This window comes from Setaria viridis, chromosome 3, assembly GCF_005286985.2.
Source record: "Setaria viridis chromosome 3, Setaria_viridis_v4.0, whole genome shotgun sequence".
NCBI classification, from domain to species: Eukaryota; Viridiplantae; Streptophyta; class Magnoliopsida; order Poales; family Poaceae; genus Setaria; species Setaria viridis.
This window is the reverse complement of record NC_048265.2, coordinates 21,171,045-21,310,763: the sequence shown is the minus strand read 5'-3', so window position 1 is coordinate 21,310,763 and position 139,719 is coordinate 21,171,045. Positions and strand designations below refer to the sequence as shown.

The 139,719-nt window shown below is 47.8% G+C and overlaps 13 protein-coding genes and 1 long non-coding RNA gene across 16 annotated transcripts in view; 8 read left to right on the top strand and 6 right to left on the bottom strand.

Moving 5' to 3' along the window:
- The first annotated feature begins 285 nt into the window (after window positions 1–285).
- On the top strand, window positions 286–17,009 carry LOC117848144 (uncharacterized). The gene is made up of 4 exons (XR_004638810.2): window positions 286–557; window positions 874–891; window positions 996–1,054; window positions 16,100–17,009. It is a non-coding gene; the product is annotated as an uncharacterized lncRNA (long non-coding RNA).
- A 671-nt stretch (window positions 17,010–17,680) lies between these two features.
- Window positions 17,681–18,307, bottom strand: LOC140222187 (uncharacterized). The gene has a single exon (XM_072292388.1). The coding sequence runs from the start codon at window positions 18,224–18,226 to the stop codon at window positions 17,681–17,683; it is 546 nt and encodes a 181-aa protein (XP_072148489.1). The 5' UTR covers window positions 18,227–18,307.
- A 19,980-nt stretch (window positions 18,308–38,287) lies between these two features.
- Window positions 38,288–40,241, bottom strand: LOC117848803 (sm-like protein LSM5). The gene is made up of 4 exons (XM_034730347.2): window positions 40,055–40,241; window positions 39,768–39,891; window positions 38,640–38,712; window positions 38,288–38,545 (listed from the first exon to the last, which is right to left on the bottom strand). The coding sequence occupies exons 1-4, from the start codon at window positions 40,089–40,091 to the stop codon at window positions 38,513–38,515; spliced, it is 267 nt and encodes an 88-aa protein (XP_034586238.1). The 5' UTR covers window positions 40,092–40,241; the 3' UTR covers window positions 38,288–38,512.
- A 519-nt stretch (window positions 40,242–40,760) lies between these two features.
- LOC117848802 (probable folate-biopterin transporter 7) lies at window positions 40,761–44,199 on the top strand. The gene is made up of 2 exons (XM_034730346.2): window positions 40,761–41,323; window positions 42,717–44,199. Exons 1-2 carry the CDS (start codon window positions 41,047–41,049, stop codon window positions 43,757–43,759), a joined length of 1,320 nt encoding a protein of 439 aa, XP_034586237.1. The 5' UTR covers window positions 40,761–41,046; the 3' UTR covers window positions 43,760–44,199.
- A 1,796-nt stretch (window positions 44,200–45,995) lies between these two features.
- LOC117850646 (carbon catabolite repressor protein 4 homolog 4) lies at window positions 45,996–50,516 on the bottom strand. Its single transcript, XM_034732504.2, has 10 exons — window positions 50,295–50,516; window positions 50,132–50,217; window positions 49,969–50,018; window positions 49,818–49,867; window positions 48,885–48,954; window positions 47,980–48,101; window positions 47,604–47,713; window positions 47,125–47,275; window positions 46,821–46,968; window positions 45,996–46,423 (listed from the first exon to the last, which is right to left on the bottom strand). The coding sequence occupies exons 1-10, from the start codon at window positions 50,408–50,410 to the stop codon at window positions 46,133–46,135; spliced, it is 1,194 nt and encodes a 397-aa protein (XP_034588395.1). The 5' UTR covers window positions 50,411–50,516; the 3' UTR covers window positions 45,996–46,132.
- Window positions 50,517–55,806: 5,290 nt separating this feature from the next.
- Window positions 55,807–61,262, top strand: LOC117849743 (uncharacterized). The gene is made up of 6 exons (XM_034731408.2): window positions 55,807–56,413; window positions 57,011–57,874; window positions 57,949–58,143; window positions 58,228–58,385; window positions 58,961–59,071; window positions 60,863–61,262. Exons 1-6 carry the CDS (start codon window positions 56,198–56,200, stop codon window positions 60,927–60,929), a joined length of 1,611 nt encoding a protein of 536 aa, XP_034587299.1. The 5' UTR covers window positions 55,807–56,197; the 3' UTR covers window positions 60,930–61,262.
- A 1,646-nt stretch (window positions 61,263–62,908) lies between these two features.
- Window positions 62,909–64,478, top strand: LOC140222186 (putative F-box protein At5g50220). Its single transcript, XM_072292387.1, has 3 exons — window positions 62,909–63,552; window positions 63,968–64,154; window positions 64,251–64,478. The coding sequence occupies exons 1-3, from the start codon at window positions 62,909–62,911 to the stop codon at window positions 64,476–64,478; spliced, it is 1,059 nt and encodes a 352-aa protein (XP_072148488.1).
- A 2,760-nt stretch (window positions 64,479–67,238) lies between these two features.
- On the top strand, window positions 67,239–68,762 carry LOC140222108 (uncharacterized). The gene has a single exon (XM_072292307.1). The coding sequence runs from the start codon at window positions 67,562–67,564 to the stop codon at window positions 68,639–68,641; it is 1,080 nt and encodes a 359-aa protein (XP_072148408.1). The 5' UTR covers window positions 67,239–67,561; the 3' UTR covers window positions 68,642–68,762.
- Window positions 68,763–77,055: 8,293 nt separating this feature from the next.
- Window positions 77,056–81,992, top strand: LOC117849858 (cyclin-dependent kinase C-1). The gene is made up of 12 exons (XM_034731573.2): window positions 77,056–77,264; window positions 77,385–77,466; window positions 77,557–77,647; window positions 77,733–77,762; window positions 77,845–77,957; window positions 78,051–78,123; window positions 78,246–78,366; window positions 78,464–78,581; window positions 79,461–79,600; window positions 79,691–79,748; window positions 79,881–79,951; window positions 81,273–81,992. Exons 1-12 carry the CDS (start codon window positions 77,155–77,157, stop codon window positions 81,808–81,810), a joined length of 1,545 nt encoding a protein of 514 aa, XP_034587464.1. The 5' UTR covers window positions 77,056–77,154; the 3' UTR covers window positions 81,811–81,992.
- A 422-nt stretch (window positions 81,993–82,414) lies between these two features.
- On the bottom strand, window positions 82,415–85,733 carry LOC117849857 (pre-mRNA-splicing factor ATP-dependent RNA helicase DEAH1). Its single transcript, XM_034731572.2, has one exon. The coding sequence runs from the start codon at window positions 85,652–85,654 to the stop codon at window positions 82,421–82,423; it is 3,234 nt and encodes a 1,077-aa protein (XP_034587463.1). The 5' UTR covers window positions 85,655–85,733; the 3' UTR covers window positions 82,415–82,420.
- A 1,777-nt stretch (window positions 85,734–87,510) lies between these two features.
- Window positions 87,511–91,183, bottom strand: LOC117847338 (phospholipase A1-Igamma1, chloroplastic). Its single transcript, XM_034728531.2, has 2 exons — window positions 89,399–91,183; window positions 87,511–88,163 (listed from the first exon to the last, which is right to left on the bottom strand). The coding sequence occupies exons 1-2, from the start codon at window positions 90,802–90,804 to the stop codon at window positions 87,785–87,787; spliced, it is 1,785 nt and encodes a 594-aa protein (XP_034584422.1). The 5' UTR covers window positions 90,805–91,183; the 3' UTR covers window positions 87,511–87,784.
- Window positions 91,184–94,336: 3,153 nt separating this feature from the next.
- LOC117850420 (disease resistance protein RGA2) lies at window positions 94,337–96,041 on the bottom strand. Its single transcript, XM_034732247.2, has one exon. It carries the CDS (start codon window positions 95,990–95,992, stop codon window positions 94,523–94,525), a length of 1,470 nt encoding a protein of 489 aa, XP_034588138.1. The 5' UTR covers window positions 95,993–96,041; the 3' UTR covers window positions 94,337–94,522.
- A 5,769-nt stretch (window positions 96,042–101,810) lies between these two features.
- LOC117848439 (probable transmembrane GTPase FZO-like, chloroplastic) lies at window positions 101,811–110,702 on the top strand. Of its 3 annotated transcripts, XM_034729847.2 has the most exons (11): window positions 101,850–102,436; window positions 103,059–103,621; window positions 103,744–103,812; window positions 104,613–104,810; window positions 105,604–105,735; window positions 106,123–106,209; window positions 106,325–106,768; window positions 107,637–107,804; window positions 108,629–108,859; window positions 109,966–110,081; window positions 110,204–110,702. In XM_034729847.2, exons 1-11 carry the CDS (start codon window positions 101,959–101,961, stop codon window positions 110,484–110,486), a joined length of 2,769 nt encoding a protein of 922 aa, XP_034585738.1. In that variant the 5' UTR covers window positions 101,850–101,958; the 3' UTR covers window positions 110,487–110,702. The 3 variants fall into 3 exon arrangements, 1 of the variants encoding a protein (XP_034585738.1); XR_011897809.1 differs by lacking the exons at window positions 109,966–110,081; window positions 110,204–110,702 and adding an exon at window positions 108,409–108,514 and having other exon boundaries at window positions 101,827–102,436; window positions 108,629–108,769; XR_011897810.1 differs by lacking the exons at window positions 108,629–108,859; window positions 109,966–110,081; window positions 110,204–110,702 and adding an exon at window positions 107,400–107,543 and having other exon boundaries at window positions 101,811–102,436.
- A 25,349-nt stretch (window positions 110,703–136,051) lies between these two features.
- LOC117849988 (RNA polymerase II C-terminal domain phosphatase-like 4) overlaps window positions 136,052–139,719 on the top strand; it is a 5,777-nt gene continuing 2,109 nt past the window's right edge. The window contains exons 1-5 of the mRNA XM_034731750.2: window positions 136,052–136,366; window positions 137,786–137,859; window positions 138,281–138,408; window positions 138,622–138,802; window positions 139,604–139,719. The exon at window positions 139,604–139,719 is cut by the window's right edge and continues 174 nt beyond it. Of these exons, the coding sequence (XP_034587641.1) occupies window positions 136,158–136,366; window positions 137,786–137,859; window positions 138,281–138,408; window positions 138,622–138,802; window positions 139,604–139,719 (708 nt within the window). The 5' untranslated portion in view covers window positions 136,052–136,157. The remainder of the gene's footprint in view (window positions 136,367–137,785; window positions 137,860–138,280; window positions 138,409–138,621; window positions 138,803–139,603) is intronic.

The window sequence follows — 139,719 nt, the reverse complement described above, 5'->3', positions numbered from 1 at the left end:
CAGTTTATTCAGAATTGCCAGAAATTGCGGACCTCTCTTCTGTGGATGTATCTCCATAACAGATATTGGATCGACGCTTGGTCAAAAAGGGAAGCTCAGCGGTTCCGCTGATGTTGATCAAGTGGACTTTGTTGCCTACTACATCAGCAACCTAGGAGGACTATTATGTGCTCAAGCAGCGTTTTCCTGATGCTGTTGCTTGGGGACAAGCAACTTCTGGAGCGGCGGGAGGTGTTACGGCGGTGGTGTAAAGTATACAAGACGTATTTCCTATATTATGTTTTACGAGTGTGTAAGCGTTTTCTACTTTGAGTGTGTTATGGGTCAAAGGCCAAGGACAGACGTGTATATAGGCTGTCTAGTGTATCGAGTTAGGAACGAACAAAGACAACAGAAAAATAGAACACGGAAGCAAGGAACCTTTCCTCTGCTCCACGTTATCGTCCCTTGATCCTCTTGTCGTGTGCTCACATCGACGGCGAACGCCGACGGCCAAGGGTCATAACAAGCGGGCGTGAGAATTCGGTGGTAGAGGAGGGGCGGGGGCACGCATGTAGGTGAGACATCTACATTACGATTCGGGTTTTTGTTCGTCGCGCGCGAATCTCGTCTGATCTGAATGTTTCCCCTGCCCCTGTTATCGTTTTGGGTTCTGGTGATTTCTCCATTGTGCGTCCCAATCTGGCCGAATACATTTGATTTGCGTGCATAAGGTGAGACATCTACATTCGATTTTTTTTTCTGGGGTTTTTAATTTCCATGCGCGGGGAGGCGTCCCAAATCTGACTGATCTGAGCGGTCTCTCCCTGTTTCATTTTGGTGTCTGGCGATTTCTCCACTGCGCGTCCAATCCGGCCGAATACCCAATGGCAGACGAGTTGCGGGAATAAGGTGAGACATCCACTCGACTATGTGTTTCATATTGTCACGGATTTCCCCCAAGGAAGGATCCCCACTCATCGTGCTCTTTGTTTTTCGCATCATTTTTAATTCAGGAACTGACTTCTGGAGCGGAAGAGAAGTAGGTGCAAGGAGAGGAACATTGCACACGAAGGTCTGATTCCGATCACAGGTGCCCTGAGCATTAGGCTTCCCACACTTTGTTTTTCGCTGGATGCATGCTGTACACTGGAAATTCAGAGCAGTCCCAGCAGCATTGCGAGTTTTTTCGATCCCAGTTGGTCTGAGCTAGTTCGCATACTTTTTCCCTAACTCTAAAAGGTTGCTAATCTTACCTCAATATTTTTTTAGGAGAAAAAGAGAAAAAACGAACTCCAACAGTTCACCCAAACCTTCCCCAATATATTAGCGATGCTAAAAAACAATCTGCCACCGCGTATATTTTAGCGTTGGCGTTCCTCCCCCAATCCTGATTCCCGCACGCCCGCGCGTCCCTTCTGATGGGCCCAATACGATGACGTGGCCTGTTTTGAAATATTGGGGGCAATTTATTAGCGATCTGCTGTAGATTGATATGTTTTTGGGGGAAATTTTTTTAGAAGAACTCCCAATATATAGTTTTGGGGAAGAATTTTTTGGGTACTCTTGAAGTTGCTCTAATGCATGGTATTAACGCTAGTTCAGGAATAATTTCAGAAGTAGCATGTTTATGCATGCTGCACACTTTTTTTGTGTGTTATATAGTAGTCCCTGCAACAACATCCTTGTTCAGAGCAGTTCACCTTTTTTTGTCAAGTGGTGCAGACTGCAGAATAATCTATTTTTGTAGGTTAATTTTTCGCGCTTACAGGAATGTGTGGAAATAATACAATTCAACAGGCATTAGGCATCATCAGGCATTGATAATACAATTTTTTTTGTTCAGTGGTTATATTAACATACAAAGTAGTTCTGAGTAGTTCGAGTAACATTTAATCTAAATTAACACCAGTTATAGTAACATGTGCAGATAATAGCATGTTTTCTAATTAGATTCATGTTGCTTTTTGAGGGTTTTTTTTAAAAAAATTTAGTTAGAACACCATCACCATAGCTGGCAGGTGCTGTGGCTGCCTGTTGGGGGGAAATATTAACGATCTCCTAAATACCGCTTAAAGGAACAAACATAAAGGCCCAGGCCCATCCAGGATAACAAAATCACCGTCAAGCCCAACATGAGCAAAACTCCGCCTTGCCCGACCGCGGTCTCAGGGTCGGGAACGTCCGACCTCCCGCCACGAGGCTCCGCCTCGTCCGACCGCAACCCCGGGGTCGGGGGCGCCCGACACCTAGCCACAAGGTTCCGCCTCGTCCGACCTCGAGCACAGGGGTCGGACTCACTGGGCCCCCCAGGACGTATATCCCTCTCGGGTGCGGGCCGGGCGGTCAAGGTAACGATCTCGCGGGTCCCCCTTGTCGACCTTGTCATAAATGCGCCGTAGGCCTGGCAGGGAGAAGGATGACCGCGCTCCTCACGCAACCCGCTGCAAGTACCCATGCACGACCACACTGTACAAGCTACAGTGCTGGCGGCTTCCTTCCATTCACCGCAAGGTACTCATGGCCTGCGCCGACCGGAGCAAGAGGAAGACTCGCCCATCCTTGGGCCCCGCGCGCCCGGCAGCGGGGATATGACGCCCTCTCTCCTCAAGCCATCATCAGGATAGTGGCATCCGCCGTCCCTCCCAACGGACACCGGAGTGACGACGAAACGCCTTCATCATAACCCGACGCCTACGGACACCGAAGAGGCTATCTGTAGGGCGCGACGTCAGTTGGCACACGGCCGCCCTCCTCCTCCAGCATGCACGCCGGCGCTCGTCAGGGGCCAGCGAAGGCGCCGGGCGCCTAGGAACTTGGTTTCTCCCTTCTTGCCGTATTTTTACCATACTACATTTAAACTCTTACCGTCCTCATCACCCGGTCTCAAACTGTAACCCCGGCAGCCCCCTTCCGATATAAAAGGGGGCATCTTGGGCCAGAGACGGGGGATCGGCTTCTTCTCCCACAAGCCAACAACACCTTGCTACTCTCCCTGAGAGCGCAAGCACGAAAGAGACTTGGGACCAGTCCCTCTCTCGTCGATCTGTAACCCCTACTACAGAACCCCGCGTGGTCAATACGAGCATCCACGATACTGGACGTAGGGCTTCCCTTGCCCGAACCAGTCTAAACTCGTGTCTCCCACGCCACCATCTGAAGTCTTACGCGTATAAAAGAAATTTACTAGTCTAGGTCTTGATCCGCTAATCTTGACAACGACAGTTGGCGCGCTAGGTAGGGGACCTTTGCACGTACATCTCCGGCCTCAGATGGCCAATTACGATACCAACTTCGCCCCAGGCTCCCTGATCCGTTTCGTGAGCCTGGACTTCCTCGCCACCGGGGAAGGGATCGAGCTGATCCCTATCCTCATCGTAGCCGCTCGTCCCGCCGTCCTCGGCCCCGCCGCCGGGACGGCGGCGAGTGACCAGGCGCATACCAAAAGGCCTTTCCCAGGAGGGCAGTTTTTCGGGTTACGCAACACCGTGGAGACCCACGGCCGCCTCCTAACACGGTCCATGACCGTGTCGCCCGCGAGCGGCGAGCTCGCAGGCGCGGCGAGGACGATCTCTGACACCGGCTCCAGCAGTGGGAGCCCTCACCCCTCACGTGAGTGTCTCATGGCCGATGCGCACTCCGAGGGGTCCAACGGCAACGGCGCCGAGGGGAGACAGAGGACTCCCCCCTCGCGTGCCGCGGCTACAACCGGAGCCTTACCAAGGGCACCAGAGTGCTCTCAGCAGCCGGAGGCGCACGCGGGCTCCCGCCAAGAGATCGAGCACCCCCCCCCACGAGGGCGGAGCACGACAACGTGCGCGCGATGTCCAGTAGCGCATTTGCGCGGACGAAGAGCGTCCACAGCTCTTCGCCCGCGCCAGCCAAAACGTCGCAGCTGCGGCAGTCTTGCTCCGGCAACTCCCCGAACCGCCGACGCCCGAGGAGCGACAGGCACGCCAAGAGATGCGCAACCTGCTCGAATGCGCCGCCGTCCAGCAGGCGGAAAGTTCCACGTCCCGGCGACGCGGGCAGAACGCCAGCAGGGCGACGCCCGACGCGCCCCCGGAAAGACGGGGGGAGTCTGTCCATCAGCCCCCTCCTAGGGCAAATCAGGCCGCGTCTGCCCGACGGACGCCACCACCCGCGAGAGGCGAGGCTCGATCCGCCCACCAGCGAGTCGGCCCCGTCCGCGACGCCCGCGACACCCTGAACGCGCGGAGGCGCTCCCGCGCGGACAGGGAGGACGGGGTGGATCGTGGCTACCACGTTCACCGCGGCGGGCGCTACGACAGCGGGGAAGACCGCAGCCCGAGCCCCAGCCCGGCTGGACCCCGGGCCTTCTCTGCGCGCATCTTGAACGCGCCCTTTCCGCCGCGCTTCAGGCAACCAACAAATATGGCCAAATACTCAGGGGAAACGAACCCTGGAGTTTGGCTCAATGACTACCGGCTTGCATGTCAAGCCGGCAGGGCGGATGATGACCTGTTTATCATCCGCAACCTACCCCTCTTCCTGGCCGACTCAACGCGAGCTTGGCTGGAACATATCCCGACGGGACGAATCCGCAGCTGGAACGACCTGAAGGAAGTCTTCATAGGGAACTTCCAAGGCACGTACACGCGCCCCGGCAATTCCGGGGACCTCCGGAGCTGTCGCCAGGGAGCGGACGAGTCCCTCCGGGATTATATCCGGCGCTTCTCCAGGAAGCGCACCGAGCTCTCCAACGTCACGGACGCCGACGTCATAGGGGCTTTCCTAGCGGGAACCTCCTGCCGGCCCCTCGTCCACGAGCTGGGGCGCCGAGGCCCGCGAATCACGGAGGAGCTCCTCAACATCACCACCAGTTATGCCTTGGGCGAAGAGGCTGTTGGAGCGATCTTCGACCGCTCCAAAGGCAAGGCAAAGCAGGAGGAGGATGCTGACGAAGGAACCTCCAACCGCCAGCAGAAGAAGAAGGGCAAACAACGACGCAAGGCTCCCCTCGTGGCTGCTGTCAAGCGTAAGCGCGGGCAGCCACCCCCCGAGGGCACTCCCGGCTTCTTTGACAAACTGCTTGAGGGACCGTGCCCGAACCACGAGTTCCCCGCGAAGCATGCCTATAAAGACTGCAACCTCATGAAGAGGTACTTTGTGGGCAACCCGGTGAAAGGTGACCGGAAGCGAAAGCCCGATGAGGAAAAGAAGGGCGACGAAGAGAAGGAAGACGGCTTTCCCAAGGTGGACAGTTGCTTCATGATCTTTGGCGGCTCCACGGTGTACGACTCCAAGCGCCGGCAGAAGCTGGAGCGCCGGGAGGTCTACGCGGCCGAGCCAGCAACTCCGGCCTTCCTGGACTGGTCGGGACCGGCCATCACCTTCGGTCGGTCCGACCACCCTTGACGCGTCTGGCATCCGGGACGCTACCCCCTCGTCGTCGACCCCATCGTAGGCACGACGCGCCTCACCAAGGTGCTCATGGATGGGGGCAGCGGCCTCAACATTCTCTATGCCGAGACCCTCGATGCTATGGGGATCGACCGTTCCCGCCTCCATCCCAGCAAGGCGCCTTTCCATGGTGTCGTGCCGGGGAAGCAGGCAATGCCTTTCGAGCAAATCGACTTGCCCATTACTTTCGGGACCCCTTCCAACTACAGGAAGGAGGTCCTCACCTTCGAGGTGGTAGGGTTCTGCGGAACCTACCACGCCATCTTGGGACGGCCATGCTACGCAAAGTTCATGGCCATCCCCAACTACACCTACCTCAAGCTCAAGCTACCGGGGCCCAACGGGGTCATCACCGTCGGTACGACCTTTCAGAAGGCGTATGAGTGTCACGAGCGATCTGGCGGTCCAGCTCGCGGAGGCCACCGAGGGCCGGCCCGACTCCAAGCAGCCGACCACCTCCTTTGAGCCCACCGAAGGCATCAAGGAGGTCCCCCTCAATCCCAGCAGTTCCAACGGAGGGGTCGTGCGGATCAGCGTTGCCTTGTCCCCCAAATAGGAAAGCGCGCTCGTCGACTTCCTCCGCGCGAACAGCGACGTCTTCGCGTGGAAGCCCTCGGACATGCCTGGCATTCCGAGAGAAGTCGTCGGGCACTCCTTGAACATCAAGGCTGGTTCCAAGCTAGCGAAGCAAGGGCTGCGCCGCTTCGACGAGGAAAGGCGCAAGGCCATCGACGAGGAGCTCCAGAAGCTTCTGACGGCCGGGTTCATCAAGAAAGTGCACCATCCCGAGTGGCTAGCTAATCCTGTTCTTGTACCGAAAAAGAACGGGAAATGGAGGATGTGCGTTGATTATACCGGTCTGAACAAGGCATGCCCAAAGGATCCGTTTCCTTTGCCACGCATAGATCAAATAGTCGACTCAACCGCCGGGTGCGAAACCCTCAGCTTCCTCAACGCATATTCCGGCTACCATCAGATTGTGATGAAAGAGTCCGACTAGCTCGCCACCTCTTTCATCACCCCCTTTGGCCCCTACTGCTACGTTAAGATGCCATTCGACCTCGAAAACTCGGGGGCTACTTTCCAGCGATGCATGCTAAAGTGCTTCGGGGACCTCATCGGGCGGACCGTAGAGGCGTACGTCGATGACATTGTGGTCAAATCCAAGAGGGGTGATCAGCTCGTCCCTGACCTTGAACTAGCCTTCGAAAGGCTGAGGGATAAGCGGATTAAGCTCAATCCCGAGAAATGTGTATTCGGAGTCCCGAGGGGCATGCTATTAGGCTTCATCGCCTCCGTGCGCGGCATCGAAGCGAATTCGGAGAAGATAGCGGCCATCAGCGACATGGGGCCAATCCAGAACATAAAGGGAGTCCAGCGCGTCACGGGATGCTTGGCGGCCCTAAGACACTTCATCTCGCGCCTCGGTGAGCGAGGGCTTCCTCTCTATCGACTCCTGAAAAAGACTGATCGCTTCAAATGGACTGGCGAGGCCCAGGAGGCACTTGACCGGCTCAAGGACCTCCTGACGAAGGCCCCGGTCCTAGTCCCGCCGACCGATGGCGAGCCCCTCTTGCTCTACATCGCGGCGACCACCCAGGTGGTTAGCGCTGCCTTGGTGGTGGAACGAGAAGAGGAGGGACACGCTCTCAAGGTGCAACGCCCGGTGTATTTCATCAGCGAGGTCTTGTCCGAGTCCAAGACACGTTACCCACAGATCCAGAAGCTCATCTATGCCGTCCTTATCACGAAGAGGAAGCTGCGCCACTACTTCACCTCCCACCCGGTAACGGTTGTTTCGTCATTCCCGTTAGGCGAAGTGATCCGGAACCAGGACGCCACGGGAAGGATCGTGAAGTGGGCGCTCGAGCTCATGGACCAGGGCATCACCTACACCCCACGCACCGCCATCAAGTCCCAGGTACTCGCTGACTTCATGGCAGAGTGGACGGAGATTCAAACGCCATCGGCGCCGGAGAAGCAGGAGTACTGGACAATGTACTTCGATGGGTCGCTGATGAGGGCCCACGCCGGAGCGGGTCTCGTCTTCGTCTCTCCTCTAGGCGTGCGCATCAGGTACATGATCCGCCTCCATTTTCCTGCGTCCAACAATGTCGCCGAGTATGAAGCCCTCCTCAACAGGCTCCGCATCGCCATCGAGCTGGGCATCCGTCGGCTAGACATCTGGGGCGACTCCCAGCTAGTCGTCGAACAAGTCATGAAGGAGTGGAGCTGCCACGACCCCAAGATGGCAGCCTACTGCAACGAGGTTCGTAAGCTCGAAGACAAGTTCGACGGGCTAGAGCTCAACCACGTCGCAAGGCGCTTCAACAAAGCCGCCGACGAGCTGGCGAAGGCGGCGTCCGGCCGAATGCCCGTCCCCGACGGCGTCTTCGTTAGCGACCAGTTGAAGCCTTCAGTCCGTTACCCAGAGCCGGCGGGGGTCGGCGAACCACCCCCGGCCCCGGGATCAGGCCCCGACTCAGGGGAGGTCGGCAGCACGCCACCTATCCCAGGCCTGGGCGCCAATCCTGAGGGGGTCGACATCGTTTTACCCGACTCGGCCCTGGGAGCCAATCCCTCCGGCCCCATGATCATGGAAATCACGGCAGACTCCACGGTGGGGGCCGACCCCCCGGCCGACTGGAGAGCCCCATACCTCGACTACCTTGTCCGCGACACGCTCCTGGCAGACAAGACGGAGGCCCGTAGGATTGCGCGCCGCGCCAAATCCTTTGCCGTCATCAACCAGGAGCTCTACAAGAGAAGCTACACTGGGATCCTCCAGCGCTGCATCCCTATCGAACAGGGAAAGGCACTGATAGGATATCCACGCCGGAGCCTGCGGTCACCACGCCGCGCCAAGGACCCTCGTTGGCAACGCCTTCTGGCAAGGTTTCTACTGGCCGACCACGGTCGCCGACTCTACTCAGGTAGTCCGCACCTGTGAGGGGTGCCAATTCTTTGCGCGCCAGACTCACCTGACCGCGCAGGCGCTACAGACCATCCCCATCACATGGTCGTTCGCAGTCTAGGGGCTGGATCTCGTCGGACCCTTCAAAAAAGTGCCCGGGGGCTTCACCCACCTACTTGTCGCCGTTGACAAGTTCTCCAAGTGGATCGAGGAAAGACCGGTGGCGCAAATCAGGTCCGAACAAGCGGTACAGTTCTTCACCGACATCATCCACCGCTTCGGGATCCCAAATTCCATCATCACCGACAACGGCACGCAGTTCACCGGGAAAAGATTCCTCCAGTTCTGCGATGACCACCACATCCGAGTGGACTGCGCGGCTGTGGCACACCCCTGCACGAACGGGCAAGTCGAGCAAGCCAACGGCATGATACTCCAGGGTCTCAAGCCACGGATCTTCGATCGCCTCAAAAAGTTCGGCGGATGATGGGTTGCCGAGCTCCCCGCAGTCCTTTGGAGCCTGAGGACGACCCCCAGCCGGGCAACGGGCTTCACCTCGTTCTTCATGATTTACGGGTCCGAGGCCATCCTGCCCACTGATCTAGAATACGGATCACCGAGGGTCAAGGCATACGACGAACAAGGGAACCAGGCATCGCGCGAGGACGCACAAGATCAACTCGATGGGGCACGAGACGTAGCCCTGCTGCACTCGGCTAAGTACCAGCAGGCCCTACGGCGTTACCACAGCCGTAAGGTGCAAGGCCGAGCCTTCAACGTTGGCGATCTGGTGCTCCGCCTCGTCCAGGACAACAGGGGTCAGTACAAGTTAACTCCCCCATGGGAAGGTCCCTTCATCGTCGTGCAAGTACTGCGGCCAGGCACCTACAAGCTGGCGACTCCCGATGGGCAGATCTTCAGCAATGCCTGGAACATAGAACAGCTAAGGCGCTTTTACCCCTAGCTCTTATTTCGAAGTTCTGCACAAACTTATCTGCGGTTTTGATAATTTTTTTTTTGTGTAAAAAGAAAACCCAAGCCGTCTCGGTTCAGGCTTTTCCCGTCAAAGCTCAGGGGTATCCGACCCTGGCCTCGTTCCAGGGCCGCATACCCCTCGGGGGCTATCAGGGACTCCGTCCCAAGCCATTTGGCACCATCTAAAAGAAACATTTTTTCTTTCAAACCAAGCCCCCCTTTCTAGACTTTTGGACGCAAAAAGAAAAAGAATACGCGAACGGTGCTCAGGCAAGATTGATCGGACTGCGAAAAAACCTACGCCCCAGCGGCTACGGCGCCTTCACTCATCAAAGCTTACTGACACACCCGACAACGCATTCTAAACTTTCAAGCCCAAAGGAACAGTAAAGGGGATTGGAAACTTTCGAACGACAAAATTATAAAAAGGCCCGTATGGCCATCACGAAACAAGTTCGAAACTAACATATTTACAATTTGGGCGCAAGCCCGGTACAGCTAACCATACGAGGGGTCTTCAGGAGGGACGGCCTCATCCTCAAGGAGCTTCGCGAGGGCTTCCGCTGGGGTGAACACCGCCGCATCAATCTCGTCCAGCTCGACCTCGGAGTAACCGGCGGCGTACCCTCCGCTCATCCCGGCAAAGTTGATGCCGGAATAGTAGGAGCCGAAGACCCCGAAGGCTCGCCGCACGCCGGTGTGAAGCGCGTCCACGGCGATCTCGTGACTCCGGCGGCGTACCCCGAGGACACGAGCCGGTAGAGAGCTCGACCCCTCCTCCAGAACCACGCCGAAGCCGTCGCAGACGACGCGGACCGCATCCCGCAGGGCGCCGTGCTCACTACGCTCCGCGTTGAGCAAGTCCTTCAACTTGGCGAGTTCGCTTGCAGGAATCATCCAGAAAAGCCCATCTGGTCAGGAACCACCGCAACACCACGGGAACGCAGAAACGAAAAGGAGTCTCACCGTCGGCCCAGGCCTTTAGCTCGCGCTCCCAGTCGGCTCCTTGAGACACGGTGGTCTGGAGTCCCTGCACTTGCGACCGGAGGTGACCGACCTCCACGCCAAGGTCAGCCGCCACCTTCTCAGCCTCCTCCTTCTTGACCTTCTCGGCGTTCCGGTCCTGCCAAGCCTTGTGCCGCTCGCACCGGATGCGCTCGACGGTCTTCTGGAGGGCTTCATGTTCCCCCTTCAGCCGTGCGAGCTCCTCAGCATCGCGGCGGGCCCTCTCAGCGGCAGCCTGGAACTCCTCACGGTCAAGACGGGCCTTGTCGATGACGGCTTGGAGCTTGGCCTCCGACCGCCGCGCCTCCTCCTGCGCCGCCTCCTCACGCCTCTGCAGGTCAGCGACAACCCCCTGGGCGGCCGTAACCTGCATAGACAGCTCCCTGGTGCGCTCCCTCTCCACGTTGAAGCGCTCCCAGAGCCCCCGCTCCAGCCGGAGGAAATCAGATTTCCCCCGACTGCACTCTTGGAGGGCCTGCAAATCAAGGTGCCATCAGGGACAAAGCAATGGGAAATGATGGTCACCAACAGGAGAAGCAACGTACCTGGCTACCAGGGAGAACGGCGTTGTCCAGAGCCCCCAACGCCGAGGACAGAGCCGCGCGGGCGTGGGCGAGGCCACCCTGCACCGCCTGCCACTTGTGCCACTCCGCGGCGTCATCCAGAGTGAAGAGGTGCCTCGGCGGGTCCTCACGGGATGCCCAGCGAAGGACGGACCCTCTCCACGCCCTGGGAACGGTGGGAGCCGGGGCCGAGGTGGGAGCCGATCCTGACGCTGCCGTCGAGGTTGGCACCACCACACTGGAAGCCGCCGGGTTCACCGACGGCCCCGCGCCTGCACACCCGTCGCCGCCGAGGCCGCCGCGGGGTCGCCCAATAGCAGCGCAGCCTCCGACGCAAGTGGCAAGATAGGAATCCCCACGGCTACCTCACCCTCCGCTGCAACCGCCAAGAGAGGCTCCTCCGCCCCTGCCGGAGTCCCTCGAGCGGGCCCCTCCGCCTCCGCCATCGGAGCCACCTCCGCTGGGATCCTCGGGGCGGAGGTCCCCGCCTTCGTCGCCGCTGCCTCCTCCACCGCAGTTGCAGGGGCAGGCACTCCCTCCTCTGTCGCCACCGCCACCAATCCCGCCACGGCTACGGGGGCATCCGTCCCGCCTCCCATCACCGTCGCCTCCTCCGCCTCGTCGGCGTCAAGGTCGATCACCTCCTCGGCCTGAGGACCCGGGGGAATGATGCCCTGCGCCGTAGGGACGATCGGGGGAACCGAAGGCGGAATGGGGTCCACTCCCCCTCCCGCGACCGACGCCGCCGTCGCTCCGCCAGCCACCGTCACGGGGGCCGCCTCCGCGGAAGGGTCTGCGGCCTCACCAAGGACCCCGCTGCTCGCCGCGGGCAGGACCGCGGTCCGTCCCCCGGAGGAGGACGACACCCGCAACGCCTTTTTGGGCGTCAGCTGCAGGACGAGGCCACGAGGGGTGGCGCTGCACATCAATGAGCAAACGTCAGCGGGAACGAACGCGAGAAGGGGAGAGGAACAAGACGCACGAGGAAGGCCAACTTACGTTCCTTAAGCACAAGGGCGACGCGTGCGCTTCGCTTCGGAGCCCGACGTCGACCCCGGGGCATCCGGCAACGGCCGCTTGTCGCCGCTTCGCTGCCCTCCAGCCTCGGGCGCGACGGCGGAGGTGGCCTCCGCGGACCTCCGAGGAGCGCCCTGGGCGGTCTCCTGGGGGGCGCCCCACACCGGCTCCTGGGCAGCGGCGGGGGTAGGCTCCGAAGACCCCCGGGGGACGCTCCGCGCCGGTTCCAGGGAGGAGCCCCGTGTCGACCCCTAGGGGGCACCCCTCGCCGACCCTTGGGGAGCGTCCCGCGCCGGCTCCTGGGAGGCGCCCCACGCCGACCCCTGGGGGGCGTCCCACGTCAACTCCTGGGGGGCGCTCCGTGCCGACCCCTGGGGCGCAGCCCCAGGGCCTTACGGAACCAAGGCCCGGGCGGACGCCCCCTTCGCTACACCCCCCACGGCCGTCTGCGGGCGCACCTCCCGGATTACAAGTGCGCCCGATCGGAGGGAGGAAATCAGCTCTTCCCCCTCTTCATCATCTTCCTCATCTTCATCCTCTTCATCATCATCGTCGTCGTCGTCGTCGTCTGTCACGACCTGCCCCCTCCGCCGCCGTTGGAGCTCCTTGGCGGCCTTCTTCTCCTTCTTCGCCGTCACCTTGTCCTTACGGCGCTTCTACGCCTCGGCAAGGATACGGTTGCGCGTCCGCCGATCAGCGACCTCCGGCACCGGCGGGAGCGAGTCCATGACCCAGGTCAGCGCACCCTACGAACGCAAAACAGCCCCACGTCAGAATGACAATTACAAGACGCGAACAAAGGAAGTCGGCACCCCAACCCCTTACCAGGTCTATGAAGCCCGCGTCCGGGCGCATCGGCAGGTGCTCGGGCACCAGGTACTCGGCGTCCTTGTCCTCCAGTGCCTCCCGAATCCATTGCCGGATCTCGGAGGCGGCAAGCGCACCCACCGCCAAGCGGTGCCCTCAGTCGGCGCGTCCGGAGTCATGGCGGCAAGCAAGCGGACCCGGAGCATCAGCGGCGCCCTCGCCGGGCATGGTACGCTCCGATGACCCCGGCGCCACTAAGCCCACTCCTCTTCAGCTGCTCGATGGCCTGCAGCAGGTCGAAGATCCGCTTCTTCTCCTTGTCCACCGGCCCGTACGCCCACACCTCCGGTGCCACGTCGATGGTACGGCCGGTGAACTCCGGCAGGGGGGAGTCCGAGTAGTTCTTCACGTAGAACCACTGGTTGTGCCACCCCTTGTGGGACGCCGAGGTCTTCATCACCATATACTCCTTGGAGCGAGTATGGTGGAGGTAGATCCCGGCGCACCCGATCGGCACCGGAGGCGACCGCTGCTCGCTCCCCCTCTTCTCCGTCTTCTGGTACAAACTCACTGTGAAGAAATACTTCCACAGCGAGAAGTTGGGCTTGATGCCCAGGAACCCCTCGCACAGTACGACGAACGCCGCAATGTGCTGAATCCCGTTGGGGTTGAGGTGCTGGAGCTCGAGCCCGTAGTAATGGAGGAGCCCCCGGAAGAAGCGGCTCAGTGGGGTAGCGAAAACCGCTCATGGAAGTGAGCGAAGGAGACGACGTAGCCGGGGGGAGGTGTCGGCACTTGCTTCGGCCCCGGCAGCTCCCACTCGCTCGCCTCCGTCCTCTCGCAGAGGAGGCCTTTCCGCACCAGGCCCTCAGCGCGCGAGGAGTTGAAATGAGAGATCCCCAAGAACCCATCGCCGGAGGAGGAGGAAGCTTGACGGAGGTGGGAAGAAAGTGCGCGGCTGGGGCGGAGGAAGGCGAAGCGGACACAGGTGAGCTAAGTGCGAGGCTGGAGAAAGAAAGGGCTTGAATGCAGAAGGCGGGCGGAACCAGCGAGGTAGGCTTCCGTTTTTATAGGAAAGGCGCGGGGGAAGCCAAATCGACGCCCCTGCAACCATAAATGCGGCGCCAGGTACGCCCCTGCCACGCCCACTTCCTTTTCGGAAATCGCGCACACGATCGGCCGCGAAAACATCCTATCCTCCTCGATCCGCGGGACGACGCTCCCCATAACTCCGTCTCCCAGAAGGCACGCCCACGACGTCCCCCACGTTCAGCCCAAACGCAACGACCGCTCCGTTCCGGCCCAAGGCCCACCGAAAGGTAATAAAGGGATACGGGGCTGAAAACGCCCCTACGGCCCATTACGATCCAGAGGTTCGAAGGCTGGCCCGCTACGGGTTCGACAGCTGCCTCAGGATATCCCCCGAGCGAGGGGTGAGAAGGGACGGGTCCGCTAGCGGCCAACACCCAGGCGAGCGAAAGCCAAGGGCGTCCTGACCTCACATTCGAGTCCTGACCGGCATCAAAGTTCATGGTTTTTCCACGAGGAAAGGCAATGAGCCCCCGGGTCCGACCGAACGGACCCGGGAACTATATGAACTGGCCGGCTGGAAACTGGAGTACGCCACCAGCTTGGCCCGAGCCGGACCCCCCCGAACGGGGACCGGGACTCCACTCGAACCTACCCGTTCGCAGCTCAACGAGCACCACGGTTCGTCCAACGAGGATAGCGTGGCCCGGCTCAACCCCTCCATCCCAGCAAACGGACGCTTGAGGGATAACGATCAAAAGATGACCTAGCCTCCCGATCGGTCCCCTCAACGCGCGGGGGCTCGGGGGCTAGCATCGCAACCAACGACCACGCGTGTGGTCGCGATTCGCAGGCTCCCCGGCCAAGCTGGGATAACAACGTATCCTACCCCTAATCAATCAAACCGACACCCCTGTCGCCATAAAACACGGCGCCGGCTTGCGGGATGAGCAGAAAATTTCCGGCGAGACGACGAAAGAAGCCTCCGGAGGAGCACTCCTGCTCCACCACAGGCTCGGGGGCTACTGTTGGGGGGAAATATTAACGATCTCCTAAATACCACTTAAAGGAACAAACATGAAGGCCCAGGCCCATCCAGGATAACAAAATCACCGTCAAGCCCAACATGAGCAAAACTCCGCCTCGCCTGACCGCGGTCTCAGGGTCGGGAACGTCCGACCTCCTGCCACGAGGCTCCGCCTCGTCCGACCGCAACCTCGGGGTCGGGGGCGCCCGACCCCTCGCCACAAGGTTCCGCCTCGTCTGACCCCGAGCACAGGGGTTGGACTCACTGGGGCCCCTAGGACGTATATCCCCCTCGGGTGCGGGCCGAGCAGTCAAGGTAACGATCCCGTGGGTCCCCCTTGTCGACCTTGTCATAAATGCGCTGCAGGCCTGGCAGGGAGAAGGATGACCGCGCTCCTCATGCAACCCGCTGCAAGTACCCATGCACGACCACACTGTACAAGCTACAGTGCTGGCGGCTTCCTTCCATTTGCCGCAGGGTACTCATGGCCTGCGCCGACCGGAGCAAGGGGAAGACTCGCCCATCCTCGGGCCCCATGCGCCCTTGGGCCCCGCACGCCCGGCAGCGGGGATATGACGCCCTCTCTCCTCAAGCCATCATTAGGACAGTGGCATCCGCCGTCCCTCCCAACGGACACCGGAGTGACGACGAAACGCCTTCATCATAACCCGACGCCTACGTACACCGAAGAGGCTATCTGTAGGGCGCGACGACAGTTGGCACACGACCGCCCTCCTCCTCCAGCATGCACGCCGGCGCTCGTCAGGGGCTGGCGAAGGCGCCGGGCGCCTAGGAACTTGGTTTCTCCCTTCTTGCCGTATTTTTACCATACTACGTTTAAACTCTTACCGCCCTCATCACCCGGTCTCAAACTGTAACCCCGGCAGCCCCCTTCCGATATAAAAGGGGGCATCGGGGGCCAGAGACGGGGGATCGGCTTCTTCTCCCACAAGCCAACAGCACCTTGCTACTCTCCCTGAGAGCGCAAGCACGAAAGAGACTTGGGACCAGTCCCTCTCTCGTCGATCTGTAACCCCTACTACAGAACCCCGCGTGGGCAATATGAGCATCCACGATACTGGACGTAGGGCTTCCCTTGCCCGAACCAGTCTAAACTCGTGTCTCCCACGCCACCATCTGAAGCCTTACGCGCATAAAAGAAATTTACTAGTCTAGGTCTTGATCCGCTAATCTTGATAACGACACTGCCTAATGGCCATTTATTTTTTAGCTAGCCTACTCTACTAGCATATACTGAACATGCATGCAGTACTTGTTAGCTATCCAGAAGTCACACTGATCTGTTTTTTTGTTACCTGTGAACTAATGTCTTCCCTTTTCTTCCATATCTGGTTGCAGCTTAGGCATTGGCTAGAGGACAAAGATGTCAGCTTGGTGGTGTGTCATCATCCAATGTGGTAGGTATAGTATGGTATATGCATATTTTTTAGTACTAAGTTTATAATTTAGGCAATTATATGAGCCACTATGCAACTAGGGTGTGCTAGTTCTCTATAATCGAGGTCAGAGATATTAGATTCTATAATTCAGCAATTTAGGTCCTACGATGAAGCATTGTAGGCTATACAATATAGAAATTTAGCAACCATGGATAAGCAAGTTTGGGGGTATGATCTATAAATTAAGAATTTATAGCTTATCAGTTTAGCTTTGTGTAAAAGGTGAAGCTTTTAATTTTTCTATAGGCATTACTCATAGACTAGAGGGTACTAGAGCTCTGTTTCCTGCAGCAGCATCATTTGATGATGATCCAACGGTCTCAGCTGCTATAAGAACAGAAATAACAGCACATAGGAAGAGGCTGTGTCGTGACGATGAACGGGGGCATTCGTGTTAATATAAATCATGTACAAAGCGTCTTTCTCTCATTTTATGCAAAGTGCTATTCTTGTGGCAAAGTACTATTCTCAGTTAGTCAAAGTATTATTCTTAGGCAAATCATTGTTAGTAGTTATGCAAAATCACCTCATACCCCCCCTTCCCTTCTTATTATCTGCTACATGCTAATTGATTTGGTCTTCTTTGTTTCTCATTGTATGGCAGACATAAACGTAGCAGAACGGTTATGCAAGTATGAAGTCTTGTAATGTGCATTTTGTGATAATATGTTGGTGCTCTTTTTTATCTGCTATGACTTATGTACGGCTGAACCTATTCAGAGTAGTTTTGTTGGTATGTTTTGATCTTGGTGACGTTTACTCTTGGAAAATTTAGAAAAAGTGAACCATGGGCTGGTTCCCCAAATCTAGATGAGGAGGTGCATCCTAAGTTTATTCTTCAATTTTGGTAGGATGAACCCAAGACGGATTAAGTCGTTCTATTTCGCAAACCAAACAACAAAGTGAGAAATGAGAAGATGATAGATTACTTCATTCCTTAAACCAAACACCCTATTAGAGATTCAAACAATTTCGAAGAGATATGCTGCTGCCAACAAAATTGACATTAAAGGAGGCTACATTAAGCAACTCAAAACTTCAAAACTTAGGGGGTGTTTGTTTCTTTAGCACCTCCTAAAATTTCTGTCACATCGAATGTTTAGATACTAATTAGGAGTATGAAACATAGGCTAATTACAAAACCAATTGCATAGATGGAGACTAATTTGCGAGATGAATCTATTAAGCCTAATTAGTCCATGATTTGATAATGTGATGCTACAGTAAACATGTGCTAATGATGGATTAAATAGGCTTAATAGATTCGTCTCGTGAATTAGCCTTCATCTGTGTAATTAGTTTTATAATTAGCTCATGTTTAGTCCTCCTAACTAGCCTTCGTAAATTTAATGTGACATATATTTTAGTTAGAACTAAAGATCCAAACACCCCTTTAATTGCATTGCATTAAAGCAGATCATCGCCTAACAAGAAGGCAATATACAAACCAAATTCGCACATCATTCGCCCCATGGCCTAGCTAAATCCTTATCAGAATCGCCACCCCTAGTACGCCGTCAGGGTGGTGGTCGCCCTCCGCGCGGCGCTCCTGCAGCTGCAGCTCGGTCAAGCGAAACGCCCATAGCTCGACCTCCAACTTCCGTCCAATCTCTTCCGCCGCAGCCATGGCTTCCGGGAGCTGGTTGTCTCTCAGGAAAAGCCCCCACCCGGTGCCGGAGAACCGGTAGGCCCTGCTCGCCTCGGTCCAATTCAGCCTCATGCCGAACCGCCAGCCGTGGCGGTCGTAGACCGGCACCTCAATCCCGTAGAGGTGGCCCTCGCGGACCTCGTGGTGCTCGCGCACGCGCTCCTTCTCGCTCTCAGTGAGGAACGCCGTGAGCGCGCTGGCGTCGCCGTCGTCCGACCTGCAGGGAATCAGCAGCCGCGTCTGGTTCATGTTGACGTCGGCCCTGTGGAGCGTCTTCCGGTAGACGAGCCGCGGGGCCGTGGCGCCGAGCGCGGCCAAGACGTCCCGCAGCGTGGCGAGCTGCGCATCGTCGCCTAGTGATCCTCCGGCGGCGTCCATGGTTCTGGGTTCACGTACCTTTTGCAAGTGTACGCTCGTAAATCATTACATATATATATTGCCTGAACTAACAGGAGGATGGAATAGTAGCAAAAATCAAAGATATATCCTATATGATGTAATCGTGGTCGAAAAGGAGACTGCACGCCATATATACTGAAGCCGTGAACACATAGATCTTCTCACACAAATCGTGCGACCTGCATACGAGAGTTCCTTGCGTGTAAAAGTTCCGCGAGTGTTCCAAATTGTTAGCAGCAGCTAGCGGTACGAAGGACCTGCAGCCCCATTTTTATTTAGGCGCTGCTAGCGTCCGGACGTTCGATGGGAAAACTTCCAATGCTTAGTTAGTCCATCGCAATATTAAAAAATAATATCTGCAATATAGAAAATAAACGCTTACAACATAGAAAATCACCGTTTGCAACATCAAAAAACATGTTGAAAAAAATTTATTAGCCATCTGTTGATGATGAGGAAAAAAATCCGCCGCAACATTTGTTTCGTGTTACATGGAACATTCAAATCTCTCATTGAAAATGCAACATTCATATAAAACACTTGCAACATGTGTGTGAAACATATGCAACATCGCAACATCTATATCTACTTTGCAACATCAACATGAAACATTTGCAACATTCTTCTGAAACATCTAAAACACTTGAAACATACGCTTGCAACATGCAGCAAACCTTAGCAGAAGGAGCACTGCACAGCGGGATCCGACACTAGGAAATGGTGGTGGAGGAGGAGGATGGCGGCGGCCGGCGCGGCTCGCCCCTTGGCCGCGGGGCAGCAGCGGCCCGCGCCCCCGGCACTCGAGCAGCACCCAGCGCCCTTCCAAGTGGAGCTCCTCCAGTGGCCGGCGCAGCTCGCCCATGGCCGTGGGGGAGCAATGGTGTGGGGGAACCGCCCAAATTAACCTGACTAAAATGCATTGAAGTCGCCTAACACGCGATTATGCACTTTAAGCAAGTCAACCTGGTCGACCGTCGGATTTCATCCGATTAACCACCTGAACAGGATCGAGAAGCATCGCTCACGCGAAGATGAGTAGCACAGAGATTACAACATTCCATCACACAACTTAGTCTCTTAAATTATTACATCAGAGTTCTAAAATTCAAAATAAGATGCAAGGTTCAAAAAGTCAATTAAAACAAGCGGAAGCTAAACGTCGATACATGACATCACGACGGAGCCGATCATGACATCAAAAATCCCTTCCCTCGCCGTCCGAGGAGGGATCCCACTCGACTGTCCAGCCCGGAGGGAGCTGGGTAGGCCAAGTGGTGCCAGCAACCAAACTATTGACATCACCTGAAAAGATTAAGCCACAACAAAGCTGAGCAACTAGTACTCAGCAAGACTGACCCGTCGGGTGATAGCTATTTTTCACCAAAACTTAGACATGAAAGGCCTTCTGGCTTTGGGTTTGCTTTGCCAAAAGCGTCTACAGTTGGTCCTTACTTTCAATATTTTAGCTTATGTTCTACATTCTTCATCCAGTCTAGATTAACAACTATTCTAAGCAAGCATAGTTTCCAAGCAATTTATGACAAACATCAACTTAATCTCTTAATCATGTTTCATCGTTACTCAGTGCAGAATAGCGATCAAGTAGTCCCAAACTGTGAGAGGCAAACGAATCAATTCGAATTTATTAACCAAGCATGGCGAACCTAATCTCACGACATCTGCGCACCATGAAGGGTCGCTTCATTTGTTAGCTATCCCCATCGATCTCTTAGGCACGTGTCAGGGCCAACTGCCTTTGGCATGCAATGCTCCATAATCCCAGCCTCTGCCGTACTATTGTTGCGATACGAGGTAGGCTACACTAGCGCAAATCAAAAATTCTACCGCGTAAAACCAGGAAGAACTGCCGTATAAGGATCACGGGATTACCACTCGACGCACTACTGGTGCGGAAGATGTAGATTTGCATCGATGCGGTGAAGACAATCAACATAGTCGTACGTAGTCGATCAACGTAGTCGTACGTAGTCGATCACGTCAACGTCCAGCAGCTCCTCAGCAGCTCGTCCACGTGCAGCAAGATCGCCCTCGTGCCGCGGCTCGTCGTGGCTCGTTGGCGGCTCGTCCAAGTGCTACAGGCGCAACACCTCCAAGGTATCCACACGTGCAGGGAGGAAGCATCGCAAGCCGGACTGCTAGATCCGTGAGTTGCAACAGGCGAGAGCGTGGGAGGCGCGGCAGATGTGTTTCGCCAAAAAGGTGTAAACCCTAGGGCGCCCCCACCCCTCTATTTATAGAGGTTCCTAACGGGCCTCTGGGTCCGAGGCCCATTAGTACTTCTAAACCTAATCCAACTCGGATCATATCCGAATTGGGCTTCCAGCCCCTTAAGTGTGTGACCCTCTGGGTTCGGATACGTATAGACATGGCCCGAGTACTCCTACTCGGCCCAATAGTCGGTAGCGGCCTCTAGCAAGACGTGTCAACTCCTATACGCACACGAAGATCATATCAGACGAACCATCACAACATAATATACATGCTATTCGCTTTGCCTCACGATATTTGGTCTAGCTTCAAGCCGACCGCTCTTTCTCGATCCTGTGCTTCGGAATCCCTTTGTAGGTTAACTCTTAACCGTACGTAGCATGGCCATGCATTTTCGGATTCGATCACTCGAGGGGTCCAGAGATATCACTCTCAATCAGAGAGGGGCAAATCCCATCTTGATTGACCATGTCTCATAGCATGCTTCTTGACAAACCCGAAAGCTACCTTTATAACTACCCTGTTACGGCGTAGCGTTTGATAGCCCCTAAGTAGGTCGATCCACATCTAGAATACATGCGACAATCTCAGGTCTAAGGACAAAGCGTATATGTTGTTTAAAGAGAGAACTACTTCTCGTGTTGGGTCAGTCCTAGCACATGTCTCCACATGTGTCCACATTGTTAGTTCAACATCTCCATGTCCATGACTTGTGAAACATAGTCATCAACTAATACATGTGCTAGTCTAATATTCATGTGTGTCCTCACATGAACTCCGACTAGGGACAACTTTAGAATAACCATACAAGTAAAGAGTTTCACATACAATTCACATAATTGCAAATCAATTCAACTAGCCTTTAATGGATATTCAATGAACACAATATACAAATCATGGATACAAATGGAATATCATCATCTCTATGATTGCCTCTAGGGCATACCTCCAACACGCGGCTCGTCGTCGGCTCGTCGTGGCTCATCGGCGGCTCGTCCAAGTGCTGCAGGCGCAACACCTCCAAGGTATCCACACGTGCAGGGAGGAAGCATCGCAAGCTGGACTGCTAGATCCGCGAGTTGCAACAGGCGAGGGCGTGGGAGGCGCGGCAGATGTGTTTCGCCAAAAAGGTGTAAACCCTAGGGCGCCCCCACCCCTCTATTTATAGAGGTTCCTAACGGGCCTCTGGGTCCGAGGCCCATTAGTACTTCTAAACCTAATCCAACTCGGATCAGATCCGAATTGGGCTTCCAGCCCCTTAAGTGTGTGACCCTGTGGGTTCGGATACGTATAGACATGGCCCGAGTACTCCTACTCGGCCCAATAGTCGGTAGCGGCCTCTAGCAAGACGTGCCAACTCCTATACGCACACGAAGATCATATCAGATGAACCATCACAACATAATATACATGATATTCCCTTTGCCTCACGATATTTGGTCTAGCTTCAAGCCGACCGCTCTTTCTCGATCCTGTGATTCGGAATCCCTTTGTAGGTTAACTCTTAACCGTACATAGCATGACCATGCATTTTCGGATCCGATCACTCGAGGGGCCCAGAGATATCACTCTCAATCAGAGAGGGGCAAATCACATCTTGATTGACCATGTCTCATAGCATGCTTCTTGACAAACCCGAAAGCTACCTTTATAACTACCCTATTACGGCGTAGCGTTTGATAGCCCCTAAGTAGGTCGATCCACATCTAGAATACATGCGACAATCTCAGGTCTAAGGACAAAGCGTATATGTTGTTTAAAGAGAGAACTACTTCTCGTGTTGGGTCAGTCCTAGCACATGTCTCCACATGTGTCCACATTGTTAGTTCAACATCTCCATATCCATGACTTGTGAAACATAGTCATCAACTAATACATGTGCTAGTCTAATATTCATGTGTGTCCTCACATGAACTCCGACTAGGGACAACTTTAGAATAACCATACAAGTAAAGAGTTTCACATACAATTCACATAATTGCAAATCAATTCAACTAGCCTTTAATGGATATTAAATGAACACAATATACAAATCATGGATACAAATGGAATATCATCATCTCTATGATTGCCTCTAGGGCATACCTCCAACAACTATGACCGCACTTGCACCCACATGATGCACCATGGGAACGACGTTCCAAGGATAGCAGGAGGGTATGCCACGCCCTAGTTCAATCAGGTACTAGGCTTCCCCATCCCATACTAGGTATGAGATTAGTACTTTCAAACACTTGATCACGAACGCTGACACGTTTCAACCTTAGATCAATTTCATTTAGACAGACGGAAAAAACCACCAAGTATCGAACATAAGCCTGACCCCGTCCGTCGTCCTTATAGCTTGCAACATAAGTAAACATTCAACTCCTATAACTCGCGAGTGACAGGAAATCACTCGACTTTTACTGATGCCTATTAAGCATTCAAACTACTCGACTTTAGCAACTAATATTCAAACAAGGTACTAAGTTCATACATCTAAGGTTTCATTACAACTCCTAGAAACGTAAATGCGCAATCAAAGCATTCAATAGTATTGCAAGTATTCAAGATAGGAATTTATGCTCCGGGGCTTGCCTTCAGGAAAAGCTTGTGAGTCCACGGGGTCTTGCTCTGGTTCGGGCTCGCCTTCGAAGGGGTGAAGCTCCGCAGCGGGGTCTTCTTCCGGTGCCGGGTGGAGCTCGTAAGTTCCGTCGGCGAGATTTAGCTCTACACGGAAGTGCAATGCAGGGGTTAAACATTTTAGATGGTTATTTCAACAACACTTGCACGTTTTAACTCAGACACTTGTAGCAAAGCTATAGGAAAGGTGGGGGAGTCCAACTTCAGTTGGTGGAGAACAGGATAAAAGGGTCGGATTGGGAGAAACTTATGATCTGACCCTTAGACTTAAGGAATAACTGTACCGGGGTCCTCGGATTTAACATAGAGAAGTCCCCGAAATATTACACAGATACCCTCAGGTCAAAGAAAAAGATACAGCCGAGCCCTCGAGCGAGGCGGATAAGGGTCGGCGAAACTGACAGGGTCGGGCGAGACAGAAAAAGGGGTCGGGCGAAACGAAAAGAAAAGGGGTCGGGCGAAACGAAAAGAAAAGGGGTCGGGCGAACTGAGAAGGGGGTCAGCAGCTTACCTTTAGGCCTACGGGTGAAGTCTTGGGGTCGGGAAGGAACAGGCTTTGGTGGAAGGGCTAAGGCGCTAAGGCTTGGGCGGCGGTGAGGTTCGACGGTGCTCCGGCGGCGGCGGTGCTTCATGTGGACAACAAGCAAGCTCTAGCACCGTGCGGAGGAACAGGCGGCTGGTGGGTTGGGGGAAGTGGCTTGAGCGGAGAGGGAAACTTCCTCAAGAGTGTGGCGGCGAAGTCGCCGGAGTGCGGGGTGGCGCAGAGGGGTGAGCTCCACGGGAGCTTAGCTGCGGCGCAGAGGAGAAAGCGGTGGCGCGTGTGCGGTCGGTGGCAAAGGGGTGGCGTTGCCGGTGAGGGGGGCCCTTTTATAGGGCCGAGGTGGAGCGGAGGGTCGAGGCGAGGCTCCGGTAGGGGAGGGATAAGGCCGGGAGCGGCGAGTGCGTGAGCAAGGTGGCCATTGGCCAGCGGCGCCATTGGGCAGAGGAGGCGGAGCTCCGGGTGGTCTCCGGCGGCAGTTGGCCTTGGGCGACGCGCATCTAGGGCTTCCGGTCTGTCGGGCGGGCGAGGCGGAGGTCTACCGTGCGGGTTGTGCGAGCAGGCGGAGGCGCGGGACGCCGTGGGCGTGGCAGCTTCTCCGGCGGACGGGCAGAACGGGGTTGGTGGAGTAGAGCCGTGGCAGGCGGAAGACGACACCAGCGCGGTCGGCGGTTGGCTAGCCCAGCATTCGCCCCGTCCTGTCGCAGGCGCGGGTTGGGCCCGTGGCCTTCGCCCTATCGCTATCACGCCAGTGATAGCGCGCCGGCGAGCTGCCGGTGGCCAACGGCCACGCGGCGCACGGCGCGCGAGCGAACGTGCTCTGGCGCGCGGGCGTCGAGGCTCCCTTCAGGCAGCAAGCCCGACCAGCTTTGGGGAGATCTTTTTCCGAATTTTTCAACACAACTTCCAAAACTCTTTTAAACAAACTTGCTCAAAACTGGACGTTCTTTAAACTTTGCTTAAGGTGTCAGTTTAGATTGTGAAAGGATTTGAAGATATTTCATGCCAAAGTTTGCTAAAAATCTGGAATTCCAGACTTAGGATTTTAAGGCATCAGGGATGAGTTAACTGTTTTACCTTACTTTGACCGAGGTTTTGAACAGGTTTTGGCCCGAGTTGGACCTAGGTCAGTGTAACAAAGTTGGAACACACTCGAGGTACTACAACTTCATTAAGGGCCTGCCTTGAGTTTAGATAGGAATTTGTGAGATAAAAGCTTCCAAAGATGGAGGAAAACTCGAATTCCAGGACTTACGAGGTTTTTAGAGTTCTTGAGTATTCCGGTTTTGATTGCGGTTTTTAACTTCCTTCCACTCCGAATCAGTCAAAGGCCTTTAACGAAAGTTGTTTGAATTAAAAAGTTTTACAACTCTTATTTGGGCATAAACTTAAGTTTGTATATAAAATTCCAAGTTTTATTCCAAACTCCAAAAAGAGCTTCTTAGGGTCATAATGGTCATTTCACCTCTTTAATTAGGGATTAACCACTGGTTTATAGTTAAAAGCACTTAATTTAGGTAGAGTTGTTACAGCCTACCCCCCTTAAAGGAATCTCGCCCTGAGATTCAAGTGCAGAAAGAACTAGTGTGGCTGGTGCAACGTACCTCCCTGATCGAAAAGAAAACCGCGGAAGTTAGCGTTGAGATACTCTTCCGTCTCCCATGTCGCTTCATCTTCCGTATGGTTACTCCACTGGATTTTGTACATTTTCACCATTTGCCCACGAGTATGTCTTTCCTTCCGATCAAGGATCTTGACAGGATACTCTTTATATGATAAATCGGGTTCGAGCTCCAATTCTTCCGGGGCAATGATTTCAGTTGGAACCCGGATGCATTTCTTGAGTTGTGAGGCATGGAAAACATCGTGTATTGCTGCGATCTTCTCTGGAAGTTTAATTCGATACGCTACAGGTCCACACACCTCTACGATCTCATAGGGACCAATATAGCGCGGGGCTAACTTTCCCTTTACTCCAAAACGTTGTACGCCTTTGGTCGGTGAAATTTGTAGGTATACAAAATCCCCATCCTCAAATTGGATAGGTCTTCTTCTTTGATCGGAATAGCTCTTCTGTCGAGACTGGGCGGCCTTGAGATTTTCGCGGATAACTCTCACTTTTTCTTCGGCCTCCAAGACCAGGTCAGGTCCATACACCGTTCGCTCTCCGGGTTGCGACCAGCTTAGTGGGGTTCGGCATCTGCGTCCATACAAGGCCTCGAAAGGTGCCATTTTCAGGCTAGCTTGGTAACTATTGTTGTAGGAAAATTCCGCTAATGGCAAACACTTGTCCCAGTTCTTGTCATAATGAATAGCACAGGCGCGTCACATATCTTCCAAAATCTGATTAACCCTTTCAGTTTGCCCATCGGTCTGAGGATGATATATGGAACTACGAATCAATTTAGTGCCAAGTGAAAATTGCAACTGCTCCCAAAAACGTGCTACAAACTGACTACCTCGATCGGAGATGATCGTTTTAGGTACACCATGCAAGGAAACAATCCGGTCAAGGTACAGTTCTGCATATTTCTGTATGGCGTGGGTGGTGTGTACTGGAAGGAAATGTGCTGTTTTGGTTAGTCGGTCTACTATAACCCATATGGAGTCATGCTTGCGGGAGGTATTGGTTAGTCCGACTATAAAGTCCATGCTTATGTCTTCCCATTTCCACGAGGGAATAGGCAGCGGCTGCAAGGGGCCAGCTACCCTCAAGTGGCTTGCCTTGACTTGCTGACAGGTATCACACTCTGAAACATATCGTGCAATGTCGGGTTTCATCCCACTCCACCAGAAATTTTATCGGAGGTCGTGATACATCTTGGTACTACTGGGGTGAATCGAGAACTTGGAAAGGTGTGCTTCGTCCAGAATTTGTTTCTTAAGCTCGGGATCATTTGGAACTACAAGTTGAGCTTCATAATGTACCACTCCTTTCCAATCCTGTCGGAAGCGTTTATATCCCTCATCCTCCTGTGCAAGTTTTCCTTTGATAAGGTTTATCTCTTTGTCCTCTAGTTGTGCTAGAATTATTTGGTCAAGCAGGGTGGGCTCTAGAGAAATATGACTTAAGGTGCCGTGTGGAACAATTTCCAAGTTGAGTTTAGCCATTTCATGACACAGGGTCTCGGCATAATTAATCGTCGATAAGCAGTTACAATGGATCTTGCGGCTGAGAGCATCTGCAACTACGTTGGCTTTACCTGGGTGATAATGCACTTCTAGGTCATAATCCTTGATTAATTCTAACCATTTTCTCTGACGCATGTTGAGGTCTGCTTGTGTGAATATATACTTAAGACTCTTGTGATCTGTGTAGATGTTGCATCGGGTTCCCATGAGATAATGCCTCCATAATTTCAAAGCATGAACGACTGCTGCTAACTCGAGATCATGGGTGGGGTAATTCAACTCATGTGGCCATAACGCTCGCGAGGCATAGGCAATGACTCGGCTGTCTTGCATAAGAACACAACCAAGTCCAGTGCTAGAGGCATCGCAATACACGTCAAATGGCCTGGTGGTGTCGGGCTGAGCTAAAACTGGCGCAGAGGTCAATAATTGTCTCAAGGTGTGGAAAGCTTCTTCACATTTGTCGCTCCACACAAACTTACTTCCTTTCTTTAGCAGTTCCGTCATTGGCTTAGATATTTTTGAGAAGTCAGGAATGAAGCGACGGTAGTAACCTGCTAAACCAAGAAAACTTCGAATCTGATGCACTGAAGTGGGCGGCTTCCAGTCCATTACTTTTTGCACTTTGCTTGGGTCTACTGCTATACCATCTCTCGATATGGTGTGTCCCAAGAATTTAACACTGTCCAGCCAGAAGTCACACTTAGAGAATTTGGCATAGAGTTGGTGGTCTCTTAAATGTTAGAGTATAGTATGTAGGTGCTCTGCATGTTCTTCCTCATTCTTCGAGTACACCAAGATATCGTCAATGAATACCACAACGAATTTGTCGAGTTCGGGCATAAACACCGAATTCATGAGATACATGAAATAAGCCGGTGCATTAGTAAGCCCAAACGACATGACTAAGTACTCGTAGAGTCCATACCGTGTAGAGAAGGCAGTCTTTGGAATGTCGCACGGGCGAATCTTGATTTGATGGTAGCCAGAACGGAGGTCAATTTTGGAAAACACTTTAGCTCCAGCTAACTGATCGAACAGAACATCAATGCGGGGTAGTGGGTACTTGTTCTTTATCGTCACCACATTCAGAGGTCGATAGTCCACACACATACGCAGACTGTCATCCTTCTTTTCCACAAACAGGGTGGGGCAACCCCAAGGTGATGTACTTGGATGAATAAAACCCTTTTCCAACAATTCATGCACCTGAGTTTTCATTTCTGCCAGTTCGGCTGGTGGCATCCGGTATGGTCTCTTTGAAATTGGGGCAGTACCTAGTTGCAACTCAATGGCAAACTCGATATCTCTATCAGGCGGCATACCCGGCAAATCATCTGGAAACACATCGGGATACTTGCACACCACTGGGATATCTTATAAACGGGCTTCAGACACAGAATAGGCACAAGAAGTTTGGCACTCTCGGGGAGGTAAGTGTATAGTTGAGCTACCATACTTGGGTGAATTTATATGGATTGCTCTGGCAGGGATATCTAGGGTCACTCGGTGTCGGGTCATCCAATCCATACCCAAGATAATATATATTCCGTCTATCCCAAAGGTAAGCAGGTCTTCCTTGAGAAGGGTTCTCCCCAACTGGATAGGTACTCTGCGGCTCACTTGGTGTGAAGCTACCTTCCCACCGGAGGTAGAGATTATGTAAGTACTTTTGGTGTGACAGAAATCTAACCCACACTTAGCACTGATTCTAGTCCCAATGAAACTATGAGATGCTCCCGAATTAAACAGAATAAGGACGGGTTGGTTATAGATAGAAAAGGTACCCGTCATCACTGGTGCGCCCTCTGGAAGTTCAGCAAGGGTGGTGAAGTTCAGCCGGCCTTGTCGGACCTGAACCTTCGGCGTCTTCCCCTTGTTGCCCAGTGCGTTGCTCTGACCGGGTCGTTGATTCTTGTTGCGGGGGTAGTCCTAGGCAAAGTGTCCTGTGTTCCCGCAAGTGAAATAGCGGTTTCCCATGACTGGGCGCGGCGGCACAGGGAGAGCAGGTCGGGGCCCTTGCGGCTGGAATCCGGGGGAACGAGGTGCTGCCTGCGGTGGAGGTCGAGCAACCCATCTCCCAGGCTGTGCGGGCCTGCGAGGCGCTTGTGGGGGAACCATTCTGTATTTCTGGGCAGGTGGGCCGGGTGCCGGCATTGGGGCCTTCCTCTTCATGTCGGCCTTGAGGGCCCTCATGCAATCTTCCTGGGAAATTGCCAGGTTCACCAGTTCATTGTAGGAATCCACTTTGATGGGATTCAGCCTTTCCTTGAGCTCCAAACTCAAGCCTCTGCAGAAGCGGTCCCTCTTCTTCTCATCGGAGTCCGCATGATAGCCTGCATAGCGACACAGGTCATTGAAAGCCTGCGCATAGTGCAGGACATCGCGGCCTCCCTAGGTGAGAGCAAGGAACTCGTTGAGCTTGCGCTCCAGAAGACCCTCAGGGATGTGATGGCCCATGAACGCCGTCTTGAATTCTTCCCAACCGACGACGTGGTCGGTCGGCTGCATGGCGTGGTAGTGATCCCACCACAGGAGAGCAGAACCACACAACTGCTGCGCGGCGAACCGAACCTTGTTCTCATCCGGGCTATGGGCGGTGAGAAGGGAGAACTTGGACTCGATAGCACGAATCCAGGCATCGGCGTCAAGCGGGTCCTCCGTCTTGTGAAACAGAGGAGGCTGGATCCCCAGAAAATCCTCGTAGCGAGCAACATGGGGCTGTTGATGGGCCCTTCCTCCCTGGGGCTGCTGCTGCTGCCCCTGAGCAATGTGCCTCAGCAGCTCGGTTTGAGCCGCCAAGATCGACTCGAGGGTAGTCGGAGGCGGAGGTGGGGGAGGCACCTCGCTGCCACTAGGAACGGAGCCGGAGCGTGTGCGATGCGCCATCTGCAAGGTTCACCTTTCCATTAGTCACATAGCCCCAAAACCTCGTTTAACCATAAGCAAACATTATGTGCGGAAATGATAAACACTAGTCTTGCCAATGGTGCAAAAGCAACAATCAACTTTATTGAGTAGGGGCATATCTCTTCTTCGAAGTGCACAAGGTTCTCATCCTTAAGCGAGGGTTAGCATATGTCGTACACAACCACTTTCATGTTACGCTTGTTGACCGAAAAGGAAGGGAAAGAGGTCGTTTAGATGTTCTAGCAGGTTGTTGTCCAGCTGATTTTTCAGCAAGCTGAGCAGTGGGATTTTGGCTCTAGCGGGCGTTTGACAGATCCGAAGGAGCTGAAAATTTACAAGTAGTTAGAACAGAAGTTTTCGCACAACTTTGGGATTCGAACTTTGGCTCAAAAATGAGTGGAGACAGGGGTAAAACTGAGGAGAAACAGTCACTGCAATTCTGCCACATTTTTCAGACATTACACTAGAGGTAGCAATGACAATCCTTCCTAGGATCAGTTGTTCAACATCCAAATACTCAACTCAAGCTAACCTATTACATCACTGGCCAAAATATAGGTCATCGAGGAGTAAAAACAAAAGAGAACTGCTCAACAACAGGTCAACACAACTAGAAGTCATCAAGGTTGCCCACGGAGGCAAAGCTAAGGACCGGAGAGTGAGCATCGCCAACTGGAGGCTGCGGAGAGGCCTCCTCATAGTCCATGCTCGAAAAGCCCTCGATCTCCTCAGGCTCCTCCTCCTGGGCCATCGGCTCATCCTGCTGTACCTCTAAAGCGTGAATGGCATTAAGCTCATCGTGATGCTCCTGCAGGTGCTCATTGGCATTCGCCAGCTCCATATTCACATCATAGAACTGGTCAGCCAAGATCTCCATATCATGCTCCATATCCACGATCTCCTCCTCCAAACGAGTAATCTTGTCCTGCATCTCAGCAATCTGGACATCCTTCTGTACCAGCTCAAGCGACTGGTCCACCATGCCACTCTGCACGGTAGACAAGGCAACCTGGTTGGCCACTGCCATCCCGATCACCGTAGCCATCGCTCGGCTCTGCAGCTCGACCATCCTGTAGAACACGTTCAGGCAACGAGCTGAAACAAAAATCGTGCGTTGTGGATCCATAAGCCCGAGCAAGTCCATATGCTCCATACGATCCAGCCAGTCCGGGTCCCTCGTATCCCGGGCAGGGAACAACCCAATCGGGTCCAGCACGATCTCAAGAGGGTGTGCCCGGCAGAACTGTATCAGGGTCTGCAAGGCTGCAAACTCCCAGGTGTCGTGGAGCGTGTGTCCCTCGGCCACCACCTCCAACAGCGGCCACTGTGGCTGATCCGGAGGCGGGGGCACCCGCACGTGCACGCGGCTCCGCGGAATCCCTCGGTCCTGGTACGCACATCCCGCATAAACCGGCGGCGACTGGTACCCGAAAGAGCGCAGGGTGTCCCACAGCACGGCTGGGAAACCCTCGTAGTGAAGGCACCGTGAGTAGGTGGTGCCATCCGTACCGACTGCAACGTGCACGGGCTGAGCCATCTGTAACCAAAGGACAAGTGAGAAACGGAGTTAACACTTGGAAATCAACCCCAAGAGGGACACACTCTATCAATGCTATAAAAAAAATTTGGTAGCATGTAATTCAAATGACAATGTACAACACAAATGTATTTATGTAAAAAATGATATATATTTGTAGTTAGAGGCAGGGACGGAGGATAGTGTAAACCAGAGGGGTCCTGTTTTTGCAGTTTTCTGTGGAGGAAGAGTGATTAATTTGGTTAAAATATTGGTAATCTATCGAGAGTACTAGTGCTGCCCCCTCTAGAAATCAGCTAAGGTGCAAGGGATTCCTATACATGAGTGAAAGCGATTATATAGCGGTGGAAGACCATATACATGAGAACATGCACCTTGGATCACTGGAATCATCTAGAGAGCTAGGATCCAATCGAAGAAATATCTAGCCAACAAAATTGATGTTCAAGAGACAAATATAAACCAAACTCAAATTTCCAAACATATAATTATATTACATTGAAGCATACCACCTCCGTAATCAAAATATTTGTCGTTGTTGACTTTTAGTCACAACATTTGACCATTCGTCTTATTCAAAAAAAAATTATGTAAGTATCATCTATTTTGTTCGTGACCTACTTCAACATTACATTTGACTTATCTTTTCGTACATTTGCAATAATTTTTTGAACAAGACGAATGGTCAGACGTTGCTAGAAAAAGTTAACAACGATAAATATTTCGATACGGAAGGAATATCATCGTTTAAACCATTATCAGTTAGAGCCAACAAAACTAACACGCGCGGATGAGTTTGGCACAGATTTGAACATTGATTCCACAGATGACACTGACATTCAAGACGGAAATTTGTGCATTACTCACCGTACAATTGCCTATGTCCTAGCTTTCTCCTTAATTTTTGTCAGGATCGCCATCCCTAGAGCCCCGTCGGGGTTGTGGCCAACTGCCGCGAGCTCCGGCGAGCGGAACGCCCACAGCTCGACCCTCAACTCCCGCCCCATTCCTTTCGCCGCCGCCATGCCTTCTGCGAGGTGGTTGTCCCTCACGAAACGCTCCCACTCGCTGCCGAAGAACCGGTAGCTCCTGTTCGCCTGGATCTTTCTCAGCCTCATGCCGAACCGCCGGCCGAAGCGGTCGAAGACCGGCACGACGATCCCCCGCTCGTGGCGGAAGTGGTGATCATGGTCGTCCTGATGTCCTCGCCCACGCAGTACTTCTCGCCGGCCGTGAGGAACGCCGAGAGGGCACTCACGTCGCCGTTGGCGGCGGCGGCGGCGGCAACGCTGCGCCCGCAGGGAATCTGCAGCCGCTTCAGCTTCTCATCTACGTCGCTTGTAGTGAGCGTCTTCAGGTAGACGAGCCGCGCGGGGCAGTGGCCCCGAGCGCGGCCAGGACGTCCCGCAGCGCCGCGAGTTCCGCGTCGTCGCCTAGTTCTCCGGCGGCGTCCATGGTTCCGGGTTCACGTATCCAAGACGACGGATAGTTGTATAGACTAGTATGCTAAAGATATACCGTATCTTATATACTAATCGTGTGGTCGAAATGGAGACTCTGCACCATTCGTGAGTCAGTTATCTCGGAGTAGATCTCATGTTTCAAAATCTCGCAACCTGCGTACACACACAAGACACAACTCGTGCGGATGTCGAAGTCGGCACAGGTGCATCAATCATCGATTGCTAAATGCTAATCAAATCAGTATGATAAAATTACCAAATCAGTTTTTGGCTATTGCTGAAAAAAATTTGGTACTGGGATCTTATGAGCAATCTGCTGGAGATGCTCTTAGCTCCAACTCATTTTCTTCTGCATATTATGATTCGTCATCCTATACTACACATTCCATATTTTGCCAAGCGGCCGCTAACACGAAGAGAAGAAGCTCACACGAAAAGTTAGCCATAAGTCACATGAAAGAATCAAAACCACTGGTCCTACTAAGGATGATAATTACTTGTTGGTCACTATTACTATGCATGAATGGTTTCATTTTTAAATGAAACATACTTTTTCTCCGATCCTTTGCAAGTTATCTACTCAATCATCGATTGGCTTCATATTTAGGCTATATCCTACATAGCTATCTTCATAGGATTTGATTGTAGTGGCATCTTAACAATTGGTGCATGTGGTTAAGGAGTTTTTTACTCAGGCACATCGTGAGTGGTTTAGTCTTGAGATTGATAGTCATTAACGTGCACATACCCTTTGGTTCTTTTGGATGTATGTACCCTCGTTATGCATTGATCGAAAATGTTTTTCCTGAGGTCTATCATCTTGATGTTATAATACCTTGGAATTTAATAAAGTTTCCTTTATTGAAAAAAATAAGCTAGATGATCAGATTATATGGATTTAGTTTGAATTTAATTGGCCATGGAACGAAGAATGCACACGCACGCTGCAACACCTCAATCTGAACGCCACCTTTAATTTCCTAACGTCACAGCATCGGCAGCCTGGGCGTGCACAACTCGCAGGCATGCGCGGCGAACGTGACGGTGCGGTGCGCGTGGTGATCCGGAACTCCGACGTCAACGGCCTGCGTATCAAGACGTGGCAGTGCGGGATGGGCGCCGCGTCCGCATCACCTTCAACACGGCCGGTGCTTATGGAGAACGGCTACTGCATCATCGTGGACAAGCGGCGGTGCATGAACCATCCATGATGATCCTTGAGTCGCATGATGTTCGGCGAGGACCGAGTGTCATTACATGGGTCATCTGGCGAAACTTCATTGGGCAAAGTTTATATCAGTTTGTTGTACTTAGAGCTCAGATGTTTGGTGGGGAATAACTTCTGAACATCAAGGATGCCGATTCCAAAGCTGTTACCAATACACTTCATTTTGTTCTGCTAGGTGAGTGCATTTGAAATGTCAATAAACTTTCAGTCCTAATGCCCTTGAAGTTCTGCTAGGTGAGTGCATTCTTAGTTAGGTGAGTGCATTCTTAGTGGCTATCATAAAATTTCTGGGCACCCTTTCCATTCCAGTACTGTTCTGCAGCGGTAGGCACCGGACTTTGGATCCATTAGAGCTTAAAGCAAGACTAATAATACAGTCGGCTGCTGGCTGTAAGTATCTTTGCAGCCTACCTCTCAGCCCACCCATATACTAATGAGCTCTTCAATATTGATACAAGGCCCACTTGTCTCTCTCACAAAGTTTCTTGGTTCCTATGTCTAAGCGGGCTGTAAGTTTACAGTCTGCTTCTCCTCTCTCTCCCCTCCTCTCTCCTCCACCTTAGCATTCAGCCTACTTACAACATGCTATTATACTTGCTCTTAGCTTGATTGTTGGCGCATCTCTTTACTTGAAACCTCAGCCAAGCTCCGCCAAAATATAAAGCCACGTCGCGTGGATATGACTGTCGTCGGATTCGATTGCAACAGATCAGATTTTTCAAGAAAATTTCCCAGTGTAGATAGATAGGCAAAGGCCTTTCTAGAATGCAACCCTCGCTGCCTTGAAGTAGATTGCCAATCTGTTGGGAAGAAAGGAGTGTTGCTCCACAAATCTGGGTGGGAGGGTGGATTTTAAGTGATTGAGTCACAACCCCCTCTCACCTCGCCAATCGGACAAGATCTGTGGAACCTGGCTATGGAAAGAGAGAATTCGTCGAGGAACAATGGCTCTGATACCAATTTGTCAGGAACCGAGAAACTCGACAACAAGCAAGAGCAAAAGAAGGGAGAAAATAATTCAGAACTGAAGAACGGATGGAGTATTCAGCATAGCAGTAGCCATTAAACAAGACACCATGGCAACGCCCAAAGGAAGCTACTGCTAATCTAGGGTTCTAATTAGGATACTTTCTCCCACGTACCCTTCTCAGGGTGAGCATCCCTCTATTACAATCCATACAGCAGTAAACGTAAAAGAAGTACTTTAACTGCATTGAAGTTACTATTACCGATCTGAAACCAAGTGACCTGCTACAGCTTATCGCTGAGACCCTAACGACTGTGTGATGCACCATTGACGATGCAGACGAAACCCGACGAAACGTTGGCTTCCTTGCCGACTTTCACTTGAACGCTAGAACACTAGCTGAATAGCTGAAATGCTAACTGAATGGCACCCCTGAACCTGTATGTTGTATTCAGTCTTGACATCGTCGCAAGCAGGCGGAGGAGGGAAAGGCAGCGGCGGCCCGAACCCTAGGTCGGGAGAGGCGGCGACCCCAGCCCCACGGCCCCACACCTCTCCGGCTCCGGCTATCTGCGCCGGCGGCACCGCAGATCAGCAGCAGGCATACCCAAGTGTTGTCAAATGGATCCAGCTCAAGTGCATCTGCAACATATGAAAATTTACCGCTACTTAATCCTATAGGATCCAGAAAGATTGAGCATCAGGTACATATCTAAAACATTCATATCATTTCTAAGAATTTTCGTCTTAGCTGCTTCAAATTGTCATATACTTTAATTTTCAACATTGCTACAGGTTGTGCAACCCACTAGAGAAACAGAAAACATGGACCTTCATTAAGAATCTGGTAGCAGCAAACAGGTATAAATATTTTTACATGTATATGTCTAAAAACCAATTGTTTAAATATATACTTTAAATAAAAAAGTCATGTTTGCATATCTAAATCAGGAACTCGAAGAAGATTATCCAAGGATGAAAAAGCGATGCTCACAGTAAAGGAGCAACCGGCAAGGTAACAATTATATACATTTCTTATGTACATACAAAAAGTTTGTTTTAATAAGTTAAATCCTGGGAATATATCTTTCATCCTGAGACTAAAATTACAGATCTCCCTTTTGCTGTCTACATAAAACCTTTTGGAAAAGTGTATACTCCAGATTGCTTAGATAAAAGCTTTTGGAAAAGACGCAGCTCTTGTCATGTACATATGCTGCACAACTCTCATCTTTTGTATTGACTACAAGGTTAATATAAACATCTAAATATCAGAACTTCATATCAATCTGTTAAACTCTCATCCCCTGATTCTAAATTGGCCCGTTGCTCCTTGCCTGACAATTCAATGGAGTCTAGCTTTGCATCTGATAGTGGTTCCCCGACAGACAAATGATTCAGAGCCTTTTCTTCCTCCTGAGAAAGATAAAGGAATTCAATGCGACAGCAGCACCAAGAATCCATTCGGTATTCCCTTTCATCAGAGAGAAATGTATTTTTCCTGTTATCAGAGAGGAAAGGATCTAAATCTATAATCAAAGAGTTATATTTAGTGATAAGCATTGCGCAATTGAGTCTTGCCAAAACCTCCTGCTCTGCAATATACACTCATGGACTCATATAGGGTTACTAAGCATTTCTCAGTTAATCCCTTCAGCTATGTGCAATTACATTCAAACTTTTGCAATGACTTCATATAACTAACAGTCTAGGTCATGCTGTTACCTGCTTTTGGAAAAACATGAGCTTTCACCAGCTTGAACAGGAAGTAGCAGAAGGAAGAAGCACTGGCAGCGGCATAAAACATCACCAGGTCCAGTCAACTTAGCTGCTTACATGAAATTGAATATAGTATTTATATATAAATTGGCAATCAACTCTGAAGGCTACATGTGTTACTTTTGTATACATATACAACCATAAAAGGAATTACCACTCAGCTTTGGTTACTTGGTCTTGCAGGGTGACGAATTATGGATGAGGCTCTCATCCCCCACCAAGTTGTTAGCCTAGCCCAGTGTTTCTTCTCCTTAGCCCCTCCACGCTATCTGTTCACTTAGTAGTTACAAATATTGTCACTAAATCAGTTTGTTGGTGTACAACATTAACACTTTGACCGTTACTGCAATTTCAATCTGTAGTATCTATGTTTGATACTTGCCCCAAGTATCTATGTTTGTGTTAATTCTCAGATTTCATTAATTGCTATTATCTCGTCAGATTACTTGTTGTAACATTTTTTTTTTGATAAAGTGGTCATGCCTTAACTTGTTCGGAATCGATATTGAGATAGAGTCAACAGGCCAAACAAACAAATTAAACAGCGGTTTATTGTGAGTAATCAGACAACCAGTTTCACATCAGGTTATCGCTGGCAACGCGATCAACAGCAACGAGCGATACTGAACGTGACCGATACTAGACTTACCACTGGTTCCCTAAGCCAAAATCCCCTTGTAATCGCGCGGCAAAAGCCGCGCGCTGTTTTCTAGTACCAGTTAAATCAGGTGAAATTCCTGAAAGTCCAAATGGCTACTAACCACTTAGCCAAGAAGAGTGATCGAAAAGGTATTGCCTTTGCCAATATTAGCAGATTCATGAGAATCCCAAATGTTGACACGGCTACCTTATAGTTTACGGAGTAAGTCCCAAGCAGGACTCAAAATATAAACTTTATATTTCTATGCATTGTCATGCAACTGCTCGTTTTCAGTCCTGTTTGCAGTTGCTGATATGTAAACAAAGATTGTGAATTTGTGATGGATACAAGGCATTGTATTTTTATGTGTCATGGAAAAGTTCTTGGCTAATAGAAGTACAGTTACTTTGTTCTCAAAAGGAAGTACATTTATTGACTAAACAAAAATCAGTTTTAATATATGCAACACATATTCTTCAACTCTCGCCACAATCTATAGTTAAACAGAGCTGAACCGCCCTCCATCCAGTCGAGTACATAATAACAAAAACATTGTATTAGTAGATCCATCAACCTGACCGTGCTCGTCAGTGAGTCAGTCTAATGCTGCAAACTAGTGGCCATATAGGTTTTGTCGCTCTCCTGCTCGTAACGCTGCCCAGACCTAGTTTGGTAGGTACGCCTCCTACCTTGGTTCATACTGTAGGTGAGCCAGGACAGGTGTATGCAATAACTCATTTTGGTTGGTTGGCTGTACATGTTATTAGTCTGGCTGAAAAAAATGGTGTTTGGTACTAAGTAATAACACGTTGTTCGATCAGCAATGCTGCCAAGCAAATGTAACTATTGCCAATACAGCCAGAATTTATCATGCTTCTTTCGGCAACCTAGGCATTTATAATCCATTACTTAAACTTCACATTGCAGGCTTGCAGCACGATGACTAACATGATGGGCATTAACAAATGCCAGGGCCCAGAGACACATCAGAATTTGCATAGACAATCATTTAAGCACAGCTATGCTACTTCAGGTCAGTAAGTTCAATACAGAAGAGGGAGCTTCCATGTTGACAGAGTTGCTAATAAACTTTGGTACAATCACGAATAGGAGAAACACATTGAGCTGAGAAAACATTCAGTGATTGACCAACATAAGGTGCAGAGTTCACAAATCTGCCTTCGCCTCAAATGGTTACACAGGGGAGCGCGAGGTCATTACACATCAGGCGGTGAACCACCAGGAACCAACTGTGACAGGACAACAATTGTGTTAGACAGGGCAGTCAGCATTAGAAGATAGCGAAAGCACTTAGCGTAAGTGTAATTTGATCAAAATCCTTACAATGGCTATGTTGTTGCCATTCAGGAGGATTTGGTCAAGTTTTGTAATGCGACGCCCTTCAGCCGTGTATTCACTGCAGAACAAGAGATTAAACTGGTTCAAATGAGCAATTGCACACCAAATCATTAATAGAGTAGGTGAAGAAATTAGATCTAAGTAAACTTGTAACATTTGTTTCTACTATAGCTGAGTGTTGTAACTTCAAGTTTCAGAGGAAAATGGAGAACAATTGATATCAACATTTTGAATCACAAAAACTCCTCCAGTACTTTCAAAAAATCACAGAGAATTTTAATACGAGGAGTTGCAAGACATGGGCTTGGGGAAACTGGACAATTTATTACCCAATAAGACCTTAGAAGGATGCTCTTCTGAATGAGTTGAAGTTTATGTACAGAAAAGGAGTTGGTTTCTGTAACCCTGGAGTTTTTTAGTCGCTTAACTAGTAGTTTATCAAGCCTCCATAGGATCTTTTTGGCAGTAGATCTGACTGCAATGACAAGTTATTCTGGCTGCATCTCCATTGGCTTTCACTAATAAGCTTGGAGCATCCTACTGGTGGAGCTTTCTTGGACAGGATGCCTCATGGCCTCTCCCTTCCCAATTAAACATTTAAAAATCCTGAATGTTATGTTCTTTTTCTCATCAAGTAGATACTAACTGAGCAGCAGAGTAGAGCTCCCTTACAAAGCTCTCAAGCAACACTAGTAAGATTGACTATCTCTAGAGCTCCCTTACAAAGTTCTCTAGCAACACTAGTAAGATTAACTATCTCTTAGACATTACTCAAGCTCTGCCACTTTGACGTAAGCACCAGCTATTCTTTTTCATTAAAAGTTAAGTCATATCCAAACCCAGTGATACATTGGTCTGAACTACCCTCTATAACAAAGATCTGAAAGCACAATTCACAAGATTATCTATATCTATGATACTATCCACACTCTGCCACTTTGATGCAATGAGCACAAAAACATTTTGCACTAAAAATCTTTTCACAACCGGGTGATAGAGTGGTTATGAACTAAACTGAAAAAGCAACCACAAACAAGAGTAATCCTCAGAACACGAAACAACACAAAAGAGCAGAGACTAGGGTTTAGGGGTTTGGAGTGATTTTCAACATACTACTCGGTGACGTCCTCCAGCACCATGTTGACGTAGACATCGAAGCCGCAGAGGGTTCCGACGAGCTCCTTGTCCCCCTTCATGATGACCCAGATCTTGGACCCAATGCACCGGTCGATCAGCTCTGCTCACCGCACCAATCCGCGCACGGAGGCAGCCGCGCACGCCATGCAAAAGGAAGCTTCCGATTCAGGAACTCGAACCCGAAAAGCGAAAAGGTAGAATGCATAGACAAGCGAATCGCGAGCCACCGCTCGATGTAAAAGCGAGGCTCTTCCGTCGCGCACCTGAGGGGAGGAGCTGGGAGGGGTTGTTCTGAGACATGGCGGCGCCTCCGGTGGACCGGTGGTGGCGAGGAAGGGCGCGGTCGGTAGGCGACGAGGAGGCCGCGGCAACGGCGGAGGACGACGGGGACGGCGGCGGCGCGGAGATTGGGGGCGTTTTGCTTCTGCGTTGGATGGGTGTGGGTCCTACCGGTCCTGACGCCCTAGTCGTTTCGTGACGAGAAGGCGGCGGGCAGGGAGGAGCCGTCCCTGTATTCTCAGCCGTTCGATCGGTCAATGGACGGTGAGTATCCCGCGTTGGCCACCCGGATGGCCGGATCTGAGCTGGGCCGAGAAGCAGCGGCGTAGTTCATTTGGAGCCCGATAGATCTTTTGGGCCGGTCCAATCCACTTGCCCATAAGCCGGGCTTGGCCTGTTGCCATCGACGATCTAGCTAACCTTATTAATCACAGGCCCAATTCACCGTCGTTGTCGGTGCTTAACAGCCCTCTCAAAAGAACAGCACCGTCTGAGAGTGACACGGAATTTTCTTTTTTTCCGGATCAAGCAAGCTGGAAGAACAAGGCAAGTCCTCTTCAAAAAAAAAAGAAGAAGAACAAGGCAACATGGCAAATGCAAGCAAGAGATTATAGTGGTGGTCCACATAGTTGCGGAATGCGGGCCCCAGAAAAGCCCAACGTGGCTAAACGCCATATATGCAGCTAACTCCAAGCCCATCCGCCGTGGCGTTGGGTTAGGCCGCGGAGCTCCACCGTGTTCCAGAGCTCCCGCCGCGTGCTCACCTTCCCCTCGCACCGTGGATCCGCTCCGCCAATAATAAATTCCGGTGAATCACTTCCCCTTTCTACGTGTCCTCGTACGCGTGGGTGCGAGAAGCCGCCAGCTCACAGTGCCTCCCCTCCTCTTGGATCGGGAGGAGCAGAGGGACGCGACGCAATCGAGATTTGCTTTTGAATTCTGACGGTTGGCGGAGGAGGGGGGGCGAGAGATCGCCATGGAGAAGGAGCAGAAGGTGGCAGTGGAGGGTGCCGCGGCGGCGGCGAGGCGGCGGCTGGTGATCGGGGTCGGCTTCTGGGTGCAGGGGTTCCGGCTGTTCCCATGGCTGGGCGTCAGCTTCTTCCTCAAGGACGGCATGGGCGTCGACGCCTCCTCGCTCCAGATCCTCCAGGCCTCCGCCAACCTGCCCATGGTCGCCAAGCCGCTCGTCGGCCTCCTCTCCGACGCCGTCCCCATACGCGGGCACCGGCGCCTGCCCTACGTCGCCATCGGCGGTACGCGCCCTCTCCTCCATTCCCCTTTACTAATCTGCTCTTGCATTTCCTGCCAGATCCCAAACCCACTTAGTTCTGCCGTTACTAATTCACGTCGTCATTATGTGATCCTCGAACCCATATTTAACGAATTGCTGCCGAATCCTTGTTTCAGGATTCGGAAATTGTGTGTATCTTCCCCCTTTTTTTTTCTTCGGCAATCCCACAAAGATGGAATTTTACTTATTATTTTTTATATAACATGAATATATCTCTTCAATCTAGCTCTTAAGCTGCATGTGCTATTTTGTCAATTGAGTATGCTAGTGATCAGTAAAGAATATGAATATGCAATAGCATCTCTCCTCTTTTGCGCTGTCTTCGCAGTGACAAAGTAACCGCCTTCAGATCTTTCACATTCTTTTTCTCTCATGTTGTCCGTACATGTGTGTCCCATGGCAAATGACATCACCGCAAAGAATATGCTCACTCACCGCCTGTCCACTTTTTAGAGAGGATGCTTGTCCACTTGATTCTTCTCGCACGTTTCCTTTTGTTCTCTTTCACTTTTTATTTTTCTTTTTCTAATTACCATTCGTCTTTATTTTCGTTTTCCCGATTTGCCTTTCAAAAGCAACAACTTTTACACGGCGCTCCACCAAATTTGCTCTCTTGTTAATGTTACACATTCACAAAGCAAGAAAGTTGTCAACCCAACTAGATCACACATGACTGCATGAGTGTGCTGTCTGTCAACTTTTGATGCAGTCCTTGTTGTCCACCTCAAAATGTCTTCTTGCACGACAAGTGTCATGATGAAATTCTTCAAAGATGGTAAAGCATCTTGTTCCAATGGTCCCGAACCATAAAGCTGTAGATGCACAGATCATAATTTTAGTCTAGATTTTAATTTACAAACATTGTCTTAACAATTAGGTAACATCACTTGAGCTTGAGCCTTTGTATTTCAATTCAGTTTAGCCTATTTAGCTTCATGTGTCAATCACAGCACTTAAGTAACAGAAAATATAACTTGAGAGATACCCGACAGAAGAAGCCAAGTGAACCCAAAGGACTGAAGCTGCATACCGAGAGATTTTCTTTTTTGACTATTTTTATCATTTGTCTTTTTAAATCACTTGATGAATGAATGAATGGGCATAATTAGTTCAAGCAACTGCTATGAAGCCAATGAGGGTTTTGACAGACCAAAAATTGGAACCATGAGGCACAGCAGGCGCTCACTATCACTCACTATCAGGCATCTAAGGACATTTCTGTAACTTCAAAAACCATAAAAATCACTACCAATGACTCCATTCTCCAGAAATGTTTACTCTGTGCTGCACTGCTACTGATTCTGATTGGAGTAAAAATTATCGTGCTTACCTGACTTTCATTGTTTTGGTTGCAGCTCTCTTGCAGGCAGTTTCATGGTTAGCGATTGCCCTTTGGCCAGCTATTTCCCTTCCAGTTCTTAACATTTTTCTCCTCTTGAGCAACTTTGGTGCTTCCATATGTGAGGTTGCCAATGATGCCATAGTAGCAGAGGCTGGGAAGCAAGCAACCTCTTCCTCAGGGTCAGGTCAGCTTCAATCCTTTGCTTGGATGTTTGGCTCTTCTGCTGGTGCTTTGGGAAACCTCCTTGGTGGCATTGCTCTCAGTTATTTTTCTCCCAGAATCATGTTTCTGTTTTTTGCAATCCTTCTCACGCTCCAGTTCTTCACAACTGTGACTATACCTGAGAGCTCCCTCAAACTCCCAAAAGCAAATACCAATCTATCAGCACTCACCAGCATCCGTAAGCAAGTCAAAGAGCTGTCATGTGCCCTGTGTATGCCTGAAATGTTTAGGTCAATCATATGGTTTACATTATCATACACCGTCATACCTTTTCTACTTGGGACCATGTTCTTCTATCAAACTGAAGTGTTAAGACTGGACTCATCAGTTATCGGTTTATCAAAGGTGTTTGGGCAAGTGGCTCTCTTGGCTTGGAGCATGTCATACAACAAGTACTTCAAAACAATGTCTGCCCGTAAGGTCCTGTCAGTTCTTCAGTTTGCCTTAGCGCTCGTAATGTTGTCAGATGTGTTGTTCGTTCAGGGAATATACAGGAAGATCGGAATACCAGACTCCATATACACAATTGTCTTCTCCGGGTTGTTCGAGGGTCTTATGTTTTTCAAGGTGCTGCCCTTCAGTGTTCACATTGCAAAACTTTGCCCAGCTGGCTGTGAGGGATCCGTAATGGCCTTTGTTATGTCTGCACTTGCCCTTGCCACTATCATCAGTGGCTATTTTGGAGTTGCTCTTGCTGCCTTCATGGGGGTATCTGGAGATGATTTTTCAGCATTGCCTGCTTGCCTGTTGATTGAGGCTGCATGCACAATGCTGCCATTGTGTTGCTCGTCATTGATCAAAGAGAGAAGAGAAAAGGTGAAGAAAGAAGAATAGAATACATATATATTATCGGGAGATGGTGTCATGGTGACTGTTGGCTTTACCCTAACCTTTTTGGTGCCAGTTCAATTCTATTAAGTGATCATAACCAGCAGAAAGAAAATAGGAGAAGATTAGACTCATCAGGTGCTAATACCTCTAAAGCTTCCCCGGAACAGATATGTACATACAAGTGTGCTGCCATTCTTCTACAGATCAAGTATTACTTCAATGTAACTAGTTTTCATACGTTGTTTAAGGTACCTTGGTTTGTGTGTTACATGTGTTCTATGTGGACAGTTCAATTTGCATATTTTGCGTCATTATCAATGCTTGTACCTCTCTCCCCCAAAATGTAATCTAGCGGCCATACTATTAGATGATTGGTATCAGTTCATTGTTACGTTAGTATAATGGCCTGAAGAAGAAAGCATCCCAGAGGTGTGCGTTGTCCATCGTGGCTGTTATTTCTTGAAATGGGGAAAAGCCGGTAGTGTTCTGCTGTAGCCGTTGCAAAATGTTATGAGAAATGCTGGCTTGCAGTTCATAACACCACCCGCATATTCGTTATTCAGAATCAGTCATCCCTGCTCTTTTGTAAGCACGAACTCATAAGATTTCAAGAAATACGTGAAGTTATTCTTGATAAAATTAATTCAATGGCCAAAGGCTGTAGGGAGTTCACAATTCGACATAGATGCTTGCTGTTTCACTGAAGTAATAAGAATCGAATTAGCATGCCCGGCGCTCAACTACGCCTGAGGTACATGGAATTCAACTCAACAAGATGAGAATCCTATTCTGAAAATAATATCATCAACTTTCATCTTAAAAACCTTGAGCGAACTGGTGCCATTCAGATTTCCCAAACACGTGCATTCAGCATGATACAAAATCCTAGTTTTAGGAATGCTTTTCCATACAAATTCATTCAGCCACTAATTTGTTGAGCTGTGTTAAAACTCTCAGTAGTTGGAAGAGCAGATGCAGATGCTCCCTTCAGGCTCCAGCGTAACTGCGTAACACCCCTGGTCTTATCTTAGCTCAGCCATGTCCATTCGCAGCATCATATTAACGGAATTTACTTAACATATAACCTATCTGTACAATTTTGTTACAGCCAGGTTATTCAAACCTTTTAATTCATGTTGTAAAGGAGTTGTTGTACAACGATGTTGTAACTAGAGTCCGAACAAGTGATGGCAACACAGATAACTTTCCGATTAGAATAGGACTGCATCAAGGGTCTGCTTTCAGCCCTTATCTATTTGTCTTGGTGATGGATGAGGTAACAAGGGACATTCAAAGAAATATCCTTAGTGTATGCTCTTCGCGGATGATGTAGTGCTAGTTGATGAAAATCGAGCAGGAGTAAATAGGAAGCTGGAGTTGTGACGGGAGACCCTAGAGTCAAAAGGTTTTAGACTCAGCCGAACTAAAACTGAATATATGAGATGTGACTTTGGCACCTACTACACATGAGGAGGGAGATGTCAGTTTGGAAAGCCAAGTGGGCACCTACTACACATGAGGAGGGAGATGTCAGTTTGGAAAGTCAAGTAATGCCCAGGAAAGATACATTTCGATATTTGGGATCAATGCTACAACGAGATGGGGATATTGATGAAGATATTAGTCATAGAATCAAAGCAGGGTGGATGAAGTGGCGTCAAGCATCAGGAATTTTATATGATAAGAGAGTATCAAGCTAAATGGCAAGTTTTATAGGACGGCGATTAGACCTGCAATGTTGTATAATGCAGAATGTTGACCTACAAAAAAGACGACATGTCCAACAGATAAGTGTTACGAAAATGCGTATCTTGCGTTGGATTTATGGTCATACGAGAAGGGATCAAGTCCGGATTGAGGATATATGTGATAGGTTAGGGGTAGCACCAATTGAAGAAAAGCTTATCCAACACCGACTGAGACAGTTTGAATGTCCAACGAAGGTCTCTGGAGGCACCGGTGCGTAGTGAAACTCTAAGACGTGATAGTAATATGAGAAGAGGTAGAGGAAGACCAAAATTGACATGGGAAGAGGCAATAAAAGGATATTTGAAGGAACGGAATATACCAAAAGATTTAGCCCTGGATAGGAGGCTTGGAAAATAGCCTTTCATGTGCCTGAACCCTAAATTGTGGCTCTTGTTAGCCAACTTGCTTGGAACTGAAAGGCTATGTTGTTGTTGTAGTAGTAAAGTAGTTGTACATATGGTTATACGTGTAGCACGCATTAAAATATCAATAACAAAAATAATAATTGGTATTATTAATTGCTATTACCTCCACAAGAAAAGAAACAAGGAAATGCACCTTGAGATATTACATTTTAACTATGAAGCCTACGAGCCTAGACTGCGCAATATTCAAGCAGCCTTTGTACTAGCTGTTAACTACAAGAAAATCAGCACCAATTGGTAAATGGTCACTAGGATGCTGAAAGTTGGGCAGGCCTCCTTGCACATCCGTAGAATCCCCTCGCGGCAAACAAAGTAGGCTAGTAGGATTTATTGAACTACCGTCCGACAAGAATATGTAGTCCAATGTTCCAGTAAAACCAGGAGTGTAGTTTGTGAACTCTGGCTCCCCTCCATTCACAGCATAAAGGCTGCGTAACTTGATCGGAGCTTCATCTGTAGATTCTAAGTTGGCTGATACAAGGTAATTGTATACCTGAAAATTGTAGTACTTATCAAATGAGCTGGGACTGTTTAACAGATTATGCGCATCATGAAACCAATATGCCACACAAATGACGCTATTAAATATGAACTGCTATGCATGAAGTTTCTAATATCGTTCAGTGGAGCATGGATCTACAATTATGTCCATTCGTTAAATAAGATACTTTGCATGCCATGTGGTCCATACATGTCTCAAAAAAATGCAATACACTCAATAATAGGATTTAAAAACAAAAACATCTTAGAATCATCTCTATAACAAGGTGGTTCTAAGTTTCTAACCACCACTTTGTATTACACTAAATAACAAGAATAGAAAAATCACCGCATGATGCTTTTTTAAGTCAGTTAGCTTCAGAAAGCAATGAAATAAATGCTAGGCATACCTTGTCACCTGGGGTCGAATTGAAATCACCAGCAATGATCACTGAGGGCTTAGAATTAAATTTATTTGAGATGAGTTGCTCAAATTGAGAGACTCTCGAAAGAAGATATTTTGCCTGAGCCAACTTCACATCAATCCATTCTGGGTCCCTACAGAATTATTCATCAACCAGAAATTTATACGTTTGCTGGAAACAGCTGTCAACCAATACAGATAACTAGATAAGATCAAACAGAACAAAAAGATACAGTGAAATATGAAAGCATCTTCCAAAGATAGTAAGAATTTCTGATTGTTTCACTTGCCAATAAATATGTGTATTTGCCACGATTAAAATGTGATCATAAGGATCACTAAGCTTGAAAGCTGCGAGTAAACCAACACAGTCACGCTTCAATCTTACGCGTGGATCATTTAGATCTCCACGCTTGCTATTATCTTGCTTTGCATTCGTGTCTGAAAAAGAGGAAAAAGCACATCATGAAGTATTAAAGTCAAGCATCAAACCAGGAAAGAGATAAAGCCTAAGTACAGGAAATAGCTACAGCATGAGGTTGGGTGAGTCCGTGAACTGTCTACTCCCTAGAAACTGATGTGTAATGCATCTCCAACTATAGATTTATTAAGAGCCACGAACAAAACAAAAACAACCCCTTCTAACCTATAGCTTGTAAGTAACATCATGCTTAGCCCATTTTACAACTTCAAAGATTCATATCCCACTGACAGAGCACCCTATTGTGATTCACAGGAGATTATTATACTCAGAAACAGCTTCTATTACCTTCTTCTGGTGAAGAATTATTTGGCGGGGCACTATTTACATGATCACTATGAACGTATTTTTCCACTAAGTCATTGTAATGTATTGCTTCTTTCTGCACCAGTTCCGCACTGCAAAGGTAACAAAGAGTCAAAGAAAAGGGATGGAGTAAAATAATTTTGCAAATTACACAAAATAGCAAACTACTAGAAGACCCAGCATTTTCCATGTCCAACTTTCTAGACTAATGGTCATTCATTCAATGGTCAGTTTTCATGGGAAATCGGCATTAGTAAATTGAATGCAAGAGAACTCACATTTTGATGGGTGAAGGTAAACATTACTTCTTCCTCGGATCAGTAACTTGACATGTATATAACTAAGGGAATATGAGTACCTTTTTGGTTTATAGAATATACCACAACCATCCCGTTTGTCTCCAGATCGCTGAATGTAAATACTTGAATATCCAGAAGCTTCCATATTTTTCTTGTAGAAGGTATCATACTCATCCAACTCCTGTGATAGTAACATACTAACATGAATTATGTATTGCTTTGCTTACAAGCATGAACAATAAGAGAATTGTACCACGCAATAGAGAACGACCATGAACAGTAGCTATGCCAGCATCCAAAAAAAAAAGTGCACGAATAGGAAAAGAATAAGTTTGCTCTAAAAGCAATAGAGTTGGAATCTAATTGGACAAAACCAGAGTCCAGTTTGTTGAAGTAAGTAAAATCAAGGCATACCAACCACCCAGCATTACATCACAAACCCCTACTGGGCCATGTCGTGCATTGCTTCCAAGATTAAAGAGAAGAAGAAATCACCAGCATTACTACTCTTATCTTGCAACCCCTTGCCTCATTACCAGCATAAGGACATGTATTGTATCATGCAATAAGTGAATGAAGTAAATTGTGCTGCCTGTTATTGTCCCTGGGTGCCAAGGAACAGAAGGAGAAGCTGTGGACAGAGGATAAAGACAGGAAAACCAGGAATACAGAGAGGACTCAGGAGGACATGAAGAGAAGAGGTGGATTTCTCCTCCTTTTTTTGGGGCCGGGATGTGTGTGTGTGGGGGGGGGGGGGGGGGGGGGGGGGTTGATATTTGGTCAGCTATGAAAAATCAGCACAATTTGTTGGTTTTCTTCCTATTCATTTTCTATAAAAACATATGGTGCTGTAAAACTCTATATAATACTTAATAAGAATAAATGAAAAGCCAACATATTCTGCAGTGGTAAACAATGAACAGTACTTTATATGGCCACATAATGACACCACAGAAATGAGCACCTGTATGCACATGAGGTCAGCATCGAAACTCTTGAGCTCTGTTAGAACAGCTTTGGATCGAGATTTCCACCTATTTTGCAAACATGAAAGAGAAAATAAGTTAGGGGCCAGGGAAAAGAACATGGCTGTGACACTCAAGTGTATCTACTCCCCACAACCCAAGCCCCCAAGATAGGCAGAACATTTACAAATGTTAAAATACAAGCTTGACTATAGTAATAAATTTAACATTTTGATGCATATTTATAGATTTAAGAAGATTTTTATGTCAATACAGGAACTTGTAAGAATATAATAATGTAAAGCTTCTTAGTGAAAACACTGATGGCATCTACAAAACGTCTGTTGAATGAGAACAGACTAAAATATATTCTTCAAATAAGTGCTACAAGCCTATAATTTATGTAATTCACCCAAGTAAACGGGCAGATAGCTACCCATGGGCAGCCAGATATGTCCCATATTGTCTATATTTGCGGGAATTAAATAGTACTTCCTCCGTTCCGATAGGTCGTTTTAGCTTTTTTTAGGTGCATAGTTTTTGCTATGCACTTAGATATAGTGTATGTCTAGATGCATAATAATATCTATGAGCCTAGAAAACCCAAAACGGCCTACAATTTGGAGCAGAGGGAGTATATGTTTACGAGCAAAATCTAAATGCTGTATTGCTTAGCAAACACTCTGTCAAGTTTGATCAAGGTCTGCTGCGGCACCATTTATGGCACCAAATTTATACATCTCAGTATCATTTTGTTCCACTTATGAAGCCTAGTTTGTAAGCCACATGGAAATAGTTAGATCAGAAAATTTTGCCATTTCTTCCTTTGTCAGACACCATGACTGTACGGCATTATAATGGAATCACAAGTGCCATGATTGTATGGAAAATCTAATAGAACAGTACAAACAGTCAATCAACTAAGAGCTTACTTGAGGCACGCTGATGGCGAATGCGGGAAAAACGCACTCTTAACATAAACCTGCAGGGTGGAGCAAATTATTAGTCGCGGTCGGCAATGCACCAGCATCCATCTATGCCCAAAAGCTAAGCAACTTCAGAAAGCAAACACGGCGGCCGTACCTGGGCCAAGATGTTGTAGGAGACCAGCCGGAACTGATACCCTGCAGCCCCTGGAACCAAAACCCGAAACGAATGTTAACATCAATCCCGCTGGAGTTCCATTCCACTGTTGCAAGCATAAGTAATTAGCTTCGTTTAGGATTTCAGGCTGGCGAGTACTGACCGGCATCGGCTTGGGATTCAGATTGCTCCGTGGGGAGGGGAGCGAACCTGGGCTGCGCCTGCGTGCTCATCCGCCGCTTGCAAACCCTGATTCGCAGATCCGCTAAATCGTTAGAACAAGGGAGGGTGGGAGGAGCTGGGGTTAGGGATGGGAGTGCCCTCACGGGAGACAGGGAAGCCGGCGGCCGCCGGGAGGAAAGGGGTTGGGCGCGGATCTCGAGCAGCGGCGGAGGAGGAAGAGAGGGAGGGAAGCTGTCCACGACGTCTGGGGTTTTAGCATCGGTGGTGCCCTGTTCGGTAGGTTCCCGGTTGTTTCCGCCGCCGCCGATGAGACGGCTCCGCCTCCGACGACGATGTTTGAATCTGATCTGATAAGTGGTCCCACCTGTCAAGTACCTCGCAAAGGTTTTGTGTACACGTCATACGTCATCACTCACCGGAAGGGATGTAAAATTGGAAATGGTCTCTTTTCTTGAGATGGGATGGAAATGAATTGAACCATGTGCATGGATCCCTTTTCAGATGTGGATTTGGACGTTATTTGAAATATAAACGCTGAGTATGAATTTCAACTCGGTTTAATGGGAGAGAGAAAAACACCAATATGATGGTGTTTTTCATGCAACAAGGCTAGCATGCTCTAATATTTGTAGAGCAGCAAAAACAGTATCATCCTATTTTAAGAACTGCAATTCAAACTTACCTAGAAGTTACGTACAGTGTCATCTCATTCTACAAGTATTAAGGACCCAGCAATTTAAGCTTACCTGGAGTTTATGTTATTGTTCTTTTTTGAGTAATTCACTAAGAAAATTTACCTCCATAGCACATAGTCCAAACTCTTTTTCATTTAAAGGTAGGAGGAAAGTCGCAAAGTATTTTGGTTACTGATTTCACGCATAGTTTTTGGGAGATGAAAAATTCACACATAGTTTTTGGGAGATGAAAATTTCAAGTCTGAAGTCTCACTAGAGTTTCTTATTCTTGAATACTTCTATCTATATACTAATACTTCTAAAAAACAATAGCGGTTCTCCCATCTGTCATCAACTTGTATAGATAGACCCTTGTAGTTTTTAGGTTTTCATCCCATAGTCCTCGGTTTGAATAGCTCTCGCATTTAAGCCTTTTAAATTTTAGAATTCCCTATAATTATGTCCCTAGAACCATGTGTTCTTCTTGTAATTTTAATATTATATTCGAGTTTTTACAAAGATTTGAGATGCTTTTATGGTATTTTACTTGTGTTTTACCGCACAAACAAATAAGGTTCCCATCAAACATCGAAAAACATCAACATAATAAAAAAACATCATAATTTCTTTAAATCATCTTAATCCATGTGAATAATGTTTATCTCATCTTACTCCCACCAAACGAGAAAGAAATAGGGTTACAACGCTACAAGAATTTATGAATTATGTTTGGAGGGATGTCATGGCAGTTTGGATCTGACGTGATAGGCCCTCTAGCCTTCCTTTCCATATTTATGCATGCAAGTAGTTCCTGCTCCTTTTTTCTCGAATTCCAATTAACTACAATTTCAAATCTATCTACCTCTACTTCTAATATCAATAACAATAGTGGTATTTCATCATAGTTTTTGTTGTAAGGCCCATGTTGTTTTTAGGTTTTCAACTCGCAGTCCTCGATTTTAGTACTTTACACATTTTTAAGCCCTTTAAACTTTAGAATTATTTATAGTTATAATCGCAGAACCATGGTTTTTTGTTTTGTTTTGTAAGACCAATAATAGATGGAAGGACACTATTCATTTTACATTAGATTTAAGGGAAAAGTCCTATTTTCACTCTTCAACTATAATAGAAGTCTGATTTTCAACCCACAACCAAACACAGAGGACCATCCAACTGTCAAAATCAGGCAAATTTGATCCTTTGTGTGGTTTCCAGAGTGGTTTTGTATTTTCTAGAAATTTCAAAAAAAGGCTTAGTTAAAAAAATTATAACTAATTAATTTCAAATAAAAAAATATGAAATCGGTGCCAAAAATTTTCTAAAAATGTAACATATCTGTTGGTATTCTATTTGGCATTATTTGAATCTTAGATGTTCATATTCTTTTTGTTTTAGCAAGAGCAATAAAACACTAGGATGGTAACAAATATGATGTAAACAACTCCAAACATAGTACCGACAAATAGCTTACATTTTTAGTAAACTTTTGGTGCCAAATTCATATTTTTGATTTGAAATGAATTAGTTATGATTTTTTATTAAACCAATTTTTTTAAACTTCTAGAAAATGTAAAACCACCATCCAAATCACCCAAAGGCCAAATTTGCCCGATTTTGACAGTTGGATGGCCCTCCCTATCCGGTTTTGTAGTTGTGGGTTGCAAATCATTTTTTATGCTATAGTTGGAGGGCGAATATAGGACTTTTCTCTAGATTTAAGTTTTGCCAAATTTGAGTTTTAATTGTTCTATGACAAAAAAGAGAGAATAAATCGAATATAAAAAGTAACAATGTAAAAGTCCATATAAAAAATAAAACAAAGTGAATGTGTGACTAGAACATCATAATTTTTTTAAAAAAAAATCAGTGTACTCCATGGACATATCGTTTATCCCATTTTACTCAATCGAACATAAAAAGACAAATAAGTAGGGTTCAATGCTACAAAATATATAGGAATTCTACGTGGAGGGATGCCATGACAAAGTTGGATCCGACATGATAGGCCCTCTAGCATTTCTTTTCATATTTATGATGCAAGTAGCTGATGTTGCTCTTTGCATTCCATTGTAAATAAATCATCATTTGGAAAAGTTGGTCTTGATATGTAAGCAATGAACTTTTTGTTGACAAAAAATCATGGTATAGTCACCATTGTACGAGTCACATTATAGAAGTTCTTTAAAAGAGTGCATGTACAAATGTAACGAATGTAAGTTAAAGTTCATGTACTCGGATCTTTTTTTTACCCATCTACTCCCTCAATCTCATAAAAAAGATTGTTTTAGTTTTCCCTTAAGTAAAACTTTAACCAATTTTATGAAAACGTACCAATTAAATTCATCGTAAAGTATATTTTGATAGTATATTTTTTGGCAGGTGCTCGTATAATTATTTAATAGTATTAATGTTAATATATTTTCCTTTAAACTTGATCTGATGTACAAGAGTTTGATTTAGGATAAAACTAAAACTATATTTTTCTTTAAACTTGATCAGAAGTACAAGAGTTTGATTTAGGATAAAATTAAAACTACTCATACATTCGAGAATACAAGAGTTTTAAAATGATCTGAACTAAAAGAATTTGATTTAGGATAGAATTAAAACTACCCATACGTTTGAGAATAATCGAGTACTCGATAACTTGACCACTATGCAAGTAAGCAACCTGAGCAACAGTACCTTGATGATTGTAAGGTTGAAAATCGAATCAAACTCGTAGGCCTTGTTTAGTTGGCCAATTTGGGAGGTGCAAAATTACTGTGCCAGCACTGTAGCACACTGTAGCGTTTCGTTTGTATTTGTGAATTATTGTCCAAATATTGACTAATTAGGCTTAAAAGATTCGTCTCGCAAAGTACAACAAAACTGTGCAATTAGTTTTTAATTTCGTCTACATTTAGTACTCCATGCATGTACCGCAAGTTTGATGTACCGCAAGTTAGGAGTTGGAGGGTAACTAAACATGGCCGTAGACTCGCAGTTGTCTGGGAGAGAACTGTGAAGCTAGCTGAGCACAATTCTCAGCGACTTGCTCGGCGAAGCTATTTTGAAACCTGCCGGTTCACCGGGGGCTGGGAGCTGGCGCACTGTCATTTGTCAAGGCTAACGAACTAGCCGTTCTGCGATCAGCCTGCACGAGCAGTTTAAAAACAGGGCAAATCCAGCAGGGCCCGTACCATATGGGGGAGCCCGGAATAAGCACGGGCCACGAGAAGATTTCGAAACCGAAAACCGGTGCGCGGCCCGCTCGCGGTCGCGGACTGGATCCACCCATCCGCCGCGCGGCGCCGAACAGGCGACATGACCCCCCGCCACGCGGAGCCACTCTTCCTCCGGATGAGCCAAGGCCCCGCGGGGCGCGGCCGGTTGCCGTGGTGCGTGGGCGGCAGGGGCCGGGAATTCGGCAGATGGCTGGCTGGCTGGCCGGGGGGCCGGGGCCCTCCCCTCCCTGTGCGGTCTCGGTCTCGTCCTCGGTCCTCGCCATTTTCTCGTGGCCTCGTGGCGCCACATGCGGACAAGCTGCAGTCCTTGGCCGTCACGCCGCTACAGCGCGCATTGCCGGGCCGGCTCCCCGCTACGACCGCTACGCTGCTGGCCTCTGCTGATGGCTGCCGCGCTGGATCTTGTGTGCAGAGCGGGGCCCGCTCAGCGGTTCTGTCCCTGCACAGCAGCATCGATTTTTATCCTCTTCTTCAGCTCTCGAGTGTCGAGTCTATGACCCTTTGACTAAAATCTGCTACAGCAGCGTTTTACTTTTACGGCGCCGCGTGTACAGTCATGACTATTGACGCCTTCACGTTGTGCACACGCTGCAAAGCTGAAACGGCTGATTTATTGTGAGAGGAAAATATTGTTTGCTGGTTGATAAGCCAACTGAATAGGCTGCGAACAGGCTCGCAGATTTGCAGTCCTGTGTTTTGATCCATTGCACATTGGTGCAGAACCGCAGATGGTACCATAGAGCATATTAAGCCTAAAGCGCTGTTGGATACCAAAGGACTTAATTAAAAGTATTAAATAAAAACTAATTGCGGAGACTAATTCGCGAGACGAATCTATTAAATCTAATTAGTCCATGATTTGACAATGTGATGCTACAGTAATTATTTACTAATGATGGATTAATTAGGCTTAATAGATTCATCTTGGAATTAGCCTAGGACCTTTGTAATTCTATAATTAACTTATATTTAATTTTTCTAATTAGCATCCGAACATTCGATGTGACAGGGATCTAAACACACCTACGAGTGTAAACAAAAATGTCGCAGCATTTTTGTCCGCTGTTTGCAATTTGTGTCGCTGGATGGTCCCTGTCACGGACCAAAGTTTTCAATTCCATGAATAGGAAACTCTAGGAAATCGTCATGGATAGTGTCCTTATCTAGAAAAAAAAGAAAGAAGAAATTCACATAAGGCTTTTTTAGTGTCCATGAGACCAGGAGACAAATAATCGATAAAAAATGGATATGTAAAGAGTTGATGTTTTTTTTATAATCAGAGTTGATGGGCTTGTCTTTGAGAAATGAACACGCCACGGGCCTCTAGCGGAGTGAGCAACGACAAAAGCTGAAAATAGCAAGGGGTTCAATGAAACGGGACGACATTGTGATTTGCGAGAGAAATAAACCACAAAATACTAAAGCAAATTTCACAAAAAAAAATACTTCCATGAGGTGTCTGTTGAACTCTTGGCACGCTTGGCTAAGGCCTATGGGCACCTCCTGACCCACCTTTTATCAAATAATAACGAGACAAAAATGAAAAAAAAAATCTCCTCCTGCATCAACAGCAAAATTTTAGATTGTCTTTTGAAAAAATAGCCTCGCTTGCCATCTTTTTGAATTCTCCGCTCGCAACACTCTCCACTGCATCCACACCCCGCATTCAATAGCAGAAGAAACAATAAAAATGGAACGAAGAATTCTTTAATGCAAGAAGCGAAGGCCCTGTCGCAGCGAACGAGGCGAGCGCATTATTGCACACTCATCTCAGGCTCAACTCCACAAGGGCGGAGTAGAGGACGCCATTATTATCCAACGAGTAAACCATCCAATCAAACTCCACTCGCAATCGAATCAAAAATTTTACCCAAGCCTCCCTCCCTTCTCTCTCCTCTCATCTGTCATCTCCCTAGCGGCCTAGCGTGTAGCCAAGCTACGCTAGCGTCTGAAGCGGTGGGAGGCAGGAGCTGCATCGGCCGAGGTCCCCGTTCGCGCCCACCGAGGCGTCGCGCACGCGGCCACCCGCACCCAGGCGCCGCCTCGGGGAAGTGAGGCGTGGAGGCCGGGCAATGGCGTGCGCTCAGGGCCGATCCGTGGATCTGTAAGGTGCGGTGTGGGGGTGCTGCAGGCTGGTGCGTGATGGGATCTGGGGGCAGCAAGGCCGCCGCCGCCTCCTCGTCGTTGTCGTCTTCCTCGGCGGCATCGGAGGTCGGCGGCGAGGTTAAGAGGGGGAATGGGAGCTCCAAGGGGCGGCGGGCGAGGAGCCTGCTGCCGCTGCCGAGCTCCTCCTGCTTCCGCGGCTCCACGACGCCGGGCGAAGGCGACGCTTCCGCTGCCCCGCCGCCGGCGGTTGAGGTGAGGGCGCTCGCTGTCCCGGCATCTTCGTCTCGTTTGCGTTGCTGGTAGAATGCTGCGAATCTGCGCGGCTGGTAGAAGCGTCGTGAAAAAGGGTGAGGGAAGGACGTTTCCACAAATGGAATGCGGATGTGTGGTAGATCTCGTTGTCGCGAATTTATTGCTCCGTGAATCGAGAAGCGACTCTCGGTTTGTGAACGACCATTTCTGTGGGATTGGGGATTGTTCAATGGCTTCATAATTTCGTTTCAAATTTAAAAAACTGGATTCTGAACTCTTTTTTTGTTGTTGGAATAAGCCAATTCTGATTAGCTTGATGTGTCACAAAAGTTCCTCTCGGTCAATTACTGTCTTCTCTTTGATAGACTGTTTGGTACTCTTCGATTATTTCATATGATGGAGTAGTTGGCGACCTGGGAGTACATGAATTTAAACTTCTTGTACGTGATATGCTACAATGCACTATCGTTTATGAATGAACTATGCAACTTGTTGGATCTAGATACGTTGCTTTGTTTTGAATTATCAACTTCGTGTATTTGTGGTTCCTGGTTTCGATTGCTGTTATAGTTAAATGATGGATTTGTATGTTTCCAGTCTAACAAGGGAGGGGAGACTGCAAGCCTGCCTTCACTCATTCACTCCGCAAAATCTGATGAAGATGCTGTCACAGTGCCTAAATCTCGCCCAGGTGAAGAGACAGCAGCGCCTTCATCAGATAGTGAGAGAGACCAAGATGATGATGCGCTACAGAATGCTGCTGCCACTAGCACAGCAGCAGCTGCAGCCAGTCAATTGCCAAATCCTTCTGACAGGCCAAGACCACGTTTTGGTTCCAACTTTGGATTGAGTAGGGCTGTCAGCTTGGGATCATCCGTAGCTTGCTCTATTCTGTCATCAGGCCTATCTTCAGCTAATCCAGGTGAAAGCCATGGAGAGGCGAACAATTCTTCTGATGCAGTTATCGCCCAACAAGGTGGTGCGCTTACTGCTGGGATCGATTCGACTCTGGATATGCTTAGAGATAGTGTCACAGCACAAGCTAGAGCAGCTCGTCAGGCTAGGAGAAATCTACTAGAATCTGAAGGTGCTAGCTTGAGGAACTCCTATAGAAGGACGGGATCCCAGGAGCCTTTCGAAGGCAGTGTTCGATTTAGCCGAACGTTAAGCGTTGGGCGGCTTCGTGACAGAGTTCTCAGGAGGACTCCGTTCTCCGATGGGCTATTCACCCATTCACTTCTTTATGATAGAGCAGTGTGGCCATCAGGAAATGGTAGTGCTAGGCAGGATTCAGCAATGATGCAAAGGACTAATTCAGATAGAAGTTCAGAACTGCGCTCTGATCCTTCAACCAACAGCGTGTACAATTCGAGCTCCGAGACCTTGAGAGAAGCAAATAATCGGGATCTACTGGAGCGCAGATCAGCTTTTCTTGAAAGGAGGAGGAGGATACGATCTCAGGTGATCTGGAGTTCAACTATTTTTTACCTTGCTTATAACCTCTGCGTTTTACATAACTTTTGCTATCTTAACAGGTCAGAGCTCTCCAAAGATTGGGCAGCAGGTTTGAAAATTTATCTGGTCATGAGAGATCCTGCATTCTATCTGGTCAGCATAGAACTGGAAATTGCAACTGCAGAACAAGCGGTCGACCAGGTAATCCTGATGAAGAAACTGGCACAAGGGCTAGCATATCAAGAATTGTTATGTTAGCAGAAGCACTTTTTGAGGTATGTTCTGCTAGTGTTTCTAGTTAGTTCTGTTCTTGACTAGAGAAAGATGCTAACTTGCATGGATACTATTATGACTTTCAGGTTCTAGATGAAATCCACCAGCAGTCTGCTGCATTATCATCATCAAGACCATCATTTTCTTCAATTGGATCTGTTCCTGCTCCAAGGGAGATTGTTGAGTGTCTTCCTGTTAAGGTTTATAGGAAGCCATTGAAACATCGAACTGAGGAGGCTGCACAGTAAGGCATCATGGCTTGTTTGGAATAACTTTTGAATTTTTTTACTTAAATATATGAATTTTAAACAGCTTTAGTCATGTGATTCACTTTTTCATAAGCATGATTAGTTGTACTTTTGGCTCTACTTAATAACATGATATCCTTGCACATGATAGACAGTTAATCATAAAGCTCAATTTTAATGTCAGCAAATGAGACATAAGGTAGCATATAAAGCATGATCATGCAGCACTCATACCTAAGCTGTTAATTTGCAATCAAATGAATGATCCCAGCCTCCCAGGAGCTTAAAGCTAAACTGTCCCAATTTGCTCATACCATCATATATTTTAATCTATCATTCATGCCCCCAACAAAAAAGAACTGTTTGTATGTGTGGAAAAAGGCTTGCTTGAAAAGTTTTGCAATGCACATATGGCCTCTACTGTTGCATTTAAGTTGGTAGCTCATTTCCAGCTGTCTCGCAACTGTATGTTTTATGAGAGTGGGACTTAACATTATCCGTCTGGGTACTTGTCCTTCAACCTTGCAACCATGTATTATTGTGCCACATCTCATTTCCCCCCTCAATGCAGATGCTACATTTGCCTTGTTGAATATGAGGAGGGAGACTGTGTCCGTATACTTCCATGTAATCATGAATTTCATCTAACATGTGTAGATAAATGGCTAAAAGAGATTCACAGGTATGCTTTTCTTCCTCTTTTTCAGCAATGAACTTTCTTTGACTTTTTTCTTTGACAGCTCTGCGAATTGCTTTAATTGTCTCATAATTGCAGAATCAACATGCTATGATTACCTCCTTAACATGACAGCTCTGTAGTCTGTAGCTATCCTTGATGTTGTGTGACATTATGACTTTATGAGACAATTGACAATCTTTAACAAAAGACATGCTTTGCAATTGTGAACTTGTGAGTTTCTTGCAAGTGATCTGGACTACATTTGTTATAAAATTAAATCACTATTTTACACCCTCAAAATCTGTCATTTACTGTCAGCATCAACATATAGCTAAGATGCATTAGTACTGAGTATCATCATTGTGCTGCTTCCAGACTAGTTTGACACATATAAATCGTGATTGGCATTATAAGGCAGCAAACCATTGATGGTCTTTTTTCCCCCTAGTGGTTTATGTTTTTTTCTCGAACAACGCAGGAGAGCTGCATGTCATTTCATTAAGAAAGAAGATAGCATACAGCGGATCCGGTTAGGGCCCAACCTGAGTACAAAACTCACCCCCCACACACACCAAAAAATTAACAAACAGGCGCGCCACGAGAATACTCAAAACATGACCAAGAACACTAGTGGTTTATGTTAACCATGTCTTCTCCTCGATATTTTGTTATTTAAGGGTCCCTCGAATATTTAAACCACAATTGACTGATGGACTTAAATAGGATTGTATGCATTTATCAGGGAAAAATGCTTACCCATTTGTGCCTGTGTTGTTTAAATTCTCACTTGAGCTTACTAATTGAAGGTTTTTGCTTTCCTTTCCTTGTTAAAATTATCTTGATCTACACCAGACCTCAAATTGAAGGACCAAAAGCTGATATCAGTGTTTAGATAATAGAGTAAAGTGCATGGCCGGTACTTAAACTTGTCCAGCTGTATCACTTAGGTGTCCATACTGTCAAAATGCATACCTGGCTGGCTCGGGTGTCATTTAAGTCCCTATACTCTCAGAATGCAGATCTAGCCCCCTAAACTTAGCTTCAGGTGTCATGTAGGTCCATATACTTTTCAAAAGCATTGTCATCTCAATTAAATTGATAAAAACTTATTTTTATATAGATATAATTTAACTATAGTCAAATAAAGTGAATTTCAGCTCAACGTGTGTGGAGAATATTGATATGATGAATCCAGAAAGATTGATAATCTTTTATTTTGGAGGCAATATCTTAACTTGCTAGGTGCACATGACAGGTGTGCTCAATTATTCTTGGAAGATTGTTCAAATTTGAATAACTCTTAGTTACACTTACTAAACTGAAATCAAGGATTTATAAGATAAATTATTGGACAAAAATTGGGAGATGGAAGGGCCAATAAGAAATGTGTCAATGAAAGTGATGGCTTGCTTTAAAGCATAAAATTTGATCTTATCATATTCGATTAGTGGGATGACACTGCATTTCAAGAGTTTAGGGATCTATATGACACCCGAAGCTGAGTTTAGGGTGTGAGATCTGGATTTTGAGAGTATAGGGATCTAAATGACACCCGAGCCCAAGTTTAGTGAGCCAGATATGCATTTTGAGAGTATGGGGACCTAAGTGACACGGCCAAACAAGTTTGAGGACCGGCCATGCACTTTACTCTATTGATATCTTCACTGGAACATCTTGTTGACTGAAGACTTAGCTGGCCATAAATTTCATCAGAATTTAATTACTCAGGAATTCGTAAAAAACCTTTGCTTCATAAAGACTTTCTGCTGATATGAATCTGTTTTCTCTTTCCAGGGTTTGTCCACTTTGTCGTGGTGATGTCTGTAGATCCGATGCATCCAGTATTGGAAAAGTCGGCTGATTCTTTCTCTCCTAAGAAGTCAGCTTCTTCCAGAAAAAAACTGGAGCTCCTGGCATGGTTCTATGATCCAATCCTGAAAAAAACCTGCAAAACATCTCTTGCAGGGCGTTGGTTTCATTTTTTTTTCTTCTACTCTCTCTTATGGTCAGAACAGCTCAGGATGCTCCTGTATTCTATGGCGAATTCGCATCGCAGTCATCCCATTATGAAGCAGATGACATGCCATGTGAATTTGGGATTCTTGTATGGTGGGGGAAGTTTGTTGATATTGGATTGTCGGCTTCTGTTTTCTTTCCGATGTGATGTTTGAACAAAGTGAGGCGATTCATGTCAGGTGCAGGCATTCCGGACAACTGTCAAATCTATCAGCACGACATGTTTCCTATCGAACTGGGAACTGAAATCTTTGGATTTTTACAAGTGTTTTTCAGTCGCCTGGAAAATAGCACTTCCCTTTGGACTGCTTCCTTTTCGTTTTCTAGAGGCTTGCTTTAAAAAGAGTGCTCGAACGGAGGGAGCGCGGTCAGTAGCTCTGACTCTGAGCCATGCTCGGGGCTTCGACGTCGGGTGTAAAATCACGGTCATTCGGGCCTTCATCAGCTAGTGACCGCGCTCCTCCCTTGCTCTATGCTGAACGGTCTCCATGGCCTGCCAGCATTGTCCGCAGCCCTGGCACTGGCAGGGAGGCAGCCCAACGCAGAGCGCCTCGCTTGCTATGCTATGCTTTATTTCTGGCGCATGGCACTGGATCAAATAATCCGAGGAATCTGCTTCACTGCTTGGTCGATTTCCTTCTACATTGTGTAATTGTGTTTCGTAGTGTGTTTTCTTCTGCTAGCATCGTGTTACCTTGTGGATCTTCCTTTAAAAGAAAATAGTGCTTGAATGGTTTTGCACGTGCTGGGCAATTTCTTCGTGCCAAGTTCTGGCTGACGAGTTCATGCACCAAGACACAGTCAGTCACAAATCAGTAGCAATAGTTGTTACTTGTTAACATTAGCGGTACCAAACTATGCAGACTTTACCTTCAGTCTTTATTTGTATTTTATCATCCAAGCATGTAACGCTTGTGTGCTGCGTGTACTACATGCTGTGAGCCTGTTATTTTTCCTCCGTAATATTAGAGGATCCACGCCGTCTTGCGACTACGAGTCTATAAGCAATAAGTTCGTGGCTATTTTTAGTTGTACACATCTTGAACAAGTCGTATTCTTGGCTATTTTTAGTTGTAGACATTTTGAACAAGTCGTATCTGGAATCAGAATACAAGTCTAACATACCAAACCGTGCAGCTTTGACCTTCAGCCTCTGCTTGTATTTTATCCCCCAAGCATGTAACACTTGTGTGCCGCACGCACTACATGCTATGAGCATATTATTTTTCCTCGGCGCCATCTTGCGGGAATATTTGTAGGATCCACAACCACATATATAGACCTATAGGTTCATAAGCATCAAGTCCGTGGCTATTTTCAAGAGTACACATCTTGAACAAGTCGTATCTGGAATCAGACTACACGTTTAACATTTGCAGTACCAAACTATACAACTTTGACCTTCAGTCTCTCCTTGTATTTTATCCCCAAGCATGTAATGCTCGTGTGCCATGCGTACTGCATGATGTGAGCATGTTATTTTTCCTATGTAACGTTAGAGGATCCGCACCATCTCACAGGAATATTTGTAGGATCACGACCGCACATATAGGACTACGGTTCTGAGCACCAAGTTTTTGGTTATTTTAAGTAGACACATCTCGAACAAAGTCATATCTCGAATCAGACTAAGGGTCTGTTCGCTTCAGCTTATAAGCCGGCTGAAAAGCTGAAACGGCTGATTTGTTGTGAGAGGAAAATACTGTTTGGTGGCTGATAAGCCGGCTGAATAAGCTGAAGCGAACAGGCCCTAAGTCTATAAGCACAGGTAGATTTGAATAAGAAGACGGTAATTGGGGATGCGACGAGGCCGCGGCGGCGGCAATGGGCGATGTATGGGACGGCATCCCTGCCGACGTCCTCATGGAGATCATGCTGCGCGTCCCGCCGTGCCCGCGACGGCGGCTCCGCCTCGTTTGCCGCTACTGGCGCGGCGTCATCGACGAGCGCGCGCCGGAGACGAGAGCCCGCGCCGAGGTCCTCGCCTTCTTCGGCGAGCGCCGCGGCGGCTCCCGCGCCGTCGTCTTTGACGTCCCGCCGGGAGGGAAGAACAGCAACGGCGGTAGCGGCAGAGAGCTGGATCTGGAGGGCAGCGGCGCGGACGCTGCCGGCGTGCGCATGATCGGCACGGGCAACGGCCTGATCTGCGTGCAGCGCGAGACCGGCGGCATCGCCGTGCTCAACGCGGCCGTCCGGGAGATGCTGGACGTCCTCCCGCCGCACTCGTGGTCCAGCCCGTACGCGTCCACGTACACCTTCGCGTACCACCCGGCGACGGGCCGGTACAAGGTCGTCCACCTCGCGTGCGACCTGCGGTCCGGGGAGCTCGCCGCGGTTCACGTGTTCACGCTGGGGGATGACGTGGCGTGGCGGGAGGTGCCGGCCCCGGCCGGGTCCGGCTGCCGCCTCCGCTTCGGCCTCATCAACGTCGACGCCGTCACCACTACGGGAAACCTCGAATTTGTCGAGTATAATTACTTCGTCGAGTGTATTATTGCGGGCACTCGGCGAAGGACCGGTTTGCCGAGTGCAATACCAAAAACACTCGGCAAACATAATACACTCGGCAAGAAGACCCGGTGTTTGCCGAGTGCCTCCCGTCTGGCACTCGGCAAACCCGCCGTTACCCCGACGCCGTCAGCGCGTATTTCGCCGAGTACATCTTTTCGTCGAGTGTTTTTTAGCCGTCGGCAAAATGTTTGCCGAGTGCGCGAGTTTTGACACTCGGCAAACTAGTCTTTGCCGACACAAAATTTGCCGTGTGCTCTTTGCCGAGTGTTACACTCGGCAAAGCCTTTTGCCGAGTGTTTTTAGGCTTTCGCCGAGTGCCTCTGGCACTCGGCAAAGCTTCTGTTTCCCGTAGTGCACGTACTGGGTCACCAGGGACGCCCAGCGGATCATGGTGTTCGACCTCGGGGACGAGAGCTTCGCGCTCCTCGAGTGGCCGCCGTTGCCGGTGCTCCTCTGGATGATGGACGGCGACCACACGTGCCGCCTGACCGAGGTGCGCGGGCGGCTGGGCCTCGTCGTGTGCCGCCCCCACCACGAGCTCAACAAGGCCAAGACCGAGGTATATTGCCGGATCCAGTTCGTTTGCCATTCTCGTTGCTGGATCGATCATTGAGCTGCAAGTGTCTCCACATGCATGTAGGTGTGAGTGCTGGAGGGTGGAATAGAGGAGGAGCGGGCATGGGTCAAGAGCTTCAGCGTGCTGGCGCAGGGGAAGACGAGGCTCCAGGAGATCGCGCTGCCGTACGTCGCTCACGGCAAGCACGTCCTGACCACCTGCTGGCAACGGCGGAGCGGATGGCCGTGGGTGACCTTGAGCGCGCACAGGGTGCGGCGCGGCGCGGGTCGGCGCTCCGAGCTTGGAGACGAGGCTCGGCGCGTATGACACCTCGAGCCTCCGGACCTTCGCCTACGTCGAGGCCATCGAGCCTCTGCTCCTTCACGGTGACAATTTTCCGACCACTGTGTGAACTAGGAAACGGAGTTCTAGTGTTCAAAACAGATGCCGCGTTTGCGTGCGTTAAGAGTAGGGGGGTCAGGGCAGGGTACCATAAAGTTTGCTCTAAGGTGGCTCCTCTATCGCCAGCTCCGTGCCACAGTGCCAGGGAAGAACGAAGAAAAAAAAAATGGTGGTTTCACCGTCTGCAGGTCAGTGCCAGGGGAGAACGAAGAAAAAAAAAGGTGGTTTCACCGTCTGCGGCTCATTTTTTCATGTACGAAGCGGCTCCGCGCTACATTACTCCTATAGGTTAAATCTGACGAAGTCAGGGAGCTTTTCTGCTGCTGGTTTTTCCTTGAAAAGCCAACACGCCAACACTAGTTCTTAGAAGACGTGTTTAGATTTCTGAGCTCAAAAAGCTAGCTCATAAAACTAAACTAAGGGTATGTTTGGTTGAGCTGTGACTTTTGAAAAAGTAGCTGTGAGTTGTGGGCTAGGAAAAGCTGTTGTTGTAGGTTGTGGACTGTGAGAAAGCTGAAAGCCGTTTGGTGAAACAGTCGTGGCTTTTTGGAAACACTTACGAGCGGATCCCACGTATCATTCATAGTCCCTTTCACTGACATATGGGCCCTACAATCATTGACACGTTTTTTTTCCTTTTCTCTCTTCTTTTCCTCTGTCTTCCCTCTCGTGTGGAGGGGCAGCGGCGCGGCCGGCCGGCGAGGAAGGGCAGCAGCATGGCCGGACGACACGGAGGGGCATGGCAGGACGGCGCGGAGGGGCGCGTGCCAGGTGGTGTGGGAGGGGAGGGGCGCGGCCGGGCTTCCCATTCTTCTTGCAATGGAGGTGGCCCCATTCCTCTTCTCCATCCTCCTCCTGCCATTACCGGCAATTCGTCACCCACGGCATATCTCTGGTCGATTCGCCGCATCCATGGCTTCCCCTCGACGACCGCAGCTCCGCCACCACTCGCCCGCCACTCTCCCTTGCCGTGCCGAGCTCCCGACAACCGCCTCCGCCCACCTCTGCCGTCGACCCGAGCTTGTCTCCAGCCCCGATTCACCGTCGTGGGTAGGCCTTCGGCTGATTCCTCGCACCCTCGGCTTCCCAACGAGCTCCCACACCCATTCCACCCCTCACTGGCCTCTCTTGTCCGCTGTGCAGGGCCGAAGGAGATGAGGGAGGAGCCGGGCTGCTGCGCCTCGTACGGGAGGACCGGAGGAGGAGAGAGGGGGATGGAGAGGGCCGCCACCGGCCGGTCAGCGCGTCTGAAGCCCCGTGCGCCGCCGGAGTGGGGAGCGTGAGCCACCGGAAAGGGAGCGAGCTCTGCCGGAGGGAACGAGCGAGAGAGAGTTGACGGGGAAGAATAGAAACAAAGGAGTACGTGACTTACGAGTGGCAGGTGGGTAATTTTCCTGAAGGGTTGGAAGCCTCAGCCGGTGGAAGCACCCTGCGAGCTGCTGTGAAAACTACACTAGGAGAAAGCACCTGCTTTCGTGAAAGCTGCTGGTGGTTCTACCCCTTTGGTTAGCCTTTTGACTTTTCTTAGTAGCAAAAGCACTTTGGAAGCCCAACCAAAGGGATCCTAAGCTTTCCAGCTTTTTATATAAACTTAGCTTTTCTAGGTTTCCACCTTTTTAGAAGCTACACGGAAAGATTTGTTTGTCTGATTTTTCACGCTAAGAAGCTGCTGGGGCACAAACCGGAGCCTGACATTCGCATACGTCCAGACTAGGGAACCTGATGATCACGTATACCAGAGAAATGATCAATTTTATGTAAAAAAGGGTCTTACTACATTCTTGCTGTAATGGTGTGTAACAACACATCGTCTGGTTTAGCACACTTTTTAAAGGTACATCCTTACGTTTGTCTATGGATCTTTTTGGAGGTGGATAAGCAAGATGGATGAATGCAAAGTGGACCACGAACAAGCCTAGCCCAAAGAAATTAGCTACTCGTTTGGGCTCCCTGGTCTCTTGGGTCCCTTAGTCTGTCCAACTTCACATGAATTATTTATTAAGCTCTGCATGTGTAATAATCAGCTCTACAAGTTCCTAGAAGAGTGATAAAGTCAACTTCTTATTTTGCAGTGTCTAGCAAAAAATCAAAATTTAGCCAAGTCATGAAGACCTGCTCTAGAAAATACCTTTTATTTGACACTATTTATTTTATATTTTTCTTTTGTCTCTTCTTTTCTTTTGCTAACTCAAAAGACGTTGAAATTGCTTTTGTATTTTTCTTTTGTCCTACATTTTACTTGCTAATAACATGGTAGGTTTTGAAATTCTGGCTTTTGATTTTTCTTAGGCTCATGTTGATAAATATCACCTAAGTGACTACCAAGTTATCGTCCAAAATCTCCTTACTAATAAATCAGAGATAATTGGTCCAAGCCATCATCATCCTGCAATTCCATTAACTTTACTGTTATTCAGAGGTGAGGTGGCTAACCTAGTTATTAGTTGCTAGAATTTAATTATTTTAGTGGCTTTTCTAACTTTATCTCCATTAATACCTATAAAGACATCTAAGTTAGAACACTGCTACATAATATCTTATCACCACCGGCCCCAAACCTATATCACTGCTGATTTTGGGTTGGCGGTGATGGAAATGGGCATCACCGTCGAACCAGCAGTGATGCCCGTTCAAAAAACCAAGAAAAAATAAAAACCTGCACCCCCACCAGTCGCTGGCCGCCTCTGCTCGCCACCGCTGCGGCCCCGCTGGATCCGGCCGGCCAGCCGCCGCAAAACCAGAGAGAGAGAGCGCGCTGTAGATCCCTCATTATCTGCGGACTTGAAGGAAAAAAAACAGTTGCATAGGCGAACGCCGGCGAAGCCTCAACGGCCGCAATAGTGGACGATGGTTGGGGCGGTGTTCCTGCCGACGCCTTCGTGGCAATCCTGCTGCGGATCCCGCCAGCACCCTGGCGGCGCCTCCGTCTCGTTTGCCGGCACTGGCGCGACACCATCGACGAGCGCACGCCTGAGCCGCGAACCGGCGCCAAGGTCCTCGTCTTCTCCATGGGGTGGGTGGGGAACCTCTCGCGCGCTCACGTCCTGGACGAGCTGACGCGGGGAGGACGCGGGAGGGAGCTGGACCTGTGGCACGACGCCGACACGCGGATGATCGGCACGTGCAACGGCCTTCTCTGCTGCTTCCGGCGGAATCGCGAGGACCTCGCCGTGACCAACCCGGTCACCGGCGAGACGATCGCCGTCGATCTGCCGCCGACGTGGTGGTATTGCCGGGCCCAGCCCACGTCGTACAGCTTCGGGTACCACCCGGCGACGGGGCAGTACAAGATCGTGCACGTTCCGTGCGTCGAGTCCGATGAGATCGGCGCGGTGCTCGTGTTCACGCTGGGGGGCGGAGGCTGCTCGTGGGGGTGGCGGGACGCGCCTGCCCCGGCCGGATCTAGCTGCCACCTCCGCTTCGGCATCGTCACCATCGACGGCGTCTCGTACTGGGTCACGAGGGACGCCGAGCGGATCATGTCTCTCGATCTCGGGGACGAGCGCGTCGCCGTCGTCAAGTCGCCGTCAATGCCGGTGCCGCTGCCGATGGTGATATACCCATGCCACCTCACGAACGTCCGCGGGCGCGTGGGCTTTGCCATGTGCCGGCCCGACAACGAGTTTGGTAGGTCCAAGACCGAGGTACGTGCGCACACTCTCACGGATTTACGAACTGATCGACGTGCTCCAAGATCGTCTAGTTCTTTCTCCGACCTTCTTTTCTTGTTCGATGTTAGTTTGAGCAGCATGCATCCGTTGTGCTTGCAGGTGTGGGTGCTGGAGGGTGGACAAGAGGAGGAGCGGGCGTGGGCCAAGTGTTACACCCTGCTGGCGCACGGGGTGTATTCACGCCAGGAGATCGCGCTGCCGCACGTCGCGCACGGCGAGCACGTCCTGACCACCTGCGAGCCCTGGGGTGGGAAGGGAGGCCTGCGCCTCACCTTGAACGCGCACTGCCCGCGCAACGAGAGGAAGATGCGGCCGTGCGCCATGGTGCGGGTCGGAGCCCCGAGGCCGGAGACGGTGGTTGGCATGTACGATTGCTACAGCCTCGAGACCAGGGGAGCCCGTGCTCGTGTACGCTGACCAAGTGGCCACGGTGTGAATTAGGAACGGAACTCTACTCTTCATTCTTCAAGGCACATGGCATGTTATCTTCAATAATATTGACTTTAATGTCATGATATTGATTTTGTACACTGTTGTCATACCATCGGTGGTGTTGGAAGGAAGTTTTTTTCTTACTCGTGGCCATCCAGCCTCTCGCAAAATGGAAGATACTAACCTGCTATCGACTACCAGAGGATTAAATAAATGGTACAAGAGGACTAGGATGTATATAGGTTACCCTACATATATGAATGACAACTTCAGACAAGTGTAAGAGATGTTTGGTAAATGCGCCCAGCAGTCGCTTAAAGACCTTTTGCGCCAACATTCCTTAGAAGAATCACGAACATTTGTTCCCGTGTACGAGTTTGAGTCGTTGTTCCTAGTATCAGTTCTACACTTGTGGCAGGAGCATGTGATGTGCCTCGAAATGAAGAACTGATGCATCGTCACCGTCAAACCGTTTTTTAACTATAATGATATGCTTAGTAACTAGACATAGTTAGTGACTATAACCTACAACCGACACTGAATTTCGCTTCTGCATAGCTAAGCAGCACATATGATCGGCTGCACAATTTGAGCACGTATTTGTGAAAAAATTGGCTGCCGCGGCCGGCGGGAAAGAGGTGGCCGGCAGGGAGGGAGAAGGGGAGAGCAGTGCCGGAGGGGAGGGAGGAGAGAGGGGCGGCGGCAAAGAGCAGCGGGCCGCCGCGCCCGTGCCGAGAGGCCGTCGCACCGGAGAAGGAGGGGGAGAGCGCGCCCCTACCGATTGAAATAGGGGCCGCCGTCTGCCTCTTCACCGGCCGCCGCGACCTCGTGCCGTCGTCATCGCCGTCGTACTCCCGTCGCCGGGTCGACGTCCTCGAGCTCCCACCGCGGGCGAATCTGGAGGCTGCCCGCGCTGGGCCGCCGGCCGGGAGGAGGGGAGTGGGGAGAGAGGGGCGGCGGAGAGCAGCGGGCGGGGAGGGCGATGGGGAGGGAGGAGGCCGGGCTGCCGCGCCGGAGGGAGGAGGAGGCCGGGCCGCCACGCCGGAGGGGAGGGAGGAGAGGGGGGCGGCGGAGAGCGGGTCGGGGAGGGAGGAAGGAGACGGTTGGTTTGCCGATGTGGATAGAGGCGGGGCGGCGGCATAGAGCTACGTTGGTCTGATCTCTATATAAATCGGCTCTGACAGGTGGGCCATGCTTATTTAGAGATGAGTTTAAAGGCGGTGCGGTGCGGATAGCCTAACAGCCGTATGAGACATGTTGAAATTACTCTGAAATTAAGAAACCTGAGAGAGGAGACCTTCTTCTTCCTCAAGTTATCCTCCATATCTTGATCTCAATCTGTCGTGCTCACGCCTCGGCGTTCGTTGTTGGTCACGGGTATTACAGTTTACGGGTCATCCAGAAAAGATAAAATACTAACAGCCGCCGCCGCCGCCGCGGCGACGAGCGACGGCTGGGACGGCATCCCTGCCGACGTCTTCGTGGACATCCTGCGGCGTATCCCGCCGTGCCCCCGGTGGCGTCTCCGCCTCGTTTGTCGGCACTGGCGCGATGTCATCGACGAGCGCGCGCCCGAGCCACGAGCCAACGTAACAAAGGTCCTGGCCTTCATCAGAGAGAGCGGCTGCTGCCGCGCCTTTGTCTTCGACGACTTAACGACAGGGCGCAGCAGGAGATGGACCTGGAGGACAGCGGCGTGAACTCCCGCGACGCTGCGAACTTCACCAGCGTGAGCATGGTTGGCACGTGCAACGGCCTGCTCTGCCTCCGGCGGGAGCGCGGGGACATCGCCGTGACCAACCCGGCTATCGGGTAGACCATCGCCGTCGATCTGCCGCCGACACGGTATCGCCGGAACGAGCCCACGTACAGCTTCGGGTACCACCCGGCGACGGGGCAGTACAAGATCGTGCACGTCCTGTGCTCCGAGCAGGACTCCAACCTCGACGCCGTGCTTGTGTTCACGCTGGGGGACGGGTCCTGGCAGTGGCGGGAGGTGCCGGCCCCGGTCGGGTCCAGCACTCCAGCTGCCTCCTCCGGGCCTCGTCAGCATCCATGGCGTCACGTACTGGGCCACGAAGGACGGTAAGGGTATCATGTCCTTTGACCTCAAGGATGAGCAACTCGCGCCCGTCGAGGTGCCGCCACTGCCGGCACCGGGCCGATGGAGTGGTGGCGGCCATCATGCCAACTGACGGACGTGGGCGGGAGGCTGGGCCTCGTCGTCGGCAACATAACCGACGAGTTCAGAGGAGCAAGACCAAGGTGTGGGTGCTAGAGGATGGGAGCGAGGTGGAGTGGACGTGGGTCAAAAGGTACACCGTGCTGGCACACCGAGCGTACCGACGCCAGCAGATCCCGCTGCCGCATGTTGCCCATGGCGAGCATGTCCTGACCACCGGCGAGCCCTGGGAGAGGAGTATTAGTTTGCGGCAAACTCTGGAAGCGCACCGGCCGCGGCAAGAGAGGAAGATGAGGCCGTGCGGGATGGTTCGGGTCGGCGCTCCGCGGCCGGAGACTACGGTCGGCGTGTACGCGCTGGAAGAACCTTCGCACTCGCACATTCGCCCACGTCGAGACCAGGGAGCCTCAGCTCGTGTACGGTGACAAATCATAGAGAATCAGAGATACCAAGCTCCTCCTACGAGAGCCGCTTTTTTTTAGCTCTGGCTTCTTCATATAAAACAGCTCCAACTCCTCTAGTGCTTTAAGGGTGGAGCCATTTTTTACCAAATCGTTTGGTAGGGCTTCGGCTGGAGTCGCAGGAGAAGCCGGAGCTGGAGCCCTCTGCCAAACTGGCCTAAATGGGAGGAAGAATTCAATTTTGATGACAGTTTGTGGCTTAGGGCTTGAGGGGGTCTAAAATAGTTCACGTGATATCTTTCTAAGTAATGTGGTGGAGAGAGAACACTATTAAGATAGATGATTAGTGACACACTACTCAGGTTCTACAATGATATTGCAATCTACTATATGCGAGCCTACTACTCCCTTCGTTCCAAATTGTAGGTTGTTTTGGCTTTTCTAAATTCATAAATATTATTATGCATCTTGATAGTGTGTATGTCTAGATGCATAAGAGCAATTCAAGTTCTTCCCCAAAACTATGTATTGGGGGCTCTTCCAAAAAAAATTTCCTCAAAAAACATATCAACCCACAGTAGATCGCTAATAACTAACCCTCAATATTTCAAAACAGGCCACATCATCATAATTGGGTCCATTAGTTGGGTTGCTCACCTACCCCTCACGCACGCACCACCCCCTTGCGATCTCCAGCGCCGTCGCCAGAAGCTAACGTCGCCCCTGCACACGGAGGAATTTTCAGCCGCCCTTGCCTAGGAAGTAGTCCCTACGATCTTTATGGTTTGAAGCAGTCCCTGCGATCTTTATGGTTTGAAAGTAAGGTCAAGTAGGTAAAATAGTATTACACTATTTCATGGATGCAATCTCTTTATTCTTGTCAATAATGAGGATTTTTTCACCACCCTGCCTAGGAAAAACAGTTCATGCGATCTCCAACTCCAATTGGAAATAGGTACAACGGATTCGCTATGAGTCGACGAAGCCTTTCAATGCAACTGGTACTGGATTTGTCGTCAGATGATGACGATGATGATTTCTTCCTCTCTACTACTCATGTGGCCATGAATGCGGATGAGTCCGATGATGAAACAAAACATTGTGGTTCTATCCTAGGGCAACGAGTACTTCAGCGAGACAGATAGGTAGGGCACCAGAGGTTATATCAAGATTATTTTTCAGATGATCCTACGTATGGACATAGTTATTTCAGACGATGGTACGTAAACAATAGGTTTATTTGGATCTTTTTTTAAAAAAATCATATTATATATGTGTCTAATTACTCTTGACATGCAGGTTTAGAATGAGGCGTACACTGTTTGTACGCATATGGAATGTCGTGGAACAACATGATGAATATTTCGTGCATAAAAGAAACGCTGCTGGTATACTTGGCCTCCTAGTCTGCAAAAGATTACTGCAACATTTTGGATGTTAACTTATGGAGTAACAACTGATGCTACAGATGATTATGTCCGTATTGGTGAGAGTACTGCTATTGAGAGTCTGAGAAGGTTTGTCAATGCTGTTGTGGAGGTTTTTGGAGATGGGTACTTGAGATCACCTAATGAAGATGATACTGCTAGATTACTTGCTATTGGAGAGGGTAGAGGTTTTCCTGGTATGCTTGGGTCGATTGATTGTATGCATTGTAGGTGGAAAAATTATCCTTCGGCATGGCAAGGTATGCACACCGAGCATATGCATGAGCCTACAATTATACTTGAAGTTGTTGCAGATGAAGATATTTGGATTTGGCATGCTTTCTTTGGGATGCCTAGTTCCCACAATGACATCAACGTTTTGCACCGATCTTCTTTAATCGCACGGCTAGCTGGAGGTCAAGCTCCAGAGGTGAACTATACCATTAACAACAACGAATATACAGTGTGTTATTATCTTGCCGATGGCATATATCCCTCATGGACCACATTTGTGAAAACCATACCTGAACTAGAACGTAATAAGAAGAAATATTTTGCAACTGCCCAAGAAGCTTGTAGGAAGGACATGGAACGAGCGTTTGGGGTTCTACAGGCTCATTTCGCTATCGTTAGGGGGCCAGCTTGATTTTGGGATGAAGACACCCTCGGACAAATCATGAGGGCTTGTGTCATTATGCACAATATGATAGTTGAGGATCAGTGCGATGAGGAAGATGATTTAAATTATGATGGGGTGGGAGAAAATGTGAAGATTTCTCATGATGAAACACATGAACTTGAGGAGTTTATTAAAAATTACAAGAATATAAAGGACAAAGATATTCACAGTTAGCTTCAAGATTACCTTATTGAGCACCTGTGGCAACATTATCCAGACCTCTACAAATGATTACCTATAGTTTATATTTATTGTTACTTTGAATAATTTTAGCTATGTTATAAATTTATTTGTAATTGACTCAATGTTATTCTTATGATAACTTCTATTTCTGATACTAACACATAGGTTTTTTCTCAAGATTTTGTGTTCAGTGCTTGTAGTATGACTGAGTGCTTATTCTGGTTACTGCTCAGCATCATTAATTTTTCAGTCTCTTTTTCTACCCTTTTCTGAAAGATCAACAACCTGAACAGTAACCTAAACAACCGAGTGACAATACTTGTGTTTGTGGACTGAGGAATAAAGAAAACTGATTATAGAGCCATTCGATGGAGCACTAGCCTTGCAATTTCCCTAAGATAAATCTCAGAGATCATTTTCTAAAAGTCTGTACCAATGACCATCTGTTTTCTCTACAAGAACAGAGCTCCTATTGCCCTAGATTGCAAAAGAAATAATATGTTCATGAAAAAAATTGATGTAACAGAATACTAAATCAATACACCCCAGCCATATAGTCTGTTGCAGCTACTGCACCAAAGAACACAATCTGTATTTATCGTAAATGAACATAACACAATCTGAACGAAGCATAGCAGCAAGCAAAGGAACCAGTTGTACAGAAAGCAAAGCTGAGAGAACAACACATGTTGAAAGATGTGGGAAGATGAGCTCCTTGGTTTTGCACTACTGAAATTTTGATAACCTGCCAAGCCTCACTACCAGGAGGCAGTCACATCCTATTTCTGCAGAATGCACCTGTAACACAGACGGAATATTTTACCGACAGCAAGCTCAGTCATGACACACTGATCTCCTAAGTAACATAATAAATATTTCATTTTCTTTTGGCAAAGCTATAGTGACACAATATTGTCTTCCAAACACAATTGGCAAAGTCTATATGGAAAAATGGTGATAAAAATAAAAAAGTCTATATGGAAAAAATATGATAGTAATTAAGTACTAGGCATAGATTGTCTGCTCATGATCTGAGCCCGCAAGCACATGTAGTATTTCTTTTGCTCATCTGGCATGGCAGTAAGATCCATGGTTATAATCCTCTCTTCATCCGTCTTACCAATTAGCCTTGTCAATGCATTATCCTCTAGGCCTTCAACCTCACCTTGTCCTATTTCACGTGGTAAACTTGCACTCGGATCAGCAGTTGAGCTTATCTTCTGCTTCTTGTTAAATGTTTTAGCAGCGGCCAATTCATCAATTTTAGCAAGCCATTCTGGTTGTGTTCTCAACTTATTCCAGCAATGCATGAACTGAAATGCTTTGCTATGTTCATCCTCGGACTTGTACAAAGCACATGCCTCTGCAACCTGCACACACCAACATCCAAGGGATATTCATTTATGAGATATAAAAATAAAATAGTTGAAACAAATCTGTGTTAGACAAAGTGAGTAAGTACCTTGTCTTGCATTGTAGTACCATTTTGACATCTTAATTCAATCCGTGTTAAACATCCACAAAACTTGTTCACACATTTTTGGATAGTATCCACCGGTACATGAGAGAATTTATGGTACGCTTTGAGGGGCACGTCTTGTGTTCAGGGAAGTAATCATAGATACAAGATCAATACTTGCCACCTTTTTTATCTTTGCCTACGACCGGATCCAAACTTATATTCAGCCACCCTGAAACCAAAACATCATTTTCATGGTCACTGAAATTCTTTGATCTCTTATGGTTTGGCCTCGTGGAGGGTGTTGCTGGACCAATTTACATTGTTTGTGACTGTTGGTCAGCATAGGTGTTGCCATAATTATCAAAATCCCCCTAGATTAGTTTCATCCATCATCATGTTGGAAAAATATCCATTTGCTACAAACATTTAGTCATTGTTAAGTTTTCAATCAAATAATAATGGCACATGAGTCTCACAAGAAAAATAAGAAAATAAACCAAACAAGACGATCATGACATACTAATGTACAATCCTTATAGACCTGATTTCAGAAAATAGAACATTGTGCTTTGACACTGATACTGTGCTGGTTGGTTGTCGCAATGGAAGCAGTGTTCCTAGCACACTGATACTGTACAATCCTCCTATTTTTTTTATCCTGGCACTTGTGGCAAAACAGCCGATTGGTCAAAGTACACATGCATTGGAATAGAACTGGTAGACATGGATGCAAAATTTTTCTTTTTTAAGGTGTTACCTGCAAATCTGCAATATATTGGAAGGCAACAATGCCAATTGCCATGCACAAATCATCTTAGGATTCTTGTCAGGCGTGCATGGAGCCCGTACATGTTTAATGAATGATATATTAGAACTTTTATCATCCAGTTACATCTACTAGAGCAAAATCAGATCTACTACGCTAATATAATCCTAAAGAACTAGTTCTAGCATCCTATTATGCATCGCATTAAGGTTAAAAAGTTATAATATGATGTGTACACAACTACATATGAACATCATAGATAGATGAAATCAAGAATTTATACTCACAAACACTAGATATGAATCTTTCACACTAAAAAGCAAACATATAACTTTTCATATGTACATAATGCATCTGTCTTCCTCTTCTAAAAATTTGAGGCTGATCTTGGCCTTATTTTGTCATGTTCATTTGCAGGTCTTAGAATTTTATAAATAAGATAGATAATCAAGTTCCCTCTGCAGTAGTTGTAGTTTTACCGGAACAATGAATACCTTAAACAAGCTAAAAAGTAAAAGGGCGTTCTTTGTAAAGGAAGAAATGTGCTAATTTGATCTATGTTTCTTTAGCAGACCTGCCCTGCTAATCTATATTTGTCCCATGCACATTCATTCACAAGGATACTCCTAAGGATTACAAGACCATATCAACCGTTGTTCCATCTTGCAAATAGGAATGTGAGGATTGTGAAAGGAATATTAATTACTATGAGCAACCCACGTATCCACGGTAACAACCTCCCCGGCAACGAATGTTCATTACAACCTAGTAGGTTGATGATTTAAAGGGGTGTTTGGATACTGGGTGCTAAACTTTAGCAGTGTCACATCGGATGTTCGGATGCTAATTAGAAGGACTAAACATGAGCTAATTATAAAACTAATTGCAGAACCCTGTGCTAATTTGCGAGACGAATCTATTAAGCCTAATTAATCCATCATTAGCAAATGGTTATTGTAGCACCACGTTGTCAAATCATGGACTAATTAGGTTTAATAGATTTGTCTCGAGAATTAGACTCCATGTGTGCAATTAGTTTTGTAATTAGCCTATATTTAATACTCCTAATTAGCATCTAAACATCCAATGTGACAGACGCTAAACTTTAGCCGGGTACTGCCTAAGTACGTCGAAAACAAATGTAGCACGAATTGAAGGTAGAATTCAAACACGAACCCAAAACGTGTCATATACTCTGGTTCGAACACGAATCTCAATACACGCCACGAGTCCAACGGGCCCAATTGTCAGATATTCCGACTCGGTTTCAGAGCACGCGTCTTCGTTTCGCCCCCTTCCTTTCTTCCTTCCTTCCCGCTTCCCACCCGGCCGCCCCCAAACCCAATCCTCGCGTAGCCCCCAACCCAAACCCTAGCGCATCGCCAAGCCCCGGAAGCCATGGCGGTGGCGGCGCCGGGGCAGCTAAACCTCGACGAGTCGCCGTCGTGGGGCTCCCGCAGCGTCGACTGCTTCGAGAAGCTCGAGCAGATCGGGGAGGGCACCTACGGGTACGCATCTCTCGATTCTCGAAACTCCCCCGATTCCCCCAATCCCGCGAGCACGCCGCCTGCGGCATCGGCCCAGCTCGGCCGCCCTCGCTGACGCGTTTTTGTTGTGATTGTTGCCAGGCAAGTGTTCATGGCGAAGGAGACGGAGACGAAGGAAATCGTGGCGCTCAAGAAGATCCGCATGGACAACGAGCGAGAGGGCGTAAGTATTCCCCTTTCCCCCTTCCGTGGCTTGCGTTTTGAAATTCGTAGTACTGTTCGCGGTTCTCACCTCTTTTGAACCCGTCGTCAGTTCCCTATCACGGCCATCCGCGAGATTAAAATCCTCAAGAAGCTGCACCACGACAACGTCATCAATCTCAAAGAGATTGTCACCTCGCCAGGTTTGACAACTGTACCGCGAATTAGAGCATTGTTCCGGCAAACCGGCTTTGTGCAGAGGATTAAAACTTGTGTTAATTGTTTCAGGGCCAGAGAGAGATGAGCAGGGGAATCAAAGTATGATTCTGGACAAAAACACTATTGAGAATTTTGCTTTATTGCTAATCTTGATATGCTATAATGTGGTGATGTTGGGTAGTTGAGGGCAACATGTACAAGGGGAGCATTTACATGGTCTTCGAGTACATGGATCATGACTTGACAGGGCTATCGGACAGGCCTGGAATGCAGTTCACCATACCACAGATTAAGGTAAAAACCATCCATATATGTGTGTGATGGTTCTTGGTTGCCAGAAGGTGTTGTTCATGAAGTAATGATGGTGTCTGGTATGTCCTGTACCAGTGCTACATGAGGCAACTCCTTTTTGGCCTTCACTACTGTCATATCAATCAAGTTCTGCATCGAGATATTAAAGGTATATGACAGGCACTAGTTACTTTCGAAATAAAAAACAGACACTGGTTTCTTTTCTAGGGTTTATGTTATAGCTTGTTGTCTTTTTCACGGACATTGCATTCAAACATATATCATTTGCAGGATCTAATCTCTTGATAGACAATCATGGTATCTTAAAGCTTGCTGATTTTGGCCTGGCAAGATCATTTTCAAATGATCACAATGCGCACCTCACTAACCGTGTGATCACCTTGTGGTACAGGTAGGGGTTATGTTAGCAGGCTATCAATGTTGTTATGCAAGCTATATAGTAAGGTGCTGTATCTTGCTTAACATTTTGTTGGATTTGTGATTTGCAGGCCTCCAGAGTTGTTGTTAGGAAGCACAAAATATGGGCTGGCAGTTGACATGTGGTCTGTGGGTTGTATTTTTGCAGAGCTTCTTTCTGGAAAGCCTATATTGCCTGGAAAGAATGAGGTATGGTTTCTTGAAAGCTGCGAACCACCAACTTAGTTATGTTAGAAATTCCTATTAACTGTCATAATTTTGTTGCTAGTCTGAGTGTCTGCCATAAAGAGAGTAAGCCTGGAAGTCTTCTGATATGTGCCTTGATTTTTTTAATTTTATCTATTTTAAGTTAGTTTAGCAGTACTTTCTGATAGAATTCAAGTTATTATTTTGCTAAGTCATCCTAGAAACCTATGAGCAAGAGTATTTGACCACAGGAATTTTTGAAACTTTCATCACAGTTCCTATCGAGATTTGATGCTATTATTTGTCATGCTCTCTTCTCGACTTATTTTCTCTTTTGTACTTAACTGGAGTGTAAGGATGCGTTTTGATGGTAGATAAGAGAATATACGAGAAGCTAGAAGCATGTAGGCTATCTGAAATAAATATACTTTATACTCCAGGTGTGTTAATAACAGAAAATGAAGAAGTTCATGCTGGACAGTCATGTGAACTTGATCAGGGGAGAAAAGCATAATAATGTAGCCCAGTCAAGTGAGGGCTGATCTGCAATCACATTTGGTTATGTTAGAAAAACTGAGTAATGAAAATGAAGGCTTGTGTGTTTGCCACTAGAAATATTGTCTATCAAATTCTTACCCTAAATCTTTTCAGGATCATGCTAATTTTCTTAGGATCAGTATACAATATTATTATTCTATTTACTTTAGCAACTCTTTCATATATAGTATTCATGTCCAATCAGTTTCTTCTACCATTTTCCATTACAAGTATACTCTTTCAACTCCCAAACTTAAAATTTTCCATTACAGGCCATCCATGAGTTACAATTTGAAGCTCGAGCTTATAAATATGAACCTTGTTGCTTTCTGTTTTCTGATGCAGCCAGAGCAGCTGACCAAAATATTTGAACTTTGTGGCACGCCTGATGAGTTGAACTGGCCAGGTGTCACAAAAATGCCATGGTATAATAATTTCAAGCCTTCTCGCCCAATTAAGAGACGTGTTAAGGAGGCTTTTAAGCAGTAAGTATTATACTTCTGTTTCACCATATTGTTGAAGCTTCCCTTGCTACCCTAGTATGAATGTGTTTCCTTACCTGCTTGTGACAACAGTTTTGACCGGCATGCTCTGGATCTGCTGGAGAAGATGTTAACGCTGGATCCATCACAGGTGCAATTTTTAATTTTTGCTGTTACGTAGCATCGATGTGTTTTTGCCATGTGAAATGACTAAAATCCATACGTTCACTTCATGCATTATTTTCACTTGAACCCTGAATTGGCATACCTCTACACCTTTCAGAGGATATCGGCAAAAGATGCACTTGATGCAGAGTACTTTTGGACTGATCCCCGACCAGCTGATCCTCACACGTACGGTTCATTACTTTTCTTACTTTTAGAGCCGTTTCCTATTAAGGGCCTGTTTGGCATGGCTCCACTTCACAACTTCAGCAACTCCAGCAAAAAATCCAGCCAAACACACCAACTTCAAAACTCCATGGAACTGTAGTGCAAATGGGGTAGAGTTTTAGAGCACGTCTTTCGCTGCTCCAAAACTCTCTTTTGAACCTCCTCATGGAGTTGGTGGGTAATTACCCACCAATACCACTCATTACAGAAAAATGGTTCGTTTTCTTTTCTCCCGAGCCCTCACGTTGTGACTCCCTCCCGCTGCTGTTGCTACTCGCGTGGACGCGCGCCTCCCCCGGCTAGCGCCGCCCGTCGCCTTGCCCTGCCTCTCGCCCGTCGGGCGTGCTTGCTCCCCCGCCGGGCGCCTGCGCCGTGGCTCCGTCGGGCGCGCCTCTGCTGGCTGGCGGCCACGCCTCCCTCCACCGCCGGAGCAGGACGCCGGCCCCTTCCTCACGTCCGGCAGGCAGCCGCGCCGTGGCCTCATCGGGCGGCCGCGCCTCCCTCACGCCGCCGTCCGTCCGCTGCTTCCCTCCACCGCGCAAGGGAATCGGAGAAGGGGATGGAGCTTAAGAAAGAGGGGCGCTGATCTGCTTGCTCTGCCCGAGCAAGGGAGGAGCAGAGGACCGGAAATGTCTTGGCCTCCATGGATTTGTGCTGCTGGTGGTTGACGTGTGAGAGATAGAGATTAGAGAGGAAGGGGAGACTGATTGGAGTAGGGCAGTTGGTGCCCTGGTTGGATTCGATGGCAGAGCAGGGAGATCAAGGCTGCAGGTGAGCTGCTTGCTTGCTCTTGCGAGAAAGTACTTGGCGACGGCAACTTGGGAACATAAGCCGAGGCGAGGGGTGGTCGTGCGCTGGCGAGGAGAAAAGGCCGTGGGGGAGCTGGTGTTCATGCAACGTGCCGCCCCTCCTGTGAGGCGACGGGAGCGTCGAGGCAAGGAAAAAAAGAGAGGAGGGAACGGTGTGTTGTGGCTGCCGGGCAGCCTTTATGAGGAAGAAGATGGGGGATAAAGAGGATGACAAGTGGGGCCTAAATTTGGGGGCAATAATGGCAATCCACACTGAAATTGGTTTTTTTGAGCTGAGAGCACCCATCTAGCCAAACACCCCATTTTAGTTTTGAAGTTCTGGAGTGGAGCTGGTTCCACCTGGAGTTGTGAAGTGGAGCAGCTCCACCCAGAGCTGGAGCCATGCCAAACAGGGCCTAAGTTGTTCTAAGTCAAGTCTGTTGTGTTTGACTGTTCTTGAAATAATTGTTTCTATTTCATCTTCGCTTATGCAGCTTGCCAAAGTACGAATCATCACATGAATTCCAAACTAAGAAAAAACGTCAACAGCAGCGGCAAGCTGAAGAAGCAGCAAAGCGGCAAAAAATACAGCATCCTCAACCACATGCTCGTTTGCCACCAATTCAACAATCAGGCCAACCACATTCACAAATCAGGACAGGCCAACCTATGAACAACCCCCATCCTTCAATGGCAGCTGGGCCAAGCCATCACTATGCAAAGCCCCGAGGGCCAGGAGGGCCAAACAGGTACCCACAGGGTGGAAGCCAAGGTGGAGGATACCCAAATCGTGGAGGGCAAGGCGGTGGCTACAGCAGTGGCCCTTGTCCTCAACAAAGCAGAGGACCACCTCCATACCCTGGTGGCGGGATGGGCGGAACGGGTGGAAGGGGTGGAAGTGGCAGTGGCTTTGGAGTTGGACCAAATTATCAGCAGGCTGGCCCTTATGGTGCATCGGGTCCAGGCAGAGGGCCTAACTATCATCAACAAGGTGGTTCTCGCAACCAGCAGCAGTACGGAAACTGGCAATAGTACAGTACCATCTCCGTGAAACCAGGCCGCATTTTCGTTTGGAGCTTGTATTGTAGTTTTCTGAAATTTGATTGTAACCCAACGAGCATCCTTAGGCTTCGTTCGTTTCATCAGGATTGGACTTCCAGGTCCGGTTTGAGTGATTCCACCCGTGTTACTCAATCCAGTCAGGATTCATTCTAGAGGTGAGGATGTATGGTTTCAATCCGGGCCATCTAATGTAGAAGGATTCCAATCCAGGCTGGTTTTCGTTCCAGGCAAGACTAAAACGAACAACATTTTCAATGCAAGTCTGGTTTCAAACCGAGCCACTTCAAACCACCCGGAATGGACCTCATTCCGGGTCAATCCGGTGAAAACGAACGAGGCCTTAAGAGTTCTCTGGCTCCGTTTTTTGGAATCTATATTAGTTCACAATTCGGATGTATCAAATTTGTATAAAAATATTGCTTATGCAATCACTGAATTACACTCTGGTCTCTGTAAATCTCCAGTTAGAACAATTGACATGAACAAATATGTTAGCCAATTGTTCATTCACCGAAATTGACTGGTTTACAAGTTTACAACTCTGTACAGGTTTGATGCCCTATCGTAATGCTAGCGATTACTACACATTGAAAAAGTCCTTAAGACTCAGACTCGGCTTCTCCGCGGCTACTGCGGCACCCTGCACATGCGCTTTGGCCTTCTTCGGCTCCGGCTTGTTGAGGTTGCTTTCCTGGTAGTAGTGCGGCGCGATCTCCAGCAGCCACTCCGGCTTGAGCTCCGTCACCTGCCTCATGTACTCCTTGGTCGTCTCCACCAGCTCGTGGTACACCACCCAACGCGGCGGCGGGACCACCCGCGCCATCCCGGAGCTCGGGTGCACGAACACCGTCCGCCAGCTCTTGAGGGTCCGGTAGAACCCGTCCCTCCGCCGCTGCGCGGTGTTGCGGAAGAACCCCGCCGTGATGGCCTTCCTGACCGTGTCGAGGTCGCCGGCGCAGGACCGGCGCTCGATCTCCACCCTCTCCATCAGCGCCTCCAGCTGCTCCCGCACGTCCCGCGCGCGCCGCATGGTGCGCGACTGCACGAAGTGGTCGAGGCACCACTGCGCCGAGTGCCCGGACTGCTCCCACTCGGTGTACACGTTGAGCAGCGCGACGTGGTCCCCGGCGTTGCCTCCCGCGTTGAAGCGCTGCCGTGCGGCGTCGGCGACCAGCGCCCTGTCCTTGGGCCGGTAGAAGACGGCGTTCCCGGCCGACAGCATGGACGCGACGGTGAGCAACTCCTCAGAGCACCCGTACCGCTCCGACGCCACGATCGCCTTGGCCAGCATGGGGTCGAGCGGGAGCTCCGCCATCCGCCGCCCAGTCTTGGTCAGTTCGCCGCGGCTGTTGAGCGCGCCGAGGGCGAAGAGGTCCTCCAGCGCCCTGAGGAGACCCTCCGACGCCGGCGGGTCCATGAAGTCGAAGCTCACCAAGTCGTTGATCCCCAGCGCCTTGAGCGAGAGCACCACGCTGGCCAGGTTGCTCCGCTGGATCTCGGGGACCGTCTCGTCCTCCATGTCCTTGTTGTAGCTGTGCTCCGTGAATAGGCGGAAACACTTGCCGGGGCCGGTGCGCCCCGACCGGCCGGCGCGCTGGTCGGCCGACGCCTTGGAGATAGGCTGGACGAGCAGCGATTCGGTACCCGTGCGCGGGCTGTACGACTTCACCTTGCAGAACCCCGGGTCGACCACGTAGCTGATCCCGTCGATGGTCAGCGACGTCTCGGCGATGTTGGTGGCGAGCACCACCTTCCGCGCGCCCGGCGGCGCCGGCTCGAAGATCTTGGCCTGGAGCTCCGTCGGCAGGTTCGCGTAGATGGGGCAGATCACCAGCTCCGCGATCTTGGTGCCCAGCCCCCTTGTCCGGCGCCGGAGGATCTCCTCCACCGTCTCGATCTCTTCCTGCCCCGTGAGGAACAGCAGGATGTCTCCGGAGGGCTGCGTGACGTGCAGCTGCAGCACCGTGGCCACGGCCGCGTCCACGTAGTCGGCCTCCGGCGCCACCGTGTAGTGGATGTCCACCTTGTACCGCCTCCCGGGGATCTTGAACACCGGCGCCATGTCGAAGAAGTCGCTGAACTTGTCCGCGTTGAGCGTAGCGCTGGAGATGAGCAGCTTCAGGTCCGGCCGGAAGCGGGCGACGTCCTTGACGAGGCCGAGGAGGATGTCCGTGGAGATGGAGCGCTCGTGCGCCTCGTCCACGATCACGACGCCGTAGCTGCCCAGGTCAGGCTCGCCAAGGAACTCGCGTAGCAGCATCCCGTCGGTCATGTACTTGACCACCGTCTTCTCCGACGTGCAGTCCTCGAAGCGGATAGAGTACCCGACCTCGTGGCCGAGCTTGACGCCCATCTCCTGCGCGACCCTCGCCGCCACGCTCATCGCGGCCACGCGGCGTGGCTGAGTGCACGCGATCTTCCGCCCATTGGCGGTGTACCCGGCCTCGTGAAGATACTGTGGTATCTGCGTCGTCTTACCGGAGCCGGTCTCTCCGACGACAATGATAATCTGATGGTCGGCAATGGCCTTGAGGAGCTCGTCCTTGAACTTGTACACAGGGAGAGTCTTCCTCTGGTCTTGGAGCTCCATCTGCAACATGACCTTGGCATCAATTTCCTCCGCCAGTTCGTCCGTGTCATCCTCCGGCTCGGTTCCAGCCATCGCCAAGGACTTGACGAACTCGATGGCGTCATCGAACACGAGCTCGTATTCATCACTGGCGTGGCCGCGATCCTTCGCTCCAAACTGCAGATGGGACTTCCTGATCTGCTGCTCTTCCCAGGACTCCTCCGAGAAAGCCCTCCCCTTGCCGCCTCCCGCATCAGCGTCGTCGTCGTGCCGCCGTCTCGCTACCGAGAACCTCCTCCCCTGGTCCACGTTCGCGGCGTCGTCGTAGGCGTCAGGCATCCTGTAGTAGTCGCCGGCGCCTTCCTCTTCTTGACTGGCTCGGCCGTGGACAAGGCCGTAGATTTCCTTCTTGCGCTTCAACTCCCTCTCCTCGGCGTCCGTCTGTCTGACGCCGCCGAACAAGAGCTCGTCGTCGACGATCTCGTCCCGCAACTCCTCCACCTTCTTCTTCTTACGCATCTCCAGGTACGCGCGACGGGAGGACCGCCTGAGCTCCGAGGTGTCGCCCCTGTCCATCGCCTCGGACCGGCGAGCTCTCTCGTCCTGCTCGCGCTTGGACGGCTTCCGGTCCATCAGTTTCCTCGTGCTCGCCTCATCGCGCGCCCGGATGTTCCGTTCGAGCTGGGCCCTGTCAGCCTGATCACGCCTCATCTCTTCCTCCTCGTCAGTATCGCCGGCGTCCTCGTCCGACTCCGGGCACCTCCGCCGGCGCACCTTCCGATCAGAATCGGACAATGCGGCCCCCTCCTCTTCGTCCTCATGGTCATGGGTCACGCCCTTCTTCCTGAAACGCTTCCCGCTGCTGCTGTTACAGGACGCCGCGGCGACGCCAGCATCCTCGTCGTCGACGTCATCGTTGAGCAGCTTGAACTCGCTCTGCTTCCTCGCCAGCGCCGCCGCGTCCTGCACCTGCCTCTGGTACTCGCCGACCCCCGCCGCGCCCTGCTTGCTGGGGCGCGGCAGCCTTCCGTAGACGTCCGCGGCGAAGGCGGCTGTGTCGGGGGAGGAGGGGAACCCGCCGAGGTCGACCAGCCGCGCCGCGAGGTCCCCCGCGGAGGCGCACTCCCGCGCGAGCCGGAGCACGAGCCGGAGCACGATGCCCTGGGAGTACCCGAGCAGCGCCATAAGCCGGTCCGAGACCCACGTCTTGAGCTGCCCCTCGCCGCCCTCCGAGGCCGTGGCCATGGCCAGGCCTTTCGTCCCCACGCGACGAAGGATCGGAGAGATTCGTGGCGGCGGCGCGACGAGAGGCGGGTCGGTTGCGAGGAGGGCAATGGAGCGCAGGGGATTTTGGGGCGTGGGGGCCTGCTTTATTCGTGGATGGAGTATGGACCGACCGATGAAGGCGGCATCGTTTCGTTTGACCGAGTCGGAAAGTTTCCGAGGCGGTTTGGGTATGTCGGTTCGGGTGGTTCGGCCCACGTGGCGAGACGCCTCCATCGGCCCACTAGGAAATCCGATCTGGTCATCTGGATCTCCGGCGCGTGACATACTCACAAGTCACAGGCTCACAGCCACCCGGCCGATTTCGATCGTGCAACCGTGCCCTGGTAGCCTGATGGTCATGCCGATACGAGAGCACCAAAGTTTCGCCAAAGTCGCTTGCAAAATTCTACTCATGTCACGCATGAGTAGAATTTTGTTACGCATGCTGCATGGATGTTTCCTGTTTGGAGGTCTTGGTGGCGCGCAAGTGCGCACCGGTGAGAGCTTGTCCCGGCTCTGTCAATTCCGAGAAGCTGCGCAAGTGTGTAGATGGAGACTGAAGATGATGCCTTTCAAATCTGCAGGTCACGGTTTCGAATTATCTAGCCACCCGCTTTGAACAGTCTGCAGCCTACTACTTGCGCTGCTTCTTGGATCTTGCTCGTACTTCAGCTTCTACGGCTTGGCAAGAGGAATCAAAGGAAGGATGATTCGGCCGTATACCTTCTGCTCCCAAGGCTTACTCAGCCCAGCTTCTCCTTCACGAGCTAAATACTACTACTACTAGCCTAGCTAAAGCCCACACAGCCCAACTCCTTGGTCTGTTCATCTGGAACCTCAGACTTGCCTGATCCACCTGCCCGTGTTAATGAGACGGTACCTGATTCTCCCGCAGTAGCTGCTCCGCTCCTTTTGATCCGCCTCTGGTAACAAATGTATTCTTACAACAAACTGATATGCATTCGCAAAGTCTTTCAAGAATCAAACCAGGATGAACTAAACGTAGCAGCCCGGTCTTATTACAGGAATTAAGGGTGCTATTCTTTTAGTAATAGACGGCGTCAAGATTAGAGGTACTCATATGGATATGCATGCATGTATTTGAGCATGTGACACTAGTAGAGAATTGAGCTTTAGTCCCGGTTGGTAGGGTGCAAAGATCTCGAAAATGCATCCGGGATAAACCAACCGGGACAAAAGGGGTGGTCTCACGCGCACGCGAAATATGCGCGTGCGCGGTTCGTGGGATTCGAACCCACAACCTCCAGCCTCGCGCGTAGCTTCCTTGCCATCCCACCTACACACCACATCTGACTATGTAGGGGATACTATCCTTCTGTATTAACTCGTGGGGAACCCTTTTATCCCGGTTGGAAACACCAACCGGGATAAAAGGGGGTCTTTTATCCCGGTTGGTGTTTCCAACCGGGATAAAAGGGTTCGAGGATTTAAATCCCCTTCCAGCCACCTTCCAATGACCTCGTTGGGGGACCCTTTTATCCCGGTTTGAAACACCAACCGGGATAAATGACCCCCTTTTATCCCGGTTGGTGTTTCCAACCGGGATAAAAGGCTCTTGACCCTTTTATCTCGGTTGGTGTTACCAACCGGGATAAAAGGGGGGTCTTTTATCCCGGTTGGTGTTTCAAACCGGGATAAAATGCCTCTCAGAGTCTTTTTTTCCCACTAGCCTTTGCAACCGGGATAAAAGGTCCCGGTTGGTGAGCCCCCCACCAGTGACCGAGTTTTAGTCCCGGTTGGTGAACCTTTTGTCCCAGGCCAACTTTAAACCAGGATAAAAGGGGGTGGATGGAAAGTCATTTCTCTCCTAGTGATGGTACGAAAAAAACTATCATCTTTTTTACTGTCGTACATATATATAGTTATTATCCGCAGTTGACACAATATAGTTTGTTCCACTTTCGTTCATGTGTCCACACGTGGATTCTCTATAGTCTACACACCCTCTCAACACAAATGCTCGTTCACAGTCCAAACGCTAGCTCTAGTGCAGTAGCTCTGTATGACTGTATCACAGTGCTGGTGGCACGGCATCATCACACGGACAAACGGTTCCCCGGCCATTGGCGCGCGCGACAGTCCAAGCTTTTAGACATCGCGCTTGCTTGGCCGATGAGACCGCAGGTCGTGGCCGTGCTGGTCATCGCGGTGCCGCCGGGCTCCATCGTCCGCGCCGCCGTGGTGGCCTTCGCGGCGATGGCTGCTGCTGCGATGGTGTTGTCCGTCGTCGTCGTGGTGACTATGGTGATGGTGGTGCGGGTCGTCGTGGTCGTGGTCGTCCAGGTGCCATCCGTGGCGGTCCGGCTGGACCCAGCGCCCGTCGCGGCCGCGGACCATGCCCTTGTTCTCGTCCTGGCGCCAGCAGGGTGGCACGCCGTGGTGGTCCTTGAGGAAGTCGCAGGCCTTGTTCACCAGCGCCGGGTCGCGCCCGCTCGCCAGCACGAACCGCTCCCCACGCCCGTGGTACCTGCAACGAGCGCGCACAGCCAAAAGGATCACGTCAAGACCTTATAGAAAAAATCACATCGAGAAGTTTATTCATTTCACAGGAGAGATGACGGTGTATTTGATCAAACAAAACGTACCGGGTCAAGGACTCGATGCGGTAAAGCACGTGCAGGCGACATATTATAACCCGTTGGCAGATGGGTAACTAAGGACAGGCTTTAATTACGTCATGCACGTTGATGGTTGCAGACATGCAGGGGGCAGGGCAGGAATAAGTGCCTGGGTCTGGGGTTGGTTCCGGTCAGCCTGGCACAGTACAGTACCACGGACCTGCGTGTATGGTATGTATGCAACCCTTACACGTCTGTCTGCACAAGATCCACGAGATCCGCGCAGACGTGCGTTGTTTATGGGTGCCATGACGACGAGGTTGACAGTGCACGAAGTAGTATATATATGAATACGAGCAACGATGCATAGTTTTTGGTGTTAAGATTACGCATGCTCCTATTGATATTGGTCACCTGCCTGCCTCACAGCCTGGCATCTCCTATAAAATTGTGCTTCCAGCTTTGTCGCGTTCTGCTAGTTGAACCTGTAGTGAGCATCTTGCATCGATCGAAGGCCATGATCAGGCTGGAGGTACGACTGTGGACGGTGGAAGGGATCATCTCTTCAGAATTCAGATCTGCTTGTGCTTGTGTAATCTGATGACGAGGCTCCCGTATCTGTTTGTTCGGGCCCCCCACGATACGGATGGCTGGACAAAGCATCGCACACATTTGTCCTTATTTATAATATAACGAAGTTTTTTTATTTGCAACGAACGCACAGCTCGAAGGCGCACGTTTGTAGCTATCAGAAAACTGCGTGGCGTCTCTCTCGCAGAAGAAAAACAGAACTTCAGACCAACTGCTAGATAGGTGACCTGTCCTTGCCCGCCTGATTAGCCCTCACCAGTTGCCATCACCGTCTAATCGCACCATTCAATTTCGCGAGCCACACACCATCGATTGAGTTGCTCTCATCTAACGTTCTCTCTAGAACCCCGCAGCCACGCAAAGGCATTGTCCCTTTCCCGCGGCCTGGTGATCGCTCAGCTTCCTCTAAAAAATCAGACACCATGCGATCACGCTTGGCTCGAATGCAGCGTGTATGTACGTGCACCCCCGCTCTGCTACTGTTTGTTGAACACTGTGATACGATGGGTAGTTGGTGAAGGGACGAAGCACCAAAGCTAAGGGACGGACGTACCCGTCGATGAGGTGGAGGTGCGCCTCGAGGTCGTGGTAGCAGGCCGGGTCCATCGTGTCCTTGAGGAACGGCGAGCGCTTGTGGTCGAGCGCCAGCTCCACGCCGACGTGGGTGTAGCACCAGGGCACCCGCAGCAGCCGCTCCGCCACGCGCCGCACCGCCTCGGGCGCCCCCTCGTTCAGCAGGATCCCGGGCATCCGCGTCACGTTGTCGTGCACGTTCACCACCCGCAGCGCCCTCACCCCGAGCTCCGACTCGAACCGCCGCTTGAACGCCGCGTTCCCCACCCGGGGCCCCGCGAACGAGTACACGCACACGGGCGCCACGGCCCTCTGCCCGCCGCCGTCGCCGGCGCCGCCGGCGACGTTCGCGCCGGACTCGGCGATGTCGTAGGCGCTCAGCATGGCCAGGGCGCTGCCGAGGCTGTGCCCGGTCACGGTAATGCTCACGTCCTCGCCCCGCGCGGCGTACCGCGCCACGAGCCGACGGACCTCCATCAGGACCTGCTCGCGCGCCGAGTACTTGCAGAAGCGGCAGGTGGGGTCCTTGTCCGTGTACAGGTCCGCGAAGCCGGCCAGCACCTTCACCTCCGGGTCCGGGCACGGGATGCCCTCGTCCGCCACGGGGCGGAGGAAGTCCATGAGGTCCGACACCCACTCCAGCCTCGTCACCGTGCCGCGCCACGCGATGGCGATGTCGCGCCGCCCCAGACGTGCGCTCTCCTCGTCGCCGGACACGGCCACGTACCCGATCCAGTTGGCGCTCTGGCTCCAGATCTTGGCGCCCGCGCGGGACTGCGGGAAGAAGTTGGGGAACCGGAAGTTGGACGTCGCGTACAGGTACCGGGACACGGCGTACCCTCGCGCCGCCTCCGGCATGCCCAGCCGCTCGAAGAAGTCGCGCCGCGGGTACTTGCAGCTGCCGCAGTACCGGGAGGACGGGTCGTAGTCGAAGGCGTCGTAGCAGGCCTGCGCGAGCTCGCCGTACCGGATGAGCTCCGACCGGAGCAGAGGGTCCATCGGGTCAAGGAGCCCCGCCCAGTCGTCGCGCCCGTGGATCTCGCGCCACCGCGCGGGCAGCTCGTCCTGGTGCCTCCTCCCGCGGCGGCGCCGGGCGTCGTCGAGGAGGTGCAGGTCCTCCTCCTCTTCTTCCTCGTCCTGAACGTCGTCGCGGTACTGGCCGTGCACAACGTCGTGTTCGAGCTGGCCGACGAGGGAGGCGAGCGCCGAGTCATCCCTTGTGGCCGCGAAGGGGAGCCGCAGCGTGCTCGCGCTTGTGCTTGCGGTGGTGGTGGGTGGTCGGCGAGGGGCTGGAGCGCGCAGGGAGGAGAGCCGTGCGTGGGCGGTGGCGTGGCGAGGGAGGGTTGGGAGCCGAGCGGGGAGGTCGCGGCAGGGGAGGGGCGCCATTGGAAGGCGGGCGCGGGGCGGGTGAGCCGGTGAGGGCGTCTGGTGAGAGAGTACTGAGCCTGAACTCGCGGGTTAGCGGAAGACCCAGTTTTGTGCTGGCGATTGGTGAAGACCGGCGAGGCAGGAACCGGAGGTCAACGCAGAGCCGGGTGGTTCAGTGCTGTATTTTATTTGTACCCGACTGCTGTCACATTTGCTAGAGTCTTTGTCACGGAACTACTTGTAGAACTTTCGGCGACGTCACTTGAGTTCTCGTGCAAAGAGCAGAGTGTGCTGTCTTTTACTCACCTAGGTCTGTTCGCTTCAGCTTATTCAGCTGGCTTATCGGCCACCAAACAGTATTTTCCTCTCACAACAAATCAGCCGTTTCAGCTTTTCAGCCGGCTTATAAGCTGAAGCGAACAGGCCCTACTTTTGACCAAGATACTTCGTAAACTTTACCAAAAGGAACTGAATTGACCCACGATGAAGTACTACGGTTTGGAACTGTCAAGTGATGATCTGTGCCCGCTGGCATAAACTCTTGTCTGTCAACTACTCAACTTACAAGGGGTGAGGGAATTTCATCTGCGTGGCCCAAGGACATCCCGCCGGAGCCTTGTGCAAGTCTGGCTCGGGTAAAACAGCCAGGCCTGCGCAGCCACAGCCAAGATGAGGTTTGAAATGCCTTTTTACTGACATATGGTAGCGATGCTTCGATCTGTTCTCCGTCGCAGTGTTCAGCACGCTAAATGCATCATGGACCTATTCTTCAAATAAAATATTAGAGTTTTGATTCGTGAGAGAATCTTATGATAAAATAATATTCTACTTGCTCACGGTAACCTGGCATCGGGGGAAGTCCAACGCCTTGTTTAGTTCCCAATTTGGGAGTGGTCAAATTGGCATTTTGCCATAAATGCGCAACTCTAGCATTTCGTTTGTATTTATGAATTATTGTCCAAATATTGACTAATTAGGCTCAAAAGATTCGTCTCGCAAAGTACAACAAAATTGTGCAATTAGTTTTTGATTTTGTCTACATTTAGTACTCCATGCATGTACCGCAAGTTTGATGTGATGGGGAATCTTCTTTTTGCATAGTGTCAAAGTTGGAAGTTTGGAGGGAACTAAACATGGCCCAAGCTTCGATGCATGTTTTTTCTAAGCTAAATCTTAGCCCACATCAAATCGGATGTTTGACACTAATTAGAAGTATTAAATATAGTTTAATTACAAAACTAATTGCACAACCCCTAGGCTAAATCACGAGACGAATCTATTAAACCTAATTAGTTCATGATTTGATAATGTGGTGCTACAGTAACCATTCGCTAATGATGGATTAATTAGGCTTAATAGATTCGTGATTTAGCATAGAGGTTCTACAATTAGTTTTATAATTAACTCATGTTTAATCCTCCTAATTAATATCCGAACATTCGATGTGACAGGTTAAAATTTAACCCCTGTTAAAATTTAACCCCTATATCCAAACACCGCACATGCGGCTGTTGCCGTGGCAAAATCGATGCTCGAACCTTCTCTTTCCTATTCGAGCATTGGCTTTTGCTCCACAATGTGGCTGCTCTCGGCCTCCTTGGCACCAGATTAGCCTGGCTAGCAGGCCTATAAAGGCAACAAGCAGGCTAGTTGAGCCACCTAGCCATGATTCTGATTCCTATCATTTTTCATGAGACTTTAGTTTACACACCATTCAAAAAATTAGTAGTTTATTGTAATAGATTGACGACTGAGATGAGATGGAAGAACAAACCAAATAGCCACGCATACGACATGTGGCACAATTTGATTATAGAGGGATCCACGAGCGATTAATTATCTTATGAGTTAAATTTGAAATGCATTTTCCCCACTTCAATGAGTCTGATTTAGAGGAACCATCATGTTGTTCCAAAATAAGTATTCCCTCTGTTCCAAATTGTAAGTCATTCTAAGAATCTTGGAGAGTCAAAGTATCTTTAAGTTTGACCAAATTTATATGATAATATAATAATATTTATGATGTCAACTAAGTATTATTAGATTCTTTATCAATTATATTTTCATTTCATAGTATATCTATTTGATGTCATAATTTTTTATATTTTTCTCTATAATTTTGGTCAAACTTGAAATGCTTTGACTCTCCAAGATTCTTGGAGTGCCTTACAATTTGGAACGGAGGGAGTACAAGATATAAGGAGGTCCAATATGTATAGTACAATTTAATTATTTTTTAAAAAATAACATTTGAAATGTAAGCATCCTACATGTCCAACACCTTAATTGAGGGCTTCGGTAGGCAACTTCGGCGGCGGTGCAGGCAAGGACAGTGACCGGCAGGTAGGGATGAAAACAAATCGGATATAAACAAATATGTACGGATACAAATACATATAGTTATTTTTTCTTGAATCGAATTCGTATACGAATAGTGTCAAGATGAGTTAAATATTGATATTTGTCCTATTCACATATTAGATATTCAACTTTTATCCAGATTCAAATGCGGTACACATATGAACTATCCATTAAAGTGTATGCACCATTTTTATCAGATGAACAGGTTTTCATCCCTACTGGCAGGGGTTGGAGATGAGGGACACGGGAGCCACCCAACACGAGCGACGCGGGGGCAGGGACTTGAGTACTGCTCCCTCCGTTTCAAATTATAAGTCATTCTAGTTTTCTTGGAGAGTCTCAAATTTGACCAAATTTATACAATAAAGTACTAACATTCATGATACCAAATAAGTATCATTAGTTTCTTCATTAAATATATTTTCATAGTATATCTTTTCGGTGCCATAAACCTTGGATAATTTTGGTCAAACATAAAATGGTTTGACTTTCCAAAAAAAGTTGAAATTACTTGGAACGGAGGGAGCAAGTGCTAGCAAATTAGATAAGAAAAAAATTGATTTTGTGGTAAATTGTGCTTGCATGGTATTCACGGCTCGATCAAATGGAAGGCACCACAATCTAAGCACACATGAAGAGACGACGAGTGCGCACCTGTTCCTCAATCGGTGGGAACGTGCAAAAGGACCAGGCGATCGCCGCCGTCACGGCTCGCCCTCACGCTAAAAAAATGCGAGCCGTCGCGCCAAAAACGCAAGTCTTCGCGCAAAAAATGAGCAGCTTTCTGGAGAAAGAGGCCGTGCTCTTATTGGGCCGAGGCCCAGGCGCACAAGTGAAGAGGTGGGGGTGGGGGTGGAGCACATGGAAGCTTGTTGCCGTAGGATGCTAGCGGACAATTCAAGAAGTTTACATGATTAGACTTCGAGTAGTCACTCGCTATTGACAGTAGTGAACTAGTGTGGTCTGACGATATCGTGTTCCGATAACATCCCAATAAAATTGCCACTTTTTGCATGCAAATATTCATTGATGCTAAACAAAACGGCCCATGCTGACAATGTTGATAGAAGACAAATTGTACACATCCGTGATCATGGCAAGGGTTCATCCAAATTAAAATAAAAAGTGTACTAATTTCATCCATTTTGAGTTGTAACATGTCAAATGAAATCTTATACAACCTACCATATAAAAAAAACATTTAGTTGTATTCGCTGAGAATGAGAAATTGTGGGCCCTATAAAACAGCTACACCATCCATGACAAACAAGACATCCAGTACGATTGCTTTTGCAGTAGTCTATTTGTATACGGTCCATACTACACTTATGGTAAGTAATCATATACCACAGCAACCAGATGATTACCATGTACATCAACACAAATAGCTCGATGTCATTGGATACAACTTTCGCCGCCTTTTGTTGTACGAGGAAGTGCAAGGATGCTTGTCTTGAATACAATTTGTGACGAACTTAGTAAAGGGTGGTATTCTTGATTCCCATACAATCATCTGAAACTCCTCCTCCTGTGGAATAGTTGTTGAACCTTCAATCAGGTCCCCAAACTTCATTTTGGATAGTTCATTTCTGCCATAGTTACTTTCATCATGGGATGGCATGACATGGAGTGGAGATGAAGAAGGTGAAATAAGCATTGTTATGTCAGTCTGATGGTCCCTCTCGAGAAGTTGTTTTGGATGCTCACCAAAATTCGAGAAATTACGCTCTATTGAATTCCTTAACCTTTTGAGCATATCGAACCAAAACTGAACATTTTGATTCTTCCGAAGCAAGTCAGCAAGCGTATTACCTACAACGAGTAACCCTTTCAGCAGCAGGGCTATCTTCATCCCTATTGATGCAAGTTGCGGGTGGTTTTCCGGATCTGTACTTCCAAATGCAAGCACCTTGAAGAGGTAAAGAAACTCTGCTTGGGACAGGCTTCTGAGGCAAATTGGCTTCACCGTTCCAAACCTTGCTATCTCCTGGAACCTACTTATGATGACCACTTTACTCCCTGTGCCCGTACGTGATGCAGCTGAGTAAAACCTAAACCATTCATTGTCATCCACATCTGAAATAAACTCAATAAGAACTAAGATCCTTCCAGGGTTGAATGTTTCATGGCTTACTTTCCAAAAATTATCACTGTTCAAGTGCAAAACTGAGGAGAAGTAAGAGCGGACCATATTATCGTTGCAAGCATACCCAACTAGGCTTTTCTTCCCAACTCTATAACCCCCAATGATTGGGAGCACAACTAGAGAACCATGAGGAGAATTATCTTCCAAAAGGACATTAATAATATGCTGCTTCTCGACAAGACGACTGAACATGAAGTTATCAGTATAGAGATATGTATCATAGGGTCTTTTAGGCATCTGCTTGCATCCACCCAAAAGTATAACAAACTCTGTCATATTTGCAACAACTGATTCCAAATTTCGTAGTGCAGCTTGCAGCTCATGATTGGCAGATGTGCTAATCCTCATGGAGTTAGAAACTGCACGTATGCGCTTAGAACGATCTGTACAAGAGGTATCACAGGAATCTCTGACCTGCTGTTGGAGCGGGATCTCCTCATGGGGCTTGTACCTGAAGGTATCAAGAACATGGTAACCTTGGTACATGGCGTCGACAAGCATCCCGAGCTTAACCAGCATCCGGGAATTTGTGATGTATCGCCCCTCAGACTCTTCTACAACGGTATGTACTCTGAGAAGTAGATGCTGAAGCCTTTCTAGCTGATCTTCAAGGCATACCTGGTCTGTGTGTTTCTTGATTAGGAAGGAGATGAATCGGCTAAGTATTTCTCCTGAAATGGCAGATATAGCTACCTCCATAGTGGCTTTGCCTTGATTCGTTTAGGAGAAATGAAGGTCAGCGTTTGTATTTAGCCGAATATATAGCATGCTCAAAGAAAAGACAGAATTAGAAAAATGTTCAACATTATTTAACTAGTGGTTAGCTGTTAATTGCATGCATCACTGAATAGTTTTATATGAGGACAACTTTGAACTTTGACTTGTAGACAGCAACCAACAACTACTACAAGGAAAAGATTTTATAATAACAACTTCACCAGGCATTATCTTTTCGAAGAAGTTAATGAATGAAAATTGCTTTAGTTTTCTTCATGTACTACAGCAATGTAGTACATATGTAGTTTCTGCATGCAGGGCTCTCATCGATCTGGCATTACAGGTCAAAAACAAACTCTCTATATGTGGCTACTAAAGAACAGCAATGGCATCTCTTTCCAATACAGATATGTTTTTGTAGTTCTTTCCAGTAATACTGTGACATGCTACCTCCAGTCACTTTAGATGACGTTTCAGACAGCAAAATTAAACTGCAAGTGAAATTAGGTGCCTGAAACATCATGTATATCTGGCTGGAGGGAGTACAAGTTAACAAGACACCTTGCTCTTATCTGATTTTTTTCTTTAAATAGCTCACAAAGAACAACTATGACATCTCTTTCCAACAGAGACACACTTTTATTTATTTTTTTTGAGGGGGAGAGACACACTTTTATTTGAGTTAGGTTTGAGAGTCCATAGAGAGTTTTCATTTAGTCTGCTTCGGTGAGATCCGTGGAGGGATTACTTCGCGGGGCGCCGGGGCCACCCACGGGGCACCAGCCTTGAGTGGCGACGACGAGCGAAGGACTCCAGGTCCAGGGGCACAGCAGGCTCGCGGGCGCTCGCCGCGTCGTTGGACCGATGATGGAGTTCGTCGGTGGTGACTGCCTGACTGGTGAATCGGCTCGGTGGTTTATGTGCTAGACATGCAGCGTTTAGATACGAGAAACAGCAATGAATCAATGACAGTATGTCACTATTAGAAAGTATATGTGTATTTTAAAATGTATTTATCTTTTCTTTGTACACTTGATGTATTTTTTGTACTTCAAGTCATATTGACCATATATATAGAGGTCACCCCCTCATTAGCGTGTGTGGTGTTTTCCATCTACTTCTCTACATGGTATCACGAGATTAAGATCGTAGGCCTCCTCTTCTTGCGGCTTCCCTCTGCTCCACGCAACCCTAGGCAGCATCCCCCCTGCTACGCCGCCGCCACCCACCCTCCGTTGCACCTTCCCTACGGACTCCTCGACCGGCCCCCCTCCCCGACCGGCTCCCCACCCCGGTCGTGCACCATGTCCTCTACCGACTCCTTTGAGTCCGGCGACACCACCGCTCCGACTGCTAATCCTGTGCCACCTCCTGGACCGCCCCCTGCTGTCAACGGCGGTGCATCTGTGCCGCCACCTGCCACTGGCGGCTCCTTAGGCGGTGCGCCCCAAGCTCCTCCTACCGGCGACGCGCCAAGCAACAGCGGCGGTGGCTTTATTATATACCCAACACCGCCGCCTGCCATCCACCCCTACGCCACCGTCTCCGTCAAGTCTCACATCCCCGTGATGCTGACGATGAAGTCCAACACCTACTCTCGGTGGGCGTCCTTCTTCAAGTCCATGTGCGGCAAGTTCAGCCTCAAGTCGCACATCGATGGCACGGTGGTGCCCCGACCCTAGGACCCCAACTGGGATCAAGCGGATTGCTGCGTCTGCTCCTGGTTCTTCGGCTCTGTCGACAACTCCGTTCTCAGCCTCGCCATGACCAACGACGATCAGACCGCCCAGGATCTTTAGCTCGCCATTGAGGGTCTCTTTTGCGCCAACAAGCAATCCCGGGTGATCTTCCTTAGCCACGATTTCCACTCCATGACGCAGGACGACTCCTTCATCGCCAAGTACAGCAGCCGCGTCCCTCACCAGTTGTTTTGCAAGAACTCACCAACAATGACTTCGTCATCCTGTTCCATGGGCCAATCGTGTCCCCCGCTCCATCTGCAGGTGGGTCGTCGCTCTCCATCGTGCTCCAACCTGCTCCGACCGCGAACGTGCCCCACACGGGTGCGGCCCTGACCGCACCGGCGAGCGCTCCAATCGGTCGGGCGAACGCCCCAACCGCACCAGGGAGTGCTTCGATCGGTCGGCCGGACGCGCCGACCGCACCGATGAGCGTCCCGTTCAGTCGGGCGAGCGCCCTGATCGCACTAGTAAGCGCCCTGCTCGGTCGGGCACACGCCCCGATCGCTTCGGCGAACACCCCGACTGCACCGGTGAGTGCTTCGACCGGTCGGGCGAGCGCCCATAGTCCTTCCTTCGCGCCCGCGGCGCCCACGCTCTCCTCATCGCCACCTGCCCCTCCGCATCATGTCACTCAGTCTGTGACTAGGGCAATACAATGGCGCCATTACTACGGCATGACAACCTCGACTTCTTCTCCGCCCTCTCTGATTCCGGCGAACTATTGCAGTGTCCTAGATGACGCTAACTGGCGTGCCGCCATGGTTGATGAGTTCTAGGTCCTCATCGACAACGACACCTAGCGACTAGTCCCACGGCCGCCCAGTGCCAATGTCGTGTCGGGCAAGTGGATCTTCCGGCATAAGTTCCATGCTGAGTGGTTCGTGGCATCGACTACAACGAGACCTTCAGTCCAATCGTCAAACCAGTGATGATACAGACCGTCCTTAGCATCACCACCTCTCGCGCCTAGCCGATCCACTAGCTGGACGTGAAGAATGCCTTTCTTCACGGAGACCTAGCGGAGACGGTCTACTGCTAGCAACCTCCTGACTTCGTCGACCCCGTCACGCCCGATTACGTCTATCTCCTACAGAAATCTTTGTATGGACTGAAGGAGGCCCCGAGGGTATGGTACCAGCGGTTCGCCTCCTTCCTTCGACAACTCGACTTCATCGCCTCCACCTCCAACACCTCCCTTTTTGTATACAAGGAGGGGTCGAGTATCGCCTACCTGCTGCTCTACATCGATGACATCGTCCTCACCGCCTCGTCCTCAACTCTTCTTGGCACATCATGGGGCATCTTCACTCCGAGTTCGCCATGACGGATCTTGGTAACCTACACCACTTTCTTGGCATCTCCGTCACGCGTTCCTCGCAAGGCTTGTTTCTATCTCAACGACAGTACGCCCTGGATCTTCTTCAGCGTGCTGACATGGCTGAGTGTCACTCTACAACGACTCCCATTGACACTCATGCCAATCTTTCGGCACACGACGGTGCCAAGCTCCAGGATGGCTCTGAGTATCAGAGTCTTGCTGGGGCCCTTCAGTACCTTACTCTGATTCGACCTGACCTGGCGTATGCGGTTCAGCAGGTGTGCCTCTTCATGCATGACTCGTGTGAGCCCCACATGGCCCTGATCAAGCGCATCCTGCGCTATGTGAAGGGCACGCTCTCCTTCGGAGTTCACATTGACACTAGTCCTGTTCAGTCTCTGACAGCCTACTCCGACGCTGACTGGGCTGGCTGCCCGGACTCTAGACGCTCCACCTCCGGCTTCTGCGTCTACCTCGGCGACAATCTGGTATCTTGATCCTCTAAGCGCTAGACCACGGTGTCTTGTTCCAGTGCTGAGGCGGAGTACCGGGCTGTGGCTCATGCTGTGGCACAGTGTTGCTGGGTGCGCCAACTTCTTCAGGAGCTTTATGTCCCGCTTGCTTCGGCCACTGTTGTCTACTGCGACAACATGAGTGCTGTCTACATGACAGCCAACTTGGTGCATCATCAGCGCGCGAAGCACATCGAGATTGATATTCACTTCATCCGTGAGAAGGTGGCCTTGGGTGAGGTCCAGGTTCTCCATGTGTCATCCTCTCATCAATTCGTGGACATCATGATGAAGGGCCTGCCAACTCCTTTGTTTACTGAGTTTAGGTCCAGTCTGTGCGTTCGAGATCCTCCCGCTTCGACTGCGGGTGGGTATTAGGAAGTATATATGTATTTTAGGATGTATTTATTCTTTTTTTGTACACTTGATGTATTCCTTGTACTCCAAGCTATATTAGCCATATATATAGAGGTCACCCCCCATTAGGGTGTGTGGTATTTTCCCATCTACTTCTCTATTCTCCTAATACTCCGTATTATTGTCAATCATCAGCAGCACGTGACACCGCGCCCCCACCCAACGCACCTCCCTCCCTCCTCCGCTCGCCTCGTCACCGCCGGAGTGCGTTGCCGGAAGCCTGCGTGGGCGCGAAGATGGTGGCGGCGAGGCCTTCCCGCAGTCATGTGCGAATTCTGAGCCTCCTCAGATCCCTCTCACGTTATCCCCAGGTGCGGCCCGGGCCACCGGGTCCCTCACCCCGGGCGCAACGAGGGCGGCGGCAAGTCCTCCCCCGCGCGACCCCACGGCAACGGCCCGTGGCATCTTGCGGCGGTCTGTTGGCAGCCGGATGGCCCAGTGCTCGTTCAATTCGGTGTCTCCTTCGCCGAATCCAGCGGCTGCAGTGATGATGCGCAGCCTGATGGACATCATGCGTTCAAGATTTGGTGGCTGCGGCATGCGAAGTAACGGTTGTTGGGGCTCGGTGACGGCGGCCGTGATGATGCGCAACACCGGTGCTAGGTGCCCGCCTGGCTGTGGCTGTTGTGCTCCTCTAGTATGGGGGCCTCTTCGCAGGTGTCCCCAGTGCCAGTGGGCGACAATGACCCATGGCGGCTATGTGCACTAGCTCTTGGTCGTGTGTTGCGGCTCCTGCAGTGTCGGAGGCCTGAGGTAGCAGATCCTTTCATCTTCGCGACAGTTTGGTAATTTTGGTTGCATAAGTGGTACCTTGGCGAGCCTTACGATGGCAGTGGCGCATGGTATGGGATGTGAATCTTCATCTTAGGCTGTGTTGTGATGTGTGTGTGCAGAGATAGCAGCACGGGATGTGGTATGAGACGCTCCTCATAGAGAGAAGGTTACGTTGTGACAAGGATGGTGTGCTGCTATGGCGGTATAGTGGCTTGCGTTGGTCCCAGTGGTGTTAGTGTGGTATGAGATGGACTTCGTCGATGAGGGCTGCAATGGTTGTCGTGCTGCGATGGAGGCATGGCCGTTTGTGTTGATCGGCGATGGTGTGGTATGGGACACGCTTGGGCAACTTTGAGGCAGCACCTCGATGAAAGCCATTGTTCGTTGAGCCAATGGACCGACGACGGCAACACCTTTGGGCGTTGTACTCCTTCTGTGGGGCGTCTATCATGGCTGCTCCCTCCGTGTCTTGGAATCTTCTTGTGAAAACCTTGTATGTGCAGGACGAGCAGTGTCGATGCCGGTGGCGTCGTGCCCTCCTTGGAGGCATCGTTTTCGAAGTGCTTAGGTCTTCTCTGCTCAGTGTTAGCTGTGAAAATTGGTTGTCTATCCAGTGGTTCGTGATCATGACCTTAATTAGCGAACCGATGAAGTCTGATGAAGAAGTACCACTCATGATTCGGAATTGGCCAAACTCTGACGGTACTCTTGCCCTACTTGATGTGAAGATGGATCATCAGGAATCAACTTTACGAAGCAAGGCACGAAGGATGACTACTCGAATTGCAATTTGGAGGGATTTTTTTTAGCTACATGTGTCTTACATGTGCTGGTGTTGTAGCGAGGCTACCTTTTGTACTAACCGTGTCGTGATACATTTTTTTTTCAGTCTGAAGCGGCATTTTCATCCATTATATATATATATATATATATATAAAGCAGCAGCAGCACTAGAGGAGGAGGAGGAGCAGAAACGCTGGTTCCAGATCAAACGGCAAATCCCATCGCGGCCGTGCACCGCGCCGGGTCCCCGCCCTATCCAACCAAATCCACGACAAACTCCTTCCCCTCCACGGCTCCACCGCCTCCCGCTTCCCACCCCACCACCACCACCAGCTCGCCTCGCTCTCCCCACTCCACTGTCCACACGCGAGCGGGCTCCCTCCCCTCCCCCTCCCGCTCTCCATGTCCGCCGCTTCCACCGCCACCCGCCTCCTCCTCCCGCGCCCGGCCGCCCCCTTCCGCTCCCTCCTCCTCTCCCGCCGCCGCGGCCGCCTCCGCCGCGCGGTCCACGCCAGCGCCGTCGCCGCTGGAGGCGGAGGAGGCATCACCGGCGGCAGCGGCGGCGGTGGGGGCGCCGCGAAGGAGCCGCCGCGGACGCTGTTCCCCGGCGGCTTCAAGCGGCCGGAGATCCAGGTGCCCGCGCTAGTGCTCCGTGTCGGCGCCGAGGAGGCGCTGCGGTCCGGGGATGAGGTGGCCGCCGCCGTGGCGCGCGGCGTGGGGATCGTCGTGCTCGAGGCCGGGGAGGAGGGTGGCGGGCGCGCGTACGAGGCAGCGGTCAAGCTCAGGGCCGCGGTCGGGGACCGCGCGTACCTGCTGATCACGGAGCGCGTCGACGTCGCCTCCGCGGTTGGGGCGAGCGGCGTCGTGCTCGCGGACGACGGTTGGTGACTGAACTTCTCCTAAGCTTCCAGTTTGTATTGTCTTGCTTAGGTAGGTAGCAGTTACTGAGAATGCGGGGTTGCGGGGTATACTGTCCTCGAGCTTACATTTTCCAACAACCGGGTTTATGCTTCATTGCTGATCGGTCATGGGCACCTATCAGTCATGTATTGTGATGTACTACCTGCCAACCGTATACCTCGTTCCAAGTGTAACGCCAATAATTTTGAATGGATCATCATGGTAAACTTGTAACGTACTTATACTTCATTTTCTAGTTTACTAGGAAATCATGCTAACTTGCTAAGTCCTCCATCCGTTCCAAAATGTAAGACGTTTTGGTTTTAATCCTAAGTCAAAGTTTTCTAACTTTGACTATGTTTATAGAAAGATGTACCAACATCTACAACATCAAATTAGTTTAATTAAATCCACTATGAAATATATCTTGATACTGTATTTATTTGGTATTGTAGTTGTAAATATATTTTTCTATAAACTTGTTTAGACTTGTAGAAGTTTGACTTGGGATAAGATTAAAATGTATTGCATTTTGGATTATAGACTAGTAACTGCACTGCAAGATTTATGTATTTTAAGGTGCTCCTTCATTTATGATGCAGGTATTCCTGCTATTGTTGCAAGGAGTATGATGATGAAATCAAATGCTGACTCCATATATCTTCCAATTGTTGCTAGAACGATACGGTCAGCAAACTCTGCAATAAGTGCTTCAAGTTCTGAAGGGGCTGATTTTCTTATTGCAAATACTGGCAGTGACAATATTGCGGATGTTATGAGTGGTGGTGTTGGTCAACAGGTGAAGATTCCAATTTTCTTCACCTTAAATGAATCGCACAGTGGAGCAACTTATTCTGACATCACATCCAGGTTGCTCCAATCTGGTGCATCTGGAGTTGTTACATCCTTGGCTGGTATCCAACACCTCACTGATGATCTTATAGAAAGGGATTTCTCAAAAGTGGATGGGACTGAGGAAGTCCCACAAACGAGTTATTCTTCTGCTAGCACATTGGAAGATGCAAATAATGTAGCGGTCCTAACTCGCGAGAAAACCAAAGTTGCTGGATTTACAAAATTGGATGAAAAAGTGGTGCAGTTGATAGAGAGGGAAAAGCCTATTCTAAGTGAAGCTGTTGCTGTTATCCGCAAGGCAGCACCAATGGTGATCATCTAATGTTACACATTTGGTAGTTGAATATTCCTTGTAATGAATTCAACTGTACTTCATATCAACTTCTCTAGCATATCTTTGACTTGAATGTAATTGCTGATATTTGGTCACAGATGGAGGAAGTTGAGCTTCTAGTTGATGCTGCTTCTCGCCTGAGTGAGCCATTTTTGTTGGTTATTGTGGTAATTTTGGGTTTAATCAAGTATTGATTTTTACAGCATCCATTACGTACTTTATATTCGATAACCTTCATGTATACTGCCACTGACCAATTGATGTATGAAACATGATTCTTGTGTTATTTACATAAATCATGGTACGGTGCTATAGGACAGCCATATCAATATATTATGCATCTCTCTTGAAAGCAATCAGCAATCTTAATGTATATTTTTCTCTCTAATAAGGACTCCAATATTGTACCTGCTAAGTCAATAGTTTGAAATATGTGTTTCCAGTATTGTACATGTCATGAACTACCAATTAATTTGTAGCATTTAGTGCTTTATTCTGGTTTATTTTGTCATGAAACATGGTTTGAATTAGTTCTTATTTCTTTCCTGTGCTGCAATCCATACCTTTTACTAAGAAAAGATGCTTCTGCTCGTCCTCATTTGGTTCAAATATTGTCGCATATGTGTCCACATGTTGAATGGTTCTGTATGTGCATAAACAAACATAATGCAAGTTAATTTTTCAAGTTAAACTATGGCTTTGGTCCCTCAAAATCTGTAAGCTAACTAGTAGTAGGAGCACAGGTCCAGTTCTACAGTTGTACAAACATATGTGTTGGTCATATTCATTTTCCTCACATGATTATTTGGTATGAACCTGAAAGCTGGAGTATTTCCTTAGTCACTATGAAATAATTTGACTGCTTGTTCTCCACTTTATACATTTTTCGCATTCAACAACTCATTTTGTTCGTTCAATAATCCTTTTAACACTCGTTCTGAGTGGATCCTCCTTCAATTTGTCGCAGGGTGAATTTAACTCAGGAAAATCAACTTTTATAAATGCTCTACTTGGAAGGCAGTATCTTCAGGAAGGAGTTGTGCCTACGACTAATGAGATCACGCTACTATCATATTCCGAGATTGAATCTGAAAGCTTTGAACGATGTGAGAGGCACCCAGATGGTCAATTCATGTGCTATTTATCTGTTCCTATTTTGAAGGAAGTAAGTATTGAATTTCTGGTGACTGTCATGTTGATATTCTTTCCTAATCTCAGAGATGGATGCGTTCAGTATCATTTATTCAATACATAAGTGTAGAGTGGTAGAAGGGGGGAAACACCACACACCCAATTGTGTGTGTGTGTGTGGAGTGGGGGGGGGACTTTATATATATAGCCAATATGGCTTGGTATACAAGGAATGCAATCAAGTATACAAGGCAATAAGGTATACATATCTAATAGTAAGTATTGAATTGTTGGTGACTGCCATGTTGATGTTCCATCCTTACCTCAGGGATGTATGCATTCAGTTCATTATTCAATACGTTAAGTTAAAAGAGCTAAGGATAAATGATACTGAATGCATGCATCTCTGAGATTAAATAAGCTTAGCTAGCTGGGTCTATTTTCCGTTTTCACCCATTTGAAGGCTGCTTTCTGAATAGAACTCAAAGATGTATTGGTTCCATGAAAGCATTTTATGATCAAATAATCAAAAGGAATATGATAAATTATTATGACAAACTTCTTTCTCCTTCAATCTGCTGTAGCTGATAACATGTACCTGTCTGTTAATTGTAGCTGCCTGACTGCTTGGCTATTAATCAGCACTTATTATATGTAAATGATGGTGCCATGAAATTATTTCCAGTTTTGGTTCCACCTTTTTTTTTTACTTTCTGTAGTTGCGTTGGTGCCCCAGTAACATGGCCAACTCAGCAGTGCATTTTCTTGCTTTACTTCATTTTGCTTCTCATAAGGTGCTCCATATTTAGTTATTTACTAATTAACAGATGAATCTAGTCGATACACCTGGAACCAATGTTATTCTTCAGAGGCAGCAACGACTTACTGAAGAATACGTGCCGCGAGCTGATTTAATACTCTTTGTCCTATCATCGGATAGACCATTGACTGAAAGTGAGGTAAACTTTTTTTAATCTGATTATGCCACATGCTGACACATTTAATATTATGGTTTTTATCAGCACATAAAAGACAAATGATACAGTATTGATCCCATCTAAAGAGTAGACTGTTAAGATTGTGATATGCATGGCGTTGTTGGATTGAACTTTTAATTGATAAGCAGGAACATTTCAAAATTTTGGACTTCCAGTCAGTGCCAGTCTAAAGGCATTTTGGTCTAAATATAAAATTTAATGATTGAAAGGGCTCTTTCCATGGATTTCTTGCTGATACGCATATTTATGTCAAGCCTCTAGAGTGTACAGTTCTGATTTATATTTGGAGGATGTAATTTTTTTCCCTATTTTCTAATAGGGCTAAACGTTGTTTCTTGTAACTTCTAGGTTGGATTTCTTCAGTATGTCCAGCAGTGGAAAAAGAAAGTTGTATTTGTTCTAAACAAATTGGACCTCTATCGGAACAGCTATGAGGTATGATATGTCATCATTTCTGTACCATTCAAAATCCCAGCAAGATAGTTTTGTTCCTATTGGTTGTTTGATTGTTTCTAATTCATTGTTTTGCTTCTCAAAATGATGTCTGCAGCTTGAAGAAGCTACTACATTTGTCAAGGAAAATGCAAAGAAATTGCTTAACACAGAGGATGTAACACTGTTTCCTGTATCTTCACGCTCCGCGCTGGAAGCCAAGCTTTCATATTCCAAAAACGGTGGTGGAAAGCATTTGATGGAAGCTATGTTTAATGATCCTAGATGGAGAAGCAGCAAGTTCTGTGAACTTGAGGATTACTTACTGAGCTTCTTGGATAGTTCAACAGAAAATGGAAAGGAAAGGGTCCGGCTGAAACTTGAAACGCCAATAGGCATTGCAGATCGTTTGCTAACATCATGTCAAAGACTTGTGAAACTAGAATATGAAAAGGCTGTTGATGACTTAACATCCATCAAGGATCTAGTTTCTGGTGCAAACAATTATGCTTCCAAGCTTGAGGCTGATAGCAATTCTTGGCAGAAGCAGATTTCATCTCTTGTAAGTGTTTCAAAGATTACTGGTTGTTTGTGTCTTAGTTAAGTTACACTTTGATATACTCCCTCATTTACAGAAATATAAGGCATGTGTTTCTCCTGCCTTTGCTGCAAAATTTTGGCCAAATGAAACCAAATGATGATTTTCCTGCTATGTAGTTTGTACTTATATTTCCCTCCCTCAACATCATTTCTAAATAGAGTTAAATACACTAGGTTCCTTGACTGGTACCACGATATCATTCAGTTCCTTGAACTCTTATAATGCAAATATAGATCCTTTTTTCCTCAAACACACAGGAGAGTTGTGTCATTGTATTAAGATAACCAAAGAAAAGGCTGGCTGGCCTGTACACAGTGCCACGAGGGCAACCTGAACAGAAATACACACACTGACACAACCATTTTCTAATCATGTACCTGTCCGTTCATGCTGATTTGGTGGTTCTTGACCCGCAAGGGTAAATTGATGCTAATTAGGAAGATGTGAACCTCAAGTGACATGCTTAACAAGTTTAAGTTTAGGGACCCAGACCTTAATCTTAAATGTGTACGGATGTAGATGAAATGGCAGGACAATTTTAAGGGCTGCAGTTGCGTTTTTCTTTTTATAATGAGCACATGTATCATTTCAGGTGCATATATGAGGATAATTTAGTCATTTGATCCATGTTAGTTCCCATCAAGTTTCGTCCTCCAGTTCACATGTGGTCAAATATACAATCTTTAACTTGTCATAAATGTATCTACTGCTTGCCTAGTGTTGGCAATGGCATTTGGTGAGACCTTTTGAGTGATTTGGTGAGACCTTTCGAGTGATACTTATTTGTTCCTGGACATTGATAGCATGGTTATATTTTTTTTTCATGCAGATTGAGAGAGCAAAAGGTCGAGCAGTAACACTCATGAAATCTATCCTTCAGTTGTCAAACATTGACCTTATTTTTACGTACACAGTTAAAGGAAAAACAGGCAGTTCGACCAGAGCCACGTCATTTGTTCAGAATGACATTCTGACTCCAGCTTTTGATGATGCTGTGGTATGTTTGATATTATACTGACTCTAATCTTGTCATATTCTGATCAACATATACTTGTATACATATGATTCATGTGTGAATGCATAAATAAACTGGCAACTAATGCAGCATGACCGTTGCTGACAAACTGTTCGCTATATCAAAGTTAGAGAAGTTTTGACTTAAAACAGCCTACATTTTGGAACGGAGGGAGTACCCACCTCCATCTTTTAAATGAACTGGGTTTTGCATGTTTATGGAATAAGCATTCACATAGCCACACATCAAACCTGAACTGTGTAAGCAAACAGAGCTAAGTTGTGCCAGTTCGTTTAATGTTTCTTGAGCAGCCAATTAATTTAATTTAATTTAAACATTTTATAGCATTGTTAATTTTACTATTTCTCAAAATGATGGTACCCTCTTTTTGTTAACTGCTATCGTTGTTCTCATATATTTTTTCTAAGAATAAATTTCATGGAACTATGCTTTTTTGGTTTATATTATCACAAGGTACACTTTTTCAATAACAGTGTTTGTGTGGGTGTCAACTGACATCATGGACCTACATGTAAGGCTGGTAGAGCTCATTTATCATTAAAGCTAACTGGTGTCTTGCATGCAGGCCTAGGATGTCAATCAATGTCCAAATTAACAGCTTTAGCTAAAAGTGTAATTTTGTGATAATATGTGCAAAATATGTGAGTTCTCCAAAATTGCTTCAAAAGGGGGTAATTTTGCATTTATACCACATAACTGTTATCTGACATTTACTTCATATTTTAATTATTTGTGTTGCATGCTTACGTATTCATGTTATCATTAAAAGTCCTTTCTTTTGTTAGAATATACTGGGTGAATATTCAACATGGCTAAGTTCAAGCAATACACGTGAAGCAAATTTGTATTTGGAATGTTTCCACAAAAGATGGGCTGCACTGGTTGCTCAGGAAGAAAGGGTCCTGTCAGATCCAAATGGACTTGTTAATGAAGGAGAGAAACTCACTGTAAAGGCACTGGATGGCTTTGACGCCAGTTCTACTGCTAAGGTTTTTGAAGAAGAAATCCGAGAAGTGGTATGCTTATTATGGACCTGATTCTCCTTATGCCAATTGATATGTTTCAAAATAAAAATGCTTGCTGCCCTATTGTTGTGGCTCTAATTACAAGAAGTACAACACACTTAGATTTATGGGGGGCAAAAGCTGAAGTTTCAGCACAGATATTAAATTATACTACCTCCATTCTCAAATATATGATGTTTAGGACAAGCTAACTAGGATAATAGGCCAAACCACTGGAAAGCCCTAGGGAAATACTGAAAACTGCAGTTTATTGTAACATGCATATATAAATAAAAGAATGATAGCAACATGATTTTCACGAGTACAAGCTTCATGCCAGTACATTTTGGACAATGAAGGTAATTATGTTAGGAACTTTTGTAACAATGAAGATTATCTGCGAGAGAAAACAATCATAAGTTGTGTTACCACCACTTACCAGAATATTTAAACCTCTGAAGTAATAGTTTGAGGGCATAATGTACTTTGCTCTTATTAATCTAAACTATTTGATTTATATCTGCTTTGACAAAAAGCTACTCCCTCCGTCCCAAATTACTATTCGTTTTGGCTTTTCTAGATACATAGCTTTTGCTATGAACCTAGATATATGTATGTCTAGATACGTAGCAAAAGCTATGTATCTAGAAAAGCTAAAACGAATAGTAATTTGGGATGGAGGGAGTACTTCATTATTCACACCATTATAAACTATGCCGTATTTTGAACACGTGCATGTATAAGAAGATTATAAATGTAGGAATCATCAAGAAGAGATGACTAAATTTCCTTTTGTACTTTATTTTCCCACTGAATAAGAAAGTTTTCTGAGCGATCTGTCACAAACAGATGTGAAGAACTCTAAAAACATCAGCAGTTATGCTTATTTTCTGCAATGATTCTCAAAAATAATATACATACATCATGAATTGGAATGTAAGAATACGACCAGCATCAAGGGTTTAAAAGCATTTTAAGTTTTACTGAATATTCACCAACTCATAAGCTTTGTCTTTATCTGAGTGCATGGCAAGACTTCAAGCCGCAGTTCACTTCATTATCCATTTGTTGTTCATCATTGTTATGTTTATTTCTGAGCTTAGCTATTGCACTTGAAGGCTTTTGGAACATTTGGAGGACTAGGCGTTGCTGGATTGTCAGCTTCTCTTTTGACGTCTGTTTTGTCAACTACACTTGAAGATCTTCTTGCTCTTGCACTTTGCTCAGCTGGCGGGTAATTCTTAATTGATAATTGGAATTTATTCTTTAGCGAGTCCGTTGACAATGAAATGGGAAGAGTGGTGTGTAACCATAAACCATATCCATATTGATATAAGGACTGATTGTCCTTTTCAGGTTTATTGTTTTATCAAGTTTCCCTGGTCGACGGAAGCTTGCAATAGAGAAGGTTAACAAGGCTGCCGATGAATTGTCTCGGAAAGTTGATGAAGCTATCCAAAAGGATATCTCACAGAGTGCTAATAACCTAGTCCGTTTTGTTGAGGTTATCAGCAAACCGTACCAGGAAGCATGTCAGCAAAAAATAGATTGGTTGCAGGGTGTTCAGGGTGAACTGTCTGCTGTTGAGCGTAAGCTCCAAACTTTGAAAGTTGAAATCCAAAATCTTCATGGATCATGAGGTTTCACGTTTGTTTATACCTTGTTTATTTGCAATTAATTCTTTGGATGGATATACTAATCAATTTTTGTTGATTAATACTTTATTGAGATGATGTTGACGTAGTGACTACTGACTAGTGCCTTTACCTTTACGGTATATGATAATCTGTAATATATGTTGTAAATTCAGAACAAGTGATAATCTAAAGTGATGGGCAGTCGCCCTGATAACTGATGATGCTATCGTAAAGGATCTGCAGCGACCCTACATTTTTTTAAGCTTAAATCTTTCCCTTTTCTGGCGCAAGCCAAAAGAAAAAGATTTGCTTTCAAAGTTTTAGTTGATGTTATTTAACATTTATCATGTGATCTAATTTTAAATTTATCCCTTCATACCAAATAGATGTGAGGTGTGGTGCCTCTTCACCATGTGTGTGTATACAGATTCTATCACGTATATATATGTATATATGTACAGACTTTATGAGATCAATACAACATTCATCCACTCGTCTCTCGTGTCTCATTTATATTCAAGCACTCAATTTCAAACAGTTGGGAGTAGGAACAGTAGAAATGATCATGCTGTTATATATTCACAATATAAATGTGAAAGGAGTTTATAATTATAGATTTACAGGAAAACAAAGACAACAAATGTGCAAGAGGGGAGAATATCTAACCATTTCCGTTGCTCTATGATAACCATCACAAATTCCATCTTAAAGCTTTTCCTGTTCATTGTTGGAATGTTATTCTCGAACAACTTGTGATTTTGAATAATCTAGGGAGTCCAACGAACGCGAATAATTGTTTCCATGCAAGTCTTTGCTGTAATCTGTACCTGTAGTGGTCTTCAAAAGCTTCTGAAATCAAAAGGACCAACTGCGATTGTCCCCCGTCGTCACTAGAGTACGAACATTCTTCATCTTCTGGATGATGTTTATCACTTTCAGACAAGCTGACCCAAAGCAAATATACTCGACTAAAAAAACATATTCAAATTATTTCACCCAAACCACCTTGATTGTATCGTTCCATGCTGCTAATTACTAAACACACGGTTTCACATTTTCATCATGTTCAACTTCGAGCTCCTCAAGGGAGATGTGCGGCTGTCACTGAAAGTTTCAGGTGCACATATAAGAGGTTGAACACGAATGTACATTTTGCAGGTCCGTCCCTGGACAGAACTAAGTCCCGTTTGGAACAGCTTAAATCCTGCTTATGATTAAAATAAGTTGAAACTACTAGCCAAACGGGATGCTTTTTTGCAGCTTCTCTTGGCCGCGCTTCTTCCCACCGCTCCCATTTATACTAAAACGCAGAAGCTGAACTAGACCCGCTGACCCACTTATTTGAGAAGCGTCTCTCCCCACCACTGTAAAAGTAATTCATTCACCACGTCCATCCACGTAAAAGTAATTCTCTTTCGTCCCTGAACCAGGGAAGTCCAAAGTTTGCTTGTGCCATTTAAACTATTCTTTCTTTGGACTTTTAAGTACCATGATACGCTGATTTCAGGTTGATTTCTTCCTATTAAACAATACATTATAGTACTTAAACAATTATACTAAAATGCAATTTGATGAATGCTTTTCATAATTTTTTGGGGGCTGAACTTTATGCGATTGCTTTCGTACTCTCGCTAATAATCATAGTTTTCGTCCAAGAGGGCACTGGAGGAAGGTTTTCTTCTCTTCCAGCTGTATATCCCCAAATGCATTCATTCAGGTCCAGTTGGTATTCCGCATCACCGTACAAGAGGGCATTGGAGGAAGGTTCTCTTCCAGTTGCATATCCCCAAATGTATTCCCCCAGGTCCAGTTGGTATTCTGAATCGCGCTTTTCGCAAATTTCTTAGGGGTATTTGTTCATAGCTGCTTCTGCTCTGAGTTAACCAGTTTCCTGCCCCTGAGCATCTAGCCTTTCGGTTAGTGCGTCGCTGCTGAAGTGCTGAGTACAATTAGTCAAATCCATGCAAATTCTCGGAATTCTCCCCTCTCATTGGAGGCCACGTTACACTAATGCCCTGCCTTTTGACACTATGTTTATTCTTCGAAGGTGTTTGGATACCCCATGCTAAACTTTAGAACCTGTCACATTGGATGTTCGGATGTTAATTAGGAGGACTAAACCTAATTTAATTACAAAACTAATTGCACAGATGGAGTCTAATTCGTGAGACGAATCTATTAAGGCTAATTAATCCATCATTAGCAAATGGTTACCGTAGCACCGCATTGTTAAATCATGGACTAATTAGGCTTAATAGATTCGTCTCGCGAATTAGACTCCATCTGTGCAATTAGTTTTGTAATTAAACTATGTTTAATACTCCTAATTAGTATCCAAACATCCGATGTGACAGGTGCTAAAGTTTAGCAAGGGGTATCCAAACACCCCCTTCCTTTCACTACCAAGTCTTATACATATACAAATAGATACTGGGCATGTAGGTTGGAATGTTGATGATGCATGACCTCATGGGAAATAGATGTCAAACTGAAGTTATTCTCTATCCAGTTTTTTCTAGCACAATGTAAATAACAAGCAGTTGATTTTTCAAGCTAGCAAATTAAATTAGTACCTACGGTATGGTGGATGAACGAATAAATGATTTTATTTATAAATCATAGAAAAGTTTCCTGCAAAATATATGTTCATGTACAATGCCATTGCTTGCAAATAAGTATTTGGATAAAATAATGAATGCTACCATTTGCAGAAGTAATGGCAATAAAAGGACGTCAATTTTGCTGTGGCACTTCAGGAACTGGAATCTTTCTTTTATAAGCAAACAATCACTCTGCTTTGAATGAAGGCAATAAACAGAAGTCACCAAATAGCTAGTAGGACCTTAGGGTGTGTTTGGTTGAACTATGATTTTTGAAAAAGCTGCTGTGAGCTGTGAAAAAAGTTGTTGTAGGTTGTGGGCTGTGAGAAAACTGAAAGCCGTTTGGTGAAACAGCTATGGCCTTTTGGGAACACTTATGAGCGAACCCCACGTGTCATTCATACTTCCTTGACATACGGACCCTACAGTCATTGACACGTTTTTTTTTCTTTTTCTCTGTCATCCCTCTCGTGAGGAGGGCCAGCAGCGCAGCCGGCCAGGGTGGAGGGGCAGCAGCACGGCCGGCTGCCGAGGAGGGGCGACGAGGAGGGCCAGCAGCGCGGCCGGCCAGCCAGCAAGGAGGGGCAGCGGCACGGCCGGCCGGTGAGGAGGGCCAGCAGCGCGGCCGGACGACGCGGAGGGGCAGCGCTAGACGGCGCGGAGGGATCCTTGCTCTTTCCCTCATTCCTTCTTCTTCCACCAGCTCAAGAAGAACCAAGCCGAGCAGAGCTCCTCCCGCCGCTAGCCAACTTCGCCCACCTCCGGCCACCTCCATCCAATAGCTGGCGCCTCCACCTCCGTCACATCCCCACCTACCCCTCTACTAATCCTTTGCCGCTTTCGTGCCTTCCTCTGCCGAGGATTGGAGATCCTGCGACCCGCTATGACCACTGCCGCCCTAAGCACCCGCCGGCCAAATCCTCCGGCCGTGCGCCACGGCCACCCAATAGCCCGCACCCCCACATCATTCGCCCCACCTACCACCTCCTCGACACCACTGGAGGCCTGGCCAAGCTCCTCGATGCCATTGGAGGCCTGGCCAAGCTCCTCGACACCACTGGAGGCCTGGCCAAGCTCCCGACAACCGCCTCCCGAGGACCGGAGGAGGAGAGAGGGGGGCGGAGAGGGCCGCTGCATCTTGAACCCCCGTGCGCCGCTAGAGTGGGGAGCGGGCGCCGTCGGAGAGGAAGCGGGCGCCGCCACCGGAGAGGGAGTGGGCGTCGCCGGAGGGAACAAGCGCACGCGAGAGAGATGGCGGAGAAGAAAAGAAACAAAGCGGTACACCACTTACGAGTGGCAGGTGGGTGATTTTCCCGAAAGTTTGGAAGCCGCAGCTGCTAAAAGCACCCTGGGAGCTACTATGAAAACTATACTACGAGAAAACACTTGCTTTTGTGAAAGCTGCTGGTGGTTCTACCCTTTGGTTGGGCTTTTGGCTTTTCTTAGTAGCAAAAGCACTTTGGAAGCCCAACCAAAGGGAATATACCAACATATTGAAGGCGAACTTGTTTTGCAGGTATCTGAGACTATTTTAGTAGCATAAAAAAAATATCCCATAAACTTCAATAGCATAATCAAATCCTTTCAAATTCTTGCAACTCCTCTCTCATTGGAGGGCTGATTACAATAGTACAGCGCCTTTTGACAATCTGTTTATGCTTCCTTTCACTACCAAGTCTCAGGTAGATTTATAGATAGATACCATCGTAGGAATGGTGGATGATGAATAAAATTATTTATAAGAAGTAGACTGGACTTTCTTTATCTAATTTTGTTCTTTTTTAGAAAGAGAATTGTCTCCGACCTTTCTTACAGAAAAATTAGTTTAACAACTAATCACTGAAATGAAGTTCACTTATCTTAAGGAAAAAATCATAAGCAGAGTCTATTATTGCTTCTCCATCCGTTCTTGCGAAGATATCCAAAGCGATGACTTCCAACGCTTTACTCGCCACCTGAACTAATTCCTTTGTGTCTTCACGCTACAACAGGGACCACAATCGTAGCCAATAAGCTCCCCTTGAAAGAGCATCTAGGCCCCTAGTAGGTTTTGATGAGTTGAATGCTAACGTGATTAAAGGTCTAATGAGCTTGTTAAGTCTATGAGTAGGTATAATACTATTGATGAATAATCTTTGTAGGAAAGATTGTATTAAATGGCTCATATAGTGAAAAGAACAAATACGGTATATGACATTGTTCATCTAAGCAAGCAATGGTGTAAAAGAGAGTTGAGGCTTGGATAGCCTCATATCGCAAGATTTCTTGAGTTAAAGATGAATGTCATGATAAGGAATATTATGCAAATCCCATGATAGTTATATGTGATATGTGACAAGCAAATTGAAGTAAAGATAGAGGCATGATGGCATTGGATTATCAGTTGATCTCTAAATAAAATGATAAGCTTGTTATAAATAAATGGGATATAGAAATCAAAAGAAGATATGATCTCAAGAGGATTTCATTCTTGATGACAAAACAAAGCTAGACTCAATGCGGCAGCGATTGGATGAAAAATCAAGCAAGTGATTAGGAACGAGGTACTAGGCAAAGTTTGGTAAGTAGTGACTTGGGCCATAAGCTTTGCTAGGGTGAAGCGGCTAGTGCTTGGAGGATTTTAAGGTATCAAGTCAAGCCTTACCGAGTATAGCAATGGGATGCATCAAATGTTTATTGAGTCATATGAAGAAGTGACTTGTGATCTAAAAATAGGATTTTATTCATATACGGTTGAATATTGATCCAAGTCACTAGCTCAAGATTGATGTGCTCAGTTCAAAGAGACAAAGATGGATGCAGCTCTCAAGAAGATATGATTATCGAAATATGGCATGGTTCATGGTAAAGAAACTCAAAAGGATGAATATGGTATTTATGTTTTGATCTTGAGTATAGGTGTGCCGTACTATCAAGAGGGATGCATCACATGGTCATTTGATAAAGTCTCAGTGCTCAAGTATCCTTTTGTGAGGGATGAGAGACATAAAAAACCACACGTACACACTAACGGTTCAGGAAGTGGCAAAACAAGAGTTTCTGAAGAACTTTTCGGAAGATTCTGGAAGTTCCAGAGTTTCTAGAGAAAGTTCTAGAAAATTCCGGAACTCAACCCCTAGTGGCCAGTTGGTTTGAAAAATCGGAGGTTTCGGTTTTGGAAAATCGGAAGTTCCGGTTTTGGTCTGACAACTCTAACGGCTAGTTTTTGGGGAGTGGAGTATTTATACCCCACGACCCCCTCAGTGGCTGGTTGCTGTTTTTACAGTTATTGGTGTGCTTCTTATCTATTCTAAGCTGAACTAAAGCCACATAGCTCTCCCCAACCCCTTTTTGTAAGGTAATGTGATCTTTGCTAGATATTGTGAGTTGGGTAGTAGAGAGGAGTCATTTGAGAGTACTAGAAGAGCACTCATATGCTTGAGCACTGGTTTGCCTTGTCAAGTTTCAAGTGAAGCATTTATTACTCTTCGAGGTGTTCCTCCTAAACGGCTAGGCGTCACCCAAGAGCTCCCAAGGTGTAGTAAGCCACGAGACAGTTTGTGCAGGTCAAGCTTCGCCTTCGAAAGGGAAGAAGCTAGTGAAGTGGGGAAAGGATTGAGTGCAACCCGGCTTCTTTGGAAGCACCCAATGGAGATGTAGGATTCGCCCGGAGGTGAATCTGAACTTCAGTGAAACAAAGCACTGTCTCCTCACTGGTTTGCTTAGATTTGCATTGCACTTCCATTTCATTGTGATCTCATAATATTGGTTGATCTACTCGGGTGCTAGTGTTTGTGAAGTGCAGGAACTTTGTAATCCTACTAAGAAGCACTATCTGAGCATCTTTCTAAACATGATTTGATCTTTATCTCACTTGCAACGCATAAGGTTTGGGATTTCTCTCTACTCGAGCCAAAACCGGAGGTTCCGGTTTTGAAACCAGAAGTTTCGATTTTCAGGCAAAAAGTTTTTTTTCTTTCCGCTTCTCAAGGCGTGTGTTTCCTATTTTCAGATATTCCAGAAATTTCTTTGGAGATTCTGTAATTTGCGGAATCTCCGGAAGTATTTTTGGAATAATCCGCAAGTCGCTGATAAACTTGTTTTAAGTGGCAACGATTTCAGGTTACGCCTATTCACCCCCCTAGGCAACATCAAGATCCTTTCACCCCTGAATACCGTCTACATAAAAGAGGTGAACTTTTTTTTCTCAAAAATTATATCATTTTGAGTACACCAAATCGCCCACATAAAAGTAGCAACCCCTACAAAGATCAAACATCTTATCTTATTATATATGCCCGTTAACCAATTCCGTAGCATATGATTTATAGACCTAGGTGGAGTCAACCCAGGAGCAATATAAATAATCCTCCAAATAACTTTTGCATTCTAAATTTTTTCTAGCACCTAATTAACAAGCAGTTGATTTTTCAAGGTATTGAGACTAGAACGTACGGTGGTGGATGAACTTGAGTTTTTATATGTGCCATTGAAAAATTCCCTGAACCATGAAATGTCACAGCAAAAATGATTTCCGTACTCGCCAATGCTAGATTTTCAAGTTGGGTCAATAAATAAATGAATAGGACCATTTGCGCAGGCAGTGAGGACATCTATTTTGCAGTGACATTTCAGCGACTTCTCTTTAGATCAAAGTATATTGAAAGTAATTAACATAAGTCACAGAAGAGCTTTAGTCACATTTAGGGATACGAGTAGGCACCCAATGGATAGTTATGAGTTATCTTGGCACCTTAGTTCATTTCCGTTCCGTTTTCCACGCTTTGAAATCCAAATTAATTCAATTGGATAAGTTTTGGTCACCCTATGATCATGAGAAATTAAAACCTGTATCCATAGCCAACAATACAGTAAACAACTATGCAAGGAATCCGGGACTTTTCCAGTAATATATAAAATTTTTCTCATGAACCTACAGAAACAGATGCCAAACTGAACTTATTCCCTATCTAGGATTGGAAAAAAGGTTCCCGTAAAGTCCATATATGCATTCCAGTTAGCAATGTACTGGTGACCAAAATTTATTTTCTATCACGATCTAATAATTAACAAGCATTTGATTTTTCAAGGTACCAAAACTAGTACCTAGTGGGTGCCTAGCTGCCTACTTCTATTCCACTGTCTGTCCTTGTTTACCAATATGTTGCAAAAGTTTGTCTCCAGGCCCCTTTTGCCTGCACTGCCTTCATCAGCAGAGCATAAACTTTTTCCTTTTTTTAGGGTACAAACCATGAGCTGACGAGCAGCTCACCATCGGATCATTGCCTTTGTGGTGCTGGATTCAGCTAAACACTCGTCGGACACATGAGAGGCATAGGAGCGAAAGGTTAGCGCGATTGTTTTTTTGCTGATCCCCGAGTGAAAAGTGATTAGTCCTCTCACAAAAAAGTAAAAAGTGATTAGGTCGACATCATTCACGCATAGATGTGTTAAAGTTTAACTTGTTGGGGCTTTGTTTAATTAAACAAGAAACTAAAGATGATATGATTATTGTTGTTGCACAGTCACTGACGTATGTGTCCATGAGGATTACATGCGGTATGTGGTGCCACCTCCCAACCATCGTTTGGTTCTTCCATCGGTTTTGTGGGGACTGCGCTTGCCGTGTGTTCAAGGAATAGAGGGTGCATAGGCTTCACTTTGTTCTAGGAAGCGACAAGCCGGCTTCCCTAGCTAATTGGCATGCGATTCGCAATTCGTGTAAAGAGTAACATGCCGTTAGGGGAGATGATAGTGGCCTGCTCGTGCATCACCGTGGTGTAGCCGTTCATTTTCTGCTAGTGTTGTCGGCTTGTCTCAGAGGTCTGTTTGATCTCTGAATCAGTGATCAATTGCATGCTTTTCAGCATGCATGAATGCTTACTTGTTTAGTAAAGTTGTTTGTTCAGTGTTATTGCCCTAAAATCTTAGTGTCTCCAAATTCTAAGTGATTAATCCGGCTCTAGAGTCGATACAGAAATGAGTTTTTTTTTCTTAACTAAGGAAACAGAGACATGGGAGATGAACCTATGGTTTCCATTACTTTTATGTGCAGTAAAAGTATTCACACAACATGTATGTTTTGTTTAGGTTTTTTAGCTGCTACCGTTTGAGGAAGTTCAATCACTTTCTTTGATTCACCGGTGACCAAATCCCAACATTGAATCTGTAACTTTATCTTTGCTCTACCAATTTTTCTGAAACCCTACACAATATCTAGCGGAAAAGATACCAGGGGCACGCGCGTCGAAATGGAGACGAGCATCACAACTCCAGAGATAAGAAATCTACCATCCTCCACTTCCAAATGTAGCGAGACCGCGGCATGATCTATCATTGATCGAACTGCAGATTTTTTTGATCCGCACAACGCCAAAAAAAAAGGTACTAGAATTGTCACACTCAATATGAACATCTAGGATTCATTGATGGTACGCGTTTGGAACAAGGAAAGAGCAGAAGTGCTGAAGTGGTCACGAAAGGGGCCGGGCTACTGAAAGCAAAAGGCGTCTTGATGTCATCTCTCCTGGAGCAACATTGTCCAGCCATTTCTTCAGCTCTGCAAGAAAACCCAGGTTATAGAATGCTTTCGTTTAAGAAGGAAAAAGGCAAGCAATAATATATTGTGAGAGTTATATGTCGGACATGCTTTGTTCTTAAGAAGGTAAAAGACAGGTACTAATGTGAAGACCGACGTATAGGTCGGTACCACATAACCAACCCTAGATACCCCAATCTAAAACATGCAAAAGTTGGAACCTATAGGTCATCAAGGTTATAGGCCTATGTTAAGCAAATTAAACATGCAACTACCTCAACCGTCCAAATTACCGATATACTTATTGATTTATTATGTGCTTAGTGTTTGACCTAAGGACCACTCAAAATTAATTTATATCTATATTAGAAATATCTTGTCGCCTACGGGTAGCTAGCCACACCCTTGTTGGATTCATTAACTTTTCTCAATTGAAAGTCTTCGATTTTCTTGGTTTAATATTTGTGTACTATTTGAGTCTTAAAGGTCTTAGGTTATATTTGAATTGAAGGTTACTTATTCAAGTTGACAGTTTCAAAGTTTGGGTCAAAATTATAAGAATAGTTCAATAAAAGTTGTCAAGATGAATTGGAATTAAGTACTTAAGTTGATATGTAGGAGAGAGTTCGCATACCTCAAAGAAATATGGAATGATAAATTGAGTTAAATACACCTTTTGCATCAGAATTGTGACAAATTTATGCTCGGAGAAAAACTAATTTGTTTTTTTAAAATCCTATCCACAGTAATTTGAATAAATGAAAAAACACTGCTGGGAAAGCGCCTTCGATACCAGTTCCTAACCCCCTTTAGTACCGTACCGGTTGTGTAACCGGTATTGCTACTTCGGTACTAAAGGGGGGTCTTTAGTACCGGGTCAAATAACCGGTACTAAAGGGTATTAAAAAATTAAAAAAAAATCCCACCGGCCCATGCCCGAGCCGCACCCTGCCGCCGTGGGGCGAGCTTCATCCCACCGGCCGCACCCGGTCACCCCGCCACCGCACCTGAGCTAGCGGGTCGGCGTCGGGCCTCCTGCCACCGCCGTTGCCCCCGTCGCCACCCTTGCCTCCTGCCACCGCCCTTGGGCCAACACACCCCTGCCGGCCGCTTGGCCCCTCGCCGGAGATGCGCCCTACCGGGTGCTTGGCCCCTTGCCAGCGGTCAAGCCGAGTGAGAGGAATGGAGGGAGAGGGGGAGAGGGACACACCTAGATCCAGATCCGCGCCCGTCGTTGTGGCCTGTAACCCGCACCCACCATCGCCCCGTCCACGCCATCGGACCTCACCTTGCGCGTCGCCGCCTCACCTTGCCCCGCCGCTGCTCCTCACTGCCAGTGAGGGGCGAGCGGAGGGGGGAGGGGAGGGGAGGGGAGGCAGAGGTGCTAGCCGGCCTTGAGAGTGAGAAGTGGAGGGAGGGAGGGAGTGAGAGAGGCGGCGGCCGTCGCCGGGGCGAGAGGGGCCGATCGCCGTCATCGGGGGGAGCTAAGAGTAGAGGGGAGAGGGAGAGGGCGGAGAGGAGAGGGAGAAGGTGAGGCCAGGCGGAGGGGATAGGGCCTGATTTAGGGGCGGGGGGCGGCGGCAGGAGAGGGAGGGGGAGGGGGAGTGGGGGTGGCAGGAGGGGAAGGGGAGAGAGAGGGATGGCGCGTGGGGGGAGGGGGGAGCGGATAAGGAGGCGCACGGGGTGGGTGCGGGGACTGGGGTTAGTACCGGGTGGAGACTCTATCTGGTAATGGGTGATCTTTAGTACCGGTTGAAGCTCCCAACCAGTACTAAAGGGGTTCACGGGGGGCTCCTGAGAAACTAGCTGTTAGATCCGGTACTAATGCTCACATTAGTACCAGGTCAAAAATCATACGGTACTAAAAGGGTAGAACCAATGCTCAGTTTTTCAGCAGTGAAAGTTGATTGTTGGAGTTTTCTTCGTTACTTCAGCTGTAATCCCGGACTTTGCTTCTCAACAAATTCCTCCAGATGCATTAATAAGAATTACTAGATTTACTAATCATTTCCCCATATGCCAAATTTAGATATTTTGCCATACAATCCAGTTCGGGAATAAAATTGGCATGTAGTAGATACTACTCAACATCAACTCTATGATCTGCAACTTTCAAGCGTTGCTTTCTTTATCTTCCTTACGGATAGGAATACGGATAGTCTGAGAATGAAACTGAAAATCCAACTACGCCAATAGGTGATAGGCAAACTTTAGTAACAGATGTGAGAGGCACGCACATTTCACCCATGATTTACTCTTATCCACACCACAACAGAAGCACCAAATCAGCGGAAAGCAACCCGCTTGCGAAATTCTGCTTTCAGAAAGAGGCCACCGAGGGCCAATCGGTGCATGGTTCTCCTCATGTCACCGTCAACAAAGATGAGAAATTGCTCGACATTCTCCTTTTCTTAGAGAATTTGCTAGAAGAAATGTCAATTCTAACTAAGATTTTGATTTTTAGTTAGTAAATTCTGAACCATCAATTCTCGAGTGTGACCAGTGCTTGCTGGGTAAAGGCCAAGAGCATCCACGATGGATTTTCTAATCGAGGGGTCACGACAGCAATCCTTGAGATGTTGTAGCGTTACGTGATTTCATCATTATTCATGATCGATCAATAATCAGGTTGCTGAAGTCATTGTGTTGTTTTGGAAGAGTGATTATGTATTTGAATTGAAGTATTAGATAGAATGCTTAATCAGATAGTCAAGGTGATCTTAATTAACAACCCACCACAACATTACAAGTGCATGCATGAGCTAGCTTTGCAGCAACTCTGTCCACGTTTTGCATAGCATCGTCGTCCCTCGTCCAACAAAAATCTCCGGACGTGTGAACAGCGTGCCCTCCAAAAAGCATCCGATTGGAGGCACCCATCTTTGCAACGCAAGGGGCCGAATGCAGGTGATGCGGACGCCATTGCTCCCAGTTTCGTGAGATGAGTTGGGGGTGACATGGATGACGGTGAGAGCGGATCAAAATATTGAGGATTATAAGGTGGCGTTAAGTCATCGGAGTGACCACCACCGAGGGAACCCGGGAGGCCGAGACAGCTACATCTCCTGACCTTTTTCTCAGCATTTCGTTCTCTGTTCTTCTCGTTGTTTGTCAACAGTTATACCATGTTTTGTACGGCCAACCTTGAAGGGCTTGTCTGGAATGCATGGATGTCACATGAAACAATTTAATTTCAGGGTGACAAAAAGTTATTCAAGGAGACTAGAGAAGTGGTTTAATGTGGTTGATATATTATTATTGTATTGCTTGAGTTTTATGAGCGGATTATACAGAGTACATTGCTTGGGAGAGTAGGAGGCTATCTTATAGATAAGGCATGTATCCTAGAACTACAATCAATCCTAATCTGCCATATATGGAGATTTCCCAATATATTCTAACATATTTCACACTTCAAGTGGCCTTAAGTTTTGTTCTTATAGTACCTCATAAGTAACCATGATCCTGAAATGATAGGGATGACGATCTCTTACCTCATATATGACACACATTCTCTCTACTTAATTTATCTCCATATTAGGTTTTAATAACATGCCTAGTAAAAGAGAAAGTTGCTAATCAACACAAAAATAAAGAGAGAAAGTGCTAACTCGAGTGATGGCTCATGACGCAAATGGGATGTTTGGTGACTATCCAATTTCTACGTAGATTCAATGTCTACGCACGCATCGGTTGGAAACTTTGTAGGCATCCTATCAATTTATAGCTCCACCACTAACTAGATACTCTTGTTGCTCCAAATTGAAAAGGCTTAACATTATGTAATTCTACACTAACTCATAGCATTAAGAAAAAAAATCTTTACGGTAATGCTGCAGTACGGACATCCGGAATCTTAAAAAAATCGGACGCTTCGACGTATGTTTCAATAGTTCAACATTGATGTTGCAACTATTGTTTCATCATTTTTATTTAATGTTGCATGAAACATAATGTTACATGTTGCGGCGGGAGTTTTCTATGCCGGAGTCGAACAACGTAGTCATTTTTTCACATATTTTTTTATTGTTGCAATTATAGATTTTTAATGTTGCTGATGTTTTGTTTCGATGTTGCAAAGCAGCGCCGAAAGCTTTATTACTGCATCAACAAGTCCAAATACATCCGGTCTACCTTTATGGGCCACAGCAGCCGTGAGTGCATTTAGCCCTTTTTCTTCTTCTTCTACCAGGATGGAATGGAATCGCAGTCAGAGAGCCATTATGGCAATAAACAATCGTTTTTTGTGACTAAATAACCAGCTGGAATTTAATTTACAATCCTGCCCCTGCCCTCCCCGGCCTCGTGGCCCTATATAAACGAGTGCCACCCGGCTCTGATCTTCCCCACAATACACAGCTGAGCTGACAGCCAGCGCCGCGTACTGCGAGTCTGCGACGCCGGTGCAGCCCTCTTCTCGTGGCCGGAGCGCCTCCTTCCCGTCGCCGTCGCCGCCACATCCTCTGCCCTCCCGATCACATCTTCTTGCCCCCTCGATCAGCGTCCCTTCCAAACCTTTATATACACCAGCCGTCTCCTCCACCCTTGTGTGTCTCTGTCTCTCGTGTGTGGGCTGTGTGTTTGCATCCACCATGCCTTCGCTGCTCGACTCACCGCCGCAGATCCCAGCCGCCGGCGCCTGGGGCTCGCTGTACGCCGTCCAGGAACCCGTGAAGCCTCGCCACGTGACGGTCGCCCACGCGGCGGTTGTCGCCAAGAAGCCGGCGTACTGCGGCATCAGGAAGAAGAACCTGGAGATGTGCACCGAGGCGCTCGGGTGCGAGACCGGCGCCGTCGATGCCGCGCCGGTCGGCAACGCCGCCGACAAGGGCTACGCGGAGGCTGAGGCGGCGGAGTGCGCGGAGAGGAAGCGGCGCGCCCGGGAGGAGGAGGCGGAGGAGATGGAGGAGAGGAGGCGCCGGCCCCTGCCCCCGCCGCTGACGACGCTGGCGCACGGCGCCAGCCGCGTGCGGATGGTCCACGAGCGGCGCGACGGCCGGCTGGCCGTGTACGCGGTGCGCACGCCCGGGGTGGAGGCCGAGCGCAGCGGCGGCCGCCTCCGCATGCGCCTCCTCCCGCTCCCACTCCTCCCCTGCGGCGCAGGCAATGCCGCCGCCGCCGCCGCGTGCCACGGACAAGAATCGCCAGAAGCAGAGGCCAAGAAGGAGGAGGAGGTAAAAGAAGCCGCCGAGGAGGAGTACGGCGTCGCCAAGTACGTGCGCGGCGGCCGGTGCGTGGAGCCGGAAGACGCCGCGGCGGCGGCGCGGCGCGGCAGCAAGCAGTGGGAGCCGGAGCAGGCCGCCGCGTTCTGGGTCGCCACGTCCTGAACCGACGGGGCAATCAATCAGCACTCAGCAGATGATTAATTTCTTAAAATTAGCGAGCAAATTAAGGGATCACCCGATCACCATCCACCTCTACCACAGGATCCTTAATTTGATCCTTTGGTTCTCGCCATCTTTATCAACCAAGAAAACGCTGTGATGGACTGATGGTTTGCTGGCAACTGAGGTGGCATATGCTGTAGTAGAAGTAAATGAGTAATTGATCTTGCTTTGCCATGCATATAATATGTGCCTTCTCCATGCGCACAATGTGATGATCTGCCGTTACACATTAGACGCGTTCAAAATACTTCATTTTCGCCATCGAAACGAGAGATTTCATTGATCACACAAGTGCAGTACTGCAATCTTCAATTTGGCTACCCTACTTTGTAATCGTGTTCAAACTCTAGCTAGGTACCAAGGGCCTCGGGTTAAAGTTTAGCACTTGTCACATCGAATGTTCGGATGCTAATTAGAAGTACTAAACATGAGCTAATTATAAAACTAACTAAAGAAGCTCTGGGCTAATTCGCGAGACGAATCTATTAAGCCTAATTAATCCATCATTAGCAAATGGTTACTGGAGCACCACATTATCAAATCATGGACTAATTAGGCTTAATAGATTTGTCTCATGAATTAACCTTCATCTATGCAATTAGTTTTGTAATTAGGCTTATTTCTCTTAATTAGTATCAAACATCCGATGTAACAGGGACTAAAGTTTAGCCCCTGGTATCAAATGGGACGTATCTCTTTCGAACAGCTTGGGTTCCTATTTGGACTTTTGTTTTTTGTTCCAATAATTAACAAAGGGTTGTTCTTTTGTTCTTCGATGCTATTCTGATCAAAAGCAAAACCTGGCGCTCTAGCTTGCTTTAAAATTTGCACTGCACCCATAACATCTGAAAGCAGCTGCAGTAAAATCTGTGGGACGAGAGAGATCAGAGATGCAGTATGTCTGTATGTGATAGGGACGTGTTGCAGGGCCGAATGAGAATCTCCCATGGTGGCCACGAATGTGATGGATCTCGCAGCGGGCATGTGCATGGGGCCTTGAGGGCCGGTGTGTGTGTGTGGACAAAACGTGAGGTGCCAGATCCTGGCCTAACGGAGCGCGACCCATGGAAACCATGGTCCAGTGCCCAGTATGAGGTGGCCCAACTAGCTGATGTGTATCCTATGCATGTCGATAAGCTTGGACAACGTAGGAACCAAAGGGAGCCAAGAGATGTGACTTTAGGCCAGGGTCACAAAAGCTACGGGTGATACGAGTAGCAGTAAAAATCATTGCGCGCCTGCTGTAGGCCATTGCTTTTGTGTTTTGTCGAGGAAGGTCGGTCGGTTCTATCGTGCTTAGCTTAGAGCAACTTCAGAAATAAACCGAATACGTAAGTACTCCATTTGTCTCCAAAATAAAATCACTCTTGACAAATTTTAGATAAATTACTAAAAGTATGAAATGACCTTATTATTTGTCACTATTTATTAATGATAATTTGTACTACTCATGCAGCACGATAAAAACAATGGCAAGAACTGTAGGACGAATTTTAAATTACAGAATGACTTTCTTTTTAGAGACACAAGGATTAATGCGGCACCATTATTGCTGTTGTACTATACCGTGCACGGACAACCTGATTGACGTTGCGCAGAACTGCAGGAGGCAGGCAACGAGAGAGAAGGCACGGTCACAATCTCGTGCACAAAGGCAAAGCACGTGCGGGCTGTGCGTCACGTCGTTGGAATTCTTCCCGAGCCTTTCCGCGATGGGTCGGTTCTCCCCTTCACCTGTCCCCCCGTGCCAACCAACTCCACTCCACTCCACTCCCCGGCCTGTTTCTGCTCGGGTGGGGCGGGATCCCGCGGCGATCTCGTGTGCCGGGGCCTCGAGGGGCGGGTGCGCTCCGCTCCGATCCGCACGGCTGGATCGCGTCAAACCTTGGTGGATTTTCTTTCCATTCGGCGCTCGTGTTTCGCTGGGTTGACTCGTGGTCGGGGGCGCTAGCTTGCGGCACGCTTTGGGCGCGCGCGGGCAACGGATCGGAGCGGCGGCACCACGATGGTGGAAAAGGGGGGAGTGCTCCTGCCCTTTTTTTTAGATCTTCTAACCATCCGCGGCCACGATTTTTGGACGTACGGGCTAAAAGTTTAGCTGGTCAGGCTTTAATTAGTCGCGACATCATATTAGACAATTATAGATGGTGATTCATTTGGTCGCAAATAAAAGCACCGGCATTGCACGGCTGCGACGACTAAACCATTTAGCAGGTTCAAGTGATCATCAACTCCGGGAACCGACCTCTTTAGCGTGGCGGAGCTCGAGAAACTGATGGGAGAGGGGCAGCCATACTAATTTGCTCTAAAAATCAAGAAACAGCAGCTGATTTACTGCACCAAGCTCCGCCCCTGACCAGAGGCTACGTCTCTCTAGCACTAACTGCTCCTTGCCGTGGAAATTAAACATGAGATTTCATTGATCGATTGAGAGTAAAAAGTAGTGCTAACCTGAAGTACCAAGTGCTGGGTTGCCCAAATTAAACCAACCGATCGGAAGAGACGTCTTGTATGTCGGGCTAGTTCATGAGCTACCTCATTTTATGCTAGCCTAATAAATAATATTTTTTATGTGTTGGATGCTTTTTTTTTTGATGCGGTACAATTATGTCTTATGCATGGGCACAAAATATAGTTAATATTCTAGGCACACTTTAGTAAATGCTTTAGAGGTGTTGTGCGTACACATCAATTTAATCATATTTTTTATAATGTGGCGGTTTAGCTACCAGGAGCAGCCTTATTTGCCCGAACTAGTTAGTTTTTTCAAGCAGCTGTCCTATCTGTATTCTTTTTCCTGGAATCAATTCGGAGAAGGGTTCTTTCATATGCTGCTATCCTGAACAAAACCAGAACCCGGCGTCTCAACTTGCGTTAGAATTTGTACCTTTTTTTTTCATTTGAACAGCTGCAGTTAATGTGTGGGACAAGACAGATGCAGTATTAGAGAAGTCGCGAGCCCGGAATGAGAATATTTCATGGTGGCCACGAACGTGATCTCGGTGCTATCCTTCAAGGAGCTGTAATATGTGGACAAAATATGAAGTGCCAGAGCGTGGCCTAACGAACGTGACCCGTGAAAAGATTGAACAGTCTGCAGCCCAAATGAGGCCAAGAGAAGTAACTTTGAGATCACCATGCGAAAATCCAAGCGAATCGATCGTTATGCGTTTTGTCGCTGGCCCTAGCCTATTGCTTCTCGAGGTTTGTACTGTGTCCCACCACACGCGTTTCCTTTATCTCTTTTTCGCGCGAGTGCTCAGAGCAGGTTTGGAAGTGTAAGGCAGCACGATATCTTGCGTCTCCGTGTCTGCAGACAGTGGTGTTTGTACAGTCATACCTCCGGTCTAATGATCGATTGACGTCAAATGTACGTCTGTCCGGCCATCATGCATCATCCTGACTTTCTCCATAGGTCGTCCTCGTAGCAGAAAAGACATGCAATCTTGCAGCCGAGACTACCCCGTGTCTAGTGTCCTCATCAACTTTGCACAGCCCTGGCATCTGGCGACACCGATCGGCAACGAAAGAGAAACAGGCCAGCAGGCAAATGGTGACCGAGCTTCCGTGCCCACGCAATCCAAACCGGCCCATGCACTTGATATCCAGTTACACGTTCGCGTCTTCTGTATTCTTCTCCAGGCCTTGTGATCCTCGTTCTCCCATGTCCACGGTCCCCCATCCCAACGGACTACACCAGGACGAGGCTCCCTCAATGTGCCTAATGGCTAGTGTGTGGGTCCGGATCCATATATTAGCCATCCAAAATTACAAGGAAGTAAGTCAGACGGCGTGCATGGGGGAGTTGTTGGCGAACCGGTGAGAAAGACGCTTCGGAGGGGGGGGGGGGGGGGGGGAGTCCTTAATTTGGGACATAGCAGCGGCAGAATGGTAGGGGTTTCTTTTGAAGAAAGCTCGACCTTACAAGTGAAAACGGCCTAAAAGGATCCAAGTATATTTTCTATCAAAATAACTAGTGCCAAAAACTTATACGGCACTGAAATTGTTGAAAACCGATCGGTAGCAACGAGAATATGACAACATCAGACTATCAATCTTTTCTTTTGAAACGACCATCAGAGGAAAATCATAATCCAGAGAGTGGAGCTGAGCGGGAAACTTGAAATGCTTCACTTAAGTTCTCTTTTAGACCAAATTCTTTTCTTTTGGAAAAAGGCTTTACATAAGTGATTAATCCAAATCAATATTTACAAGTGGCCCAACAACACACCGATGTTCCATCACCATTCACAAGTGCATTTCAATCACCTTCATGCAAAAAGAAGTATGTGTATAAATTGATTAAAAATGGACGTGGGCCCAACATCATATACCCGTGTTTCACTTGTATTATTGTCGAGCCAAAATTTGCTAAGTTGTCTGGCCCATGACCAGTTTCCATACTCTCTCTGTTTGCCTGCTTCAACTCAGCATATAATCGCCGTCACCAAGTCGTTCACAGTCAACAACCATCTCACGTCAACTAGCAGGAAAATCAACTGGCCATGCCCTCTGGCTATCCTGGCAACATACTCAAAATCTTCAACGGTAGATCGAGCCATCCTTTTTTAATGCTAATTCTCACCTTCTCGCCCAATTCTTACTCCATATTCCTTTAACATGAGCTCCCCGCGTGCACCACCTCGCTCCCTCTTTCCAGCCACTGAGGCTGATCCTCCTTGGAAGCTCCTCTCTACTCCTCTCTTGAGGACGCACACCTATTTCTTCCTTATTTTCAGCCGCCCCGCCTCCACCTACACCATCACCTCATCTGAGGCTCTAGCCGTGCTACCACCACCAAAGGACAAACCCTCGATCGCCACCAACACTAATAACCACTACTGGATACTACTAGACATCCTTTCTCCATCCTTTATTGTTCATCGACCATCCACCCCACTGTTAGCCCCTCGACGGCTTCCATGGTAATCTCTCTAAACCCGCCATATTCAAGATAATTCTCTACTCCCTAACTCTTAATTTCAAATACCAAGACCTAAATGTCCTAACCTCAATCATAACGTTTCTATTGAATTTTTGTTGAGTCGCGGGGAATCCAACTTAAAGAAAATACTAGAACAATTGCGCGTCGTTGACACGCTCAGTGTGGCTCGTGACCGAGATTAGAAGAATAATAACGCTTTTCAGTGCACAAAGTAATTTTCTTCCGCAAAATATGATAGTACATATCATGTCTGATTTGGAAATTGATGTTTTGGAGCAGAAAATGGTGAACCAGTTCTATTGTTTGGTTCGTGCGCATCGACTGGCTGAGAAAACAGCCTCTAGGAATTTTATTTGATCATGGCATTGGCTGACTTTCAAAAATTTTCACTACAATAATCAGTGCGAGCGATGGTCCTCATGATCATATCAATTTTTTAAATTTGTTCGCTATACTTCTTTGTTTTTTTTTCTTGAACATAAGATTTTCATTCTACAAAATATAACAAGGATGTTGGAGGCTGTGGTAATCAAATATAGTACAGGCATCTTTGGAAACGAAAACAAGCAGAGAATATTGGTAACCGAATTTGATGTTTAGAAATACAGTTGCTATTATAAATGGAAATTATAATAATTCTCAAACGCTACATGAAAAGCTTCACTGCAACCCGTACCCCAGCATAAACTGAGGCAGGTCATTGTGATGCTCTCGGCTAAGTCTAGTTGCCCTGCATAGCTGGATATATATTGTTCTTCTGCTTCTCCATATGCTGCTACACGGATTGGTGAGTGATAAAGCATATGCATAAGAGTTACTTAGCTGCCCTGCATAGCTGGATTTATATTGTTCTTCTTCTTCTCCATATGCTGCTACACGGATTGGTGAGTGATAAAGCATATGCATAAGAGTTATATCGAGGTAAGCATGCCAAAGAGGAAGAAAAGGTAGCAATGTAACTTATTTGAACAAAATTCAATTCTACAGCATTCATCGTGCATTAAGGAAGTAAGGAAGTACTACTGCTCTTTTAATAAAGAAAATGAGATGCTTAGGAGGGGAGGGTATATATTACATGTCAACAAGCCTAAGGACTCCATCTCTTACACCAACCACAATAAGAGATCCAATTAGGCGTCGTCTGCTTAGGAAGGAAGCAGAGTTACTGCAACAAACACCCCACACTACCGGAAACAGCAGGGACACTCGGCGAACGGCACTCGGCGAACTTTCCTACGGCAAACGTGGAGTTGCCGAGTGTCGAACATCGAGCACTCGGCAAACATTTTCGGAAAAAAAAAAACAGACCGCCGGCCGTCGGCCGCTGGCCCCGGCCACGGCCACCACGCCGCCACCGGCCGCCACACCGCTGCCGCCCGCCGCCACGCGCCAGATCCGGAGGGGAGAGAGGTGGGGGCCGCCGGATCTGCGCCGGAGGGGAAGAAGGGGGCGCGGATCCGGCCGGAAGGGAGGGAGCCGGGGAAGGAGAGGCCGGATCCGGAGGGGAAGAAGGGGGCGGCGGCGGGCGACGGCGGGCACCGGGCGGCGGGGGGGCCGGGGGCGGGCGCCGGGCGGCGGCGGGGCCGAGGGCCGGGCGGCGGCGGGGCCGGGGGCGGTGCGGGCCGGGATAAGGCTTGCGGTTGGAAAAAAAAACGGTCGCCGAGTGTCCTAGGGTGACACTCGGTGAACAGTTGTTTGCCGAGTGTCTAACCTAGGACACTCGGCAAAGATATTTTTAAAAAAAATTAAAAATATCTAACAGTTTTAAAAAATTGTCAAAAAATTACATGAAATAATATATATTCTCTATTGACTATACAAAAAGTTTTGTAGTCAAATCAAAACTCGACCGTCATTTTGACTCCAAATCTTATGCAATCCTTCTCAACGTTACTATTCTTCTTCTGAAATGCTTCGGTTTGTAAACATCGTACGTGATGAAATGTGCAAAACATTCTCAATTTTTTTCCACAGCCTCCACCTATGATATCATCACATCATGACAAATCTCATGATTTTCAGGCTTTGCTTGTTTTTTTATAATTTAAAAATACCACTGCCACACGTTCGTGGTCGTGTTTCCTAAACAAGATGTTCGAAATTTCTTATCATTTCATGGGTCAGGTCTCAAATTGGGCCGAATAACATGAACATCATTTTTCTACTCATTTTGTTCCATAATTTGAATCACTTGCAGTTCAAATTTGACTTATACCAAAAATTTCCTTGAAATGCAATTAATTAAATAAATATAGCAAATAAATCCAAAAATATACCAAATTTTAACATGGAGTACCCCATGTTGTATGTGGGGAGTAGAAAAAATTTCATGGTGAAAAGAGGAAAAAAAATTATTTTTTTGCTGAGTGTCAAAAAAAACACTAGGCAAACCCCCCCTATTTGCCGAGTGTTTTTTTTGACACTTGGCAAACCCCCCTCTTTGCCGAGTGTTTTTTTGACACTCGGCAAAGAGGGGGCTTTGCCGAGTGTTTTTTATTTGACACTCGGCAAAGCCCCGGTTTGCCGAGTGTATTTTTTTTGCCGAGTGTTTTTGGCTTGGCACTCGGCAAAGAGCTTGTTTGCCGAGTGCTCGCAAAAAAAGACTCGGCAAAAAAAATACACTCGGCAATTTTTAGCTTTCCCGTAGTGCCAGCTCTAGAAATAGCAGCTTCAGAGAAGTTTCAGCATACTATGGGCTCGTTTGGTATGGCTTAGGGGGCTTCGACTTCGCGACTGTAATAGTACTGTAGCAGGCAGAGCCGAAGCCGCGAGGAGCCATTTTTTTGTTTCACTGGCTTCACCTCCTTCTTAGTTCATTTTGAGGTCTCGGTATCCGTTCCGGCTTCATACTACAGTAACGCACAGTGCTAAATAGTAACGCACGGTGCTAAATAATGCGCGTTACTATAGCGCGAAGCTGAAGCCCCTTTGTCCCAAGCCGTGCCAAGGAGCCCTGTATCATTTTATCCAGTTCTATCTGAAACAGTGAATCATCTCCATATAAATGGCAGTATCCATGTGGCCGTATCCATGAAGCATGCTGGATGGATATATAGATAGTAAAAGGCTACTTAGTGTAAACACAACATGATTGTGTTTAGTCTAAACAAACAATATGATAAAAAACAGAGTTACTGCTGTAAAAAGGAGTTGAATCATCAGAGATGAAGGTGTACACAGTACACAGCATATGTTTTGAAAGAAGTGCAGGTGAAATGCTTAATTGAGTGTGCAAATAAATTAGGTACGGCCAATTTGTTCAATATCAACTACCAAGAGTTTCAGAGTTCAGACCAACTCCTCAAATCTTGCTAATAGGGGGCTTCTGGTTATTGTTTAACGAAGTTGCAACAACAATATATGAGTTTTTTGTATTGTTCTGCTGGTTCCCTTTCGTATATTCGTTGGAGTGCTGTAATTTTGGATTCCTGGTGCTTCTACAGCATGCAGAGCGACTGAGAAATGACATGTTACAATGCTGCCCTGCAGCAGATGGAAAGAAAGCTAATAAAAGATTCAACTACGTACGGCCCTTCGTGCCTACCAGGGCCTGTTCGCTTCAGTTTATAAGCCGGTTGAAAAGCTGAAACGGCTGATTTGTTGTGAGAGAAAAATACTGTTTGGTGGCTGATAAGTCGGTTGAATAAGCTGAAGCGAACAGGCCCACAAATGGGAAATAACAAACAAACTCCGCCTTGAAGGCTTGAACCCGGCAAGAGAGGCGGAGAGAGTGGAGCGAATAGCGCCACGCTGTCGTGATATGCGGAGATACGGGGAAAAGTGGTCGCATCTCGCACTCCCCGTCCATGGTGCCGTGATGGTCGGAGCTCGCGAGGAAGGGGAGCTGCTGCGGGAAGAAAGAAGCTGATGGAGAGGGGCGACGGCGACGGCGCGTGTGCAGGAGAGTGGAGACGAAGACGGCAGCGGAGGCGGCGGAACCCGTGCGCTGCTTGGCCTCCTCGGCGCTTGCAAGTTGCAAGGCAGAGCCGCGGAGAGGACGGGGTTGTCGGTCGAGCAGTTTGAGAGGATTGGCCTCCTCGGCGCTTGCAAGTTGCAAGGCAGAGCCGCGGAGAGGACGGGGTTGTCGGCCGAGCAGTTCGAGAGGATTCGCGAGCAATTGGGTTTACGGGTTGCTGGGTGAGGGACCCGAACCTACCCACATCGGACGGCCTATGTCGCGAGCTATGGTTAACGGCTTATCAGAAGGAGTGGATATCCGCAATGAGCTGGGAATGCACCAGCTCTAAAATGGAGAGATCTCTCCTTGGCTCAGCGGCCATTTGGGCCTCTTTTGGGGGAAAGCCCAACTAATTTGCCTGCCCGCCACACTTCGCCGATTTTTTTTATTTCTTCATTTCTTTATTTTAGCATTTTGTAAAAATATATATCCAAATAAAAAAATTGTAAATCTATACGCATACCGCCTATGCGCCGTTTGAAACAGCTGCAACCAATTCAACCCGTGGAAGTGCACTGTACCAACCTTGAACCGGCGCAATTTCCTTCCTCTGGACATCATATTTTAAAAAAATCATAACTAATTCATATGAACTCAGATGGAGATAAATTTTATATGAAAATTGTAGATCTCGATGCGATATACAACTTTGTAGTCCAAACTTTTATCATTTGGAATCATATTGGTACTCAAATAATCGATACAATGTTCAGATCTAAAATCCAGCAGAATTTCCCTTCTTTGGACAGCACATCTTTAAAAAATCATAACTAATTCATATGAACTCGGATGGAGATAAGCTTTGCATGAAAATTGTATATCTTTACGAGATCTATAATGTTTTAGTTCAAACTGTTTTCATTTGAAAACATCTTGGTGCTCAAATAATCGACACAATGTTAAGATCTAAAATTCAATTGTGTTGATTATTTGAACACCAAGATGATTCCAAATAAAAAAAGTTTGAACTACAACGTTGTAGATCTCATCAAGAACTACAATTTTAATACAAATTGTATCTCCATCTGAGTTCAGATAAATTAGTTATAATTTTTTGAAGATATGATGTCCATAGAAGGGAAGTTGAAGATATGCATATAGATTTGCAATTTGCAATTTTTTTATTTGAACATATATATTTTGCAAAATACTAAAATAAAATAAAATAAATTCATCTCCTCCTCTGTCTCTCTCTGGTAGGCCTGGGCATTCGATACTACCGAACCGAACCGATCGGTTTTTCGGTTTTTGATGAAGTTCGGTTCTAAGGAAACTCGGTACCGATCGGTTCTTCAAAAAATCGGTACCGACAAAGTTCAATTTCGGGTAGTTCGGTTCAGTTCTGGTTCCGAACCGAACTAACTGACCAAATGGTTCACGCTTCTCCTCGCCGTCGTCCTCGCCCCGGTGCCGTCAATGCCCCAAGTCTGACCGACCCCCTCTCGCGCCGTTGAAGAAGATGCACTTGTGGCCATCGCTCCGGATTCGGGACTCATTCAAGCATGGGTACCTGCAGAAGCTGGAGCTCAACCTCAGCCACATGAAGCGCGCGCAGTGGCAGGGACAGGGGCAGAAGGGCGAGGGCCAGGACGGCCAGGCTAGCGGCGGGAAGGCGTCGCTGCTCCAGGATCACTTGTCGTCGGGGTCCGTGCTGGCGGGCGCGCTCGAGCTCACCTGGGACGCCGTCCTGGGAGGACGTGCTGGCCGTCGGGTAGGGATGCAGCGCCACGGGAGGACGCAAGGGGGCACTGGGACTCCAGGAGGGCGCGCCGGCCGCCGGGGCAGGCGCGTGCAGCGGCAGCGCGGGTGGGGATGCGGCGGGCGGCGTGGGTGAGGAGGCTGGGACACGGGACGCGGCGTGTGGAGACTCGAGTGGGCAGTGGCTAGGGCTACTCGCTCGCTGGGCCTTATTGGGCCTCCGGGGTCGAGCAGAAGCAATAGACGCAAGCTGGGCCTCCGGTTCTTCGGTTAACCAAGGAGAGGAACCGTTTAACTGAGAACCGAACAGAGAATCGAAATTTCAGTTCCTGATTAGTTCGGTTTGATTTCAGTTAGTTCGGTTCTCAGTTCTCGGTAAAATTTGCCCGGGGCTACTCTCTGGACAGAACAAGAAAAGCCCAGCTCGCTTCTTATTTACACGTTCGTTTCCATTTTCGCTTCCCCTCTTTCCTGTTTTTTCCCCTCTTTTTTCGGCTCCGTCGTTTCGTTCCCCACCCACCCGACGAGCTCCTTGCCCTTGTGCGGCTGTGCCCTCGGCGCCGCGCCCATGAGCCTCGCCGAGGCGCCGTCGCCGTCCCCGTCGTCGTCGAGCGGAAGCGACGACTTCGCCGCCCTCCTCGACTCCGAGCTCGAGCTCGCCTCCGGCGCCGACTCCGCCTTCCCTGGCGACCCCTCCTCCGCCTCGCCCGATACCGACGACGAGGGCGAGGATGAGGATTCGGAGGAGGTGGAAGTTGAACTCCTAGAACAGAACAGGTACGCGCCGCCTCCACGCTCCTCCCTCCTCTCACTTCGCCACTAGACGGCCCCATGGGTTTGGCAGCTCCGGTACGCGATTATAACCTTTGATTCCACGCGCATTTAGAGCTAGATGATCGGCTTCGCCATTGGAGTAGGGAGGAACAGATTTGCGTCGGTTTGAGTTTATTAGGGTTCCGTGCTTGATTGGGTAGATCATATGCTCGAGGGTTTTTGCTTCCTGTTACTTGCATCGCGGCGTCTTAAACTGGGTGGATCAGCTAGTGATTCTGAAAGTTTTTTTTTATCTCCTTCTAGGGTTTACTCGAATTTGTATTGCTCCTGTACTGAGCGCACTTAATCACATTGACTATTCAGTCAGAACTTTATATTATGTGAAGTATGGAATCTGAAATTCATGTAACCAGTTGATTTGATGGCATTGCTCTATCTTACAATCTCCTCTTGTGGTATGCAAGATTGATTTATTACGTTTGTCCTGATTCAGTCTCCAGCCTATGCTATTCCAAGCTGAAACTAGAACAAGGCATACTAGCATGTGCTGCAGTCCTTCCACCAGAAATCTTCCAAATAAATGTAACCTGGGGATTTTTTTTCGGGAGGGTTTGTTAGGTAAATGGTTACTGAGCTTTCTGTTTACTGACAACAAGGTCATCCTATCTATGAGGTAAATGATAGAATTCACATGTGCTTTGTTGCTGCAAGCCATATTAACTCTTCTATTTCAAAGAGAGTTGTGTGTGTTTGCTCAAAACTTGTGTTACTTCAGAGATCACTTCCCTCATGTTTGGTTTGGGGCCTATTAGTTGTAAATTTGGCATGTGCCAGGGCAGGATGACACCTAATTATGAATTAGGATTTTGTTTAATAATTAAAATCCTAATCCACCCCTTCTAATCCAAAGAGGTCCAGGTAGATCATTGAATTCCAGTTTTTGAGTTAGGCACCGGTTGCTGGTGGTGCTTAGTGACTAGGCAGGCTAGGTGGCTGCCCTTTCCTGTTTTGTGCTTGATTTTCTGGTGTTCAGTATCCATCCAAATGCTTGTTAGATCACTGATTCACATGAAATTCAAATTTCTGATGTTAAAGACAAATCTGATATGAACAGAACTGTATGAGCAGTTACAATATCATGGAGGTATTGATGGTATAAAATATCATGTTTCTGTAAAAATGCTGCATCAGATGATTAACCTTAGTACAACTTGTATCAAGCGTGGTGGCCTTCCATGCTGGGTAGTAAGAGTGTTATCATTGAGGATAGTGATGACGAGAGCATCCTAGTATAGTAGTATCTGAGGAAAAGGATGAGAAAAATTCATGGGATGAAGTTGTGTTAAGAATGAACTAATCATGACTAGTTTTGTAGATTTTGTAATGTAAATCTGACTGCTGTCAACTGCATGCAAAATCCAGTGCTAAAAGGCGTAGAGTGGAGGAACAGAGCCAAGATCAAGGAACATCAATTAGGCCTGACAAAATTGCCACTGGTATGCTTGTTAGCCTCGCTTTGCAAATCTGTTTGTAAGTTTAGCAGCTAAAGGGGACATATTCACATACTAAAAAATGTGGTGTTTCTGGGTAGAATTTTCACTTTAGGCTGCACTGTGTTTCCTTTTTTATTCAATGCACTAATTGAACAAATGGCTGCCCTGTCACATTTTTTTTGTTCAGAGTTGTAAAGTAGAACCCACTGTCAGTCATTTATATTTTTGTTTTTTCATACAACAAATTGTCCGGCTGCGGGGGCTATTATGTTTTTCATGATATCCCCAAAATTTTGGGTATCTTCCTTTCTTTCTTCTGTTACAATTGCCTTTGGCTTAGTTTGTCATATATTGAGCACTGAATGTCCAATTGTCCATGTGTGATAGAGTGGCATGTTGAATTCTTGAATGTGTATTTTATCAGGCCCATCTAAAAATGTTCAAGTTGAGGTATGTCCACATCCTGGATATTTTGGGGGGCTTTGCTTTAGATGTGGCAAGCCACAAGATGAAGAAGATGCTTCAGGAGTTGCTTTTGGTTACATCCACAAGGTATTGTCAAACCGAATGCAAAAAATAATTTAGGAGTATCTTAACATAGATTTCAGGAGTGCGGTGTTTCCTTATCGCACCTGGCTTATATAATGCTGATTTTTGGACCATTGTTGGCACTGTATTTTCATTTTTTTTCCATTTCCAGTTGTACTTGCATAGTGACTTCTCTCCAAACAGTTTTACAAATTTAGGAGAATTATTAAAATGCAGGGCTTGAGGCTAGGTACTTCAGAAATTGACAGATTACGTGGCGCTGATTTGAAGAATCTGCTGCGTGAAAGAAAACTAGTGCTTATTTTAGACCTGGATCATACACTGATCAACTCGACCAAACTCCAAGATATTTCTTCTGCTGAGAATGAGTTGGGTATTCGGACTGCTGCTTTAAAAGGTAATAGTATCTAGTTGTATTTTTAAGCTTTGAGAACATGTTTTTTTTTTATAAATTATATTCTATTACCATAAGGTACCACCTCTGATCCCAATTATAGAGATGCTGGTATGCTGTTATGATTTACTTAATCAACTTCATTTTTACACTAATTTATTTGAAAGTATTAGAAACCACAGGGAAATGGCATGAGTTAAATATACATTATAATTTTGAAATCTGTCTAATAATTTTAAATCTGTATTATTTACAAAATTATTTGAAAATACTGGTCAATGTCGGGTCATTGCTCTAACAGACAATGAAAAGGAAAAGATGCCATGTATGTCTGAATTTTGACTGGAATGCATACAGTTTTCCAAGGGCAGAGCCAATGCGGCTAGCATATCAATATAGAAAATAGAGGTTAAAATGCCACTACTCATGGCCTGTCTGTATGCTTTTGCTATTTCCTGCATAATGTTGTTTAGTTAGAGATTGATACTATAAGGACTTTACCCTCTAGTACCTCAATAATTTGTTCTTAGACATACCTTTTTTATGGCTTGGTGCAGTTAGCATCAATTTTTATTACGCACAAATGAACTTTACAAGTCTTTTCTAAGTTTGATCCCATTTAGCAGCATGATCAACAGCTTTTATATGATCACTAAATTCTAGTGAATGCTAGATTTTTTTATGGTAGACATTATCATCTTCCCTGTTGTCCTTGTTTCATGTCCTTTGATCCTTGCTGAAACTGCTGTTGCTTATCCATGCATATATAATATAGCTAGTGAACCCCTCATGTACTAATTGCAGATGATCCGGACAGAAGCATCTTCTCACTAGATTCAATGCAGATGCTCACGAAGTTGAGACCATTTGTTCGTAATTTTTTGAAAGAAGCAAGCAATATGTTTGAGATGTATATATAC

Bases quoted from the DNA above. Each gene is read 5' to 3' on its own strand.
- LOC117849857 (XM_034731572.2), bottom strand. From the start codon at position 85,654: ATGGCCACGGCCTCGGAGGGCGGCGAGGGGCAGCTCAAGACGTGGGTC.
- LOC117847338 (XM_034728531.2), bottom strand. From the start codon at position 90,804: ATGGCGCCCCTCCCCTGCCGCGACCTCCCCGCTCGGCTCCCAACCCTC. The intron at 88,164-89,398 runs GTACGTCCGTCC...CGCTCGTTGCAG, and splicing joins CACCTCCACCTCATCGACGG to GTACCACGGGCGTGGGGAGC.
- LOC140222186 (XM_072292387.1), top strand. From the start codon at position 62,909: ATGGGCGATGTATGGGACGGCATCCCTGCCGACGTCCTCATGGAGATC. The intron at 63,553-63,967 runs GTATAATTACTT...CTGGGTCACCAG, and splicing joins GGAAACCTCGAATTTGTCGA to GGACGCCCAGCGGATCATGG. The intron at 64,155-64,250 runs GTATATTGCCGG...TGAGTGCTGGAG, and splicing joins TCAACAAGGCCAAGACCGAG to GGTGGAATAGAGGAGGAGCG.
- LOC117850420 (XM_034732247.2), bottom strand. From the start codon at position 95,992: ATGGAGGTAGCTATATCTGCCATTTCAGGAGAAATACTTAGCCGATTC.
- LOC117848802 (XM_034730346.2), top strand. From the start codon at position 41,047: ATGGAGAAGGAGCAGAAGGTGGCAGTGGAGGGTGCCGCGGCGGCGGCG. The intron at 41,324-42,716 runs GTACGCGCCCTC...TTTTGGTTGCAG, and splicing joins GCCCTACGTCGCCATCGGCG to CTCTCTTGCAGGCAGTTTCA.
- LOC140222187 (XM_072292388.1), bottom strand. From the start codon at position 18,226: ATGGACGCCGCCGGAGGATCACTAGGCGACGATGCGCAGCTCGCCACG.
- LOC140222108 (XM_072292307.1), top strand. From the start codon at position 67,562: ATGGGGTGGGTGGGGAACCTCTCGCGCGCTCACGTCCTGGACGAGCTG.
- LOC117849743 (XM_034731408.2), top strand. From the start codon at position 56,198: ATGGGATCTGGGGGCAGCAAGGCCGCCGCCGCCTCCTCGTCGTTGTCG. The intron at 57,875-57,948 runs GTGATCTGGAGT...CTATCTTAACAG, and splicing joins GGAGGAGGATACGATCTCAG to GTCAGAGCTCTCCAAAGATT. The intron at 59,072-60,862 runs GTATGCTTTTCT...TTCTCTTTCCAG, and splicing joins TGGCTAAAAGAGATTCACAG to GGTTTGTCCACTTTGTCGTG.
- LOC117849858 (XM_034731573.2), top strand. From the start codon at position 77,155: ATGGCGGTGGCGGCGCCGGGGCAGCTAAACCTCGACGAGTCGCCGTCG. The intron at 77,958-78,050 runs GTAAAAACCATC...GTCCTGTACCAG, and splicing joins TCACCATACCACAGATTAAG to TGCTACATGAGGCAACTCCT. The intron at 79,952-81,272 runs GTACGGTTCATT...TCGCTTATGCAG, and splicing joins CGACCAGCTGATCCTCACAC to CTTGCCAAAGTACGAATCAT.
- LOC117850646 (XM_034732504.2), bottom strand. From the start codon at position 50,410: ATGCTAAAACCCCAGACGTCGTGGACAGCTTCCCTCCCTCTCTTCCTC. The intron at 49,868-49,968 runs GTACGGCCGCCG...TCCACCCTGCAG, and splicing joins CCTACAACATCTTGGCCCAG to GTTTATGTTAAGAGTGCGTT. The intron at 48,955-49,817 runs GTAAGCTCTTAG...TTTGCAAAATAG, and splicing joins TCGCCATCAGCGTGCCTCAA to GTGGAAATCTCGATCCAAAG.
- LOC117848439 (XM_034729847.2), top strand. From the start codon at position 101,959: ATGTCCGCCGCTTCCACCGCCACCCGCCTCCTCCTCCCGCGCCCGGCC. The intron at 103,813-104,612 runs GTAATTTTGGGT...AATTTGTCGCAG, and splicing joins CATTTTTGTTGGTTATTGTG to GGTGAATTTAACTCAGGAAA. The intron at 108,860-109,965 runs GTATGCTTATTA...TTGCACTTGAAG, and splicing joins AAGAAGAAATCCGAGAAGTG to GCTTTTGGAACATTTGGAGG.
- LOC117848803 (XM_034730347.2), bottom strand. From the start codon at position 40,091: ATGTCTCAGAACAACCCCTCCCAGCTCCTCCCCTCAG. The intron at 39,892-40,054 runs GTGCGCGACGGA...TGCGGTGAGCAG, and splicing joins CTCCCAGCTCCTCCCCTCAG to AGCTGATCGACCGGTGCATT. The intron at 38,546-38,639 runs GTAAGGATTTTG...GTCCTGTCACAG, and splicing joins ATGGCAACAACATAGCCATT to TTGGTTCCTGGTGGTTCACC.